At 38.7% G+C, this 118,653-nt stretch overlaps 14 protein-coding genes and 1 pseudogene across 14 annotated transcripts; 7 read left to right on the top strand and 8 right to left on the bottom strand.

Annotated features, from left to right (window-relative positions):
• Nucleotides 1-33,632: 33,632 nt before the first annotated feature.
• On the bottom strand, nt 33,633-37,302 carry LOC128728290 (LIM/homeobox protein Lhx9). Its single transcript, XM_053821910.1, has 3 exons — nt 36,869-37,302; nt 36,671-36,796; nt 33,633-34,350 (listed from the first exon to the last, which is right to left on the bottom strand). The coding sequence occupies exons 1-3, from the start codon at nt 37,300-37,302 to the stop codon at nt 33,867-33,869; spliced, it is 1,044 nt and encodes a 347-aa protein (XP_053677885.1). The 3' UTR covers nt 33,633-33,866.
• Nucleotides 37,303-51,495: 14,193 nt separating this feature from the next.
• LOC128728304 (uncharacterized) lies at nt 51,496-53,397 on the bottom strand (annotated as a pseudogene).
• A 2,206-nt stretch (nt 53,398-55,603) lies between these two features.
• LOC128728373 (UV excision repair protein RAD23 homolog B-like) lies at nt 55,604-57,998 on the top strand. Its single transcript, XM_053821995.1, has 2 exons — nt 55,604-56,163; nt 56,306-57,998. Exons 1-2 carry the CDS (start codon nt 55,629-55,631, stop codon nt 56,878-56,880), a joined length of 1,110 nt encoding a protein of 369 aa, XP_053677970.1. The 5' UTR covers nt 55,604-55,628; the 3' UTR covers nt 56,881-57,998.
• A 1,021-nt stretch (nt 57,999-59,019) lies between these two features.
• Nucleotides 59,020-60,158, top strand: LOC128728302 (uncharacterized). Its single transcript, XM_053821922.1, has 2 exons — nt 59,020-59,683; nt 59,767-60,158. Exons 1-2 carry the CDS (start codon nt 59,020-59,022, stop codon nt 60,156-60,158), a joined length of 1,056 nt encoding a protein of 351 aa, XP_053677897.1.
• Nucleotides 60,159-60,355: 197 nt separating this feature from the next.
• Nucleotides 60,356-63,169, bottom strand: LOC128728298 (histidine--tRNA ligase, cytoplasmic). The gene is made up of 4 exons (XM_053821919.1): nt 63,077-63,169; nt 62,356-62,478; nt 60,917-62,206; nt 60,356-60,841 (listed from the first exon to the last, which is right to left on the bottom strand). The coding sequence occupies exons 1-4, from the start codon at nt 63,167-63,169 to the stop codon at nt 60,629-60,631; spliced, it is 1,719 nt and encodes a 572-aa protein (XP_053677894.1). The 3' UTR covers nt 60,356-60,628.
• A 673-nt stretch (nt 63,170-63,842) lies between these two features.
• LOC128728726 (RING finger protein 141-like) lies at nt 63,843-65,293 on the top strand. Its single transcript, XM_053822367.1, has 2 exons — nt 63,843-64,000; nt 64,094-65,293. Exons 1-2 carry the CDS (start codon nt 63,843-63,845, stop codon nt 64,905-64,907), a joined length of 972 nt encoding a protein of 323 aa, XP_053678342.1. The 3' UTR covers nt 64,908-65,293.
• Nucleotides 65,294-66,864: 1,571 nt separating this feature from the next.
• Nucleotides 66,865-69,479, bottom strand: LOC128728297 (protein SPT2 homolog). The gene is made up of 2 exons (XM_053821918.1): nt 69,326-69,479; nt 66,865-68,994 (listed from the first exon to the last, which is right to left on the bottom strand). Exons 1-2 carry the CDS (start codon nt 69,389-69,391, stop codon nt 66,994-66,996), a joined length of 2,067 nt encoding a protein of 688 aa, XP_053677893.1. The 5' UTR covers nt 69,392-69,479; the 3' UTR covers nt 66,865-66,993.
• An 845-nt stretch (nt 69,480-70,324) lies between these two features.
• LOC128728295 (sin3 histone deacetylase corepressor complex component SDS3) lies at nt 70,325-71,773 on the top strand. The gene is made up of 3 exons (XM_053821916.1): nt 70,325-70,418; nt 70,533-71,302; nt 71,390-71,773. Exons 1-3 carry the CDS (start codon nt 70,325-70,327, stop codon nt 71,648-71,650), a joined length of 1,125 nt encoding a protein of 374 aa, XP_053677891.1. The 3' UTR covers nt 71,651-71,773.
• A 735-nt stretch (nt 71,774-72,508) lies between these two features.
• LOC128729263 (40S ribosomal protein S10b-like) lies at nt 72,509-73,802 on the bottom strand. The gene is made up of 3 exons (XM_053822929.1): nt 73,716-73,802; nt 72,914-73,354; nt 72,509-72,800 (listed from the first exon to the last, which is right to left on the bottom strand). Exons 2-3 carry the CDS (start codon nt 73,352-73,354, stop codon nt 72,768-72,770), a joined length of 474 nt encoding a protein of 157 aa, XP_053678904.1. The 5' UTR covers nt 73,716-73,802; the 3' UTR covers nt 72,509-72,767.
• A 1,021-nt stretch (nt 73,803-74,823) lies between these two features.
• On the top strand, nt 74,824-86,209 carry LOC128729323 (GDP-D-glucose phosphorylase 1). Its single transcript, XM_053822995.1, has 4 exons — nt 74,824-74,904; nt 84,973-85,160; nt 85,249-85,626; nt 85,700-86,209. The coding sequence occupies exons 2-4, from the start codon at nt 84,996-84,998 to the stop codon at nt 86,132-86,134; spliced, it is 978 nt and encodes a 325-aa protein (XP_053678970.1). The 5' UTR covers nt 74,824-74,904; nt 84,973-84,995; the 3' UTR covers nt 86,135-86,209.
• On the bottom strand, nt 74,983-78,096 carry LOC128728294 (uncharacterized). The gene is made up of 3 exons (XM_053821915.1): nt 78,081-78,096; nt 75,974-77,837; nt 74,983-75,943 (listed from the first exon to the last, which is right to left on the bottom strand). Exons 1-3 carry the CDS (start codon nt 78,094-78,096, stop codon nt 74,989-74,991), a joined length of 2,835 nt encoding a protein of 944 aa, XP_053677890.1. The 3' UTR covers nt 74,983-74,988.
• On the bottom strand, nt 79,585-91,333 carry LOC128728293 (uncharacterized). Its single transcript, XM_053821914.1, is given in 16 exon segments — nt 79,585-79,971; nt 80,045-80,617; nt 80,690-81,069; nt 81,214-81,615; nt 81,727-82,217; nt 82,357-82,847; nt 82,925-83,063; nt 83,157-83,272; nt 83,361-83,564; nt 83,658-83,857; nt 83,925-84,610; nt 84,732-84,913; nt 87,369-87,587; nt 87,851-88,059; nt 89,797-91,031; nt 91,278-91,333. Coding segments are annotated over 16 exon segments (5,853 nt in total). The 3' UTR covers nt 79,585-79,701.
• A 10,996-nt stretch (nt 91,334-102,329) lies between these two features.
• LOC128729312 (uncharacterized) lies at nt 102,330-103,432 on the top strand. The gene is made up of 2 exons (XM_053822983.1): nt 102,330-102,493; nt 103,158-103,432. The coding sequence occupies exons 1-2, from the start codon at nt 102,358-102,360 to the stop codon at nt 103,298-103,300; spliced, it is 279 nt and encodes a 92-aa protein (XP_053678958.1). The 5' UTR covers nt 102,330-102,357; the 3' UTR covers nt 103,301-103,432.
• On the top strand, nt 103,425-105,377 carry LOC128729311 (uncharacterized). The gene has a single exon (XM_053822982.1). The coding sequence runs from the start codon at nt 103,523-103,525 to the stop codon at nt 104,438-104,440; it is 918 nt and encodes a 305-aa protein (XP_053678957.1). The 5' UTR covers nt 103,425-103,522; the 3' UTR covers nt 104,441-105,377.
• A 4,599-nt stretch (nt 105,378-109,976) lies between these two features.
• LOC128729168 (uncharacterized) lies at nt 109,977-112,643 on the bottom strand. Its single transcript, XM_053822822.1, has one exon. It carries the CDS (start codon nt 112,641-112,643, stop codon nt 109,977-109,979), a length of 2,667 nt encoding a protein of 888 aa, XP_053678797.1.
• Between the last annotated feature and the right edge of the window lie 6,010 nt (nt 112,644-118,653).

The raw sequence follows: 118,653 nt of genomic DNA, 5'->3' as shown, positions 1-118,653 counted from the left end.
CTGGTATCTTCACTAGCAACCGTCTGACCAAAACCTGTTGGTTTGCCTATCGACCAGGATGCATGTCCCATTCAATAGCGTTCAGCTTTGCCGCGAGTCATTTCCTTTCAGTTTGTTTCAAACGATTTCCGGCTGCTTTTTCCCAGCCTACTGTGTAGTACCGGCAATGTTGAATTAGTAGTAAAAGAGAGAACGAAAGAGTGTAAGGACTACGAGAAACGATTTCTGCCGGAAATGATGGTACTCCACCGTCTTATTCTTGCTGACATTGTCGTCACCATAGTTACTCGTCATCAGGTTCGACCTATGGTGAATGGCTTGTGGAAAGTGGTATTTTTTTATTGTTTTATTTTCTGTTTGTTTTAGTCCTGGCACTAGGTTATTTGGTGGCAGCGCGCGATACATCTGAAAACTGGCGGCTTAGGGCCAAGTCGGACTTTAGGGCCAGGGCCATTTTTTTCTAAAAAGCTGGTAAACGGCAAAAACACAACAAAATAAAAAAAAATCAGAATCAACACCGGATGCTAAACGGCTCAACGATGGATCGACAAAAATGACAAGCCGAGGAGAAAATAGAGGAGGGTGAAATGGAGCAACCAAATTTCAAGTCACTTTTTCCGTGCGCTTCATCAATGCACGGAGGGAGCGACATTCAATTACGTTCTCTTATGTAATATTGATACCGCAAAATATGGCAATTGACAAAGAACGACCAACGCACCTCCTGGATGTCGTCTCGTCTGCTATAATTGTGCACTCACTGTTTCCACCGATGGTTTTTCGAGTCTAGGTGAGGACTGAGATTTTTGGCGAATGTAAAGTGACCAGGGTTTTTGTTTTGACGCAATTCGGAGGGTCAACGGAGCAAAATCGTCAGCATCCGACCCATCCTGGCTCGATGCGAAAAGTGCTGTCATTGCGTATAAATATTAAAAAAGTCTCATTTCCGGTGGGCTCGAATCGAACCGGTTCTAGCGCTAGTGGAGCAGCTGCTCGAGCGGAGATGGTTTAGATGATTCTTCTCGCTCGTTCGAACTGAAGCTCGCTAGGTGGTGCCGGATCTCACATCCGGCCATGCGATGCGACCGGAAGACACAAAATAAAAATAGCAATACATCGGCAAACGAAAACAAGTACGGAAAATCAGAACAGCATACAACTTTCCCGTTTGACTCGTTGGCTTTGAAGGGATGGTGCTTTTCCTGGCGAGTAGCTTTATCCGTCCGCGACAAGCCGACCGACCGATTTGTTTTCAAAAAAAAAACTTCAATCCATTATGCTAGCTAACCAGCGTCTGGTTTTGCGTTGGCATCAAATCCGGTTCTCTGTTTTATTTGTGATGGCGCGGTAGAAAAATGCGACTGTCGCTTTCCACGCACTCCATGCTGAATCTCTGTGGTATGGTTTAAAACATTGCCACGCACAGAATGTAAGCAATAGAACAAAAGCATAGAAAGAGTTTCCCAAAAATAGAATCCAATTTACTTAGCATTGAAGAAGTACGGTTTATGTTGGTTGCTTTTATTAGTCTGTCCATTTTAATTGGGAGGAAACCCACGTGGTCATATTTACAACATACTGCTCATTACCATTCATCAGTTCACTCAGCTAGCTAGTACCAGCTAGTACTTCTCAAATAGCGATATGTAGCGTGTGCTTAACCATGTAGAGGCAATCAATTCGAATAGGTCAATCATTCCCAAACATAAGAAGTTTGCACATTTTTCTGTTATGGTTTTTTCTACATGTTTTAGTTGTAAATTCAAATTCGCAGCTAGGCTTTGAAGCAAACGCTTTCTCGAAATTTGGCTATCCACGACCAATGGTTTATATTCCCAACACGTATACCTCCTGTCGGTGAAATTGTTGTCTATCCAGAGTGGTTGTCGGGATAGAAATGGCATAATGTATCGATCAGCACGGTAACGCTATTCCCGCGACAATCGAGTAGCGCGAGAACAAAAGATATACATTGGCCTATGCGACTTTTGTGACCATAAAACACATGAATCGCCACACCCAAAACCCAGACCCGACTCGGGAGCGAACCACCTAAGACGAGCAAAGCTATGGTTTAGAACCAAAGGCTTGTCGAAAACGGCAAGGCTCTATACATAATGGATGAAGATTTGTCCCATTCCCAGATTTCCAAAACGTAGCTCGTCCCCATGTGTGCGAAACTGCATGTGCGTGTATCGATTGACTTCACACCCCTTTGATGGGATTTTTTCCCAACGAGAACCATTGAAGTCGCAAGTAAAACGAAAACATGTTGCGCAAATTGTGCCGATTCCGGTTTCCAGCTTGAATGGACGTGCGAGCTTCCATTCCATTTTCCTTTCGTTCGCCTTGTGCGAGCAAATGCGATTTGAGATTTTCAGGGAAAACACACGAAAGAAACCGAACATATGGAGAGCAGGAGTAGCCATTGTAAATGGTTTTAAAATTTGATGATTTTTGAAGATTTGATTTTGGCCAATAATCGTAAAATTGGCGTCTTGCGAACAAGAAATGTTTTTTGCTTTCTAGGAAATGGAAAAAAGAACAAAGTCGCCTAGCGTCTGGAAGGAATCAGCACTGAACGTCACGACATGAATCAAATACGATTGTAAACATGTGTATCGTCACTTTGTTTATGTTAAAATATAGCTGTCCTCTTTCGATTCACATCGTCGTCATTCGTTTCTTTCTTTGGAAGCGGTTCTTGTCTTACAATATTCCACGTTGCATCGATTTATTAACTTTTGATTGGGAGCTAAATGATTGATTTTGAGTTCGTGAGTTTGTGCTTCAACTGTTCATGATAAATCGACCATTTGTGAACTTGTGAAAGAACAAGGGGATGGAATGGCGATTTTAACGGTCGACTTCAAACTTCAACAGAATAGAACAAACGTTTATTTTCTATCTCACTAGTTACTCTGTTCAAAATCTGAATCAAATGAAAAAAATGAAGAACAACTAAAGACAAGCTATGTGAAGATAATAACAGAGAGACTGTAACAGGGATACTAATAGCATAGATGAGTCATTAATATTCCAAACTAGCGACTGGAGAACGCCTGCCAGGTTTTTGCAACGAGCAGCGCTGGTTAATTATTTCATTTATATAAATTATATATATATATATATATATATATATATATATATATATATATATATATATATATATATATATATATATAAATGTTTATATATATATATATATATATATATATATATATTTACATATATATACATATATATATATATATATATATATATATATATATATATATATATATATATATATATATATATATATATATATATATATATATATATATATGTATATATGTATATATATATATATATATATATATATATATATATATATATATATATATATATATATATATATATATATATATATATATAACGACACAATCGTTGAGCTCAGGGTAACCAGTATATCGTTTAAAACATATTGTTTTCCAAATCGATACCATTCAAGTACATTAACATTACCTTCATTATTTTACCGCGCTTCATTCGAAATCCAGGTAGTAAGAACGTGTTTTTCATTGGCGAGGAAAATTCGTATGCGAAGCAGGAAAAGTTATAACAATATATCTCTCGATATGGTATTATAAACTACTGCCACAACTCAGTTGCCGTAAGCCTAATATCTACTGAAGGACTCAAAAATTTATAAAATCAAATGTATGTGGGCAGGGAAGGATTTGCTGAGAACGCTATTCGATTTTCTACTAAGCCTCTTTTGGTTTAAAATTTGGGTTTTGATTTTATTAATTTCTACTTCCTAGGATTTACCGGAATGTGGCATGTTCACAGAGTAGCAAGCGATACCACTTGCAACGACAAACTGCCGCAGGACCCACGTTCGCTGAGAGCTTCCTCTGTAACTGGGCTTACTTTGCGATCAGGATTTCATTGTCGTCGTTGTCATTCGATTGCTAATGGGTTTTCCGCGAATGAACCTAAATGCTAGGAAGGTAGCAAAACAGAAGTGCTGAAGGAGGGAGGCGCGAATACTTATGCGTTGGGCATATGGGAAGCCCCTGGCTAAATAACACATGACATGAAGCGCACGAATACGAAAAACACCGACACACACATTCGTACGGTCGGTAGTACACTTTCCTTATAAGGATCATAGTACTCGGGACGGAGCAGCTCCGTCGGAACGGGAAGAACTCCTCGCAAGAATAGAAACGTCTACCAAAGTGAACAAATGAATATGATATTCAAGCGCACACGGCCGTGACGTTAATAGATACGCTGGCGCCCCTCTCGCCATCCTGCCATCGTCACTACAGCCAAAGATGACATAATAACCATTCTTCGAACCAGACCACAAATATACTATTCGAGCGATAAACCCCTATCCCTCGCGGCATCTCCCGAGTTGGAAGAAACCTTAGCACACCCCGCTCACCGGACCCTCCGTATTACCCGTGCAGGAAAACTTTTTGCGCATATTAAATATCACACATCCCCAGGATCCGAGGACAAGTTTGGGCCGTGTGTCACCACCAATCCATCCCTGCTTCAACCATCTTGCTCCGGAAGCTAATGTCGACCGGGCCACGCAGCCAACCGTCAGAGGCAATGTTGGTGAAACACTTTCAATTCGATTTCACGATATGCCCCCGTGGCAAAAGTCAGTGCAAAAAAGATAACAATAAAGATGTTAATTTCAGATATAATTTCTATACAAAATTTCCACTTATGAATAGCACAACCACCGCTAGCACCACGAAGCACACCCTTTCTAGGCGGCACAAGCCGCGTTTACAACGACACCATCATCATTGCCGTCGCCTTGTACATCTTACCCAGGATGCCTGGAATACCGGGCCATCCCTACGTCGCGGCAAGCTTGCGCACCGTTTACGCTCGCTTGGCGTGTCATGTCTCATTTTATTTGGACACAAAGCCTTTAAGAAATTGAACCCGTGACAGCCTGGCAGCATTTTCCACTAAATGAACTCCGACTGAAACGAAGAAGTTTGGAAAACTTCGCCACCATCCGCGTGTATTTTACTTTGCGAATGATAAGTTCTGCTACGCTCACGATATGTGTCATTGTATGCTTGAATTGGGACGGAAAGGTAGGCGCCACCACATGCGCATCCCCTGTACCACTTCACTCCTGTCACGTTAATTGATCTGTCAGTTAGAGGAAAATTTAGCAGATACCCCGAATTTCTGGATGACAACCCCCCAAGACCCGACTTTACTGGCCTTTATTCTGGGCCTAGCCTGCTAGTATATCACTTTTTAGCCGCACTAATTCCCGCATGGCACTTCCGGGTCCTGGGAAGTCCCAGTAGTTACCCTAAAGTGACGAAAAATGTATTCGAGACATAGATGGTCGGGTTACCACCGAGGCGTTGTGGACATGATCATCATCAATCATCGGTACAATCTGGTTACGGCTGCCTGGGTGAGACCGTAGCCGGGGAGGATTCAATTGTGCGTGCATGGATATCTATGTGTCCGTCAACCCCGGAAGCTGATCCCGATTAGCAGAGAAGGGACTAACGGTTACTTTGGGCCTTTTTATCGCCCCACCAAGCAATACGTTGCACGAATTACGTGATTAATGGGAAGACCATTCTAAGCTGCAGTTGTCTAAAGGTGTTAAATGGTGACCGTAGTCTCATGATCGCTGTTCTCAGGCAGTTCCTGTAGTTTAGAATGTACCAACTATATTTGTTCCATGTATTGCAAATTGGACTAGCGCGAGCACCAAAATTAATAACAAAGTTTGCTTAAACAAATAAGAAATTCTTTCATTTTTTTCTTTCTTTCAATTCTTTCAATACGCGTATCGAGCACGATAGCGTATGATCCCATCAAACCTCATAGCTGCATCTGTTTTAATGCAATTTATGATTGTAAGAGATAACATAACTACAAGCCCGATGAACGATGGATAGAACCATCTGCTAATCATTTTTGATCATGCTGTTTTTGATTAGAACTATTCGGTGAATTCAATTAGCTATGATAGGAAAACCATTCGTCGATTCATACGTCAAAATCATCATGCAGCAAGTTAACCAGACGACAGGGATCCACCAAAGCCTCACGATTCGCTTTATCTCACGATCATCTCACCCACACTTTCAGGCCCAGCCCTTTGCGTGGTTTGGGCAAATATTTACCCACCCCATACCACAAACGGTATCCAAAAAGTCGAGTCGGGGGTAATGCAACCCATACCGTAAAAACAGCCGATAAACACCGCGACAATGACATCGACAATGATTGCCGAGGCCAGATTAAAGAACATATAATGAAGCGTCCAACAAAGACCGGTTGTCGGTCTGTTTTTCAATACCAACGGTTTGCGAGGAGAAAGGACGTAGGCAAACTGCGCGATCGCGAAAGCCTGCACCACAAGGCGGCTTAGTGGGCATCATTAAATTAATTATGGTTTTTAGCGTTTTATTTGCGAACGGACGAGCCCAATGCGGTTCGTTGTTTTATCGGTCAATCGTTTATCGCTTACTCCATGCTCGCCACACTTGACGTGATGCCGAAAAGGACGTCAACGCGGGCAACAAAAAGAGACACTAGCAACCGACACAGCCACGGACGAGAAGCTCGTTTGTTCGTTCTCTCATTCGATGCATCCACCATGTTGGTGCAGAATGGACAGCTTGCGAGTGCACCGTATCAAAGAGCTGTCAAATGGTCAGTCCTCTTTTAATAAACGCTGCCGGCATTATATGCACAAGAGTGATGAGGATTTCGTGTTAAGTTGTAAAAAGTAGCTCCCATCGACCCCACCCTTCCGAGCATATCCCTAAGCTCCCTTCAAATGTTCGAAAAAACAGTCGCAGACGTGCGTCCCTACTTGAACAACAAACTATCTGCACATCTGTTGGACGGGTAAACAAAAGTTTAATTAAGAAACAAGATCCCACCACTGCGATACGGCGTTATTGAAGCTACAACCTGGAAGGAAGCGCTGACCGCACTAGGGAAAGATCTTTGCTCGTGGCACAGACGGCCAACGTCCAGAAGTTTTTCCTTTAGCAGGCAAGATACGGGCCGAAAGCGGCTTGACCTGGAGCTAAGACGATGGTCCTAAGCAAACAGGATCTCGACACTCATGTTGTGCTCTTATCTGACTGTTCAAACTATTCTCTCTCCTATCCTATTCTCATCTTCTATCCGAGTACCATTCTGAAGTACCAATTTTTTGTCCTTGCTCGCCAAACTAACACGTCTTAAATTTAGTTCCAATTGGACCTCAGACCCTATAAAGTGCTTTTGCGTTTGCTAAGGAGACTAATTTTTTATACTGTGATCTCGTTTCAACGACCACGATTGCCTTCCGAGGGAGACTTATGGTGTGCAGATCTTCAGGCGAGAACTTAACGGCCACAGGGAGAGTTTAAGGATGATGCTTAAAGGACAATGGGACACAGGTCATTTAAAAGTTTTCTACGGGACGGTGTGATAAAGCCGTATTGTATAAAAAGCTTGCATTGTGCTGGATGTCCTTGCAGAATTCTGTTGAAGGACTCGGCTGATGCTCCGCGCTATGTATACATAAGGACGAACGCATCGAAGGACGCTTTCTGAAAGGGCGTGGTACGGTCTCGTCATTTAATATCTCTTCTGCTCTGTTTCCATTCCTTTCTAATTTGCCATCCAGTCTCGCTTTTTCATGCTGCCCAGTTGGTCTTACTGCTCTCTATTCCTTTCATTTTTCATCTCTTTCTCTTTCTTTCTCACACACTCCCACAATTTCCCTCGTTTTCGTTCAACCTCCCTCTTTTCTCGAGACCTTGCAAAAACGGCTTCTAGGCGGAGCTTTTTCTGCATTGAAAGTATTTGGCTTCCTGTGCTGCAGTTTGCATTCATTTCACTATTCAATTGTTACTCAATTTTTGTCAAGTTAACCATGTTCTGTCATATAACCTCATTACTCGATCTATGTCCAAAACTATACCGTTCTGGTTTTCGACACTCAGATCCGAGTAGATTAAGATTCTCAGGGTAACAAATCCGAACTATCGACCAAAGCTGGGAACATCATCATCATCATAGGCCTTAATGATAAAACCGATATTTCGTATTACGGAAAGCAGAAACATCATCGAAACAATGAATAATGCCACATGTATATCGTTTCGCCATACCTAACGCAATAGTCGACCATCTGGACACGTAAATCTATCATATCTATCAGTTGGCTGGATCAGGATCTCAAAATTTCATTCCTTCTGAAAATCTTGGAATACTACGCGCTTGGCATGAAAACTTGAAAATGCCATGAACGAGATACATTGATCTTGCATGCAACTTCAATCAGACTAGAAAACAAAAGAGCAAGAATATTTGAATGGGGGACATGATCATGTTCACGGTCTCGGTACGTTGTAAAGGAAAGCTGGCGAATATGGCATAAGATACCAGTAAGTCAATGGTGAGCGGTAAGCGCGTGTATGTTGAGATGCGGAGGATAAAGGATGGGGGAAGAAAAAACATCATCCAACATAATCTAACAAGCACGAGCACCATTTCCGGAGCAGTAACGACATTTATGCAAATTTTTATTGCGATTCTAATTTCCTGAATCGCTTGCTCCGTTCCCAAAACACTAAACACCGTTCCCCTCTCAACAAAAACCACATAGCAGTTGAAGTGGCTTTTCTGGGTGGTACAACTTTGTGTTGTTGCGGTACGTGATAATTTTTTAGCTCTTCTTGAGTTGAATCTTCCTTCCTGTTTATCGCTTCCTAGCGATTGATTCCGTATTCTACAGAATGTTTTCGTCCGCCTCGTTGACTTTGACAGCTACCATTTATCCCTTTTACATGACTATTTCCTTGATTTTTTAGAAATTATTTGGAATCAAATTGCTTGATAAGATATTGTTAAAATTTTATTTACAAAATAACGGCAGGATGAACCAATAAATAACAAACACTAGAGAAAAAATTATTCCTCAACGTGACGGACCCACGACAGGACTCTCGATATCTTAGTCATATGAATCATAAATCGTAAGATATTTACATGAAATAATTTTGCTGAGTGCAGAAATATTTGAGAACATAATAGCATACATAGAATATAAAAAGTTTATGTATAAAGTGTATGAATGATATTTAAGTATCATCCAATGTAAAAGAATCTAGGTCAACATCAGCTTCGACAGTCCCTCCAACAGATAAGTCAAAGCAAATACGTTTAAAGCAAAATAGATTCTGCTTCAAGCATATATCTGCTTCCACGACTGGAGAAAAACGAAGGCGATAAAAAAGTCTCCCTGCGGCGCCACCAGGTTGAGCGCTATTTCAGACCGACCATCGAGCTTCAGGAGAAAAAAAAGAAAAGAATAGACTTCCCTGTTCCAATGATCACATATTCACACGCATTACACGTATACTTTTAGTTAAGGTTGTCAGCGAAATGGACTGTAAAAATGATTGATGTACTTAGTTTCTTAGCTCGGGCGCGATTCTGGCCAAGGGGCGATCATGCATGAATACAACCGAGAGGCCCCCAGTGTGTTTCGTCGAGAAAAGTACCGACCAAAAACGACTAAGCAGTGTTACTGCTTCATGCGGATGGGAATTGCGAGCTTCTCCACGCATAATGCTGACAAAGATAAAAAAACGTACTGAACCCTCTCGCCTCAAGCGAAGAAAATCATTCCAGCAGAATACCGAAGAAAAGAGGAAAGGATGACCGGGCGTTTTGATACAGGAGCATTGTGGAGACGTGTGTGAATACAGCAGAAAATAGGAAGGGTTTTGCAATAATCGTAAAGCGTATATCTTCATTGCCACAAAACGCGAGAACAAAAGCTTTAACTCGCTCCATAAATCTTGTAATGAACTTTAACGGCTTGACGGTGCGCGATGGACGAATGCGCTCGTTTTCCTTCTGAAATTTGTCTTGTACCAGGCTTGAGGTAAGGGCTTGTTTGCGCGAGTTGAGGTGTCTTAATTAGTTCGATTACTTTATCTTTCTGGGCAAAACGACCGCTCAACGAAGTGCGTGAGATGCTTTCTTTAGAGCCTTATTACCAACACCGGGTTTTCGCCTTTTCGCCCTTCACTTAACAGTGGTGTGGAGAAATAATAATGTTTCAACATTTTTCGTGCGTTTTTCACAAGCCAGCTTTATCAACCCCACTACTGAATGCAATATGCCATTAAAGTAGAGTCAGAAAATATTTTTACGAAAGAATGCATACATTCTCGCGCAGGTGCGAAACAATAACATCAATCCATCGTTAACTTCAACCCTGGTGAAAACCGAACGGAAATGGTGGTATAAATCATCGCTTGATAAAGTTTTTATTGAATTCCTTTCTTTGGCCAGGTTGCTTTAGAGAATAAGAACAAATAGAAACGAGGTTAGAGAAAGAAAGATCAGGAACGTTCTCTTTCCTAACAACTCTTTAGAACGATTCACAGTACGAACCGAAAAGGGTCCGAATAAAGCAAACAAACATAAATCGATCATGCCACCGTGCAACACTTTACACAGTTTTTCACAACTTCCTGCCCACTTTCTACAACCCTTTCGGCCCTGCCCGGTAGTCTGTTTTTTCTTCTCTTTCCAAGTTTCTCTTCTATTGTGCATATTTTTTCTTTACGAAGCTAAACTAAGTTATCGTACGGTGGCTGCGGATGGAGTGCGTTGGAGGAAGACCTGGGAAAGGGCAAACACACTAGGGAAAGGCTCGGAGTAGAAACCAACACACACCATATGTGTCCGTTTCTGGCGTCTAATCTCTCGGTCCCCCTGCCCCATAGTTCCTCCGACCGGACAACCAGCACTCGAGGGCAGGTTCGGCAAACTTCACCCAAATCGGAACTGTTTTCTGGGTAAACAAATAAATTTAATATCGATATGATTCCATTTTCTTGCCCAACTCTGAACAATGCCCTGCCAATTTCCCCTTTGTAAAGTGATCTGCAGCACGCGGTTTGGCGAGGGTGAGTTGCCGAAACCCAAAAGACTTCTCTCTGCTGGACCCTTCGCCATCATTGCCTGCGGGAACTGGGCTATCAGAAGACGCGGCCGATCACTGCGGCGAGAGGGAAAACAAACCGGAAAAGAACAAAAAGAAGTGATGATGTTTGCCAAAGCTGGTGAAGAAAACCAGCTTACAAGCCATAAATCGAGAGATTGTATCATATCTTGATTAGGTTCGGGATTCTTTCCCTCTTCCTTCACTCCTCCTCAAGAACACATACACCTCGTCTGCTCTACAATATTCTCGCTCTCTCATTCACACATTCTCTTTTTCATAGTCTCGAATTTTCCCGTTTACCTTGTTTCTCTCTTTCTCAAGAGCGTCCCACTTCGCCCATTTCACAGGATCCTTTTCATCCCAAGATGATAGAATAAGCGGCAGTGCAAACAGAACAGGAGCACGAAGCTACGGAGGATAGCTTAGAACGTGGGGTAATGACAAGGCAATGAATAGAGTTGTGCTAAACTGTTGTAGAGAGGTATAGCAACGAGTGGGGAATAAATTGGCTCTTCAAACTGTTTGCGGAGAAATTATTTCTTTCTTTCCCCTTTTTCTTTGTGGCAGGGCTAGCGATACTTTCGCCAGGGCGGAAAGAAAGCACCGTTTTCATGATTGCGGTAATCATGACTAGCACTAAATGGCCCGTTTTCTTATGCTACGACGCCATCCTGGCTTGGAGGCCATACGGTTGAGAAATTATTGGAACGCAGACTGGATGGGTAAAATTATTTCATTTTTACATCGTGCAGGTCTTTTAGTAGAAATCAACGAGCAAAGATTACCATAAGATGGCTCTTAACGTATCTACCTTCACTTGAGAAAAAATAAAATGAATAAATCAACAGCACACCAATTAAAACCCCGACAACTATCAACGGAATCAAGCGACTAATCACTGGATCACGAAAAATTATTCGTCCCCTTGCAAACAACAAAAAGATGAGTCCAAAAGCGAAGGAAATTGTGCGGCAAATCGGTGTGGAATTCCACTTCACCCTCTCGCAGCCTCTTTTTCTTATACAGAGAAGATAAACAAACCATCGCAGGCAGCCTGCCCGATTCCATAAAAAAAAAAACCATCGTCAAAATCATTTTCATGTTTCGCTGATTACACTCAGTTCCGACTTTGTCGCGTCTTTTTAGGGTATCTACCGTTTTTTCCTTAATCTTCTTTGCTTGGTTGACTAGGGACATGGTAACATTACAATTATTTTGGCGCGTCATTTTGCAGGCAATTCTAGGTCAATGATCTTCGTGCTCTTGGGGATATTCCTGTTCCAAAGGTACTCATCATAAGGTACTTCTATCCTTCAAGTGAAAGAATACCACAATAGCAATAAAATAGGATACTGACATGATATCCGAATAATGATTCTACAAGTAATTGAAACAGGTAAATAGTAACATCGACGGTGTCATCGCCATATCTGTTAACATTTTATTCGCGACCCATTGTATTTCCCTTTTTAATGATAAAAATCCATTAAAGGGGTTAGCTATTTTTCCTCAGCTTGTATATTTTTGTAACTTCTACCTCACGAACTCTTCCCGTAAAGTGCCGGTACATTGCAGACTTATTTTCCTATTTGTGGCAATCGACCCAGTCATGGAACCATTGTAGTAAGAGAAAGCTTACCCTATTCTAACGCCCGTTATATCGACTGTTACGTTTCGCTGTCGTTCCCTTTTCTTTCGCGAGGAAAAAGTATTCGCCCTAACCTCAGCCCATACTCCCTGTGGAAAGACAAAATAGTGCGTTAACCAGGAACAAAACCAATACGCCCTAGTCGTTAGTCGGACCGTTTCGGGAAAAAATAAATGTGTCCCCAGTGAAACATCAAGTGGAATTAACATTGTTAATGCCACCTAGCAGCGTGGTATTTTTCTTACTGGTTTTATTGCTCTCTCATTGGTTACCTGACGGAGTGAACAGTCATAGCAAAAACGATATGGTGAACAGGAACCAGCGTCATAACTAGCATTTTCGTAGACCGAAAGATTAGAGTTGCATTTTTAACGATGGGTTTCCGAAAATCGTTCTTCCAACACACCATTCCAACGGCGAAAGCTAAATGCGAGATGAAAGCTAAACAAGTGATCGATACAAGTGCAAACAAGAACGGTCCAAAAGCAATACATGCCTCGTTTGAAGCTTCCTGGTTCCTGGAGTTCCTGGAGTGCGGAAGCATGTGCACACTCCGTCTCGGCACCACACTCTGGCCTACTACCACAGCATCCTTTCATCTGGGCCTTGGGGTGCAAATTTGTGTCCTGCTGGGACTACGAGCAGTGCTTGCACACCGCTTTTTCCGGTGACAGTATCCTCCGGCGGGGACTATTAATAGTCGTTCTGCTCACCTTTCACACCGGAATGGGAAAATCAGCCAAATCCCAGCGCGTGAAGGCAGCAAGCCTTCCAGCGACAGCTTAACAGTACCCTAGAGCTCCAACGAACGGCCGTTTCGACTACGCTCACGTTAGAAGATTTCCACCCGGCCCCATTAGGATACTTTTTTTTATACTTCACACCGCGTGTGTCTGCATCAACTTCAATCTTAACAACACCCTCGAGTGGGCACACGACGTCGTAGAGGCGCAAACTGCGCCAGCATCAGCATTACACCCATCGAGCCCCGGTGAAAACAAATGGAGCAAAGCACTGGAGGGCCAGCAGAATATAATACCATTACTCTTACCAGCAATGTTTGCGGACGGCGGTCGTTTGACGAAACACTTTTAGAGACGTAAAAATCGAGCTGGCATCGGAACGTCTGCAACCAGCATCCTTCCCACTCTTTTTTAACAGACTTACAATGATGCTATTTATCGATGCAGTTACGTTGCGTGTCACGACATGGCCCGTCGTGGTTTCTTTAAGCAGAAGACATCCAATTTTACGATGATGCATCCAAAATCAAATGTTGAAGCGACGTGACGACCGATTGACGATTTCCCGGTTCCTTCCCAGTTAGCTCATTTTACCGAGTAGGATCGTTCAGTCACTACTCTCTATGCCTTTCTCTCGTTCTGATGCTGGTTCTTGTACCTCGTTGGCTTTGAACGTTCTGGTACTTCTGTGACTACAGAAAAATATCCAAGAGGTCCAATCCGAGTTTCTTCTAGCAAGCAACTCATCCGAGTGAATAGAGATGAGCTCCGGAACGAAGCTAGAAAATGTTCTTTTTTTGCACATTTGCTTTGGCACTCTTTTGTTCACCCATCCAAATGAAAATCAGCACCATTTAATTCCCATGGTTTCTCAGTTCATGTTTCCTTTTCCTCATAAACCAGTATTAAGTGCCGTGGCTATGAATAGGCAAGATAGCAAAGGAGAGAAAATTTCCTTGGTTTTATTTGAAAAGCTTTAGCTCAAACGGTACAAAACCTAGAAATCAGCAAAAAGGAAAGAATTAATTTAAACAAAAAAGGTCATTCAAGCAATCGGATACCTTCGTTTATTACGACAAGAATTGCTACAGACTAGGCACGTGCCGCAGAAAATTGCAACAGTTGACCACGGACAGGAGCAGGAAACCTCGGTTTCTCGGCACTTACATCCAGACACGTGTTTCTCTGTGCTCGATGAAATTAGCCACAGTTTCTTGTCTCATCCCAATGACACATATCGTACAATACGATCGAGTGACGAAATATAGCCGTGGGCTATTCATTGGGATATTTTATTGAATTTTTTCCCAATTTTACACACTCGTGTTTTTTTTAATATTAGATGGCCTTTCAAACTTTACAACACTTTTATCGTCGTCGCTGGGCTGACAATCGATGCCAACAGAACAATTAATTTTTATGATTTTTACTGCGGAAAACTTGCAATTATAAAATTGTCCGAGTCCAATTTTGTTTTACTTAAGATTTATTTCATTACATTATAATGTAATACATTTATGTATATGTATATATATATATATATATATATATATATATATATATATATATATATATATATATATATATATATATATACGTGTGTGTGTGTGTGTGTTTAATATAACAATCAATATAAACCAGCAAAAGTCAGATTTATAACAATGCTGTGCTTTGAAGGAGAAACATAACTCGGTAACAAACATTACTAAATTACATGTTCAAGAACCTTCCAAGAGAGTTTTTTTATCGCAATGCTACTGTAATTGTAATTTAATATAAAATTGTAACCAAATAGTTGAGCACGTGTACTGCGCTCCAGAATGTTCTCCATCATAGTGTTTTTAAGAATAAAATATATTATGTGGTCAATCACGTGCAAACATATTCGACATCACGTGGACTACCTCTAGCACGTGATTAAAGCGTGCTTGATTGTGTAAAATTTGCACTTACAAACGTGAACATTCCAGTGCCTTCACCAGACCCATAGCACGATAGCACTTTGACAACCGCAAACCGTCTAAGGCAAACCATCAGGCATGGATCGCGCATTCAAGAGCACATATTCTGGGGAACAAACCCCAGTCATAAAACCCTACATTAAACCTATCCAACCAACCAGTGGCAAATCGCATGGGGTTGGAATATCGCTTACCACAATGCGGCGCTTGTGAACGGTAATCATCATAATCGCCGCATGAAAGCAGGGAAATAGCAGCGAGAACAGTGAAAGGGACGGCAATCAAATCGGGCCAATTTATATTCAAATCCCTTTCCACCATAGACGCAGGAGCAGGTTGGCAGGAGCTAGTCTTTTTACTACCGGAGATTAAAACAATTGGTAAACTTTCGTTTCGAAAACTCTCCCCTTCTCTGCATGACACGTTGGGCAGTGAAGGAAGAAATATGCGCCAAGAAAATGCCGTCGGCAGTGGAAGTGACGACAATTTTGGTGAAGAATAACTCGCCCACCGAACAACACAAATTCTGCCACGTCGTTTCCAAAGCCATCATTCTGATATGACTGAGCAGGACCTTGAATGCCACCATTGTTAAATGTTTTGCTCTGGAAAGAGAACACTGCGAATCAAGTACAGCAATCAAACGATGCAATAAAACCATTCTTGCAAAATTAGCATTTCAAGCCAGTACGAAACGAGCAAGCTGGGAGACAAAAAATCGCCACAGACTTCGAAAGCAAGGATTGCAGCTCGACGCTAGCTAGACGGAGCTGAATACGGCACATCGTGAGGCCACGACCGGTTCTCATCCTACAGTAGCAGAACTTAATCAAATATTGACTGAAAATATTAAAACGATACACCATTACCCTCCTTGCAAGTGGGAAGTGCTAGAAAAATTTCGAACGTAAATCCTTTCCGTGAAGGCAGCGAGAACTTTGGCACTTGCGAAAGGACTAGTACCGAAACGAACATTACACTACGTTTTCCTTTGAACGTCCTACACCAGAAACTAGGGGTCGACGATATCCATTTTGCTGGTCTGAGTTCTTCCAACGCAATTCGTAGCGCGAAATGGAGTATATATTCCTTGAAAATGATGCGAAGGGTCGCAAAAAACGGCTATTCTCAGAAGCAACGGCGGACATCGGTTATTTGCTTGTATACTCCACTTCACAGTTCCAGCCTCAAACTAGAGTAGATATTGTTTTCAGATCACATAATTCATAACTTTTATACTTTTATGATTTTCGTCTAGAAACTTCAATGGCGCTGACACTGAGTACGACAACAGCTACGATGCAACGTTTAGAGGGAAATATACGTGGGATGGCACCCTTCGCACTCTTCGCTACCAACCTCTCAATATCACGTACACCCGCGTTATCTGTGCAACGGATATAAGGCATTTGTTTCCATGTTTTCTCGTGTCCATTTTCCGATTGGTCGCATTTGGCGCTGAGGCAAAACTTAGCCAACATCAACTCGTCCACGTTGCCCTCGCGATCTCCACAACGCCTGACTGACGTGACAAATCGGCCACCACGGAAACTTCCGCTAAAGCGTTCACATGCATATATTTATCACCTTCTTTTGCAACGAAGATTTCCCGCTAAGTCGCTTAATCAATACGAACACCATCCGAAGGTTTTTCCTTACCAGGCGAACCATTTCTTTTCCTCAGATCATTTCGTAGGTTTCTAACTTCTAACCGATGGTACTACAATTAACCCCCTGGGAATCTCAATCAGTTCTTAAGGAAAATTAATACATCCGTTAAGTGTGAGTTGAACATCGCATAAGTAAGAAGAGAATATTTTCAATATGTGCAATTTTCATCACTTGAACATTCGAGTTTTCCTCGAAATAGCAGCAGCGCATTTTTTAAGCATGTCGGAAACATCGAAGGGTTAAAAATGCGCAAAACTGGTTATCCCGTGGGGAATTATTTTCTTCTGTCTGTCCTACGCTACGTCGATTTTCTTCAATTCTTTGTGCCCTTGCACTACTCTAACCGCCAGTATGCTGAGAGTAAAATCTTCCGCCTTGTGCGTCCGCACATGCGGCTTTTTTCTCCTGCGAACGGCGAGAAAAATGACCAAATATCAATCATTTCGAAACGGCTCTCCTTTTGTTCGGACGCGAATGGATGGAACTAACTTAATTTTGTTCTTCCTCCATCCCGCCAGTTCCGGTAACCAATGGCCCGCAGCTAACTACAATCGGCACGCATCGGCAGCACAACGTCCGTGGCAGTTCAGATTTTCCCTTTTTTTGCTTGATGGTGTTTCTTCTCACCGACGATAACAGGCGCGCGCGGTCGCGACAACGTTTCCGGTTCGTTTCACGGGCCCCTGCTAGAGAGCACCAGAAATGATTACCTACAAACCAAACGCACCACCCTGCGAGGTACCGATGGAAACAGCAACAACTACCCAACGACGTTAGCGACCCCACCCCGACTCATGCCGTGGCGGTCCTTATCTTTATCTCATTTGAAGATGATTTATGATGCGGTATTTAAAGGGCGCCGGCCCGTTATGGGCTTTGGTCTATGGCGGCGTTGGCGGTGGCAGCAGCAGTCACCCTCGTCCCGGACATCTTAGGTTTTCATTTCGCGTTCTTTTGCTGCCTCTCGCAACCATGCCACAGAGCCCTTGTGCGAGCCCTCGTGATTGAAGCTTACGACCGGGTATCGTTTTCAGTTACTGTAGTTTAGTTTTCCAGCTTTCTTTCACAGTAAGCCCTCCCCACCTTGCTACGGCTTTTTTGCTCAAGATAAACGGCAACAGATCTGACGTTCCGATGGTGGACATACGGGAACGAAATTGAATTAAATATTCTATTCTTTGCAATACGATGACCGCTGCTGTGTCCCCGAACCGAGGATCTTCTACCGAGGGAGCGACATCCATTTTTCTTCTGGCCGAGCCAACTTTGAAAGCAGATTGGGTTGAGGCCGAGAAACAAGGCTGAAGGGTCAGGAAGTCGATAGAAAAATGTCAAAAGCGTATAACAGGAACCAAATTGCCCTGAAAAACAATGCCTGGTGTACTTGCCGCTGCCAAAGGCCAGCCCCGCAAAAGGAATATGGAACAGTTTGGAGTGCCCAGAGCGCTGCACACTCAGAAACTTGCCGGCACATATTTATATATCTGATCCCGCTCAGTGTCCTGATAAAAATCGCGTCCAGCTCAAATCCTGCACAACCAGAAATGGACCACATCCCCTTCCAAAGCTTCGCGGTAAACCGCTCACTCCAAACGTGTACACAAACAGGTTGTCTCCAGTAAGGACCTGCTGCCAACCCCTATGCTTACTCCCGAGAAGGCTTCTCGATTGGCTTTGCAAGCCAAAGAGCAGAATATAGAGGAAAAAAGCAGAAATATATATATCGTCCCCGCCGCTAGCCGGATCATATACGGACGAAGTTTTCTGTTTGAGTTGTTATCAGCATGTAATTTATATTTATACATTTTTCAGGATTTCCATCCTCTTCTCTCGGACCCAACTGGGTTGTGATGAATGAAAAAAAAACATGCACACATATTCCAATCTAAGCACACCGAGAAGCACAACCGACCACGCAAAAAAGGCAAACAGTCTCTGTCCAAGGGGCCCAGTGTGAGTACAGGTTCACGGTAGCCATTTATCTTGCCAGAGTTTACACGGAACAACCAATAAAGAGTGAGGTAAGAGGGAAGAGTGGGCCTAAACGAAACGCGTGACAGCATTAGTCCTCCCGTGGGCATGCGAAGGATGCGAAATTTATTTATTTTTCATTAGCAAACTTTTGTGGCACTTAATCGGCTTTGATCAAGGATATCGTTTAAATGTCAAAACTGGTCTATCTTCTATATCTTTACTCTCCATCGAAGGGTCTCGTGAATAGTGGAGTTGGACTGGATGGGCACTACTTACCAACCATGGCGGGTATCTTTCCTGACCTGAAGTCTCGACGCATCGTGCTGGATAGCGCGAATAATTAAATTAAAACAATTCTACAAACTACTATCGACAAAAACGGCCCCAGCCGTCCCAGCACTATCCATCCAATAGATGTGTGACGAACGGGACATTAAAGGGTACCCGTCCTGCTGGAGATGAGGTTTGTCAAGAAAGTTAGCCAACAGAAGTAGGCAAAGATTAGCTTTCCACTTATCTTGCCTGAACGACTCGGCCCATCCCATCATCCCGAATGGCTAACAAGTGACAAAACTTTGACTGCTCATCGGTGCGTCCTTGTGGTATCCTTCTCCGGCATGTCCCTGCTCCACACAAATTGGTGACGGAGCAGGCAGAGCATCAGTCATCCGAGGGGGTTGACATCGCACAAGAAAGCCACAACTATCTTACACGAGACTTCACTTTGTCAAGATACTGGTATGGCGCGTCCCGGCCATACGTAGAGACCCATCAGGGATTTGACTGCCCGTAGTATAGGCGAAGAATTGACTAATGTGTGTGTTCACATCCCTTCCTAAAGGGTTAACGCTGTGTGCATGCGTAAAGGTGATTATTTTAATAATGTGAATAAGAAGCTTAAAGGCCATCGTCGAGCGACGCCTTTTGAGAAAGTAACTTCCAGGAGCATAGAACATGACTTGATAATTTCACATGTGCTGAGGTTCTTTACCCCTTTCAATTCCTCTTTCGTCGTTTTTACCACAAGCTGATTTTTCTCCCCGACTTAACTCTCTCCTAGATTCTCTTGAAGACTCTCGGGCATCTCCAGAAAACCTCAAGGCAGCAAGCAATATGGACAGGCCTGAGGGGTGGCCCAAGGACGTCAAAAAATAACCTAACTCTTTTCCACCGTCGCTTGTATAGAGGAGGCTTATGGAGAGACCCATGTCAAAGTTTTAACACACGCAGCGATATCTTGACTCACCAAAGGCCGCCGAAGAGTTATTATCTTATGAGCACCGGGTGGATAGTTTAAATGCTTTGGCTGCCTGGAATGAAGTTCCTACGTCGAAGCCTCTTAGTGTCGGATTATCGGTTGAAAAGTTTCACTCTCGGAAGATGGTAGCTGTTTTTTGGATGGGAAATATTTTTGTTTGTTACTTTAATAGTGGTAGCTGCTTGCGTTAAGCTAGTTTCAAATCGCCTCGGGACAACTGGATGCGTTAACAGAAAAGCATCACCATGGGCCCTCCGTTTATTTCCTTGAGGCTAGCGCAATGGATATGTGAGGATACATAATTGAAAATTAAGATATTCTTCTCCACTCACTGCCCACTCCTCTATAGGATTTTCATAACGACGTTTCCCTCTGGAAGGAGCTTAGCAAATTTGCATCTAGAGGTGGAGATGCTCAAAAAATGTACGACACTCTACAGATAATAATCTCGAGTCAAATCCTCAGCTCGTTCGGTCACATGTGGAGCGACCTAACGTGCAGTGGTAGTCGTCTCGTTGCCTGTCGCAAAAGGCGAAAAACGGCAGCTTGACCCCTCCCAGATGCATCACCATCGTAGCCACACCGCAGCTACGCTCGTCGAGCCAGAGCCATTTAATTTAGATATAATATCCTTCGGCTATTAAACGGTCGTTAAGTTAAATGACCAAAAAATATGCAGCGCCCCCCTGGGTTGGTGCGGTTATCCTTTTCCTTTTGCCGTAGGCAACTGTTCCCGAACGCTAGCCGATTGTGGAAAATATTCATAAATTCATTTGGATAATTTAATGCAGCACACGGGGACGAATATCGCTCGACCTTCCGACCGCTTGCCGAAGGATAAACGAATCCTGCCCAAGCTCTGGTCCTCAGCGGTCCAGCGATCAGTTTCCCCTGGTCCTTCCAAGCGAGGTGAACCAAAACCAAAACAAAACCCCCTTCTGCCAATTCAACCAAGAGTGTCCTGTCCGCCTCGTCTCGACTGTAGACCGGAATTCACAAGCACACCATCATATACACACGCACTGACCAGGGCAAACACCTAACTTATGAACAAGTATGGGGACGACTCGAGCGTAGCTTGAGGTACCGAAAGAACGTAAAAAAAGCCGGTACGAACATGAAAAGAGTGTAATTTAATATGTAACTCTTTCCTCTCACCGGTCCTTGTCCGTGTGCTGATCAGTCTCAACTGCATGGCACTGCCAGCCATGTCAGGTTAGGGAAAACATATCTCTATTTGGGAAAGCGCCTCGGCGGACGGCATGTTTTGTTGGAACAATATTCTATGATTTATTATGAGAAATCCTAATCGGACAGGCCGAAAGGATACGCTTTTTGTGGTGTAAGATTTAATTTTCCCAAAACCACGCCGATTCCTCTCAATTCCCTTCCACATGTCCTTCGCCGTCACGCTCTCTCTTACTCGCTTCCTGCGGGATGTGCGCTGGGAATCAGCAAGATGGCAATTAATCATATTTGCAACCGTTGAACGACTGTCAGAGCTAGGGTGTGCTTTTCCACTTCCTCCAAAGAGCCGCGCTTTTGGAATGTTTTTCCTTGGTTTGGTTAGGATACGATCTGCGCAAAGCCAGTGTCCTCATACCACCAGATTCCCTTTCCACTTAATTGCTAGTGAATTGTTTAATCGCCGCTCCTTGCAGGCTATTACGAGCTGCCGGTTCAAGTTCGATTTGCATATCCCAGCTGCTCTTCTTACTGTCGGTCGGTTTACTGTCGTCTTAGGAACATTTGAGTCCTTGCAAAACAAGACGTGCGACATGCCAAGGAGCCGCCCGGCTTGCGCTTCACAGCGATCGATTTTGACAGGCTGGTGAATTGACAAAAACGCCACGCACAAACAATGTTAAACTTGCTACAGCAGCACGCTTGACAAATTATTCGACATCACCCACCCCCCGAGGCAACGATTCACTCCATCTTATTATTTTTTGCCTCATACTCCGACTATCTCATAGCCGACGTGATGTAAAACTGTTTGCCGTCTGTCAGGCGCTAAAACCATGAAAAATGCTACCAAATGCTGCGGAACCGCCCCGAGGTTGGATCATGCGGAACAGAGGCGTTTGTTTTCGAGCCTTTTTGGCTCTAGCTCACTGCAAACGTGCTGTGGTCCAATTCTTTTCACATTACGCCGAAATGCCACTTTTTATTACCGTCAGGTTTCAAGCGTGCGGCACAAAGTTACACTGTCTAGCATATCGCTATGTATGTAAATGAAGACCGACCTGTTAAAACTCTTAGCCTATGGTAGAGGACCAAGAGGACAGAAAAGAGGCATACGCAAGTAGGCTTCTGACAGATCCTTTTGGTGGGGAATTGGCGATTCTGAATGGGTGGAAAGCTGGATACCGTTAAGACTCTGCAAATTGACTAATCGAGTATAGTTTTAAAAAGATAAGGATGTTCGCTTTCCTTTGAGTACATCTTTTGGTGTGTACATGGATTCTGAAAGCAACCGTAAGGAGTTCGCGATAAATACGACCCCAAAGCCAAAACCATAGAAAAAAGCAAGCAGCATTAGATAGAAGTGTTTAAAATTTGAGCAAATCTCGCCGTAATCTCTTTGAAAAATGACACTCCAACGTGTTTTCCCTGTTTTCCTTTGCTCATTTTAACCTACTACTGTTACTGATATGGAAAAACGAATCCCTGTAAAGGAGGGTTTTCACGCTCGTAAGTGGTGCCGCTTGCCGTAACGACATCAGGAGACTGGAACGTTTATCCCATAAAAAGATTATAATCAAATTTGTTTAACTTTAACGCCCCACCGTACATGAGGACACTAAGTCGCTAACTTGTCCTTTTAAATATCTCATCCCTGCGTTAAGATGAGCATGGGAAAGTGCCCCGGTGCTAATGTTTAGTCCTTGTTTATTTCCTACCTGGCGTAAAGGCGCATGAAAAATAAAAATGTATTTGTCTTATAAAAACTATTCAGTGGCGAAGTTCTACATTTATGCTCACGTTTCTATAATGTGTTCTAAGATTATCAGTCAGAGCTATGGTTTTAATGATTATTTTTCCATCAACGCGAATATCCAATCTCCAAAATACCTGGTATGGCCTGTGGCATCACCGGTCGCGTGTGAATAAATGTCAACTGTTTCGCCCTCCTGTATGTAGGACCTGAAGGCAACGGACATCGACTGAAAATGCAGTCGAGTGGAACGAATCTGTAACGAACGATAACAATAATCGTAAGCCACATCATTACACGACGGACGGTGATTTCTTTTTACGAACTGATTACATACCCAACACAACACCTCGCTGCATGCATGGTCCGTTGCTCGCAAGCGGCTTCATGCGGATAACAAATGATTATTGTGCTATCAATGCTCATCTCGCGTCCTAGTCTCCTCGCATCTGTACAAGCAGTACACTTCAGAGCTGTAAAAAGAATCGACAACGAAAACAAACTAGCCCTTCACGTCCCAGATGAATCCGATAGCAATTAGCTCCTACACTTATGTCCCTTGAAATTACATTCATTAAACACACCCGGCCTCCCGACGGTGGTCAAGCGAGCGTGTTCTTTTGGTTATAGGTACTCAATAGTCACACATTCAGCAAAACTCATTAGCCCATATCTATGCGAATGCGTGTGTTCAGATTTGGGTATATGGATCAGATTAACCACAAGACGTGATACGGATGCAATTGTTAGAACCCCCCGTTTGTATCCGTGCAACCGTCGGCGTACTCAATTGAATTAATGAATTTTAGAAGAACATTTTCACGCCCAGCTCATCCGTGACTGACAGCGAATATGTACCCAGTATAAGAAACGCGGAGTTATCATCGTACACTATAGGGCTACGGAGGGGTGCAGCAACGCATATTTCACCCCTGCGGTACTATGGTGACAACGGTTTGTTGAAACGTTAATTGCATAATTTTAGCCTCTATATTGGCAACATCGTTCAATAACGGAACCATGAAACTGACCAGCACAAATTTGCGGTTATGCAGCGAATTCTCATGGGTATCCGCAGGGAGACGAGACAGCAGGAGGAATCTTTGGCATAGTCCTTCATCACGTTACCCATCTTTTAGCAGCAAACATTTGCCACAAAACGTTGGGTTTCTGCTGCAAGCATAGCACCATGCACAGGGATATATCATTCAGGACGAGCTAACGAATAATGCCAATATCCAATTTTCTCATCATTTTGTTATGGACGGAACGAGCTCAGAGTGATACGCCTATCATACCGATTCTCATGCATAATCCAAGGGTCTCAGCTGAACTTGCTTGCGTAGATGACGATTCACGACATCTATGACGATAAAAATGCTTATGAAACACGATGCTGCTCTACATTGAAAAAGTTTTCAATACAGAGCAAACCGCCTTTAGTTAGGTCTATTGAATGAACCAGTTCAACAAGGATACAAAATATAATTTTCACACGATCGGTACGAGATCAATATTGCCTACTGACTGTCGTTAAACAATCATTTTGGTTGACATACTCAAAGGAGTGTATTGAGTTCGAATATGCATTGAACCCCACTACATAAGCAAATTATTAGTAATATTGTATTTTTACAGCTTGTCTGCTAAAGGCAATGACGTATATGGATCAAACAAGTATAACCCACGGCTAGATTGTGGCGACACGACGCAAGGATTACCATAACAAAGTAGAAAGGCCTAAAGGTGCATGGGCAGACTAATTATGCTTTAGGGTGCACCAGATGGTCAAACGCTCTTTGGAAATCCTTTGTTGCTCTGAGTAGTTTTCCATACGAGCCATTTCTATCAATTCTGTATCTATTGTCACTGCAGCAGCGGTATGAGAGACACCCGTTTGCTCTGTTAGTGCCTCATATCCTATCGCGATATATAAACATAAAATCTAGATTCATCAACATCTCAACACCCACCGTCATCTACAGCCATGTGCCCTTTGGCCTATCAAAAAATGCCCATCATACAACAAGCATTTTATGCAATAATACATGCAACAATTCTGAAGGTGAAATAGCGTGCTCTGTAAAGCGAGACCAAGAGAATCAGCTTTTGAAATATTATTCGGTGCCAGCTCAAGGTAAGGGAGGTGAAACAATGTATGGAGTTCACATCTCGTTTATTTATGAACATGTTTATGACTTTGGTTATGCGTGCGGTGGATGGTGAAAATTCGTTCACACTTCATCTATCCATCAGCAAAGGGTGGAAATAAACGGCGAAACAAAAGAAAACAGGAGCAGGGGCAAATGGTATGGAACGGTGCGTTTGCAATATTGCAATGATGTGAAAAAAGCGTATATAAAAAACCCCCTAATATCCCTTTGGTTATCCTTAACATATAGCTCAGGGCAAAACGAATGATATCCTCCTAAAATTCATCTCAGCAAACTAAAATTGGGCGTTGCTTCCAGGTAATACTGATGTTCTTTTCTTTAAGTACAAAAAACATTCACTCAGGAAGGAGAACATTTTCTTTGTAAAGCGACGTTTCAAGTAGAAGCAATTTAGAAGATCACAAGCACGATAACCATAGAGCACATAATCTTACCTACACCTATACTCAATCGCGTCAATTTCTCCAACACATCTTTTAAACCGATGTTTTCGCGTAGTGATAGCTGGTCATTGTTACCCTCTACCGATTTTGCGGGAACGGTTCGTTACCGGTATATTTTAACACTTATGATCCCTTCTCAATTTAAACAGCATGTGGTACTGAGGTAAACAGTAGTAAAAATGTGGTATTCAGGTAAACAGTAGTAAAAAATGACGTGCAACATCGCTCCGAATGAAAAGTTTTTTATTCATTTTCAAAATATGTAAAGATTTTCGTCAAATTTTTTATACGTCAGATTTCTCGGTATATAACGTCTATTATACGATAACCATGTCGTGGTCACTGGTAATTAAACTATTTTGTCCTTGTAAACGAAAGTAGAAAATAATACTCACATAACTGCTATTTTCAGGATTCAAACTTTAGCTAGGGTAATATTTGATCCCACTGATTGTGAAACTGCGAGGAAAAACAGGGGATTTCAACATCTCTCTATACTATTTGAAGTTAAGCGATTGTAAAGTCTCACGGATTTAGTTCAAATGGAGGGTTTGGCTCTCTAGCGACCTCGTTCGGAAACTCGTTTAATAGTGTCGTTGAGTCATTTATGTTGGTGGTCGAGCTGATGTGACGTGGAAACTCATCGTTAATTGTATACATTTACATACTATCAAAAGAAATTCATTTTTCGCTACGTAAGAATATCATTTTGAAGTAATATACACAGGCATAAATAAATCATTCGATACGCTTTAGATAACTTTTTTTAAAAAAGCTATTAAAATAATATCTGATAAATATCATGTTTTAAGCTTCCAGAAGATAGATATACATTTTAAAAGTGAAAATCCCTCGGAATAGCGAGCCATTGCTCAGTTATAAACAAAGAGGGTTGAGGATGAGAAGTGTTGCAACTCTCCATTGAAGTTTCCTAATAAGAGGCAAATGTTTGTCAGAATTCACCGATGCTTCCTCTGCAATCGTCACACACGGCTTATCTGTTTTCCACCTCGCTAGAAGCACCGCATAATGATGCGCGATAAATTGCACCCTTGCTCATCCTTGACAAAACGTTATTCGAAAATGTAGGAGCCGATGAGAAAAGATAAAAGGGGAATAGGCCCCTGTAGCATGTTTCACGTATACAAATATCTACGAACGGCACAGATTCGTTTATCCTAATGATCCCAACTGAACGTATTGTGCAATACCGCAAAGGATGCAGACAACATAAACGAAATACAAATACTTCACGCCTCGAAGCCATTTAAAACAACTATCATTGTTACTTTAAAATACAAGTATTACACTTATTAAAATATAATTATATTCCAATATTATCAACTTTAAACTACAACACCGACATGATTTTAACTTTGTGCAATACATTTCAGCTTGCCTGCTCTAGTGGTTATGGTATCTTATAAATAAAAATGAAATTTATTTATTTAAATTTTGCTCTCACTTTTGAACTAAACTGTGTTTTACAATCGGCTAAGATATTCTATTTATAAATGAATTTCATTACTACAAAAATCATAAACAGTAAAGTATTTCTGTCGTAGATTTAATCGATGCCGTCATTTTAATGTCTCTTTTCAAATCACTAATATTTTCACCACAAAGGAGCGCTCCTGTTAACAATTGCACAAATCATCAATGTCACCTGCAGAGCAGAAACCTCTCACAATTCACAGTAACCTCAGCTCATCGTGTTGGGTGTCGAGAGTTTGATGATAGTGATTATTTTTACTAAACATGTACACCTCTTAATCGTGAAATTCAATATTTTCTGTCACAACAACAAGAAATGGTGGACCATCAAGCAAACAGCAGGGCGAATTGGATAATGGGAATTGCGATAGGAAGCGGGGATGTGCTTTGACAAGGGTGCATGAAGTGGTACTCACAGCCTCTGGGGTTGTTTTTCACCTGTTCAGCAAGCTGGGTGGCGGGCAAACAGAAGGCAAAAGAGAGTCCCATGCTACGAGTTACATGGGGTAGCATTTGGTTAGCGCTTGATGCTTCTCCACGCTGATTCTGGTGGTGGTAGCATAATTTTCTGCGCTCAGCAAACAACAACACCCCTTTTACAATGGCGAATTTTCCTCCGCCCTATGCGTATATGAGGAAATGGATATACACACACAGCTCAAGGGCTGAAAGTAATGCAACCTACGCGACCATGTGCACCATGAGTATCATTTACATACGAAATTATTATTACGGCATAAGCCATACGCTATGCAAAAATGCCGAAGATGTATTAAATCGTTCGATAGACGTATACTGTTATAACGTGTATAAGTTTAAGATAAAATGATTGTGTTTTTTTTTTGCGTTATTAAAAAAAGCAACAAGAGATAAAATCGAAGCCTTTTTAAATGTTGATGGTTGATCGTTGATCATAGCTTCCACCTAACTCTTTTACTCAAAATCAAATACTCTAGTAAACGTGTGAGGAAAGAAAAAGTATTAATTGCTTAAGCACGTCTCTGTGTCCTGCTTTGAAACCGCGTCTCGGGAACGCGACAGAGATCGCGAGATAGTGAATGCTGCGTGGTTTTATAGCAGAGGCCTACTCGCGTTCGAAAGGCTTCCGCAAAACCCTCCCTTATGATGACGATCGGAGACCAATGGAAGCCAAAGAACATCATAACGATGACAATAATAATAATAATACGCGCACTTCCGACAAAACCGTGGGATGGAATGATTCCATCAGCACACGAACGTTGCGCCAACGTTACCACACGGGAAAAGCCCGCGGAAAATGACAGCACTGCCCGATAACGCTCGCCTCCAAACACGACCATTGAATCACCTCTGGATGGTGGTAACGAATTCCAGTGGGAGGTTTATAAATTTTCAATTTTATAATTAAAACCAGATTATACGCAACAGATAAAATGATAATGTTCGAACCAAAAAATTAATTACACATTAATTACCTCCAGCCGGCTCTGGAGACAGGTTTTCCGATCGGTACCGTTTTGGCCTCCACCATAATGAATTTCTGTTTACTGTGAGAGTTCGATAATGCCTGACACTACCATCCTGGCTACTGTGCTACGTTGCCATGCACAAAATGTAGGACTCTATAATATACTATTCATGGCCAACTTTAGCATAAAAAAGCAATCAACCACTACCGTCAATTGTAAAGAATGTAGCTCATGTAGCTACTTTACAACAGAGTGGAAATAATTCTTGCATTATCATTCACACTACCATGCTTTATTCCCCTATGGAAGCCAATTTTTATGCATTCAAATAAATGGAACGAAGTGCAACCTTGAAAACATCGCAGCACCTGAAATTATCTTTTCTATATGCACTTTTTTTCAACATGCAGCTATGGGCAGTCTCATGTGATCGTGAGCTCTTGCGCCATAAATTGTTGGCATGTTGGGAACGTATATATATATATATATATATATATATATATATATATATATATATATATATATATATATATATATATATATATATATATATATATATATATATATATATATATATATATCACCATATTTCCCTACATCTCATTTCACCTATCTTCAACACATCAATATCATCATCATTAGTGCGTTGTGCTAATTTAGTGTCGATAATGAATTCTACCACATTTTACGATTTTTTATCTCAATTATATTCTTCGCAGAATAGTTACAACAAATTGAATGTAAAATGCGTGCAAATCGAATGGCAAACAAACCTTTTTTTACTATTTCGATGAAAGGGTTTCAATTTTTTAAGAAATCTTATCTAAGTTACTTTATCAACAATTGGATAAGCATATTGCCCTCGAATTCGGTAAGTCCAATCGAAAGGGGAAGAAAACTTTTATTAACAGAGAATTAAAAACACATTTTCGTTCGTCCTTGTCTCGTTGAGAATCCATGCACTGGTACCGGATTAAATAAACTCAAAACATTGTTTAGGTGTCATAAAAAAGTTTGAAAGTATTTTTTTTCCAATATTTTTTAAAGCAAAATAGAATCGCCGGATACCCATGTACAGCTCTACTATCCCAATCACGCTGGATGGCAAAAGAGCTATGCACAACTGTTCCGCTTCCCAACTGCTGAACGGTAATGATTAAGTCAATTTCCTGTCACAAAATCCCGAGTCGGTGTTAGCATTCCACTCTGACATTGTCTCTCAAACTCCCACCAATTTTTCTTCGTCCTAAAGGTGGCAAGATTCACGTCGTGTCGAAACTTTTCCTATAACTTTTTATTGCCAGCTGCCTCCATCCATCCACTGAAAATACCAAGAAGAGAGCTTCTTGATTATATATTTAAATGTTTCAATTAACCCGCTCAATCTCAGCCCCGTCAGTGAATGTATCCCTTGCACGCCGAGCCCTTGCAGCTAATCTCACGCTCCATACTTTCATTTTCGCACCCCTTACCAGTAGAATGAAGAAAGCCGCATCTATACGAACCCGCGAGGGTACCACCAATGCCGATGGAAATCGGAATTTTATCGGTGGCGTGTAAATCCGCACTCAATGCTGCCCGCTTCTCATCGCACCAAGGAGAATAAATCCGATTAGTAATTAGTAATTCGAAAAGCAAGCGAGCAGGAAAACTTCGATGGCGAAGGAGCAATGCTTACCTTTCTCGCCCTGCGCCTGAGGAATTCGGACGAGAGCAAGCAAGCAGAACCCCTTGGAAATCAGAGAAGAAAGGCCAAAGAGGGGCTGGTAGAAACGACCGGGCTAATGCGTCAAGCGGCAAGCGAAAAGACGTGGAGTCATTTACTACCCACGGAATACGACCCGAGTCTCTGATGAGGTCGTGGAATATTTCACTTCGTTTTTAGTGACAAGTTTTATTAAAAATACTTAAAGGATTATGCGCTGAAATAGCGTTTGCTCTTTCAATTCACCCCTTTTTATTCCATCTCTACCTGATTAGTGGTGTGAAACACGATCAACTCGGCTTGTCAACTGAAGGTTCGTCTTTCAAGCACTTCATTTTTAGAGTTCTCTTCCACCATCCTTTACTGGAGCTCAAATGAGTATGTTTGGATTTTACTTGTCTTATTGCCTTATAATACTTGCCTACACTCCTTACAACCTCGCCATAGCTCAGAAACTGACTAGAACCATCTCTGTGAATTCGCATAAAACTCGCTAATCAAGAACTTTCTCCACTCCTGTAGCATTTATCCTTCAGCTTCACGGAAACATGTTTCCCATTCAATAATTTGCTTTATACAATGCCAGCATACTTCAAATACCATGAGTCACGGGTAAAATCTACGAAAATTGTTAAAAGCACATCTATCAGCTACTAAAAAAATTGATTCTAAAATTTGTAAAGTACCGATAAATGCATGCGAATGAAATTTTTTTATTCACTGTGTAATCCAGTTAATGATCCCGTCAGCTGCAGCAACACATTCAGATCGATAAAAGTTCAGAAGAGGAGGACAAAACAAGCAACTTTATCATTCAACTTGGCTGACCATCAAATATAGTTTCGAACGATCCTAATTTACGTGGCAGATTAAAATAATCGAGTCAATTTTTGGTTTGAAATTTATTGGGCTCTTATTCTATACAACACAGACACACATGTAGACTCAAACACGTATGACATGACTATGAAAGACATACGGTAACCATGGCAAATCCCATGATCACTTTATTGAATCCAATTAATATTGCAATAAACTTCAATTAAATTGGATTTTGCTATAGTTCCCTAACATACGTCGTCATCCCTTTTCCGCGCTATGGGGTACAATTATACACTCCCACCCTGCTCATTTAACACCCATTTTCCTACTTCTGCGCTATCAAGAATGTAGTTTTAATCCTCTCGTACACAACCGAGGTAGCATACACGAGCCGAATTTAGCTCCCACACTGAGGCAATGAATAGTAGTAATGGCTGGTAGTAATTTGTTTGTCTTTATCCTGAATTCTCTCCCAACTTCACAAGCAAAAACTTACTATTATGAAAAACTCAGAAGCAGAGCGCAAAGATTTTTGGTAGCCATAACGAAATTAATCGATGTATAACGTCCATTGGCTGTAGACATAGGCCTTTTGATTGTCATCAATGTAAAAACAAACAGTTCGAAATCTTTCGACAAAAAATAAAAGAATATGGCTAAAAGCCAAGCAACAAGCCAGGTATACACGGCATTCGTTCATTTCATGGACTTTATAGTATCACGATTTTATAGTATATAATTTGGTTTTGTTAAATATACATAGTTCTATAATTAATTGCCTACTATAACTTCATTTCATCCCACACTCTTCCTTTCGCTCAATTTATTTTATTTCGTACATACGTTTAAAAAAATCGTTCGCTTTTCAATTAGTTATTCTGTTTTCTTTACCAACACATTTATTCTTTTTTTGTGTAGCTTCCCTCTAAACCAGTTCTGCTATTATCTCGAATTAATTTTGCCCCAATTGGCTAGAGTGTTATGCTTGTTTTTTCTCTGCTATTATTTTAACCTTTTTGCGAGTGTTTTGTTCGGACTTTTTAGTCGACTATTTGATTATACATAGGCCATTAAAATTATTTTTTTATCAATTTGTCTTACAGATATTTTTATTTACTTGATGATTTTTGCTTATTTCCTCTAATACAACAGTTTATTAGTTAGTATCAAAATGTACGTTATTCTTTCCTTTTTGGATTCTGGTACTCAGTACTGTACATTTTATAGAATACATTAATACGGGTGTGCATTTAAGAGGTTTTTAAGAAAGTGTAGAAATAGATCTCATTGCAGAAAATAAAATATCAATTTGAGATCAAACCTTTTAACCAAGTAGTTATTTCACGGTAACGATTAACTAGCTGCGGTAATGTTAAGAAAAACCCATTAAACTAAGCCATAGTTTCAGCTGCAAAACCAAAGAGAATGATGGAAAAATTGCATGCTAAATAAGAAAATTTTAGTTGAATTATTTTTGAAGAATATAATTTCTTTTGCAGATTAGTTATGGATCAGCACAAAAATGTTAAAGGGCGTCAGTATTCGTTCTGTTCAAATGTTACGAAAGACTGTTTAATTTTGCAGCCGATCTTCATCTGGCTGATTCGTTGCAAATCAATTTCATAACAAACAATTTGTTTTATTATAACACATTCTAATATATACAATGCTGGGTAAAGGGTAGCTCACGGGTCGTTTATTCAAACTAAAGTAAGATCATATTTATTAGGCAACAAACAAAATAAAAAACGAGAATAAACTACGAATGGCACAAGATGCAAAAAGCAGCGACATGTTAAAGTCTCGCTGATAAACTGAATCGCCGATACATCGTCTTCTAGTCTGTATATCAAAAGAGAAATGCATTTTTATTTTTTTTAACGCAGAAAGCGTCAAAAGTTCTGGTACTGCTGCAAACCACAATGCCTTGTAGTCGTTATTTCAAAAATTTTGTAAACGTAAAAATCAAAAAAATCTTTAAATAATAAAAAATGAAAAGAAAAATATGTATAGGAATCTAAGAATCAATATTAATAAACACTTCTAATAGAGAGCGCCCGTTCGTAAAAACTACAAATACCCTAACGCGAACACGCTTTATAACAATTATCAAACACTTCATCTCATTGTAGTCACGATTATGTTATCGTTTTGAACATAATTGGATCTGGGAGGTGCTAATGAATGGAACTGAGATTTGGCACATTGCACTACTATCTCTCGATGGCTGATATTAAACGAAGAGTATCAAAGAAAATGAGAGGCAAAGAGAGAGAAAGAAAGAAGAACAAACGATAAAAAAACTGTAAAGTATTTGTGTAATACGTTAACTGGATGACAAGGTTCCATATATTTATAATTATTATCTCTGGAAAATAAATTTGAATCAAGTTTAACAATGTAATTATGCAAACAAATATTCTTTCACTGCATAGTATAGCTCTCTCTTTCTCTTTATTTTTCTCTCTTTTTCTCTCTTTCTTTTTTATTCTCAATCTTCCTTTTCCTCATTTTTTTGCTTTGTTTTTCCATTTGTTTAATCTTTTATACTTTTTTCCTTGACGATGGATTTAGCTAGCCGTGCTAAGTGCTGCTTTTATGTGTGCAGGCGTACCGAAAGGCGACGGTCCACCGGTCAGAGACAGATTGTTGCTGTTATTGTTGTGATCACCACCGACATTTGCACCAACATTAGTACTTCCGCTGGAATTCCGTTGGCCAACGAGCCCAATCAACCCTCCTGAGTTTCCGTTTGCAGAGTTCTGTTGAGGTGAGGAAATGCCCATACCTTGACCTTGACCTGGTTGCGGCATCTGCGAGCCACCCGCACCATTCCCTGGGCCACCCATTCCTCCGCCATGACCGTTCTGCAGCACTGGTACGTTCCCAGTGACTGCACTCCCACCTCCACCACTACCTGACCCACTACTATGCGAGATCTGCCGCTTCAACATCGGATGGTTGGCCATGGACGCGAAAACCAGCCGCTCCTCATAGTCGTACTCGCACAGAATTTTGTTCTCGCACAGATAGAATTTATCGCCTACGCAGAACCTGCGGATAGAGGAAGAATGCACCATTCACATACATATATATCAGCACTAACGCCAAATAGTCACAGAATAGTAAAAGATATAATGAAGGAAATAAAAATTAAAATTTAAAGATAATCCTAACAAGACGCACAATACAGGCGGATGATCGAAAAGGTATACAATGTTAACATTTTTCGTAGGTCGGCTCCATGCTTTTTCACAACGAGATAAAGGGAACGGATGTAATTAATTCAATCACAGTGACTGAACGGTAATGCCAATGTATACTGGGCCCTGTCAAAACAACGCTTGTAGCTAATTTACGCAGAAGCAACCAACCAATGCAAACATAATATCTCACCCGCCACGTCCAAAAACGTGGCTTCGTTGCAGCTCATCATGATGAAGGCCGAATTGGTCGGCAAACGCCTGTAAATAGATAACATTAAATATGCCAGGCCAATGTCACCAAAATTTGTACAAAATCGAGGGTATGTTTTGCAACTCCGATGCTCAAGCGAGTGGGTGTACTACATACAATCGGGCATACAGCACAGCCGTGCCCGATAGTCCGTTCAGCCGTGCCAGATCACCATTTTACGGCTCGTAACCTCCAAAACCGCACAATCCATAAATATGAGAGGAAAGACGACTGAGCCTCCTCCACCTCCTATGCATCGACCTGCTAGCAAATAGCTAACTATCAGCAGCAGAACAATTTGCTACTCCGTGCAACCTTTTCTCTCCTCATTTACATGTAACGACTGATCCTAGCTTCTGTGTGTGGGTGTGAAAATTTATTTGTAGGGGATTATAAATCAAATTAAAATAATATTATATGGTAGCATAATTTTCAACGTTGTGTCTCTTCATTGGAGCACCTGGGCACATATGGATTGACAGACGCGCCGACATCCGACAAAAGAGGAAGAGAGAAAAGGATAATGAAAAGGATGGGACGCATATCACATTGAAAGGCAACTAAATACCGCCAGCCACATAGCGGTTGAAAAAGGACGGTTGAAGTTTCTAGCTGCATTGATTTTCTAACGTTAGCCCCTGTTCTCATCAAATTAGGCACCGACTCACTTTTCCTCAACGGCAGAAAACACATTTAGGCAAGCTGTGTTTGACATCGAGGACGACAATGAACCGGCGAGCCTCAACTAAGGGAATGAAATGTGGCGTTACAAACACACTCGCACACGAATCAGTTTCCACTCGCCCTTCAAGAGCGCAGGAAAATTTTGTAAAATAAATGCTCAAGTGTAATTATGAAGACAATCGTAATAATTTCAAAAACACCACCAACGAGAGCACTACCCTCCTCTCAACCATGTTCCCTCGATCAAACCCTATCCTGTGCTAATCTGCTGGTGACAGGCTTCTGCCAGTAGCGAATAGTCGATTTAAACAGGTCGTGCATTTTGGCAGCAAAAATGCTTCATGTTGTTTTCTCTCGCTTATGATAATGATTAATTTGATGCCGAATAGGGCGCAGGATGGGTGAAATACAGGCCGTGAGGGGTTGACGAGCTACAAGGGTGGTTCCAAGAGTTGAGATTTATTTAAATTGCAATACGTTAGGCACATTCACGGAAGAGAGCTATGCGAACCCATCACTTCTAAGCGGATGGTTGAGTTCAGTGAAACAAAAGAGGCATCATAAATCAATCGTTGTTTAATAAATAGTTTTTCACAATTTCACAAAACACTAAATCCTCCCTGGTGCACCCTTTTCGGTGCTATATCATTTTCTTCTGCGTTTTCCGCAACAAACAGTTATTTCATTCTGAAAATTAACTATTGGTTTTCTCGAATGGTTTTTATTGGTATGCACTCTAATACTCTCCGCCGCAAATCACATACACGGTTCAATGGTGGGAGCTAAAGAGACGGGACATGATTTCATTTCCCGCCATTTTAAATCCACTATTACTGTCGAGCTTCAACAACTCTATGCGTAGTCCATTTGGGAATTTCTGACTGATCTGACAGATTGTTAATCAAGATGATTAATCAAGTATTTGGAAGCTATACAGAAGTAATCTAACAGTAGTTCGACTCATACCAGTTTGATGTGGTGATACTTTCAAAACATATGTGAGTTGTCGATCAATGGGCATCAGATAATGTTCTGTTTCTGTTCATTTCCCTGGCAGCGCATTTTTGAATTGGAACGATTTCTAAAACGGTCCACACGAGAATACGCATACTGAGAATATTGCAAGTCTTGGGATAGCAAAAGGTTCTTCTTTAAGCAACCAATGAGTAAATGCTACGGAAATTTATAGTATGCGCAATCCGTAATAGCCGGGGATGGCAGGAAATGTACGTACCGATGGTTGCACTGCTGACATGCAAAACACTCCAGGTGGTACACGTTGTTGCGAGCCCTCATCACCATCTCGAAGGCTGGAATGACCTTGTTGCACGCGGCACAGAACCCAGTGTTGCCAAATAATCTGAATAAGTTTATGTACAGTTGCAATCGATCATGATCAATCAATGCTTGTTAGGTTATGGTGGCTTTTTACCTTAGATAGTCGCGCTTACACAGCATTAGGTTGCCCTTGGTGTAGAGCGTGGAACCAACCTCACCGAGCCGACAGTCGCAACAGCCGCACTTGAGGCAGTCTTCGTGCCAGAGCAAATCAAGCGCCCGCAGGAGAAAACGGTCCTGAATGTGCTTACCACAGCCGGCGCAGAGTTGTTGTTGAGGATGCGAAGGTCCACCTCCACCGTTGCCACCACCTGCTGGTCCACCACCCGCTACCGATTGATTTCCCAGCGCCGTAGATTGCTGTTGCTGGACTTGTTGCTGGGACTGCTGCGTTTGCTGTTGCTGCTGAGATTGAGGGCCGGCTGGTATGAGTCCACCAATGGACATGGAGGCTGTGTTGCCGACACCACCACCCATACCTGCCGTCGCCGAAGGTGGCTCGGGCTTCGTGACGTCCATCGTCATCATCTGAAATACCAAACCGTATAAGTATAAGTGTATGAATTTACGCACATCGAAGAATTGAGTCAGAAGACGAAAAAATCTAACTAAAATAATAGCAAAGAATGGCGTAATCACACAAATTTCCCGTGTATTGATTTAACACGTTCACTACAGACTTTTCATACTCAATTCTGATTATTACATTCATATCCTTTCTACTAGAATATTGTATCAGCATCCCTATATCGAACGATTGATAAAAGAACCGGTTTGAGTTCAACTACTGACCGAAAAGTTGTACTAGTGAGAGGTAACAAATTTAATTTGAATGTCTGCACTACACGCGAAAAGTACTCATTCATGAAATAATGGAATTATTCTATTTGCCCATCTGTGAAACGTAGGAAACGATTTGACGCGAAAAAGAATCATTATACTTGCGGATAGTAAAGAATGGAAAACAATTGTTTAGACGAGACCAAGACACCACAATTTTTCATTGTTGCAACGTAAAGTAAAGCAAAAAACACATGGGCAAGTAAATTCCTTCGGTCCGTTAACGAGCTGAAAACTTTTTCCAATTTCACTAATGGAGCGACCAAAAAGAATCCAGTATCTTTCCGATGCTAGTCTTCGCTGATATTCGAGTTTTTTTACGCAGAGGGAGACTTATATTAACGTGTCAACAAGCTTGCCAAGACGATGCAATTGTCGATAGTTAGTGAAGTTTAAAAGAGCGTTATTTATGTGGTATTCACTTGAACTTATCACAAATATCATTCAAAAAATGGGTATTCTACATTCTCATTCTAATTTCATCTCATTTTTCTTCCTCTTATTTTTACTATCTGTAACCGTATTTTTTCCATTATCCTATTTACGCACATTTACAAATTTTAATTAACTTCAAAAATGCATACAACTAGTTTACTGAGGTTTCTAAAAAAGCCAAATGATATTTACGTATAAATAACTCGGCCGGCTATTCGAAACTATATGTGAAAATATCGTAAAACACATCTTTGCCCATATCCTTTCCAGTTATAGTTTACATTACTAGCTACTTGTATCTCTTCTGTAATGACACTTATTAAAATAAAATCAACCCTCAACTTGACAATATTGGATCAAAACCCAAGAAATAAAGTTGGAACAGAATATGGCCTAAATATGGAATAAGAGATGGCATTCTGTCGTTGCAGCAGAATGTTTGGATTTTAAAAAATACGGCTAACAAACTTGGACGGCTGCGTTCTATCTTTCGTTAGGACCCAATGATATAACAATGCAGATTAATCACTCACCACATGTCGTTAATTATTTTCCAGCAGTAACTTTGAAACCATATGCTCCTGCAGATAAAGGACACATCTTCTCAATTTTCATGAACATTTCTTCTTTCGTTGTCTTCATATCAATATCAACTCGCCCCGATGATAATTTCATTCGTTTCAAACACAAATTACACTCTTTTCTGTATATGGCTCTTTCTACTTACATTTTATACTGTACTTCACGTAGACGTAGGTTATAATGTAACTGCCTGACAAATTAAGGCATATGCTAAACGATCCTGCTCGGAAATATCATTCATCATATTTTTTTAATTCGCTAGCAATGGATGAATCATTTTGCTAATGGAGCGCAAAATAAAGGCATCAGCTACACAAGTCTTGGGATAATTTCCCGTCCTCATTTCTTCTTGTTATAAATAAATAAAGGGAATGGAGGATGTAATGCTAAAATAGTATCAAATATCCGATAATTTTGTACCCTCGCATTTATTAATTATTTGAATTGCAGCTATCGTAAGTCATCGAACGGAATTTCATCACATCTGTTGCATGGCCAACTCACCCTTATTTGGACAAGTATTGCAGTATTGTTCACAAGCAACAAGCAAAAGAATTTGATTCAACGATGCTGGGTCAGCATGGATCAAAAAGAAAAGCTAAATAAATCACAATCCCTCACGCGATGGTTTCACATTTCACATACGAACAACAAATATTAAAACATCACCAGCAAACTTTGCCAGGATTGGAAGGGACGAAACGTGGAATATGGATAGATTGCGCAATGTGCGGTAGAAGGGTCTGCAGATATGTTGTTATTCGAGAATTTCCAACAATCCCCTAGGTCCTAGTAGTCATCTGATCATTTTTTTTCCTTCACTTGCTCGTACATCTCATGCTCCTGCTTCAACCCTTCTCTTGCTAAACATCAACTTCTGCTCCATGTAGCAATGTCTGGCAAACGGGGTGGTTTGCAATTGAACCAGGATGATCATCCGCCTGAATGGTTTGGCATACAAGAGTAAAGAAACAACGAACCGGAAACCAAAATTTGACTGGTGCTCGAGGTGTTTGATTCAATTATCTACGGTCGTACCGAAGGCGAATCGTGCTAACTACCGCAACCAGCAAACGCTAGCATCCTCATCAGCTACCTATCAACACTAGTGTTGCAAACACCATTTTTATCCATAATATATCTTGCCTTATTGCAGAAAAAATCTAAATCACACGAACATGAAAGATGATCAAATGGCTACAAATCCCTGCAGTCCATGAAATGAACCAAAACTAGCTGTTTGGTACCCTTTTTGGCTACCTGATTTTTAATTCTTTTTCGACTACACAGAATTAAGGAATGGAGAAATTGTGTTCCACATACCAACGACTCTCTCACGATTCAGGTAGCAGAAGCTAGTTGACACGTCGAATTCACTCTGTATTTGAAGCGTTTATTCCCTCACCCTTCTTTTTCTAATCAAACTATTTTTACCTCGCACTATGCGAAACAGACATAATAAACAAAGCTTGAGAATTTCGTTACTATTATTTTCGTTACTCTTATTTCATTAATAATAGAGCTTCGACCATGGCATTTTTTCATCAACAATATACCGATATAAAAATCGGAGAATAAGTAAGACGCGTGAATTAAGAATGCAATTACAAATCTCGGATGAAGTCTGCTATTAGTTATTTGTTTTTCGGAATGCAAACCTTTTTATCTTCGGTTGTGTTCGTAAGTCAAAACTATAAAGCATAGACCAACTAATCAACCCCCGACACGTAAAAACATTCAAAGCCCTTATTGAAGCACGAATATATTTGCAATAGTTCATACTGATGTATTAAAGATTTCAACCCATTATTTAACGAAACATGTCGAATCGATAAACCGATTTTGAGTTGTGCAGATTGATCCCTCTTAATGGATTTGTGCGCTAATGGAATTAGGTCTTCTTTTAACACTGTTGATATACATGTCCAATCATCTCCACTGTTCAATATATTCATGAGAGCACGAATGATGCCTAAATTTGAAGACCAGGATGTAAATGTTTATCGCTAGAACGAGTTAATACCAAGTAATAGTAATAGCTAAAACACTCGCTTTTCCACATGGGAATGCATTCCTCAGATGTCTCCTTCTTAACTATCGAGCCGAGACAAATTCTACCAGGAAAGCCAGCCACTGCGAGAATAAACCACTTAATATAAAGACAAATATAGACAGTTTGGAGCAATGTATTTGCATGCAAAAAGTTTGCGCGGAAAATTCATTATTAAACTGTTCTCAACCGTAATCTGAATTCCTTCGCATGTTTCGCACTTAAGCTAACTTTGTCGAAGGTTCAATCTATTCACTGTTAGATAGGAAATACGGTAGAAAGTACAAAATTATTCATCCACTTTAAGAGGTGGTTAATTTATTTTGATCCACCCCGGTTCAAGTTGTTGAAAATCTCAGTCATCATCTTCCTTGCAGCGTAATTATTTCTCCTGGCACATGCCCTGATAAAAGCTCAAATTTCAATCAAACATTTATTCCGAATGGTTGAAAATTGATCATTGATGTCATCGAAATAAGTTCTACTAAAATAAATGCAACAACTCAATGCAGCATGGAAGCATTAAAATAAATGGTGTCACTGCATTTAAAACGTTGGATGGCAACTTCTACAAATGCTACAATGCTTCCAATTTTCTGCGCATATAATTTTCCTTGAGAGCAGCGGAAAAAATCCCTACCATCGCGATATATATCCACGCTTGCAGCAACTCAGAGGGCTTCGTTATGTCGTCTCGAGCCGCCTCACTTGAATTTACCCACATCACACCCTGCAACCGGATAAGCAACAGCCTTCCTTAAACGGAAACGAAGTATGAGACCACTAGCCAACCAATTTGCTTGTTCATAATTTTCCCATTTCCTTCTCCCTCCATGCAATCAGAAACGACGCAAGCTTTGATTATTGCGTAAAAAAATCTATTCAATTGAATTGATGTTTAACGTAACAAAATTGACGACAAACTAGAAAAAAAAACTTTTAGTAAGTATGGTCATGAGTGGGAATAATTTATAAATAGATTATGATAATTTTCTACCCTGACCTTCGTCTTACAGACGTACTTCTCCATAAAGCAAAAAATAATCCAAGATGATATCACTCCAAATAACAGAAGATGGATTGCTGTCAATGTAACTCTTTAAGTAAATCGTAACTAACTATGGATGGAACTAACCAAAATATGGAGACTGTTATGGAGCATGTTAGCATATACAAGATGAGATAAAATTAGTTAACCAAACTAAACCTCGGATTTTTGGGTTAAATGCATTAGTTGTCTAGAACGACTAACGCAATAACCAAACATATAAAAAATCATTATGCAAAAAGATCCGACTTTTGCACTCGCGGGGAAAAAACAAATCTTTCTTTACTTCATCCCAACATCAAGTAACTCAGAACAGTTTAAGGTCTGAAAACAGTTTAAGCAATAAATATGGTTACAGTGCATAAATATACCGCCTAAACTCTGCCTGTGTTCTCAATTTCCTTCGTCATTCGCAGCTTAACAAAGTCGTTTCTGTTTGTTTATCAACCGTACAGTAAGATTTTAGCCATACAGGACCATTGTTTGTTCTTAAAATAAATTTCAGTGACTCAAAGAGGATCCGTTTCTTTTAAAATATATTTGTTTATGATGTAACCACAACGCCCTTGTTATTTCTGCTCTTTTTATTCGTGTTTATTGCCTTTGGCTTTTCTACAGAATCAACGATCCTTCGTCAAATCGTGCTTTTACAAGGGCCACCTACCTACCCATGCCTACCACCGCCATGCTCATGCCGTCGTCATTGACAGCTTTTTCTTCTTTTTCTTTTTAAATGGCTTAATAACCGTTTTACGAGCGAGGCCTTCGTACGAGACAGCGGATGGCGTTAATATTGACTGCATCCTAACAACGGGTAAAAGCAATCGCCCAACTATTGAATCAGGCATATAAGAAAAATAATGCAATGTCCTTAGATCAACCTAGCCGGCAACCAGATAAAATAAAAAGTCACTTGATATAACACCCGATGCCACGGGACATGCCATTAGGACGGCACGGCTTTAACAAACCCTTGCTTAACAAGCAACTTCATTTGACTCGGCGCTCATATTTGGTTTCTAATTTTGACCCGCCATGTCAACAAACTTTTCCGATTTATTTCTGGTTTATTATATTCTTACTTATTTCGCTGATTATATTTAAACGATGCTACTTTTGCTACATTATGTTTCGTTTTGATCATTTAATATTCTGCCATTAACTATTCCTTAGTTATATAAATAATTTTTTTACAACATTATTGTGAATGTCACGGCATTAACAAATCTTTAGGAAAAGCGCTCTCATAAATAGGAAAATTAAAAAATTGCTAATGCACTGCTAGTCAACTTAAATCACTTGGTACATTATAATTCGAAACACATAGCTGATCGAAACAATCATGCACTTTAACACACCTTTATCCTCCCATAAAAGTAAACACGTTCCCTTGTACCGTTTTCTGATTGATCCTTTCAGTGACACGAACGGAGAAGACTGGCACAAACATAGAAAAATAAATGTCTTGAGGAGGTCCGGAAAAGGTTACACAGTTACCCTTATTTAATTAGACCACCACACTATGCCCACCCAACCTAACACTCCACCTCACGAGCAACGACCGAAACGCATAAATTTGTCAACCATCAGACCCGACGGTTACAAACAGCAGCGAATGACGACAACGACGGCGACGACGATTGTTTTATGACTCTTATTTACGTGTACTCGTGTACCCACGAAGTATTTGTTCGCATATTATGCCTGTTACTTATATTACCAGCTTTGAAATAGAAGGCCCTCATGCTCATGGTCGTTAAAATGACGCGTTTCTCGCAAACTGTCGCTTGTTAGTAGGATCGTGACACGCAACTAACTGAACTATAGATAAGAGAACAGAAGTAGGGTCCATGAAGAAAAGGTAAATTAGAAATTGAAAGCACCTACTTCATGGATTCACGTGGAAGCACGTTCGTTGTGGAGCTTCATGCCTCCTGATGAGAAAAGCTCACGAAAAACCAAGTGATAGGGCCAAACTGTGGAGGAACTAAGAAAGCAATAGAAGGAACTGTGCGATGTTATCACCCCTATCCTATACCTCGGATAAATATTTGCGATGTTTTGAATCAGCAAGAGTCCTCTTTCCACACGCCTACACCAACCTTTACAACTTCTTGAGAGATTCCGTTTCGGATCGATTTTTTCTAGCTAACATAATTGCCTCGAAACACGCGAATAGCCGGCTCTAGAATTCTGTGGTCAGGAATGAGCTTTAAGAAAATACGAAGGGGCTGTAACTAGCATTCTTTCGTACACACTTGGAAGGGCTGGTAGAAGGTGCACCTTCTCCAATAGTTCAGAACTATAGTTAGCAGCAGCATTTCAGTGCTGCTCTCAGTTTTGCTGACTCTTGAAAATCACCTCTAAAAAATAAATTAAACAACAAAACCTTCCCCTCTAATACATGCTCGTGGTAATTGCGTAGCGAATACCGAAGCGTAACATTTGTTCGGTTACCTGATGAATTCTGATTGCGCTTTTATTTGTGCTCACGTTGGGCAGCCACGCAACCCCCATAGCCATTGTCCCCGATGATGGTGCTGATCCTACCCGTTCTACAAATTAAGGATACCCCTCTGCAGCAAGTCGGAGAGGTTTTCGCGTGCTTCATGGTCGAGGCACATTCGAGCCTTGCGCCATCTCTCGATACAAAAACCCTCATGTTTAGGGACGACGTCGAGGTTACATCCTTGAACATTAATTACTACAGGCTGAAACCGCTACATAGATATCCAGAAACGCCTCTGCTCAGCGTAACAAGGTTAATAGCCGGCATCCGTTTCGCCCATTTATTGTGTGAGAAACAGCTCGGTCTAATACCGAATGTGGTACGAAAGGAGTCATAGGACATAATTATCCACTGCTTCTTCCTGCGGTCAACACACATGCCATCCACACTAATTGTTTATACATTATCTTCATTAGCTGAAAATGCGGAGAAGGTAGATGAGAAAATATTAGTGCTGTTAAGCGCAGAAATAAACTTATGCTTCCACAGGTATCGATTAAATGCACATTATAGCTCAATTGGTCAATCAATATTATTCAATTTATTAGATAAAAAATCAAAAATAATTTAAAACAGATTGATAGCATTTTAATACAGAGGCAAGCAGTTTACATTTGCGGTAATGGAATTTGGTGGTCCATGAAGCATTGTAAACTTTAAAGCACAACCTCCCAGGAAAAGTCTAAGATATAAACTGCAGAATAGAATGTTATGCAGCTCAGAGCAATACTTCCTCATTCTCATCAATACAAACGTAAGTTGTGAATAACCAGCCTAGTGGAGAAAAAATTCTGCGTACATCAAACAATAACTAGTGCGACATCAAACATAATAGAGAAATTAGAAAACAATCCTTCACATTTTTCTTTTTTCAAGGTCATTTTATTCTACTAGATTTGAAAAACTCACAACAAATATACGACAAAAATAACGTTTTACGTTGAGGGTATTTGTAAAGAAATCATACTTTTTTCAAGGCTTCGGAGGTATGAATAATATGAAACTCTAATAACAAAATTTTCCCCCTAGCGCCAAATTTCATTACCTCCATTTATATTAAACTACATTACTCCGTTGATTTATGTTTCACTGTTTCAAGGAATGGCCCTGCCAACAAATATAATTTCAAATCTACACAGGGTACAGATAGGTGAGGACACTTTCGAAGTCGCCCAACACTTCACCTATCTTGAGTAAAAGTCAACAATAGTATTGGAGTCGAATTACGCACTAGGAGGCTAGCAGCAAACCGATCACACTACAGCTTGAGAAGAAATCTTCACTCAAAAAATCTGTCGTGACGGCTGAAGCTGAAGCTATATAACACATATATATTATATATAAAACAAATACATTATAAATGCTCACTTATGCCTCTGTGACATGAACTTAGTTCAAAACTTATCGTGGAGTAGGTCAAGGCCGCTAAACGGCTGTAATGCCTAATAAGTTAGTGAAATAATTTAAGGACTGATAAAAACACATACTAAGCTCAAGTGTACACACAAAATACAAAAGTAATAAAAACTTATTACATTTATCGTTGAACGTTTAAACGTCGTTATAACATATATCTGATACTATAAAAAGCATAAATAATACAATACTCTTCCCATTTCGATGAGGACACGATACATCAATAACGATTGCTTATCAAAAGCAAGAATCACCATGAAGTAAGATGTGTGTGTTTTTAAATTGCATTATAAATCTTAGTAACACAATTAAATACCTTTACACTAAAGCCATTTTTTTGCTCTTGTTAATATGTGTGATTGAAATTCTCATTTGTTAAAAAAATCTGTTCAGTAGCTATGGCATATGGATTTATTTACAATCCACTTGTGGCTCCTACAGAATAAGATCATCTGTTACCACCATCTTCTCTACCCTTTGTTCCACTCACTATAAAGAAAGATTTACAAGCTGGTACAGGAAAGGAACGGATTATTATAAGCGGATATCAACCGAATATTATAACTCCTATTATTTGGCTCATTTTTTCTTACTGTAAAAATGAGAAGCTTATTAGACGTTAGACGACTCGTTAAACGTTCCAGCTTAACATACGATCTCAATTGCTTACGAAATAATAACAAATTGATACATTTCTGCTAAATTGTTTCTAACGATTTTGAACTGATCTGATGCTAATTAAATCGCTCTTAATACAAAAACCCTTCTAGTACCATCAAAGGGTGACGAAAGTATAGATAGAACGAAAAGTGAATAGACAGTTACACAGGCCAGGAGTACTTACGTATAACAGTTGGCTGTTGGCAACTATCTTGTGGCTGCTGGTTGGAATAGTGCGATTGAATTGATTTGAAGCGTTGCTTTGCAAATCCTTTTCTGTTTTCGACAGTAGTATCTTCCTTACTAAACAAACATACGTAACACTTAACTAGTTGTGCCTTAGATTTTAGACTAAAGCATTCACTTTTCACTAAACATGGATTGATTTTTATATTATATAATGCTATCGAATCAGTGAGAAAAGATCAATGTTATTTTATTCCTAAAATAAACATACAAACCATGGACAATTTGAATCGAACAAGCTTTACGCAGTATTTGACAAAAAGTTATAATTGATGTAAATAAGCTGACGAACAAATACGAGTATTGCTAATACGATTTTTGGTAAAATAATAGTTCACAAGCGCATTAAAGGCACCTCACCTATGAAAACGATTAAAGGCATCATCGAAAATGTTACGACCAGCCATTGATATTTTCCCTCATGAAACGCTTCACAGTTTAAAACCCCAGGCGAAATAAATCACCACCTCCAAGTATGACGCGCTTTAGGGTTTAAAAAGGGATTAGAGCCCTCAATCTTTCTCGTATGCCGACGTATGACCATGTCCAATATATCCGTGGAATCCGTTCCTTTTTATGATATTATCTCACTCATGCATAACCTGGCTGATGTTGGATCTTTTGACGTTTTCGTCCTTTTCATACACATCAACACACTCTTGAACGATATTTGTTAAATAAGGCCGCACAAATCTCGTTCACTACCTCTTCACAACACTCTATCTCACAGATAGACGAATACATGAATCTGGAAGAAACACAGAATTGTTACCTAGCGATTGTTGAACGCGAACCTTGTTGTGTGATAGAGACAGCTTTTACCATAGTTGATTGATGAAAAATTGATGTACGGATAACTTCACTTCATTATTTTTCATCGTATCAAAACCGTATTGGGATTCAACTGCTTCTTGAGCACCTAGTTCAACTTCTATCGGTCTAAGGTCTATATCTAAGATCTAAAAAATACGTTCTTCGACGAGAACAACAACAGAATCCGCGATCAGAAGAACATGCTTGGTGAATTCGTTTGAACATTTTCGTCACTATTTGGGCGAACCTGCTTGATGTTCACGGACGACCACGTTCGAAGTCGCGAGCGATTCTATCATGTAATACGTGCGTAATATACCTGCAACCGCAAAGTTTACAGACCAACGTCTAAGCTTCACCAACTGTTCACTACCCAGAACGGCAGAACCGGCACGTCTAATTCGTGAGACGATCGAAAACCAACTTTTCGCGCCAACGACTGACGCGTTTTGGGCACAACGCGGTGGCCGTGACGACTGACACTTTCCGCAGGATCTGACTCACTTTCATTGACTGCGAATATTGCTATGCTTGTCGCTCTAAATTTTGTTCGTTATCTACGACGAACGCATTACTTCCCCTCCATTGCGACGCGTGTCACACTGCGCAGATAAGAGCTATCCCGAACGTGTGGCCTCGCTCACGCTTACCCTCACTGATCTAGCTACACGTGCTCAGTTCTGCAGGCTCGCTCTCGCTCGCACTTTTCCGCGCACGCTCGACCGCCCGCAAACTGCAGTGTACAAACCAACGGTGGCACGCGCCGTTCGTGATGTCCCTTTCTCTTACGCTTATGAAATCTTTTCGCTGGCGTATTGTAAAACATTTATTACAGTGATTCCATGATTTTCCGTGATACACTCTCGCTTATGCACGGAACACTCCACTTGGTAGCAGATGCTACTAGACCACTAAAGTTAGTCGGTGGACTTGATCAATTAACAGAATCGATCAACATCGAATTATAAAGTTTTAAAACATTTTTGAAAGAGCAGATGAACATAAAGATATCCTAAACAATGTCCTTTGATAGAATCGTTGTCCGACAGTAATAATATATTAGTTTATGGCCTACAGAGAGGATCTAATTTATATAAACTAAAGTCTTACATATACTTAAGTTACAAACCAAGTTTGCTCCGATGCTCTGACTGTAGATCAACTGCAGAGTGTGATATAGTCTTTTCAAACAATTGGAAATATCCCCCCGCCGTTTTCCCTGTTGCAATACCACGCTGTACGTTCTATCTACATCAAATTTAATTTTGAGGATAATCTCCTGCCGCTAGATCCTTTGCACAATGCCAGCGATGCTAATCGCACACGCAACCTTCCATCCGGCAGGAACACCTCACTAGATGACTTCGGTACCCTCCTCCGTGCGATTTTTCACACGACCCTACGCGGCCGCTCTCATTCATCAGCATTTACGTCCGGGGCCTACGTTACAGGAAGTATCTGTTTGAGAGTTGCAGCTAAATTGTATTTGAAACCTGCACTATTGCGTACCACAATTGGCGTAGGGCGAAATCTATTCACAAGCTCCTCTCTATGCCTCTTAAACCGTGCTTCCGGAGAATATCAAGATCCATGGCACGTGTCAAATCATTTTAATCCAACCAGTGATGAGCACGCACAGCCACAGCATAGTCCAGGATCTATGCAAGATCTTGCACAAGACATGAATATGAGCGAAATAATTACATTACTTTAGTTGCTACTCTTTTCCCTCTATGTCACTTCGTTGACATAGAGGGAAAAAAGTGCCGCCGATCGCCCCTTTGCGGTCTGGGACCAAATTTGCACGCCGTTAGCTTAAAGTCAATGTGTGGCCACGTGACCCTTCGCGTGTATCCTTTCCAAGCCTGATCGATATCTTAGACAGAGACGGAAATAAAAACCTCATAAAAAGCGTACAATCCACCATCTAGGGAATGATGCAACTGAAAATAAGAATGGCAGAGCATGAGCGAGCAGTTCACCAATTTCTGATTTTCAACAATTTATTCAGATTCGATCGTATTTTTGATTTACGCTGTGGTGAATAGTGTTGATAGAACCTAGGCAACGCAAGGCATCATACCAGATGTTGCTTTCACTGCCATGGCGTCAAGTAAGCTATGGCAGATTAAAAGACATCACAACGTGTCCGTAGTCGGATTTTTTCTACAAACGGATTTTGCATTAAATAGAGCTCGATGCTAAATAACTGTACGATGGAGAAGGATGGGATGACGAAGAGAGGGTGTTAGGGTTGTGCAAGGGGGCTTGTGTAGCATGCGGGTGCGTAGGTGTCCTTTTCTTGAGTTTATAAGGCTCTGTGCATCCATGACGCATATGGCTTATATAGGACCTAGTCCTTGCATATAGCGGCGGGTGTATGCATGAGGCTCTGCCAATGATTATGTTCTCTTTAAAAACAATATCTCAGTTGACGTGGACGATCTCGAAGTAATTGAGAAGTTCGACTACATTAGTACGATCGTTACATAGGACAATAATCTAAGCAGCGAAATGCGAAGGCGCATTTTAAAGGAATATTGTGCCTACTATGATCTTCACAAGCTCCTTCGATTCAGAAGACTACGTCAAGACACGAAATGCAGCATATATCGCATCCTGATACGTTCAGTAGTCCTCTATGACTATAAGTCTTGCACATTAAGGGCAGGGAACTCCAACGTCCTCGCCATCTTTAACACCTTGGGTGCCAATCGTTTTTTTTTAGGAAATTGCACAGAATGCCTCGATTCAAACGTTTCTTGCTTATACGTCATAGCCTCGGTTGCACCGGTTTTAATTCTTCACGTTCTACGTTTGTGATGAATTTTTGGCTTTCTTCACGTTTATTCGTATTTCTGGTTGGTTATAAATTTGATATTTAAGAATAATAGCTGTTCTAAATATTCAAAAATTGCATTTTAACGCATGCTCTGCCAAGAAGTTGCTCGTCAGCGACCCGTTCGGCACGAGGCGTAGAGGAGCACAGTGAGATCGGTAGTTGAATCAGGTGAAGCTGAATTCATCTGGGATGGAGGAGAGCAGCTCTCGACCGAGTTGCCCAGAAACATATTGGTAATCTGGCCATTTCAGCACAACGTGTATAACGTGCGCAAAAAGTAGAAGTATATTGTTCCTGGGTATTTGTGGTCCTCCTGGGTATTTGTGGAACCTCGAATGACTAAGAGGAAAAGAAAAGGAAAACAAGCTTCATTAAATGAAGGGCATTTTTCTTCGAGATTATACTAGAAAAAACAGGGTAAGTTTCACAATTTTATCTAGTATGTTCTCCTATTACTTTATTGGAAAATTTACCCGATTCTCTTAACGCCTTTTATCGCCGTAGCCAGGAAAGTTTTCCGATGAAGCTTTTCTCGTTTCAATACGTATTACGTTCAACGCTGTTCCTCGGAAATGAATGCGTCCTCGTGAGAAATGCGTTCTCGAGAAATGCACCCTTGTATGTCAAGCTTTCGCTCGAAGCTTGCCTCATTTTCCTTTCTAACCTTTATCTTTCCCATTGGTATATTTCTTGCGTTTATGAGACACAAAAGCATGCCTCCCTCTACTCACTCAGCCAATTTCTCATTGAGTAGGCGTTCTTTTGCTCAGGAGCTTGCTATGCTCCTATTCCTCGTATTTTTCAAATTCCTCCCGTCCTCGTTTCCTTCGCCTAACTGCGAGAAAAGCTTTCAAATGAAGCGTACCTCGAAGTGGAAATCCTCATCTAGAAGATTTTTGGCGGCAGTGAAAAAAAATCGAATCAGCAAGGTTTTGAAGAGGAGAACGCCTCATTGAAAAACTTACAATCGCAAAAAAAATATGACACCCACGTTTATGTAGCGAAGCATGATTCACGACGGGAAACACTCGTAAGGCAGCTTTTCTCTAGCTTTTATCTAGCTAGAAATTGGATTGAAAGAAAAAATCAGAAACAAACTATACATTATGAAGAACCATAATTTTGGCAACTTCCATTTGAAAAATAAACTCATTTATTTTAGATTTGAATATATTTCTTTAGAAAATTGAAGTACTGGAAGTGATTTTCACTTACGTTCTAACAAATATTTGTCCGCGTAGGTATTTTTTATCATGTCAAAAGCGATAGATCGTCTTAGTTCAGCGCAATGAAACACTGATTCTTCCTTCTGAATCGTTTTGTTTGTAAATTTTTTAAAGGAAAAATGATAGTAGTGCACAAATTTTCAACAACAGGCCAGCGAAACAAAACGTTAGCTCACAGTTCGTATCTAGTATGAGCCCCACAATATTAGCGCCTAAAACGCCACCCAATCTACCACACATAAGCGATAGACAAATAGCCATGGCTCTGCGAAAGGCACATAAAATGTATATCATTTAACTAGGTACCTAGCAATCTAGGCATCAATTACCACTCTTACTTACCGCAGATTTGTTGTAAATAAGTCAATCACACATGCATGGACAATACTTATGCAAAACCCGCTGGATATTAATATCAAATATAACTAGATGCGCAGCAACGGTAGATCGATAAACACAATCAACATGCCACTAGTTCCACAAACTAAGAAAAACGAACACCAAAATAGAAAGCCTACCTACAACATTTATAATGAGTCCTATAATTGCGTACCCCAAAGCGTAAATCGCTTCGAGTATGAAAGATTTGAGTATGCATGTAAGCGAAAATGTCCAAGTTTTAATGACATGTTTCAGTTAAGATCGTAGAGTTACCCAAACACACCAGCTGTTCAAGATCTATTTGAATTTTGTAGACCGCGTTGCAAACCGTTGTACGCTGAAATCCACTAGACTCTTGATAGGTAATTCTGTTTAGTATATTAGAAAAGAATATATACATTCCACTGGAAGTTAAATAAATACCAAACTGTAACACGCAAACGATCGTCGTACGCTGCAAATATGATCCCATGATCAAAAGTACCGTCTGGTGCCACATTTTTGTCAGCAATGCCAGTAAATTGCCCTTATTCTTGGCTGCTTCTTCTCGTTGCATTTTAATCTGTTTTGGCTCCGTTTCGTGTAAGATAGCCATTAGGCTAAGTGGAGGATTTTTGCCACTCTTGTTCCAACGATACATATTATGCACCAATTCTAAATACGGCTAGGGCGTTCTTAAAAAAATAACAATAACATATTATGCACTATGTTAATCCTGCTTACGCCCGCAATACTAGGGGCTCTCTGGAAACTGAAGTATTACTAGAGCACAGAGAAAGCTGGGCAAACATCAAAACAATAGAAATAATTGCCAAGGTCTATATACTAAGCTAAACAGAGGAATCGTAAATTCCCATTTATGGTTTACGATGCTCCAAGCTAAAAGGGGAAGCAAAAGGCAATCCACACCGAACACGAATGACGGTATACGGTGGCAGATGCTCCTGAAATGCTAAATAGCAAAGTTTTAAAGACTTCAGAATGGTAACAAAATTTGAATTTAACATTTGATTTTTACAAAAAGCCTGTCAAAAATCGCATAAACGAGATGAGCAAAAAACTGGTGGCAAGTCTTGAAAGCGCTGATGACAAAATTGATAAGAACAACGTTGGAAGGATGATAGCTCGCCTTCCGCGAGTATCTGCTAGAAACCCCCACATGTGCGAGCTGCAAATAATTCCGGCAAACGAAATTGCACTTAGCACTCCTTCTTGTTTAGCAGTCAAAAATAAATCACACTCAGCTACTGGTAGCATAAAGCTAGTTCCCAATGTTGGAAACTGCAACTAGAATAGTTCCCGAAATTATAATCATGCTCAGATTGTAGATTCCAAATTCTGTGAAAAATGTAAGTACGGAAACAACTAGCTTTGTTTTATTGATCAAAATTGAATATAATTTCTAAATCTTACTAATCATTCGAAAAGCTTCATCTAGCTTCACAGGTCGCTCACATACGGAGTCTTAAAATACATATATAAAGATAAAGTTTTCTGTCATCTTTTTTATATATTGTATATTTTGTAATAAGGGGGAGCTCGTAGCCAAAGCGTTTGCGTGCGGCACAAACACATGATAGTATCGATATCGAATCTCGTCTGAGCCTACCCCCTTCCGCAGGACTAACTATCCAGCTACGAGGAATTAAAAGTCATGAAAACCTTGGCTAAGCATAGCAAGGTAGGCCATGTCATTACGACGTGCTCAATTTAGAGCGGGCCAGTAAAGCAGCATTTTGTAATAAACACTAACCAGGGCCTTTTCCAACAGAATCCCTCCATCTTGTAGAATATATGTCGATCAATAAATAAGAGCTAACGTTAGTTGAAAATAAAATCAATGGTCAGAAGCGAATAAGTGCAAACTTTTTTATGAACTTAACGACACTAACAAGCTAATCTTCTTTCGACACTAATAAGCTAGTTCTCTGCCTTATATGCACCATTCTTGAAACAACTTGAACAAATCTTAGTGCCATCTGGAAAGCTATAAATCTTCTTATTAACTAATACTATGTGTGGTAGTACCTCCTATAAGCGATTAGCTTCTGCGCAGGTCACAACAATTTGGCTTTGCAACAGGCATTAGACAACAGACAATTATTTTTTATTTGATCTGGAAGGTTTCTAATTACACAACAAGCTCTTATCTATCAGTCTACAGGTAAGCTATCAGCTACCATCGAATGATAGTCATGTGTAACACAAGGTGGCTGGATAGCTGAACAATAATGTGGATAATACAACAACGAATGAAATAATGTTATCTTTTGAAGAAAATGTGTTCGCGAGAATGTGCGGGTGTCCAAAGTAGTAAAATATTGCATAAAACACCAATACATGTTTACGAAACACATAATTCGTCTTCTTTTTCTATTTTTGACACTATATATTTATTGCCATCCATATGTATGACTCCTTTACTCACGTTAGCGAGTCACGCTCCTATACATCCTTTCTACTTAATCCTCCCCCCCCCCTCGCTCTAGAATTTAGTAATTCGTAACCAATTACGCGGGGTGGCTCCATAGCAGAGGCGTTAGCGTGTGGCACAAACACACGATAGTATCTGCATCTAATCTCGACTGAACCTCCCTCGCGGGGGGTTTTGTACGCAGGACTGGCTGTTCAGCTACGTTGTTAAAATTCCAAGTCATAAAAAGCCATTGCTTAGCTTAGCAAGACAGGCCTCGACCATACACAAGTTGTTGTTCCATTTAAGAAGAATAAGAAGAATCAATTTCGCGCGAACGAAATATTGCTGAGGCGAGATCGAACTTCCGCTCGGGGAACACTTGCTTCATGCTCTCTTTGCTTGACTTATGACTTAATAATCTTATGCGTATGTACATAACACTTGGCAGACTTATACGAATATGCTTGTCTTCTTCTTCTTTGCGAAATGGGTTGTAGCCTTCTATATTTGAATACTTCAAAGAGTTACTTCTAAAATATTCAAAGATTCACCACTTCTTTATAGGCTCGACTATCTGGAGTCTTATACCTTTCATTGAAATACATCAGAGTGCCGCGTCACCCAAAAAGTGGATGACGACAAATTATCCATAACGCTATGTCACCCATTTTTGTATGACGGCAAAAACGCTTGATTTTAAAATGCAATTTTTGAATATTTAGAACAGCTATTATTCTTAAATATCAAATTTATAACCAAACAAAAATACGAATAAACGTGAAGAAAGCCAAAATTCATCACAAACGTAGAACATGAAGAATTAGAGCCGATGCAACCGAGGCTATGACGTATAAGCAAGAAACGCTTGAATCGTGGCATTCTGTGAAATTTCCTGAAAAATGCTTGGCACACAAGGTGCTAATCAGAACTCCTGACGTGACATGCCCAATTGTCAAAAGATTTTGTATTTAACCCTCTTTTCTTGCAATATTCTTTGCAGGGCTGCTGCTAAGTCTATGAAATAGTTGTCATCGTAGATAACGTCAAACGAAATTTCTGAAAATCATTCACACACACACACACATCACGTTGCTAATACATGAGGTAAACGAAAATAGGACTGATTTCTAAGAAAAACAGCAATTACTTTTAACAAATTGCTTCTTTTTACATCAGGCACTTCAGCTTTGTAACTGCACATGAGCAAATTGAATTCTAGTGCTGTATAGTGAACATCAATCAAAGAATCTCTAAAATAATAGCGCACTTGTTATTCAGAAATAATTTCGTCATCGCTCATAAAGACAATTTTCCGAAACTTGTACGTGAGGTTTTTATTGTGATCAATTTGGTTTTTGGCAAGGACTTGCGCAAAACTAAGGTCGCCAGAATGAAGATAACACTTAAAACCCTTAAACAGCAAACGTTTTTTGTTGAAGTGGACGTCGAAAAAGATACAGTTCTTAAACTGAAGGAAAAGCTGTACAGTGAGAGCGGCCAAGCCTACAGTGTGGATAGACAGCGGCTGATCTACCTTGGCAAAATTATGGAAGACGACCATCCGCTTAGTCGGTATAATCTCGATGACAAGAAATTCATCGTCGTGATGAATAAAAAACTCGCTCAAGAAGTTAGCGATGTCATCGAAGGAGGTGGTACTGACGCTACCACAGAATCGAAAACTGTTGCACCAACACCGGCTCAAGCGAAGGACACAAAACCGGAAGGTGGAAGTTCAAGCACCAGAAACGAAACTACCAGCGTTGGTGCTGGTCAAAACAATCCGTCCACCTCCACACCACCATCAGCAAGCACCGATCAATCTAAAACAAAAGCCAATCCAATGAACACGGAGGAGAATAAATCAGCCCCATCAACCGAAGCCATGTCACCAGAGATGCTTGTTAATATTCAAAGGCTTAAAGGTCGGTATTGTCTGGTCGTTTGATTATTTATTTGGATGAACATATCTAAAAATAACGTGGTGACCTCTTCGGAGACATCGTTGTTTGAGGTAGAATACCTAGTATTTGTATTTGATTTCGTTTTTGAATGCTATTCTTACAGAAATGGGTTACTCAGAGCAAAGCGCAAGAATAGCCCTGGAAATCTGCGCCAACATTCCGGACCGAGCAGTTGAGTACCTGCTATCGGAAGTAGGTAGTGTGGAGACTTCTCTCGCGATGGATACCGCTCCGCTACAGGCTCCTGTTGCTACAGGTGCACAACACTCCAGTGGCTCACCAGACAGTAACCCATTAGCGTTCATGCGCAATAATCCAGTCTTTCAGGATATGAAGCGTATTGTACGCGACGATCCGACGTTGCTGCCATACCTACTACGACGAATTCAGACTAGCAATCCGGATCTACTTGAAATCATCCGCGATAATCAAGAAGAATTCTTGGCTCTTCTCAACGAAGGCCCGCCTTCAGCAGGCCATCCTATGTCCCAGGAGCTCGAAGACATTGCTGCTGCTATGGTTAATAGTCTAACACCCTCTGATATGGACGCGATCGAAAGGCTTAAGGCGCTCGGTTATCCAGAACATTTGGTTATTCAGGCTTACATAGCCTGCGAGCGTGACGAGTACAATGCTGCTGAGTTTCTCGTATCACAAATGCTAGACGAAGAAGAGTAATTGACATTTCTCCCTATCTTTATCAACATGTTCGCGCACACACATACATCTCATTGATAAAAGCTTGCAAACATTAATGTTCCGCGGGAGCAATAATCATAAGGGATTTACGAGTGGCAGTTTAGCAATATAGGGACTATTAACTCCTTCACACAGCATACAATGAATGTGAAAAGAATTGGCAAACGTTAAGATAGGAATACTTTCTATAGCTTTCTCCTTTTTTCGTGTTAAAAAGTCTATTTAAACAGCAGCTCTCCGCAAAACTCAATTACTGCTCCTAATGCGCCACAATGAACGTTTTATGCCTTCCATTAACATTTTCAGCATAGCAAGGTACTCCATATCATTACAACGTGCTCAATTGTGAGCGGGCCAGTAAAGAAGAAGACTAGTACTGCTAAAAATGTACAGGTTCCGGAATTCCTCAAACTCTTAAAATTGCTGCGGACAGAATTCTTATTATGCATTCGTCTGAAACACAAATGTAGGGTGTGTGCGAATGTGTTAATTGTTTATGCATACTTTTTCTATTACCATTCATTTAATTTTTATTGATCATACTTAGTGGCATACTTATGTTTTATAAATGAAAAATAAAAACACTTGGCCTGCAATTTTCAAAATTAGCCATTGTAGCGAAAAAGGACATTGATTTACAGTTTAAAACTTACAGCAAAATTCGCGCCATTGCACAGAAATTTTTACCATAACAAAAAACTTACAAGAAGCAGAAACATTATGAATAAAGCTGGATCCTGGGAGGAAAAATTACAATAATACTTCCAAGGTTTGCAACATGCCGAAAACTTTTGCATATAACAAAACAGATATGAACTCGGGAACTAACAAATGCCTAAATAACTAGAAGTACATACGTTCGACAATGAAGAAAAATATAGCTGCACCGGTTATATAGACACTCGACCGAGGCTGAACGATCTGTTGATACTTATTAGTGTCAATAATTTGAACATGAAACCAAAACTCTTGTAATAAAAAACATCGTGAATTAAGTAAATAAAAACGATTAAATTCGCGCGCGCAACGAGTGCATTTCATTTACACGACAACCTTCCAATTATGTATGAATTAATCAATCAAAGCTGACTATAGAAATGATGATAAATTTATTTTTTATCTTCATTTACGTTCAAATATAAGCTTCTATTCTTACTTATCGAGTGTCACTAAATTCACGTCACGAAAGGCTTAGCAGACAGCATGCTCTACAGTTGCTTAATAGGAGAAACATACGCATTACGAGGTCTATACACCAAGAGGAAACACGTCTACATTACAAGTCAAGCTACTGGTGATCTAGTGAAGGCAATATGTTAAAACTTGCTAACCGTGATGGAACGTCTAAGACAATGACCAATTGATAATTCGAAACGGTTTTTGCAGCTTGAGTTGTATAGTACCCCATAGACGTAAATGTGCAGATCATTTGATCATAGTTTTTTTTTTTGTAATATCAATAACAAAACCTTTTTTCCATTGCTAACGGCAAGACACACAGCAGAGTGATCAGCCAGGAAACACGAGATAAATAGAGGAATGAGGAAGAAAATAAATGCTTGATCATGATCTTCCGGCTGGTAGATGGTTTCGTTCATGCGTATCGATCTTGAATTACGCTATTTGTATATGCTATCATGACGAAATTACAAAAACTTAGCTTGGCTGAATACCTTCTTCACCGTTTGTTAGCGCTTTTCGTAAGGGTAAAATTTAACTTTTATAGGATCTAAGATTTCGGACGTTTAAGGCTTTTGCTTTGATATTTCTTCCATCGAGAAGAACTATTTCGTGGTGGAACGAACCATCAATGAATGGCAAGGTAACACACAAAACGTCCTATCGGAACGAAAAATGTGCACCTACTCGTGCACAGGAAAGACCGCGGAAATTTCAACTTGTTCAAACCAAGTTCATGGCTGCTAGCTTTGTTGTGATCTTATTTGCTGGCACATATTTAAGGCCTGCACTTAGCGAAACTTACGGCCAGTGCTTGATTTTCCGCCGACTGTGAACCTTCCTTCTCAATTCTGCAATCAACATCGTTTTGTGTATCTGCGTTGATATCATTTGTTTTGTCTTTAAAACGATAGCGAATTAAAAACGAAGGTACCAAAAATGAGTGCCCTTCTTTTTTCGTTGATGCTATTAGTGGCTCTTAGCAATAATCTGTACATAGGTGCACATCCTTATGCAGATGACTTTCCCTATACCGGGCTCCGTCCAACGTCGATATCGGTTGCTTCGCCATCTAATATAGGTGAAACAAAAATATTACTCAGTGGTGGCGCATCTAAAGGCGCAGCAAGTGGTGATAGTAGTAACGATGCACGCAATCATCGCAAGGAATATGCGTTCAACGAGGCCGGTAGCATCGGTTCAGCATCAGATGCCGTGCGTTTCCATAAACTCGACAATCAACTGAATGGCCACAGAGTGCTAGATGCCAGTAAGGGAAGCACTGTGGACAAGCTAAATCACCTAGCGGGTGAGAATTTCGAGGCGGACAAGTCGCACAACCGCAAACACATCAAGTCGGGTTTCTCTAACTCGTATCACAAAGATGAAAGTGGTAGCAAGAGTTCATTCTACGAGGATTCCGATGATCATGGTGGGAAACAAGTGTATGATAACCGGCACAATCTACATAATGGCTACGGTGACAAGCTGTATACCCAGGACCGTCGTAATGAATATCTACGTGACCATTATAACGACCGAGCATCCGGTAGTGACCTGCACGATGGACACAATCACCTTCGGGCCGGAGCATTGGATCGAGGTACCTATGCGTTGTTAGAGAAGGCTGTTCGTTCTTAGAAGTGCAATTAACTTTCCATTTACGGTCATATATACATCTCTTAGGTAATACGTATGGTCATCGTGATAACTATGCGCACAACGGCCACAATCTGCGCCACTACGACCTGATGGCATACGGAGGTTTCGATTATTATCAACCAACAAGAAACTACCATCACTACGATGACTTATATCGACGGCGGTCATACTACAGTCCGCGACCTACCTTCGCGACGGGTTCGATGCAACCGGCACCTATCATGATCTACGAGGATCCTCGTGATTATGCACCCCATCCGCGGGATCCCTATCCAATACGCGAGGTACGTGACGGTTCTTCCGTTCTTAGCAGAGACGCTGAATACTACCATGACACTCCGTCTATTGGTCAGCAAAGACGACTAATTTATCGCAGCACCCCAACCCCTCTACCGCAAATCTATGACCATTATTGAAGTATGTATTGAACGATAAAAACTATTTCTCTTAACGACTACGAGTAAACTTGGATTGCTCTTGACGTGACTTACTAATCCATTAATCGATATTACATCGTTGTGTGTGCAGTACATACTCGAGATAATTTATTTTGTATTTTCTTTGTGTACGAGTTGTTCAACAACTTTTCAAGAAAAAAAAACAACGAAGAGAAAGTTACAAACAGCGAATTGTGTACGAAGCTTTAGCTGATTTAATAAAGAATATTCTGTGCAAAAGCAGGATCTGACAGGGCTAGTTGTTTCAATGCAAAATATTGGCAGTTTGTAGCAAAAACTTAAGATTATAGGTCAAAGTTTTCTGATATGTGCAAATATATTAAATCAAGCAAGTATTTGCGTTCATGGTCTAACAAAATGCAAGCTATCACGGAAAATTAATCGATCAACGATGAGCATAACTCATTGGCTGAACTTATCCTGATGATTTAAGAATTGTCTGCAAGCAACCGACTGCGAATCTCGTCGATGAATGAATCGAGGGTAACCTCCTCTTCCTTCCGAGAGGCAATTTCCCGCAACTTGATAACACCACGGGACAATTCGGCATCGCCGAGTATGATTGCATATGGTATTTGATATTCCTCACAATGCTGCAACTGGGCAAGCAGCTTTGGGTTAAGCTTGTACGAATGTTCGGCCTGAATTAAACAAACAAAAAATGCAGATTTTATTCATTAGGGATTGTTATCTACGTAAAGAATGAATGTACTCACCTTGATTCCAGCTGCCCACAACTTGTTCAGCACATCAAGCCTTTTAAGATGCAAACCCTTATGGGCCGAAGCAACAAACACTTCTGTTTCGTTTGTACGCGTTTTCTTGGCTGCTTGCGCTTCGAGGACAGAGAAAATCCGTTCAACACCGATAGAAACACCCACGCAAGGAACCTGCTTACGTTTCGGGTTGAACATGCCAACCAGGTTATCATATCGACCGCCGCCCGCCACTGAACCTACGGTCACTTCGTCATTTGGATCAGAGCAGCTTCCTTGCAAGACTGCTTCATAAATAACGCCAGTGTAATAATCGAGACCACGAGCGAGACTGAGATCAAATGACACGCAGTCAACTACCTTCAAGATTTCGCAATATTTTAACAACAATCTCATATCCTGAAGACCATCCATTGCGCTAGGGATGCACTGGAGCTGCGCGTCTTGCATAAGCTGATCTACTAGTTCCGGACCACCATGCAACGTGACGTACTTGCCGATTCGGTCAACTGTCTCTTCCGACAGACCCTTCTCTTCGATCATCTCGCGTCGCACTTCTTCCCATGGTGTCTTGTCTAGTTTATCGACAGATGAGCACGCCGTACGGAACATAGCCGACGGAACACCGCACGCTTCGAACATTCCGTCGAGAATTTTTCGATGATTCAGCTTTACCACATATTCGCCCACAGCTAATTCGGTGAGAATTTCGCACACCACTTTCACGCACTCAGCGTCGGGTAGCATGGGATCGTATGTACCAGCGATGTCAAAATCACACTGGTAAAACTCGCGGTACCGGCCACGAGTGATTTGCGGATTATCTCGCCGATAAACCTTTGCAATATGGTATCGTTTGATGTTGAAAACATTTCCCATGCCAACGTAACGAGCGAATGGTACGGTAAGATCATATCGCAAAGCTAATATTTCACCGCCTTGATCCTTAAGATCATAAATCAATTTCGAGTCTTCTCCATACTTTCCAGTAAGCACCTCCTTCAACTCGAATACAGGTGTGTCAATAGTTTCAGCCCCATGCTTACGGAATACGCGAATCACTTGATCAAGCACACGTTGCCGGAGTGCCATCGCTTCTGGCCCGTAGTCGCGTGTCCCTTTGGGTGTTTTTAGCGACAGATTTCGATTGCCAGAAGACTCACTTCCTGTGGCAACTTCTGGTACTTTTTTTCCTGTCTTAACCGCAGTTTGCTCTTCATCACAGTCCGCTAAGTTTAGCTGCGTAAGTTTTTCTTTTAGCGATAGTAGCTTTTGTACTTCCTCGTTGATCTGCAACATACAAAATAAGTAGGATACATCAAATCAATATCAGTAGGATACATAATCTACCAATTGAATTGACTGCAATTTTCTTGAAAATGCTTCCGTTACTTTTTGCCTTTCTTCTTTTCCCCTTCTCCTTCCACACCAACACAGACCTGTGCGAGCCGCTGGTGAGCCCGCATTTGTTCATCTCTACGTTCAAACGCTTGGGCACTTGTCAAGATATTTCGAATACCTCTAGACAAGGAAACTAATCTCAGATTATCAGGCCATGTTTGCTGCCGAAGTGAGGAAGAAACTGATGAAACAAGAAGCAGTGGACATCGTCGGAATAGCATTGTGCAACACGGGTTTGTAGTCAGGTAAGTGCCAAGCATTTTTGTTTAGTTTTGAGAATTTTGTTCAAGTTTTCTCACTCAATACGATTTACCACCTATTGTTTTTCATTCACACACTTTTCTCACTGTTACTGTTTACTACAAAACTGCCGAGCAAAGAATAAACGGTATTTGAAAAAAAAAAAGGTAAAATAATATTTAAATTATATGCATTCGATGTACCACAACTTATAAACGATCGAAATGGGCAAACTAGTTTTCCTAATTCTTTTCTAAAAGCGGTACGCCTTAGTGGTCCATTGAATATGGAGCGTAAACACACGTGAAAAACGCGTTTCATATGCTAGTAATGCCAAATAAGTTGACATTGCGAAAACGAAAAATTGCCATTTATAGAAATGGCCTCTGGAAAAGTGAATGTTAAAATTATTTATTGAAAAGAGTATAACCATTATGTTTTCTCTTCATACCACGATAATAAAAAACCAACGGAAACTGCATTAACCAGTGCATCACGAGCTTATCATGCCTGCAATACCTTTTGCTTATCCTTAATCGCAGACGATTTGAGTTTACGAACAACATCCCCTTGAGCGGTGATAGCAGCTGAGAGCGAATCTTTGTCCGTCATTTCTAAAGAAATCCTGACGAGAACCTCGTGGCGTGAACAGAATTGAAACAATGATGGCAAAAACCTCAAATCTGACTACGACGCGTACCGCACAACGTTCGCAAATGCTGGCTACAGACTGCATATGCATAAACTTTATGAACGCAAGGCATACACGTTGCAGCCCCCACAGAGTTTGCGAGCGTGTGGTTTGACAGAAGCCATTTGACGTTTGTTGGCAACTCGAGTGCCGGTCAGCTGTTATAGCTGTTATAAAACATCAAAAAGTCATAAACATCCAAAAGTCCAATAAAAGAACAACAGTGCAAGGATACCATAATAAACTTGGTATCGGAAATAATAAACGGTATAGGAAAGTTATTTTTATATCTTCAATCACAGCAGCCATTATGTTCCCTATACATCGAACATGAACAAGTGAATAAGTGACGCTTGCTATGTGACGTTTCTGATTTCTTTTTTCTCCATGTTTAGATGAAAAAAATATAAGGTAAGTCTAAAACTTGTTAAACGCCATTTCACAGCGGCAATCGTGGTTGTAATTTGCTTTCAGTTATAATCATAAATTAACATAACATTCATTATCATGTGTGAACAATGTGCGTTGTGTTACGTACAGTAGTGCTTAGTGCCTCGATGATTCAGCCCCATCGAGGAAAACGACAAGACAAGCATGGGTAGTCAAGCATCGAGTTTTTCACAGAAAATTTTGCCAGCCGATACCGTTGATTCACTGCAGTTTGAGATAAAAAAACAAATGCATATTTTGTCAGAGATCAATAGCCTCGCATATGACGACTTCCAGAAATGTCTTGCTGATCTAAATAAACTGTAAGCTCTACTGTCTGTGTAATGATTTCTCTTCTGGGCATTGATTTTCATGATTGGGATTGAAAATTACTTTTCCCCCTTTTTTTACTGCAGCTCACGAAAGTGTCTCGATCCAAATGGAAAGCAACTGGTATTCGCTGTCAAAAAAGGCACGGATAATTCTATCCTTTGGAAGCATACCGTCCGAATTGCTTGCATGAAAGTCGCTCCTGATACGAGGAAGATCGATTGCTTCAAGCTACTGACTTTGCAACAGTTTTTGCAAGTATTTCGAACATTTCAGACAAACCTGCACGCTATGGTCACGGTAGAAAGTCATCGAATCAACAGTCCAGCAGCTGGTAGCCCGTTAAGATCATGTGTTACCGGTTCTGGTAAAGGCACGCCATCAAATAGTAGCAGTCTAGAGGACAGTAACGAGCCGTTACCGCAATCAGTGGCTGCACTCGATCCTAGTCGCAATGGAAATCAAAATCCTGCACCAACAATGGCACCTTTAACGTTCGTATTACCTGAATGCACAACGGCGTCCATGCTAATGGCTCAAGTGGATGCAATAACGGCAGCGCACAGTCGTTACGGTTCGACCAATGAACTCCTACAACAAGTTGAAATAAATGATCATAATGAATGCTGCATTTGCCTCGAACGCAAACCAGAGGTATCGCTACCATGTGCTCATAGCTATTGCATGCCGTGTATCGAGCAATGGAACATCCACCAGAAGACATGTCCGATCTGCGACGAAGCACTCAGCAGCACTAACGACACGTGGATACTTTCTGAAATGCCCGAGGCAACCGAAGTCAGCGAAGAAATTTGTGCCACTCTCTTGAAGCTTTCCACTGAAACAGCGGGAGACGATGAAAGCGACAAAAATTGGTTACGTAGAATGTTGGATTTGTGATTCGATAAATTTTTTGAGCCTCCTCGTGCGAATCAATTATATCATTTTTTGATAACTAGTTTTGCTATATATGACTACTTTTTAAAAATCAGACACTTAAAGAAGAAAAAATCAATCATTACACAATTGACAACAACTTCACCCAGTTCGGCTAGGCAGCACGAACAGAATGATGTTTTGAATTCTAGTAATATTTGTTTAAAAATTATTCACTTATTTATACTATACACCAATATATTGCTCTTATTTGAATTCCGAATTGATGATGGTTTAAGTTGTTTCATTTATTTCTTAGAAGTATGAATTAAAACTATCACTATCGTAAAATAATAAATATAAATGTTATAAAATTATTGGGTAAGATTGGAATAATATAAATACCTAAATAAAAATTTAATGATTACCAAGCTTTTTTCATTCTAACACGGAGTAATTTTCTATTCCATTGCAATAGCTTTTATTACGAACAATTGTTTGCGTGATTGGCGAAGTACAGCCTCGTACAAAACAATCGCATTTTTGTATGTATAACTACGTGAATATTGTTTTCCAAAACTCGCCAGAGACGCATATTACTTGGCACAGTACAGCTGCCTTTTAGTCGAAGGCATATGCTGGTGAATATTTTTTTAGACACATCAGAGGTGCGAATGCAATCTTGTGCATGTTGCGTTGTGCATCAATTGTGCATATACTTAGCACAGAAGTGGAAACTGAAAGAAACGTGTCTCGAAGCGGAAACTCGCCATCGAGTAGCATTTCTTTACCTCCACGGCATCATTTTGCGAGAAAAAGAGAAAGTGTTGAGGACGAGTTAAGACCTCCTCCGGAAACTTTTCTCGCGACAACGGATGAGGCTAGGTACGAGGAATGGAAAAGCGAATGCCAGCGGGAAATTCAACGAAAATATTGAATAGAAGGTTCTAAGGCTTGCATTTCTTACGGTACTCCGAATGAACGAAGCTAGTTACGAGAAAAGGAAATCTTCATCCGTTCGTTTGCTCGCGAATGGGAATGAGACAAGCTTCAAAATAGAAACATCAAACCGAAAAACTCTTGATGAATGAAAGTTTTGAGGATTAAGACTTCGAGACGGGGAAAATATTATTCATTAGTACGCGTAAAAGCGTACATCGATGTGGGAAAACCTTTGTGGAAAATCTTTTTTTCAAGGTAGCGGGAAAAGATTTCGAGTCAAATAGTCTTCACGGCGGGAAAAACCTGGCTTAAATTGTTTTTCTTACGACAATAAGAAAAACAATGATAGAAGAGTGTAAAACCTTTTTTCATTGCTGCGAGAAGCTTTTCTCATGTTAGTGAGAAAAGGCATTGCATATAGAGCGAATCGAAACGAGTAAACTTATATGTAAAGCTTTTCTTGCAACTGCGATAAGGTGGCAATCACGACGGAAAACACCTTGTGCAAAATCATCGACAATGAGAAAAACGATTGAAAGTAGTTTGCATCGATGTGGTCAAAAACCTGCAAGTTCCAGCGCATACTGGAGAAAGTGCAGCGGACAATAGTCCGGAAAATGGCGAGAGCTCCCTGTTGTACTCTTCGTCCTTGGAACGGATTATGTCTCATTCCTGAGATATATTATCGCATGAACTTTCAGCATCGTGCAGCTCACTCCTATTTTCTCCTTTCCTCTATTTAGCAGATTTTCCCGCACCCGTGAGCATTGCTTGTGCTTTCTGTCTATCTAAAGATCGCGTTTTCTTGCACGCCGCCATTTTCTGCATGGGAATTGTATTCACTTCATCCTTCTTGCGAAATAGTCAGCTTCTCGTGTCCGCAAAAAATGCTGCCGAGTGAAAGTTCATCCGTCCGAGACCTTTGGCCGATCAGAGCAATGTTTAATTTGCAAATTTTACCTTCATTAGCATTCAAAAATGTATTTCTTTGAGGTATTCAAATGTGATGAGGCATTAAAAGACAAAATACGTTCGTGTCATATCGTGTAATAAGAATTATTCCGAAACAGGTATTCCTCTTTATCTCACTTCGAACAAGCACTATAAAACTTTTTGGTCAGCAAATCGATACATATTGCTTACGCATACCCTTTCACAACTAGGATCCTTATTTCTTTTTAACCAATGCTTTCTTATTTACTAATTTTCGACGCTTTTCTTCTTCTTCCATGCGCATATCTTCCAAATCTTCCATAATACCGATTTTTTTGCTTATATATTCCTCATGCATTTGCTGTGCATATGATGACTCCATGTTGTAGTCCTCATCATCAAAACGTTCATCTCTGAAACGCGATTTATCATAACCAAAGATCTCTTTGATTGCTGATGAGTAGTCTTCGTCGCAATCGCCGTCGTCGATAAAATCATCCATTTCGCTATCGTACTCACTGTCGCTGTCAATGACGCGACGTTTTTTGGAGCTGATGGTATTACTGGTATTTAAAAGCCGTTGAGCACTGCTCGCACGTGCCGTTTGCGCTGGCCGTTTCAACGGGCGTTGTACATCAGATGGTGAAAAGTGACGGGTTTGCACCACCGCTAGCGGCCGTTGCTTTGCAGCTACTGTTGACGGTCGAATTTCATTTTTAAGAACAACAGTTTCAGTTGTTCCTTTCATTCTTCCTCCTACAGTAGACGATCGCGATGGCAACATATTGACGGCATTTAATTTTCCGTTTCCTAATGATGAAGAGGATAATGAATTGGATGATGGCTTTAACGCTGAGCTAACTAAGCCGTTGATAGAGGCTGATGTTTTGCTACGCTGGGATTGCGAAACTGACGAAAGTTGGGCAGATGAGGCTGGCTTTATACTCGGCGAAGAGGATTTGTTGTCGATTGATGTAACGTTAGATGTTTTAGATATACTGGATACCGTTTTTGCTTTCGATCCTTGAACCGATAATGATGACTGATTTGCTGCTGCCAGAGAATCGATACCGATAGAATTCCTCTTAGCACTGTCAGAACTGCTCGGATCGGACCGTTTGGAAATTTTGTTAGGAGTTTCAACTGATTTTGACGCGACTGAAGAAGAAGACGTTGTACGACCACAGATATTCGCGGATAGCACTGGTTTTGCACTTGTAACATCATTTGTAGAAGTTGATTTACCAGGCAGCGAATTACCGCCTATTGAATTAGCGAGTGGGGTAGACATTCGCTTGTAGTTAGACGCATTAGATGCCCGTAACGTCTCTAGACGCAATAATTTATTTTGTTTTTCTTTTTCCGACAGTTTTGGATCCTGTTTGATACGATCACGAAGCCGTTTCATCTCAAGGAAAGCCATTCGCTCATCGTGCTCCTTCTTTTCACGTTTTGTCATCAGTCGTTCTGGTTCCCGCCGTTTCTCAATAGGTATTTCAATTTTGATGGGTTCAAATTGTTTTTGCTCGGCTAGCTTTAGTAGCGTTGCAAAATCAGGCGGCGGTGGAGGCCCACATGCCTTGCGGCCTTGTGCTTTTTTTTTTTCATCTTTCAATACCTTGGCACCTACCTCATTTGCGCGACGTCGCTGCTCTTCGACTGGATCATACGGATCTGGACCGGGTCGGATTGTGCCCGCATGTCCGTCGCGATCATCAATACCACCACTTCCCGCCAACAACCGAGATTTCCTGGAACGCGGCGTACTCTCTTCTTCCACCTGCTTCATAATGGCATCCTTTACACGTGCTTTCGTCAGCGCCAGGTCCTCTTTTGACATGGTACGCTTCTTGGCTTCCTTAAATTTCTGTTCCTCGGGGTTGCTTTTGTATTTGTTCATCAGCTGCTGGTAGAACTCTGATGCCACGTTGGACGTGTAACCATAGTCATCCGCATCGGGCTGTTCAGCCGACAGGATCGTGTTGTCCTGTGTATTGATAGCATCGTCCAGTACTGATTTGTTGGCCGACTTTATGACCTTCAACATTTTTTCGATCTTTTTTTTCGCCTTGACGTCTCGTTTTGCCATAAGCTCCTCCGCCTTGCGTCTCGTCTCTAATTTCTTCAATCTATCCTCTTCTTCTTTTTTGGCCAAAAATTTCTTAATGTTTTCCGATAACTTTTTCTCTTTATTTTCCTTTTTCGGTGGGGCAAATTTGGTGGAATAATATCGGCCCTGCGAATCGTGCATAAGAGAACAAAATTTAAATATCAAACATTATTTCTTCATAGCTGTTGAATGATAATAACGGCTACACAATATCGTAGTTACCGCTGAGCTCCCAGCGTCTAATATTTTAGCAAACAATTGAGCAATCGAAACAGCAAAGTGCATTGTTCAGCAATATCCGCAATAAAGATTATCCGCAAGTTTATCCGCAATAAAGATTATAAATTGAGTGACCTATCCCTATATCCTAATCTTACAACGAAAGGCATTCTAATTGTTTCTGATTTACAACAACTTATTTTTGTATGGAAAAACTCATGTTTTTTCTCAAACTCACCTCGCCATTCAGACCCACTGTGGATGTATTTCGTTTGGCGACATTCAACAGCTTTCCGAAATCCATCTCGTTTGTTTCCGATAATGTGTGACTGGGCAAAATTGATCACAAGGGTAGAAACTCGTCAATAACAGTAAAACACATAAAATTTTCAAAGTACTATATAAACAAAACCGCAAGCGCACTACGGCAAATCCATGCTGGCAATTTGGACACTCGCAAGCGAAAAATAGATGCGAATTTCAATAACTACTGACATCTGGTTAAAAGTATTCCCAAAAATGACAGCTGAAAGCTGTATGAAAAGTGAAACCGTTGTCGTATATTTATTATGTACAACTTATTTATTTTTATAAAACTGTATATATAAAAATATATTTTATTTTTTTCTTATACATAATCTCAAAAATAACTATTATCAATAAAATAAATTTACAAATTGAAAAATGTTTGTGTAAAAGTATCATAAATTTTAAATTAATTTTGAACCCAATGTTTCCCATTTATTTTAAAAGCGTTGGAGTTCCACAATCGCTATGCTATCTGAACACACGCGTTGCTTTGATCGTATTTCATGTTACTCGCTACCCGATATCTGGGTATCTTAAATTATTATCGTGTAGGCATGCAGCGTATATCCTTTGTTAGTAAACACGTTATTTCTACTTTGTACTATTCAGCCAAAAGTCACCAAGAAAGTTATGAATGTGTCAAATGAAAACTGACAACTAAAAAAATGCTCACCCAATTCCTAGTTATTCGGCTTGTTTTTCTTGTTGGTAACCATTTTTCTCGTAAAAACATTTGCATTGATTCCTACAGTAAACGTTTAGCTTGAAATATCTCATGCGAAATGCATAAATTATAAGACTTAAACTGTAAGCGCACACTTGATTGTACCTAAATATTACCCTGATTTCTTAATTTCATCTACGCTTTGTGACCAATCAAGTGGCGAAAAAGTATTTAAATCAATACTTCTAGTTTATTTCTGCTAAAATGTCGAACCGTGTGCAGCATATGATGGAAAGTGATCACCATAGAAATGCATTGCCGGACAATGATCAAGAGAACGATGGCGAAAGCGCGGAAGGTATTTTTGATAAAAAGTAGCAATGATACATTTTGTTTGAAAAGCTTGTGTGTGCTGCTATTGGGTCCCTAGCAACTTTTATCTTTCTAATAGATCGGCTATTCATCATTGCAGATACAGAAGAAGCAAGCGAAAGTGAACTTGGGTGCTCGAGTAACCAACACACAGTTGACGAGAGAATGGAAATTAAGGAACAGATGTATCAGGATAAGCTAGCTAATTTAATGGGACAATTGGAATTGCTTAAGCAACGGAAACATCCCGAATATTTGCGCATTGTAGAACGCCTGAAAGCAGAGCTAGAGGATCGTTTGTTGCTAAACGAACTTCATCGTGATTATATGCTTGAATGTGCCGAACGCGATTGCGAACTAGAAATGGCCGCGGCAGAAAAGGAATATGAAGAGAAGAAAGCAGAATTAAAAGAAAATCTTGTATCGGATTTAGAGGACCGCAAAAAGATGATCGAGCACGAATTTGCCACAATGGAGCTAAGCGGAGACTACATCGATGTAAAGCCCACAGTCACGCGCAAATTGCGCCGCCGTCCCAATGAGCCGTTACCGGTACCAGAGAAGCGCCGTAAACCAACCACAGGGCAATTGGTATTTTTACTAGATGACAAGGAGATTGAGCATGATTTAAAATTATTCTCTCGCAGTAAACCAATTACCGTCAGTCGCTCACACCAACAGTCCTTGAACGGTGGGGGAATCAACAGTAGCAGTCCAAGTGGAAATAACACGTCTCATAGTGCCACCGGAATATCGTCACATATCGGGACTGTCACCGGCAGCTCAGGCGCGAGTGCTTCTAGTTCAAATGACGCCCAAAATGGGCCTTCAACGGATGGGACTTATGGAAGGGACTCTTCAAGTGTAAGTGTAGTTTTCGCTACTTATGATTTCCAATAAAGTCTGCAGGTGAGATGCATGGTGTTACATGATCCTCCTACTTTTCTTTCTACACAGGCACAGGGGTCCAACTCTAATCAGCAACCACCAGCAGAGACGCGCATTGAGGATGGCAAACTTTGGTATGAGCGGCGTTGGTTTCACCGTGGCCAACCGGTTCACGTCGAGGGCCGGGACATTCCTCGTTTTTCCGCTAACATATCCGCCATTGGAATTGAGGCAATATGCGTTAAGAAAACGTCCGATGGTCAAAAAGTGCGCATATTCCTTTCCCAATTACGCCGAGGCAAAGTAGCCATTAAACGACGAGCAAATTAGCGACATATTCGCCTTGCGTGCATTTGTTCTTTTGAATAATATTTATATATATATATATATATAATTTTTTTTATATATTTTTATATATATATATAATTTTTTTTAAATAAATTTTGTTGCGACAGTTCCACCCCAAACTTTAATTTGATAGACACACTCAGTGCCACAATTCCATCCTGTCTCGTAATTTTAAATGCAATGATACATCAAGAGAGGATGAAAATTACGAATATTAGAAAGGGGAAAGTTTGTGCCTCTGACAAGAAAAAATGCAATAGAGCATTGCAGTTTTGCCTACCATACTTTTACCTTCAACAAACTACGATTACATGATTCTGTTATTTAATAGAATTTAGTATGAATTTTTGACATGCGTTTTTTCGAAAATGAAATATGATCAAAGTACACACCTAATCGGATGACCTTTAAATGAAACCTGCATAAAATAAAGATATCTTTACTTACTTATTGAGCCTGTTCAAAGGAGTATTGATTTGCCGCTTAGTTGCTTGTGTAGTATTGGTCTAATGCTTCACAACGAACTGCTACTGAGGTACCGTCCAAATAAAAAGGAATTTCATCGAAAATTTCCAAGCATTCTATATCACATCAATATATGTTAAGTGATACTTATTAAATTTGTTGACTCCATAAGGATTATTTTTTACAGTAACAATGAATAATTTGAATGTGCTATTTGAAAAAAGATGATTGTTCATTTGATTGTAGAAAGATAGTTCATCGTTCGTTTGAATGCAGCGAGTTGATGGAAGAATTTAAGAGCTTCTAATGAACTGAAACATTCGATGATCCAAATCAGTATTGTATTATTATTGAATGAAACAGCAAATACGCTAGTTACTTTTAAGTTCGTCCTGTTTTATTTATCGAAGAACATTACGGCCCACATCCTCTTAAACTGTACTGCGAACTATTGAGGATTCAAGGAAAAACAAAAATTTAAATCCCACCAAACAATATCAGCTTGATGCAATTTTTCTTCATTTTACAAGCAAATCGATAGATTAGGGCACCGTTTTCTCTGTAACTGCAGAGTACTGTCTCCGATAGCAAAGGACTGATCTTTGACAATGTGAATGCTGGTTTTTCGCATGCTTTACATACGATTGCCACGACCAAAACCGCCACGCTAGATATAGAAGAAAGATTGTAAAAATTAATGAATGAGATTTAAGTTTCTCTCACGACTATGGAATAATAATGCTTGGAGCAATTAACGCTCATGTCGGTGCTATAACTTACATATTCCATTTCACCAGTTCCTACTCCGACATCACCCTTCTTGTCCGCAGGGGTAGCCTGTTGCGTTCGGCGATATGCCTGGCGGTCTTCGCCAGCCTTGGGTCCGTCCGGACGGGGACCAGCCTGGGTACGAGCGCGCTGCGGCTCTGAACGGGCAGCACGTTTCAGCGTCGAAGGAACAATCTCAGAAGGTAGATGGAGATAAGCACGTAGATACTCGATGCCTTCATTAGTCAAGTACCAGTAGTAGTGGCGCCAGGCAAACTGCTCTTTTACGAAATTCTTCGATTTCAGTGACTGCATAGTTTTAATGACATGCAGATTCGGGATGTTCTCCAGCTCTGGATGCTTGGGAGCATAAAAATCCTTTTGAGCAACAAGAACTCCTTCTTTGAAAAGATACTCGTAGATGGCGACACGGTGAGCTTTTGGCATAAACATCTGCGTGCACAGTGGAAAAAAAGACAAAAAACATTAACTTTGATCGAAGAATTGAAAAGTTGATAGAGGCCCAGTCAGTCTACACATGATAAACTAGCCCACTTGCAAAACCATTCAGCATAATCGCAAAATCGAGCTTGTCACATTGGTGCACTCTATAGTTGTTGGCTAGTAGTCAAAATATACGGAAAGACATGACGCGATCGCTGTACACTACATGTATCAAATTTCGAAACAAAACTTCCCCAAAAACATATCTTTCGATCAGCGACTAAGACATAATTTAAGCAGGAACATTTTCCGAGACGCGATTCCAATTTTGAAAAAGATTAACAATGCTATTCACAAAAATTCTCTTTACCTTTGCGAAATGTGTCACAACAGTTCGGTACACTGTCCGGAAGAGAAAGAACGGTAGAACGACGAGTCGCTATATTTGACAGGCTTCTACGAATGCGAGACAAGCCCTTATAAAACGCACTCAAAACTTCCGGTTAGTTTGACAGTTACGTTTTATTATTTGACAGTTCTGCGTAAAACGTTTTTTACATTGAATATCGCTAACAATTTGATCAATATCAAACATTATAAAAAAAGATTGCTCAAAATTGTGGATATTGCTGTACATCTTTCAATATTTATTTTTTATGCTTTTTCATTTTTTTATCCTATTATTCCCATCCTTGGCTATGTCTTCCCCCGAGCTGTTTAAACGATATAGAATATATCAAAAACGATTGTAAAGTTTATACATTATTCTATACAAAGAAGCTATTAAATTTTGTATTGCTTGAAAGATTTGATAAAAACCAGGAGTGTTGAATGTTTCCAATCAAAATGACACTTTTTCATTGGAAAAGTTTATTATTCTTAATACATAATCAACAAATGGAGACTGTGAAAAATTGCAAAATTCCAGACACGGTGATTCATAAAAAAATTTTTGCAGAAAATATAAAAAAAGCAAAAGAAAATCTACCCAACAAACGTTTTCAAAAACAACAAATGGGCAGACAAAATGGTAACGCAAAACTGTTAAAAATATTATAAATTTCCCAAAAATCTACAAATATCAATATGAAAAAAATCTGCAGCAATCAAGAAGCAAGTATAGACTCAGCCCAACTAACAAAGAAACTTCAAGTCATAATAACAAAACACAAAATATATGAAATCTAACGAAATTCAATTTACTCATGGGATTGTGACTCCAAATAGTGGAGCCTACAAAGAAGTGGTTAACCATTGATTATATTAGAATTGGCACCAAGGGATATACAAATATTGAAGGCTACATCCTGCTTCGCAGAAAGAAAAAGAAGTATAATAATACATAGTTTAAATTGTTAGCTTTGTAGAATAGTTCACTTCTACATCAATCACAAGCCCAGCGATATGTGCTGTTCATCGTACATCAAAACACAGATCATCGTACATCGTACATCAAAAACACACGTAATCAAAATGCATTTGAAATGTAACATAAGCTTGTCTCGTGAACTCAGTGTTACCTAAAGGAAACTCTTTTCTTCCGTGACAATAACGACAAGGTAAAATGCTAAAATGAAAGACTCTACACATGTTACATGTCTTACATACATGTTTGTTGAATCTGTTATGTTTATATTTCGAGATCATATTATAATAGCTCCTTCTTCGTCATAGTATTCATTGTAATTTGGTACGATGCTGTGACAAATTGGTGGCGTCCTAGCTTCAATCAGTTTGGAACATTTTGGCGACTCACGACTGTGGTACTGTGCCTTTGAATCACTGCCACTGCTGTCGGGCATTGGATGATGGGGGTACCGGACAGAAGCGGATTGTAATTGAAGAACCAAACGGGATGATGCCTGCGCGCCGTTTTTAGACAGGGGCATACGATTTTGCTTAAATTCATGCTCAATCATGGTAACTTCATTGGAAGTAGTTGCAGAGTTAGGACAAATATCATCAAACACTGATATAGCAACATTAGGATTAATCGTATTAACAGCTCTCGTATTAGTATTTGTAGTCATTCTGAATGTATTATTACTGGAAGAATTATGAAGATTATATGAAATTGTTGCAAACATTGGTTGGTCGTCAGGCGACACGGCCTCGGCCGGTGCTCGATCAATAGAGCAAACAGGTTCCACTGATGATGTCAATATTGGTTTGTGGCACAATGAATCGGTCGTATTTGATTTGGTATAGATAACAATATTTTGACTCTGCTGCTGATGTTCTTTCTGCATTTTTACGACTCTATCGTAATTCGTAGCAATCTTATTCATTTTTATAGGAAGCACTATATCATTGTTTACTGCAGCTTCGTCGCAATCGTGGTCATTTTCGCTACTAGAATCAGTTGATCGATAATTGTCTGTTTGGTCACAACGAGTTGCATACATCTGCTCTACACGTGAGCTTCGGGATGGGGACGGCGAAGAAACGTATCGTACTCGTTGCAGGTGCTTGCTACTGTAATCTTGAACTTTAACGGTGTTCTTGCAACCTGCATCTGTGATAGTTCCATAGATTTTCCCATCGACAATCAGTGGATTGCACTGCTGCAGTGTTTTTGCTTCTCTAATGGCACTACAGCTATCGTTTTTACCACGAGCCAATATTGACGGTGATTGTGAAATAAGAGGAGAAACTGAAATTGATGCTTCACGTTCGTTTTCTTCGATACTAGCACATGCAAAAGAGGAAGTAGAGAAAAAGCAAAAATTATCGGTAATGTTGGCGCAGTCTTTGTGAACGACCTCTTCGCTCATTTTTACTGCTTTTTTAAAATCAGGTTCTCTCAACTTTTCTGCCGGTGCAAACAGTTTATCAAAATCCTCAAAATCATCAATTGTTTGCTGAAAGATATTCACACTATCGTTGGAATTGCGTTTATGTGTGGAGTTGGAGATTGACCCTTCTGCTACCTTTTTTTCGGTCAATCCTGTGACTTCCAATTCTTCTAACTGCCGATCCATCCGTTGTATCATGTTTATCTGCGGAACGTAACTCACGCTGTCTTCTGATAGGTTTTCCTTTATGACGTAACTGAGATCATCATTGCTAATGTTTTCGTCAGACTGTGTGAAAGAACCGTTGTTCCATTTGTGTTTCAACTTTGTTCGATCTACTGACTTCCGCAATACCTCCGCTAAAGGTACATTCTGATTGGATTCCCTTGATTCGCCGATTTTTTCGAGCGAATCATTTAAAGTTATATGGCCAGAGGAATCATTTGCTTCAAGGCGACTTTGACGACCAGGTTCACCATATTTTAGTTGCATTAATCGTACAGGTAATGGGTGTTCTTCAGGAAATCGTCGTTCCTTTAAAATTCTGCTGGTGGTGATTACAACAGGTTCTACTGGTTCGTTGACATCAACTGTTATGGGATCCTTACAAATTCTTACATTGAACTGATCTGGTGGATTAGATTCTATAATGAAATCACATGGTCGATCTAGAGGCAAAGTAGCCCCGGAGGGTGGGGCATTTGACTTTCGATTTGTATTATTGGCAAGTTCTGTACTATGAGCTTTTGTATCACTAGGTTTATCGTTTTGTTCAACGGGGGTTGTTATGGTAAAACTAGACAATGGTTTGTGTTCCGATACACTATGATTCTCATCTCGTCGCACTTCCGGCTCGATAAAGGCTCCTCGTCTACGACGGTGATAACGTATCGGTTTAAAATTATTCGAGTGAAGCGTTCTGATCAAACTATCTCCTCTGTGGTGTGATTGCGCCTCCAAGGCACCGAAGACTTCTTCCTTTGCTATTGCGGCACTGTGATGTGGATTTTTTGTAGATAGTAGCATTCCAACTCCACCTGACGAATAAACACGAGCAGTGTGTGTAGACTCCCTTTCAACGATACGAAACAGTTCGCTATTATTTTTTTTCCATCGACTCATATCTTTTATCGATAGTACGTGTTGATCCTGTATATTTGGCACAGGCTGCTGAAAACGTTTTCTCCGTCGCGGTGGTGGTTTAATAATCAAAGGTTCATTTACACCCAGCTGGTGCTTGCATGGTGAAAATTTTTCATGCACCATTTCAGGGCCCACAAAACCACGACCGCTGCTCTCGGAACCCGCCGCCACAGCTTGCGTAATTTTGCGTGGGAGGTTAAGAAGGATGCCATGCTTGGCTGCACTACGATCGCATTTTAAAGCATACAAACCTAGATTGTCCCGATGGCAAAAGTCACCCGGTGCTTGGCTGCTAACTGTTGCTGAGATAATGGAAATATCTGACGAATGACGAATGTGGTGTTGGTGAGAGTGCAGTGAACTATTTGGTTTGTCCTGATGAATCGATTGAGTCCGGATGGAATGCATTCCCGTTGAATAACTTGCGCCCGAATTACCAATGTTGTTGAATGGTGCCGTCAAATTTGGGAATTGGTTGAGACTAAGCAATGAGCCACCATTCCATAGACGGATTTTTTTCAACTTTGGTAACTGTGGCAGTGGAGGCAAAACACCTAAAACCATCGATACAATATCCAGCATATCATTATTTTCATCGTTAACAATTCATACTATGGGTATCTAAAATACATAATCCACAATACACATCCACACAATCGATATAACGAAACAAAACAAACAATTATGTGTGACCCAATTTTACGAAGATGGAACGAAAAGTGGAAATGGGATTTAATAATGAATATTAGACTGAATTTAGAAATCAAACATGACCATAACTATGTAAATTGCTTTACTTTTAAAAAAATCCATGTCTATGAATACTGCCGTGCGGGATCGGATTTGAAAAATTTAAAACACTACAACATGGCTAAAAATTTGACGAGTTATAAGCGCGGATTAGAATGCGAAAGCAGCGATATCGACACCGCAGTAAATCGATTATTCAAGGCGCTTCCGAGGCTATTGCAAACACACTTTCCGAGCAAAGGAGCTTCAGATAACTTGAAACAACCAAGTCAACGAAGCCAAACCCTCTGGTCTTCTTGCACTATGAGTTGTGGCACCAACGGAGATTTAGTCACACGAATACATACACAATAATTAAATTAACGCTTGCACAACAATAACCTTCTAGAAAAGCGCATGCGCCCGTTAGAGAACTAAGTCGATTTAGCATTGGATGTGACTGGTTGGTGAAACGAACTAGCTTAATTATGTAATATTAACTACGGGATCTAGTTACCATCCGCAGGATTACCACACATTGCAGTACAAATAAATTAATAACATGACACATAAAATTTCATAGATATATGTAACATAGATAATTCATGTTAATATTATTTCTGATTCTATCTAAATCGTTTCATTTCTTATGAACGATCCATAGATATAACTTAATTGGTTGATTCTTTATTAAACCATCATGGCGCAACTTGTCTCGAATACCTATAATACGAACAAATAGTCAAGAAATTCACAACATGTCGAATCACTAACAGAAATTACAAACCATTTCAAAAGGGAAATCACACAAGCCATTATGGACTCTTAGACAACGCAATAGCACAAATTGAAAACTTGCAAGCCTGATTGAATATTATAACGCCTCTTGCAGGTATTACATTTCCTTAGACTGTTTTATCTTTTTCTAACAAGCATACAAAAGGAACATTGCACATCATTTTTGGCAAACAAATTCCGGTGCTGAGAGCGAAGTATGATTTTTGTAATATATGATTAGTTCCGTTGTATATATATATATATATATATATATATATATATATATATATATATATATATATATATATATATATATATATATGTATGTATATATATATATATATGTATATATAGATTGATGGCAGCGTCAGTCAGCGTTACACCAAAAATGTGGCGGATATCCTGCGAACACGCATATATATATATATATATATATATATATATATATATATATATATATATATATGTATATATATATATATATATATATATATATATATATATATATATATATATATATATATATATTTACATATATATATATATATATATATATATATATATATATATATATATATATATATATATATATATATATATACATATATATATATATATATATATATATATATATATATATATATATATATATATATACATATATATATATATATAATTATATATATATATATATATATATATATATATATATATATATATATATATATATATATATATATATATATATATATACATATACTTATACATACGATTTTATAGACATAATGGACAGAAAACAAAAACAAACATTCTGTTGTTGGCTACATATGTTGCGGATTGTGGTTTGTTTTTATCTCTTTCTCTCCAGCTACCTTCCTTAGGGAGTTTCGTTCGGAATGTTTTTTTCTTGCCCTAGATGAAAACCTGTTCCTCTTCAGAAGCGTTCGAAAGGGATAGTTGTACCCGAATTGGACAGACTGTTGTTTTAAAAGTATCCTTGGCCGGAGTAACAGGATAACGCGTTGGACCAGTGTACTTGCGGCACATGCCACTATAATCTCCTTGTCTCGTCATTTTTTCGCCTTGAGTCTTCAATGTGCTATGATCTACTGCTTCCTGAAAATCTGCACGGATTGGTGATGCATCTTGTTGGAGATGCTGCTTGTTGTACCCTTGCAAAACCTGCAATGACGAATCGTTTACAACGAAAATATGTAAACATTTTATCCATATCTAGCCATATGATTTCAAATACCTTTGGTAGATCGGACAAACTTTTTGAAGGATTAAGTCTACAAGTGTACGGTAATGACGTTTGATGCTTTTGTTGGGTTGTTTGCTGGCATTGATCGACGATGATGATTCGGTTACGTGTTCGCAGGATATCCGCCACATTTTTGGTGTAACGCTGACTGACGCTGCCATCAATCTTTTCGTTGAACCGACTTTTCTCTATCTTTTCCCCCATGCAATTCTCCCCTTCATGTTGCAGTTGATTGCAACATTCCTTTACAAATCTGTCTTTCAGTCCGTTGTGTTTAACGTATGCACATGACATCTGGTGATTTTGATGTTGTTCGTACTGTGTGCCCAGCAACGGTGTAGTCGTCGCCGAACGGTTACTATGTTTGATGTATAGGCTATTCGTTTTGGTCACGGGTAATGGATGAATCGACGAGTGATGCTTCTCTTCTTGCGGTAGCTGATGTATAGTGCGTTGGTATATTTGAGACAGAACGAGTTCTATGGTCCTGTCAGTTTGCTGTAGAATCCTCAAGGATTCCGTATAAGGTATATTGAGCAGTGATTTGCCGTTTACTGCGACGATCTATGAATAAAAGTGAAAATTTTACAACATTCTGGTTACTGTGCTGATTATGTAAACTTTAATTCATCGTACCTGATCACCTATGCGTACACCATTGCGAGCACCAGGCCCGTTTATAGCCATATCTTTTACATATACATTATTATCGTTACCCTGCACTATGCTAATTCCAAGCGTATACTTTACACCGCCCCGAGTACCCGTGTTTCCAGATAAAATGATCGATTCATGATTACCAGCGTGACAAGCCTGGTCTTGGTTACGAGGGATTAACTCCTCTTGGGAGGAAGCTAAAACTGGGTCTTTTACAATGAGCACTGTTGTCAATATGCGATCGTTAGTTGTCTCTATACATTGACTTATATTATTAAACTTTTCCAACAATGTATCAGAAATAGTTTCATCCGCAGGTGGCAGCTCAAATGGGCAACTATCACTGTGTATGCTCGATTCTGAAATTACAAAATGCAACATATGATAAACCAGGAATATTATACATTATTGTGTTCATGATATGTTTTAAGTCATAACCGAATAGCAATTTAATATGAATTGTGGACAGCAATGGAAGAAATTTGTGCCGTAGGGATACTCACGAATTACACAAGCTTTTGGTGAAAGAAGTGTCTCGCCGTTAGCAGCAACCGATTGCTCGTCTATTTTTTCCATGAAATAAATTGACCCTAGACTGCTCTTCACCGATAGGACTTCGTCTACACAACTTTCGATTAATGGATGTGATTTTGAGGGATGAATGATCATTTCACGTGGGTCGCTATCTTCTTCATGGAAGAAACATCCACTATTGCTTCGACTGTTATTATTTGCTAGATTTTGGAAAGATGCCGCTCCAGTCAATGGTTCTGGAATTATTGTACCAAGTGAGACAGCGGCGGTAGTAAGGTTATCGTAAGATTTGTTGAGGAACTGTGCTGAAAAAACTTTAGTTCCCATTTTCACTTTGTTGCGGTTCATGCTGTGGGTCGTAATGGGTGAGTCTTCAGATGCAAACATTTGTTGATCATAACCATACAACGAGCTTCTATGAGGTTCGTGCGATCGAAATGTCGACGATTGTTGTAAGCATTTTATAGAAGTTGAAAATGGACTTCGTTGCTCTTGCTCTTCCTTTAGTGTACTTGATATAAAAGGATTTTCATTTTCTTTGTTCTGATTTTGCTGGTTGGTTATTTCGACCGTTAGGTTCAATGCCGATGAACTGCTGCTTCCGGACTCCACAGTAGATTTTGATCGTTTGAGTAGAAAGCGTTGGCGCAGTCGTGCCAGTCTGTTATCGTTTAGCATTGATTTCTTGAGATTACGCACGCGCAACCCTGTTTTAAATGGTTTGTCGATCTTTTCTATATTCTTCGCATCAAAACAATTCTCATTCCATGAAGTGTGCCGGTTCCTATCAACAAGATCATTTACATTTCGCTTCCTTCGCTCGGTTGCTTTCGTCACTACTGTACCGCTATTGGTCGACAGTTCGATTGGAATATTTAGTTCACTTGCGAGGGTCTTCATTGAAATAAACGAATTTCTGAGTTTCATGTAAAATTTGTGATGTTCTGATGCAAGGTTGAACGCAAAGTAGCTTCTGAAACAAAGCATAAGATACATATCGTTATTAAAAAGCGCCTATTTGCTTTGATGTTTCGAGGATGATAAAAGTATTCTTTTATTAGTCCAAGGCTAAACTGGTAAAGATTTAGATTGTGTTTGTCAGTAATACTTACTTGCGACCATCCATACGTAATTTGTATTTAACTAAATTTTTGTCGTTTTTAGAGCCTAGGCTTTCATTGCGACGTACCACAACACAAAATGCGTGTTTCGAGAAACATATGTTTTCAATTTCCATCCAATCAAAAAAAGCATATAGATGGCGCATAAAGCTATTTTTGCCATTGCGGTACTCCTGCTGTGCATGGTAGGTGCGCGGCTGGTAGCGCACATTTCGTTCAAAAATGGCTACACCAGCGAGTGAGATTGCAACATACACCTCCAGTAACATACCATCATCAGTAGCCCAGGACGCGCTATACAGATGCAAACCGTATTCCTTCAGTTCTTGAACATAACGGATAAAACTGTGCTCCGCTTCGACTTCTTGCAATCCACGTTTGTGAAAGTGAGCGTTGCGCAAATAGCGTGCCAATTCACGCTTTTTGCGGTACACTTCTTCTGGCAAGTAATGCGATATAGTAAAATATTCCGAATACTTCATCTGTGTATAGGGAGAAACGGAATAAAATGAGGCAAAACGAAAAAAAGGTCTGTATATGACATGCATGAAAAACCTACATGCTCCTTAAAGCTGCCAATCTCTGATTGTAGAGCAAGGCCACCTAGCGCGATTAAATCATCTTCGGCACACAAGATTTGACGCTCAAGAATGCTTTTTCGTAACTGTAAATATAAAAGGTGTCGTGACTCGACACAGCTACTGGTGAACAATGGAATCGATGAGAAAACATGAATAAATCTTTCCAATGAGCTCTATATGCAGACTTCTCGTCTTCTTGAAAACTCTTACCTAACGCCACGCAGTGTAGGCAGAAAAAACTTAATTCGCACGTAAAGCATAAACACAATGTTTTTTATAATTGTGGTCGTTTTTTTAGGTGTATTGATCCAAATCTGCGGTGCAACCTGTAATGTGAGAAGGAAAATAAATGGTACAAAGCATACTAAAATAAAGCTACTAAACAATTTCATTGTCTTAGATACATCACCATACCTTATAAACTTTTAAATCAAGCGGCAAAAATACAAAATCGCCTCCAATAAGAGCACATAGACCTAGAAAAAAATTTTCGACCAGTCCCTCTAACCGTAAAATAGCCTCGAAGATTTGACGAGCAATGGTTGTAGTGGGGTTGCAGGTAACATTTACTTTGGTACCATTTAACAAGAGAACTGTAACAATTCTACGATGCTGAGTCTACGATACCAGAAATTGATTGGGGAAAGGGAAAGGTAAGCAATTTTGGTTAAATTTACTTAGCTTCAAATATGCCCAGGTTGCGATGGTTACCTTCGCATCGGTGAGATCAATTAACTTTGGAGTTATGTGGGAATTACGAATGAACTCAGGTCCTTTTAGCGACATATCTTTTGCATTAGCATGGTTTTCGACGTGGATTGGCTGACTTTTGTGACGTTGTTCAATCTCGTGATGTGGTTTGTTATTTTTTTGGGTTACGGTCAATACAGTAGCCAGTTGGGTGTCAAGATCTTAAAATAGAATGACGGGAATGGATAGAGTACCCTGCCTTAATTACGAAAATCATAGGGTACATACTGGGCAAGGACGTGGCATTGTAACTGATTTGATCCAATGGAACGGCGCTCTCAAAATCAGAATCTGCAATGGTCGTAAGGTGATTGGTGGATCTTGAAGGTATTAGTCGCGTGGCACTCGAAACGAATACACTTGGTTTAAGCTTGGGATACTGTAGCATGGATAATGCTGCATGATGTTGAACGTTTTGTTGCTGCTTGGATGCCGCCTCTGCCATTTTTACTTCCACCATCGTTACATCAATCGTGTTTCGTCGACAATCGGCTCTCCTTCGTGCCGCCAACAGCTCCGCATTATGTCGTCGTCTTACCACAATTCCTTGATTGCTGGTGTGCTGCTGTGATTGTAGAACCGTAATATCTCCACTTTCTTGTGCTGCCTTAGAATATGAGATCGTATGATAATTGTGATACGGTTTAAAATCTAGCAACCCACACTGTTGTTTCTTGCTGTCGAGAACTCTTGGTAGTGAACAGAACTTCTGCTCAGGAGACTGAGAAATCTTAGACTGTGGCCCTACTTTTAGTGTTGCTAAAGTAGCGTCCATGTCACCCAGCTCTTTATAGTTTTCACCTTGCTCGATTGCAGAACAATGTACGTGCATTCGTCCGACCAGCGCTTCTTTTCTTCGTTGCACGTCTAACAACTCTCCGTGATCGGACGATCGACCTGAATCCGTATCGCTTCTAAAAATCAAATATTCGAAATCAAAATACGATTTTTGAACATGTAAAAGTTTGCATGAGAAAGATATATCAATCAATAGAAAGAGGAAGAGAGAATTTTATTTGAAAATAAATTACGTACTTCGGTTCTTCGCATGATGCGATCGGACGATTGATTTTTAGATCTTCTGTTGTTGGGTGTCCAATCGGAAAATTTTGACACTGTTGAGACTCAGTGGAAGACGCCACTTCCCGAAACAAATCGATCAGCATGTGAGAGAAAGGCTTGTAAAGATGGTGATTTTTACAATAATCTGAAATAACCTGTAAGGACAAAAATATGAAAATTAAAGCGCTATTTCTCTTATCACTATTATTTTCAGGAAATATTCGCCCAAGGAAAATAATGGCATGTCAAAGTTCATCAAGAGCTGCTCAGTCCAACATAAAATTGCAAAGCCAGCTTGAAAAAACATGGAAGAAATTACACGACGCTGGGACAGGGTTTCGCTACAGTTTGCATATCGAACGAGAACGTTTGATCAAAGGCCAGTTCGATTTTTTGTTGCAGGTTTGCCCTCTAAAATACTTAATGCCTGCAATCTTCATTTTATTGGTATGAAATATTTTTTTCAAACACACTCTTATGTATTGGTCAGCTTAACCGACAACGATTGACCAAACGTCGACAGCCACAAAACTTCCAGCTAGAGGCCCAGTTCGATTCAACCAAGTTCAACTTTAATCAGGTTGATTCGAGCGAAATTTTGTTCGAATTGGCCTTTCCAACATCAACATCAATTCTAATCAACAACAGTCCTGTGACTCTCTACCATTCCCTCGTGGTACCAGAACGAGAAGATCAGCGACCACAGCTGCTAACCCCATCGGGAATACGCGTGGCATTCGAGTTGTTACTGCGTATACCGGATCGTCGCTATCGGGTCGGTTACAATAGTCCCGGAGCACTAGCCTCTGTGAACCACCTTCATCTACATTTATTGCCAATTCATAGAGATCTTTATGTACAACATACGGTAATGCTAAATCATAAAGTCTCATTTTTACATACAAATTTCATGAACATAATTTGATTGATTTCATAACAAGGAATTACTCCCAGTAGCTGGTGTACCGCTTCTTTATCGGCTCCCTGATGAAGTGCCTGCCCAAGGATATTGTTTGACTATGCATGATCCCACCCGCGACCTGGAGCCAGTTTGTGATGGCTTATATACATTACTCAAGACGCTGCTTAAATACCGAATGGCACACAATATATTTTTCACCTGGACACACATCGATAAAAGCGTTAACAGAGGTGCAATACGCGTAATCGTTTATCCACGAGTGAGTCAGTGCACCAACAAAACTGCCTGCTCATTCAACGTAGCTTTTCTTGAACTAAGTGGTTTTATTTCAGTAGGAACAACATACGACTTCGACTACCTTACGCAAGACACAATTATACAAGCGCTACGAGAGGCACAAGGAGATGTATACAGCGCACTCCAAAATGATTTTCCAAACAACAGTCATTCATAGTACATATAAAAATTCTTGTTATTAATTGGCTCGACAACCGGTGTACGGTGGTCAAGGCCTATCTTATACTATGCTTACCCAAGGCTTTCTATGACTTGGAATTTGTTGTAGCTAGATAGTCAGGCCTGCGTACGGGGGAATCTCAGACGAGATTCGAACCCGACACTATCGTGTGTTTGTGCCACACGCTAACGCTTCGGCTATAGAGAACCCCTCTCCCCTCTAATAATAAACATGTAAAAATTTGCCAAACAATAAACGAACATTGCATTTAGAAATACGATAACATTGCGCCAAATTTTAAAATCAGTGTTTGAAAATTGAATTGTTTTAAATAATTGAAGATACAGAAAAAAATTGATCATATAGTAGAACTAAAATAGAAATTAGAAATTCAACTAGCATGTTTTGTAAATACATAATGTATTCCAATGGTTATAACCATGTTAGTTGATAAACATGTAGCAACTAGACGCACACTGTACTTTATTTAGCTAGTCTTTTAACTTCGAAGAATTTTACGCGACTATTTGTCGTTGTCTGATCAAGCTTTGTTGAATGTTATTGAAACACAAAAAACTTAAATAAAGATTAGATTAAATAAGAACCTTAGATTACGTCACCAAAAGATATGTACAATGTTGTTAAATTAAAAATAATTTTTGTCTTACATTTTAAGCGACATGAATTGGTCAGTCAGTAATTACTATTCTTTATTTATGTTTTTTTCTACTTTCTATGCACTCCCTATCCCATAAACCATTTGCAACCGTAAGGGACAGCCTAAATATTGGTCTTTCAGCGAATAGTGACCTACGGGAAATGGTGTACTGCAATGAAATAATTTGCCTTTAAGACATAGCATGCGGAATGTTATTTGCATTTTTCGATCATCAATCAAGAAGATAACGCTTGCGGGCCTTAGCTAATAACTGTCAAATTTACTTTGCAAATGTGCCCAGTAACAGCCCGAAGAAAAGTAATTAGATGTCTGAACAATATATATATATATATATATATATATATATATATATATATATATATATATATATATATATATATATATATATATATATATATATATATATATATATATATATATATATATATATATATATATATATATATATATATATATATATATATATATATATAAATATATAAGATAAATTGTACCCTTCTTTGTCAATGCCGATAGATGTAGCAACACACACTATCATATTATTTTACTCACATCTAGCAGAAACATCAGGCTAGCGCGTTGGTGGAGCGTTGTCTCACACATAGCTAGTATAACGTGATCAAGTGAGGTGAGAGCAACTCTGGGGAGCAAGTGCAGCTCATTTAAGGAGGATATGGACTGTTTTCGATGCTGACGATGACGAAAATGATGATGAATGGCGAAAGATGAAATGGTAATTTGCAGTGTAACGCCAAGAGAGTAAATCCACATCTGAAACGAGGAAAAATCGAGTAGATTGCATGAGGTTACATGAATTTAATTTGACGAATAATCGACGATGGAAAAACAATATAAATTAACAAAACAGGACATATAAATCAAGCCTTTACTGGTCAATGATCAAAGTCGTTGCAATTAACATTAGGTGGTAGTCTATACAAGTGTTTCCAAATAGCAAACTATATTCAAAACGCAATTACCCGTTGTAGTATTAACTATACAAAACGCCTGTTGTTTATCACTTCTTTGCTTACCTTTTCAATGTCGGACGCGCTGAATTGAATGCTCTTTCCAAGCGAGGTAGTGTACTCCGGTGATAGGTAGAGAACTCGTTCCTTGCAGATATTCATCACATGCGTATCCTGGCCACTAGGTAAGATGTTGAAAACAACACGTCCCCTTGCGCTGATATTCAGATTTTCTGGAGTAATTAATGGCCGAACTTTGCTGATTGATGGCGTTTCTGAAAAAAGGAAATTTATTGACAAGAAAAAAGGAATAGAGTATATTTTGAGCAATCAGAGGTTTAACGAAGCGAATTATAATATCCATTTTGATAGTGATATACTTAGATGCAATTTTTAAGACGTTTGTGTTTTGTTAACATGCTTTTCCCTGTATTGCATTGCAATTACAATATAAATTCGTATACTAAAACTTATTTTTATACTAGTTTTTTCAGTGTTCAATAGTAATCATAAAAAATAAAATGACCTTTTCCGACAGCTTGAAATTTACGTAGTTAGATTCTCGGTTTGATTCAATTTTTAGCTATTATATTCGTTGCTCCCGAATCAGATGCACCTGGCAACATTTGCTGCGTCGTATTTTCCGGTCTTGCGTTTGATACTCATTAGTTTAATTAATTAGCGTGCACATCGGCACACTTCAATTACTCTGTACAGGAGAAAGTAAGCAACAGACTATCTTAACAAGTTTATAAGGTGGCCAAATCTTTGTTAGACACGTCTTAAGAGTACTATACAAGGGCAATAATAATTTTATGATAATTTTTATATTTTAGAATCGTTTGTTATCTGTTTTTGGGAAACAATTCATAGTAGGAATTTTATACTGGGTAAATCATTTGATCTAGAACACGTTTGCTTCTAATTGGTTGGTTTGCTGCTAATAATATATCTAGCTAACTTGCTGGCTTTGCTGTTAATTCTCAGTGATAAAAAAAATCAGAAAAATAATTTAAAGTTTTGCGTGCATAATAAAAGCTGGAATTCGGTCGAGTTTAGCATGGTTGCTGAATGACTTCCTTTTGCTTTTCCTAACAGTTTCAGATTCCACTCTCACCTCTCTACTTGCATCTTTTGGTGTTAGGAGTCCAATACTGCGTATATATACCGTATAATAAGGTCAAATTACTTATTTGCCTAGCAAAGTATGCCGATTTCATTAATAACTATTTATAAATGAAAAAACTCCGATTTACTTTAGGACAAATAACAAAAAAGAATCGATTAGTGCAATTTTTCGTTTTTTGTGATATGCAGGTTAATATTACGTAAGCAATTACATAAAAAATTACCGTGTCTATTTGTTTTTAGATGAAAGCTAACGGTTTTAAATTGAGATTATTTACCGACCTAAAATATATGTTCAATGGAGGCACCCAGTTGTTCGCTGAATTTTCAGAAATTTATGTCTGCTTGAATCTACGCTGGAGAGAATTCAACCACAACAGGATTTTATTAGATAAACAAAAGAATAAAAACAAAACGAAGTTTGCTACTACTGTTGGGATGCCAAGATCAAACAGTACTCTGAAACATCTCATCTTTAAGCCATAACATGAAGCAGAAGCTTTGTTTTTTATTGCAATAGATGACGACGGTACCTAAATAGCAAGGTAGGATTAGCTAGGTAATATAATGATTCTAACATGAAAAATAAGATCTTGTAGTAGCTGTTTGGCCCAACGGTTTTACCCAAAACCTAATCAGCAAATCCAATCCACAGATTGGTGATATGGTTAAAAGCGCTCAGGTTTTTTTGGTGTTATGATTTAGTAAATAGCGGCGAAGACGCCAACTAGTATTGAACAGCTAGCAACTTCATGCAAGACTTGTATCAACTTATTTATATTATACATGACAAAGATATCGTATCTATACCGATACTTTAATACATAATACATTTATTATCTAAATACAGTATTAATCCTTCCAAAATAAAAATAGATAATTACCTGTGAGGAAAAGATCCTGCAAAGCTTGTACCGATTGGCAGAGTAAAGCCCATCCTTCTGCCTGACTGGGTTGCTTTATGGTGATTATGTTTGTAAGCGAAACAGTGCCAACAGCGGTTGCCGGTAAATGCGATCGAACACACTCCGCTTGCGCTTGATGATTGTAGTCTACTGATGAATTTTGATAGATATTCTGTTGATTGAGTTGTTGATGTCGATTTAAAATTATATTAGACGAAATCTTATCGGCAATAAGATCACCATTCCCATTGCGCATGGGAAATATTAATTCTGGCCGCTTAATGGCTGCATGATTGACGGAAATACACTGCTGTTGGTTCTGCGGTGTTATATACATTTTGCCATTTTGGACATTAATTGTTTGGTTGATTGGTGTTTGGTGATTTTTATATCTTTTTTCATCAACAACACTCGATAAATGCTGACAATTCAGACGGTCGTATTGCATCTGTTGTGGCTTGTCCCATTGATGTTTCGGCAGCAGCTCAATATAATCGTCAAGGTTAGCGTCCTCATAACGCTCGTCCGTCAACAGATTGTCTTCTTTAGAAGAAGACAAGTTTCTCATCCGTCCATGTTCGTTATTCTTTTTAATCATCACGGCATCAATGTGATGACGATCATGCGGCGACAGGCAGCAATTGTTTTCCAAACCGTTTTTTCCTTCTTCCTTTCGTACATTTTTTTCTTCGAACCGTGTATTGCTGCGATTAGTACGTTTGATTCGTGCAATAATATCAAGCATATCGCTGGAGTGCAACAACTCGCGTTGATGTTGTCGATAAGATTGATGTAGTTGTGCGTGTTTATTTTGTCCATAGCACAGCTGTAGTTGCTGTTTTTTTGATGCATTATGATGAGGGTGTTGAATCGACGACTGTTGATGTCGATGGTCGATGGTAAGCGGTTGTTGAAGCATTAATTGTTGATGTTCTTTATTGTCCTGGTTACTCGGAACACTACAAATGTTGTTATATTTATACTGAAGATAAGGCCCCCGTGGTAAAGTATTGTTAGTGTAGACACCGTATGTTGATGATGATGATGATGCTGATACTGACTGAGCATTGTTGAAGCCCTTTCCACTTTCAGTCTCTGCAACCGATGCTGGTATTGTCGTAGCCATGGCGCTTTTCTGTACTGTTGTAGATTCTTGATCTACGGAATTCGTCGTAATCGATGACTCGTTATTTCTACTGTTGTAGTTGTCGTTGCTATCTTTGATCAATATCGAAAAGATGTTGTCACCCGCAACCGTTGTTGCCATCTTGCATAATGCTGACGAATCAATGTTCAATTGACGTTGAATTTAACGTGTAACAATGTTTTCAAAAGATGAAGACAGAGATGTCGCAATTGGAATCGTTGGTAATATGACAAATAAGGATGCTTCCGTGAGGAATGCTTTAGATTACGAGGGCTGATATTTTTTGAATTGGCGTAAATGCTGCCGCATTTACTCCGACGTTGACACTAACGACAACCGCACCAACAGAGAAGATGGTTACGTGTACATTCTGAAACAAGTTGAAAGTAATACAATATCTAAAAATTAAATAATATAATACCATTCCTAGCTTCACTAAGCTACTTCGCATACAATAGTGCATCTGTATTACTAGTTATTATGATGTGTTACTGTGATAATATCGTTGTAATATACAAATAAAAATTGGTTGAAATCTCCCGGTAAAATATTTCAAACGGTGAAAAGAAAGTGTAATCTTAGTGTTGATTCTCAAGCTCTTGCACATCCGGCGGCCACTGTCAGCTCATATTTATATTCTAAACATTTCTCTTTCTTTCTTTCTTTCTTTCTCTCTCTCTCTCTCTCTCTCTCTTTCTCTCAAATAATAAAATCTTTTCTGACACAGATCGTCTTCTCGTAGACTACTTTCTTCCAGACCATACTTCACTTCACATTTTCAAAGTTTAATAAATGAAGATTGAAACAATCACAATTAGTTTGACATTTATCCGCTTCAATTGATGTTTGTTTCATGATGTCACATGGTCGTTAGTATACAAATTTATTTGCCGGTAGACAAATGTGTTATTTATAGGGATTTTTACATTTCTTGATTTTTTATCATTAATACTACGACATCCGCACAATGCACATTGGCTTCTTGGGGCACCAACAATTTTTTGGGACAAATTTGGCAACAACAAATTTGGGATAAATCAACCGCGAGTCGACATTTATCCAACACACCACAATAGTGTCATTGGACATAATAAAATTAATGATGTTTAAGATGCATTTAAGAGCTAGATGCACATAACTAGACAACAGTAGATCTGTGACAAAAAACATATACAAATGAAGTCATACAGTCCATAGTAATATCCACATAGTAATCCATAATAATAAAAAATTTAATAAATACTATTGGATAATTATGAACGATATATTAGTTACATATAAGGGGAGGTTCCTTTAACGTAGTCAAAAAATATTTATTATTCGTATTCTTCTTGTAAGATTCATTGAATAATGGTTCAGAATAATACGATCAATGATGATCATACTAAGAGTTCCTGTAATTGTTTATGCCAATTAGGTAAATGTTTGTTGGAAGGACATAGCAAACCATACTATTGCTAGTTTCATGTTGACGATCTTCTGGGAAATCAGGTGGTAATAATAGGAATTTTTTAGAGTATTTGTATCGTATGCATTGTTATTTTGTGTTTCAGAAAATACATAATTTATGACACAAACATTGCAATAATTTTGATACACTGAGGGATTTGCATTGTAGCGTGATAAAACCTTGGCATTGAAGAAGAAGAAGAAGAAGAACACAGAAGACACCTAATCTGGAAATAAGCTTGACCGTATGGATATAAAAGAGCGGTAGGTTCAGATTGACTTAGGGTTTGATAGTCGTAAGCGAGCAAAACAGATATATGAATGATTTAAGGTTCAAATCTCGACTAATTTTCTCTAGTACGCAGGACTGATTATCAGGCTACGTATAAATTCTAAGTCATAGAAATAATTTACAATACAACGGTTGTTGAGCCATATAAGAAAAGGTTAATACTAAGCTGATATTATTGTGGATAAGAATAATGAAATTGGCTTCCGAGGATGTTGGTCAACAGTTTAAGAGTATTCCACAGTAGGTGAATATCACCGATCACTATACAGATGTACAACCCAAACGGTACTAACACATACGATTATATTATGGAGCATATGAGTGCAAAATGGTGTTATGAAATTAAGTAATAAATTAAAATACATTCATCACATGTGTGTAAAATTTTAATGTTAGGAACCTTTAATCGGCGCACAGTAAAACATATATTTCTGATATGACGAGCTACGGGAGATAACCATGTTCAGGAATTATATGAGACCATGTGCACCTACCTCTACACATCATAAATTGGTCCACTGCACGCGTTGCTATCGATATCTTTTGCTCGTACGTAGCAACAGGCTGGTAACGATGGTTCTCTGCCAGTGACAGCATGTTTTCTGCTGCTACTGAAGCTATTGTTGTGTTCGATATCAATACGAACGAATTCAGAACGTGATTTTTTATCATCTTCGCTTTGAAAATGTTGTGGATGTTGTACGCTATTGTCGATCGATTGGTAGACAATACTTTGTTCACTAGATGGCGGATCTAATAGCGGCCATCGATTAGCTCTCGATTGGTATTGGCAATAGCAGCTGTGACATGCCCTGCGTGCAGTCATGTAATGCCGATCGGCTAGGGGAATCGTCGCTATAGTGGATGATCGTGGAGTTTTGAGGATAAAAGGTGTTCTTATTTCACTTTCCGCCATTTGCCTTAGAACTAGAATGTCGTCCAGGCCGTAATCCAGTAGTAGAACGTCATGATCATCTTCGTGCTCATGTTTAAACAATCCCTCTATTGTCCTAGCCCCATCGCTTACCATTCTTACCGGATAGAGTTTACGAGAGTCTCGTAGGTTCTCGAGCGAAGCAGAAGAAGGGTCTCGGGTGTCTGTTGTAAACAGCACTGGAGACTCCTGTCTTTCACCAGTTGGAAAGCTCTCCTGTACCGGTGGTGCTTGCTGTTGTTGCTTGTCTTCTCCTCCAACACCAATCAGAATGATGGGAGTCGGACAATCTTCGTCGGAAATTTGTCGAGTGACGGAAGCACACTCTCGTGTCAAAAGACCTTCTGAGGCCGATGAAGAAAACGAGGAGGAAGCAGTACTGAGTAGCTGCGCTGTGGCGTCGTGTTGAGAGATTTCTCGGGGTGGCAAATAGTACACGAGGCAGGTTATACCGACCAGGAACAAGAAGAAGATAAACACGATGTCGAACATAAGCAGCGAGTTAAATGTCATTAGCTGCATACTCGGGCGACCCTCGGACGACCGTAGGTTTTTCGTCGTGTATTTTGAGGTGATTGCACTCCTTTATTTCCAGCAGCGTATCTGTTAGGCTGTAGAAAACGTGTGGCGGAAGTATCCGACGTAGAAAAACGTGAATACCAGCTATTTTCTCACACGTGTACGGGCTGTTTTCACTCGTTGCACCAGATTCACTTACACAGAGGGTCTAACGTAGCCCAAAATCACACCTATTTATTGTTTATTACTTCTTGAGAACTGCTTTAAAACCGAAATCTTATATCGACTTGCTTCGGTAGTATAAAACAAATGTTTCCATAATCTTTGGTCACATCATTGTATGAAGAATATATAATCTTTTAAACGAATGAAGCATGTCGATAGTTTATATGTTTCTCAAGCTTGATGCTTCTGATACACGTTTCTGATTAGAACGAAAAATAAACGTACGCAGAGTTAGCGATAGCTAGATAATGTTTACATTATAATTGTTCATTAAGGAAGTCATTATTGCAGAAATTACTTTACGTATGATTTTTGCTATTGCTTTTTATAGTTGAAATAATCGCGTATCATGCTCCTTCGTACATTCGTCAAAATCTATGCCACTATACACAGATACTTTGTATAAACTTATTTGATGTTACATAAACAGATATTACACTTAGTTAATAAAGGATGTAGCATCCGGAAAAGGGGTTCAATTCCCCTGCTGAATAAGAATCAAAGTGTCACAGTGAACGACAATAGGTAATTTTGCCGCGTGTGCAGGAAATGTTTGGTAAAACGCGAACATTAACTGTGCGGTAAGAAAAGAGCTATGAAAAGTAAGCACACAATGAATCAAGCAAACTATTCATAGCAGATGGTGCGAAGTACCATTATGGATTTAGAAATGGGTTTGAGCACTAGTTAATGTAAGTGCATACATGTATGCTTTCAGTACACACACACACACACACAAATATATATATATAAACAAATCTATGTTTATTAGCATCATCCATCTGAATGGATGAGGTAGGTTCGTATTTATTTCAATTCTGTCAAAATTTAAGCTTAATTTAATTTAGCTCTATCATTGATAGTGCAAGATAGTTTCCAAATAAATGAACGTTTATAATCCAATCCTCCCTTATCAATGTCATCTTGTGGAATCTGGCATCGCACGCTTGCGTTAAAGCCGAAGTAGATTGAAATTATTTGAAGCAACATCCCTTCCTTCAAAACAAAATTTATCCTTATATCGCTTTATAAAACGCCAATTTGATTACCATAATCGAAGAACTTGTTATTAGATGTTCGTTTTGGTGGATCAAATAGATAAAGGATATACATTGGCAAGCTATATAATTCCTTGACAAGAAATAAATTTATTTGTGTGGAAAATGGCTATGTGACCTATATTGCCCTAAAGAGCAATAGATCTGAAGCATGCTGCACTTCAAAATTCTAGAAATGTTTTGTAGACTTATCACAAGATAAACCTAACAGAAAAGCACAACATTTTTAAAGCAATTCTAAATTAAAATATGGTGACTTCATATAATTGAAGATACGTTATATTTTAAATGAATCGTGTTATTCTTTTCGTTGTTACATTAAATTTAACATTTTTTTACCAATAAAAGTGCTAATAACACATAAAAACTTGATAGAAGATTCAAAATATTGTTTCCAAATTCAGAAAAGAGTTAGAAGAAATTAATAAACTATAGCTTTTGATTATAGTGTTTAACCGTTTTCATATTCATACCCTTAATCGGAATCATTTATTCTCATGATTTATCTAATTTGATAAATATGTATATGTATATATATATATATATATATATATATATATATATATATATATATATATATATATATATATATATATATATATATATATATATATACATCAAGGCAAAAACTTTATCTAACTTTGCTCATATTACACGGTGAACAACTAAAAGCTGCATAAAATGATTTGGCGTTAATTTACGGTACTATGATATACCGAAGCTGGATTTATCATGAAACTCCTCTTTTAAAAATCTGCCTTAAACCCTATCGATCATTTTAACGTAAACAATGAGGAAACTTTCCTGTTAATGCTCCTCCATTTTGTCTAATCCTTTTTTTATTTTTTAATATTTACTATATGAATAACACACTTGTTCAATGTATTTCAAGTAAATTCACACATTCTTTTCGTATTACTAGCAAAACTCGTTCTTAATGTAATGTACATAATTACCCATACTTAAAATATTAAACCCGCTCTTTTAATAATTCAATATTATCGTTACCTTTACAAAATACATGTTTACGATTCGTATGATTTGTTATTTTTTGGAAAATATGGTTTCCGACTTTGCGCAATGTTTGCCCCTTCATTTCAACTATCGACTTATCATATTATATGTTCGTGTTATTGGCGTGCTTTTGTGTTTCCATCAATAATGTTGAATGCAGAATTACGAACAATCGGTGTGTTTTGTCTGTGTGTCCAATCTGTCAAACTCTGTCTGACCATTTAATACAGTGGGGCGTCGACTGATGAAAATTGGTCTCCATATCCTATGAGTGTGCTATTATCGGTTGATTGTAGTTGGGAACTCACGATGCACATTAATGCAGTTAAAGGTTTAAAAACTGCACGCACTTTGTGATGATGCTCTGAGAGAAGCTGCAAATGCATTTTCTCATTATTTCTCTCTCTCTCTCTGTTTCGCTCGCTTTCTATCTCTCTCTCTCTCTCTGTCTCTCTCTCATACTTTCGAACAGACAAATAAACACATTAATCGACAATACAAAAAGCACTGGAAATTGGAAATGGCTAATTTAATTCGCTAGTTTTTTCGCTTATTTCCTTCTTGCGGAAGCGTATCATAATTTTTGTTTGCTGTAAAACTGATGTACAACCACCACACACTAGATATTGTTTCGAAAACATACACCGGTTGAATGGCGATCGTTTTGTAATTGCATTAATTTTATAGTACACTGCATCCGTATGGAGCCATTACGTTAAACTCTATGAACAATTTATTAGATACACATTGAAGTTACTAAATATTTCATGAACATCTAGGAAAACGATATGATTCTATAACCATTATAAAAGCGTATCATAGCACTTGTTAAGATACATGGTAAACTTTCGCTGAACACAAAAGCACAGCCGGTCAGTTTTTAAAGGCACCTGCGGCAGTACTACCACCAAACTTTATTGAACATCTGAATCTGATATGAAATGTTGATTGAAAACGCTTATTATTGGCTTTTTCCAATGAAGACCCACGGTGTTCAACTTGCAAAAACGCTCTGACGCGCTCCAAAGATAAGCGGAACGGATTAACAAGTACCCAATGGGAAGAAAAAGCTGTTGCTTGCTTTCATAGATGGCCAGCAAGGATTCGTCTCATTCTCTTTTATTCTATAACCTCTCTCTGTTTCGCCTCTCTTTCTCTTATCCAGTATCGCAACATATATATATATATACATCTATATATTTATATATATAGATATACATATACATTCATTCTTTCTCTCATATCGCATCTCATTTCTCTCTCTCTCTCACACACACACGCAGAAACACACACATTGTTTCCATCATCTATTTCTCATTCTGTCCTCAATTTGAAAAAATTTCAACAAGTGATAGCTCGCTCTTTTAATCCAGCATCAACCAGAGGACGCCCGCTCACATAGGAAATGTTATCAAATAACGATTCGTTAATTCGATTTTCTCACGTTCTCTTAGTAAATTCTTCCGAACCCAACTGCCGATAAACGTTCGAGCGACGTGAACGCAAGGCTCTCCTCGCAGCGACATTTGAGTTCATGAACTCATTTGTTCTACAGTTGGGAACCTGAGTCATAAATTTATTGAGCAAACGGTAGATGTGAAAACAAGTCAATTAAAGAATTATCGACAGGTTTACTAGAACCAGAATTAGGAAATTCTAACGTTTGATACACCCCAAACAGAAATTTCTTTTTTACATTTTGAATCATCGATTTTTTTCGGGAACCTCTTATGTTAGCTGCTTGTTCTGAATTAACCTTTAAAGAGTCATGATTTCAAATGATTTGCTTAGGATCGGTTTTGATTTACCGCATTTCACCGTGTTTAAGATGCATATTTCTCTTACTAAAATTTTGCCTTCAAAATTGGAGGTGCAACGAATACACGTGTATCATTTTCTTCAGCGCACAACCACGCATATTGGAGTGATAACATCAACAAATATCAGACTGAAGTAAAGAAATCTACATAAAGGTGAAGGGGAATTTGATTGCAACATTGTATTTTTTTTGCTTTTACTTTAAAACTGCTTAAAATACATACAATACATTTATTAGATTTATAATTTAGCACTTTTGCTTTGTTTAACGAAGGAACTTCTGTTCCTTCCTTGAATAAAAAAGTTTTAAATTATAAATCTAATAAAAATTCTAAACAAGCAAGAAGATAAAATAATCTTAATAAAAAAGATCTTATGTATTGGAGTATTTTAAACAAGGGTAAACACGGCAAACACGCAAACTTGCATGGAAATAAAATGGATAAAAACCCATTGTAGTTATTAAACTTAATGTATGTAGACTAATATTGGAATCCAATATTTCAATACGGAGTAAAATTATAGAATAAAAATAATCATATATTTATTTTTTTGTTTTTCGTTCAACGACAATAAAAACTACATGTTTAGTCATTTCAAATGAAATATAGGGTTTGCATTTATTGTTTCATTGAAGGGTAAAATAGGTCATCTTCCAGAGCAGAGAGAAATTGTAAAACTGAGCTATAAGCTTTTCGTCTCGCAAATGTTTGCTCTTCTTTTGTTTGAAGTCTGTCGTCTCTTTTTACAGCAACATAGAAATTGGAGTTTTGATAAGCTCATATATCTTGAAGTTTCGAATATGAAAAATATAATACGATACAATCATTGTTTACAAAAAGCAAACTAATTGTAGCCATTTCGCCAACTTTGATTTTCGCACTTCTTATTATATTCTCTACTATGTACAAGGACCTTCCAATAGTCATGTAAAGCAAAAATGAAAATGATAAATAATTCTACGTACGTAATCCATTTGTCGGATGTTCATCAAAACGAAAGTGATGTAAAAGGATGTTCATCCGGTTGGAAGCTGTCTGTTATCCACCGATTTCAATAATCCTGTTGATGGATTCATAATTTCATTACAGTTAATTTCCCTCAGTTTCGATCAATATTTGTAAACACAATCAAAGAGCAAATGGTCAATTCATCCTAAAATAAATCATCCGTACTTTTCCAATCGTTTCCGTTCCTCCATATAAAATGCTACTAAACCGCGAAACCTTTTACACTAACCATAGCACTTCTAACATCTAACAATAGCTCTTTTTAAGTATATGCAAGCAAATAAAAATAAGGCACTGGCACAAACACACGATAGTGTAGGGTTCGAATTTTGTCTAAATTGAGCCTTCTCCGGATGTAGGACTCGAGTCGAGTCGAGACTGATCCTTCTCCGTATGCAGGACTGACTATCCAACTTCGTGAAAATTCTAAGTCATAGGAAAACTATAGCTTAGCAAGGCAAGCTTTGACCGTACACCGGTTGCCATTTATGAAGAAGAGGAAATGTAATGCTTATTGTGTTAAAAATATGGAGTGATAAAGAAAGTAAAGAGACGGAAACAAATATCGAAATACCTACTTCAAAAATTAAACCATCAAGAATGTTTTAAATACAAGCAATATAAATAACATATAAATTTTTCAGCTTATATTTTTATTTATTTGATCAATTTCATCCTTTTAAAGTGAATACTGAAAATATATATGTGAATATTCTTACTAGCAAAACAAATAGATGTTTTCCTATTTTCACATTAATTTCACAATTTACAAATCAAATCTTAGCAATAATCAAATAGTAAAGTAACTGATAAAACGTTTAACCAGTTCACGACATGTACCAAAACGTGATATATCTAAAGCATTTATTATATGAGCAAGATAGAACATTCCAATCATATTGAGTAAATACGTACTCAAACATTTTCAGTTCATTTTGAATAGTCATATTATTTTGAAATTGCTGTTATACAGAACGAAATAAAAATATGTAACCCTTGCCGCCAATAAATAATAGTAAACTGCGACCTGTAGCTGTCATAATTCCAACAAAATAATGCTACAAAGTTAGTACAATTTGAAAAGTAATAATACTAATAGGAGATTTCAAGGTGAACTATATATCTTTAGTAGAACACAAAAGTACAAACTGAATTGTTTTTGTTTTTACAAAACCGAAAATTGCTCTATTTTTTAGGAACTTTTTTCCACAACCGCAAAAAAATGTACTTTACATCGTCTTTTGGAAATTGAATTATTCTTTCTTTTTATATATTTTACGACGGTAAGCAAAGTATTGTATACCTCCCACGTTCCTTAATGTAACATATTTATTACTTTTTTGTTCTCTGCTTAAAGACATTACCCATTCCAGATTCCATTGAAATAATTTTGATTATTTGTTTCACTATCGTCCACAAACATTAAATTTGCTTTTGAAGTAAGTAAATTAAAAGAAATAACAAAAATAATTATACCAGATATTCGAGATTCATTTTTGATATGCCACAAATCAAAGTGACGTTTGGTTCAGAATTGCTATTTTGGTGAATATCCAATAAGTCATAAAATTTGAATTACAGAGTTTTTGACTCTTGCCTCAACTAAATCAGATATTACTAGCTTCCCATTAACTTGCAAATTGATTGAAGTTAACGAAAATAAATACGTTACAATACGTTTTAAAAACACAAGAGGGCATATCTTCCGCTACATGCATATAAAAATAAGTATAAATGGTGACATGCGTAAGTATAAAATAAGAAACACGTAAACATTCCCTAAAATGATAAATGAAACGTCTGTTTCCAGACGGCACCTATCTGTACGTGACACATGCAATCCTATTAAGAGGATTAAAGCGAAATAAAGTTAAAGGACACCGTCCAGCCTAAAAACATCAATTAAACATCTTCAACAATCTTTATATACTCTCTTCTTCGATGCATTTCGAAAGCCAATAAAAATAATTATTTATTGAGGATCGTAAGAGTATTGTAAGAGTTATATCAAATGAAAATTAAAAAAAGTAATTGATTCTTATTCTGGTTAGCTTTTGAATTCCAGACTTTACAGACATACCAAATGCAACGCAATTACTCGAAAAGGTTTCCTCTTTATTTTGTTTATTTACCCCTCATTTGTAAGGCCTCTAACAATGATCCTGTTAAGTACAAACTCTGACTTGGGTTTTAGTAAAAGGTTTGGAAAAAACTAAAGCATAACGTGTTAAACATTTGAAGCGAGTTGTTCTTGATCTCACTGGAGCAGTTGCTAGCCGTTTAGGAACTTGAGTGAATGTTTGATCACTAGCAACTTACCTGTTGATCAATATAAACACGCAGAATTTTAAGCAAACATTCTTGGATTGAATTCATTAAGAGCATAGGTAAAAAAAATCAATTACAAGTGTGCGCATAGAAGCGGTTTTTTCCGAAGACAGTGTTTGAATTTGGGCAAACTACGAAACAATCTCTTCAATCAATGGCTCTATGTAGTTTCCACTGTGAATAATTATATAACACCAATGTAGCGCATACTCGACGACGTATTTTAAAAATTATCAATCTGTTGGTCTTAGCCACTTACACCAAGAGATGCAATGTAAAAAAATAACTAGTTGCATTAGTTTATTATTCACTATTTAATTGGATAAGCGGTTCTATGTAAAACCTTTTTCAATTATTACCTCGCACAGTTCATTGATGATTAATTATGATGGATTTTTTTTGGCAATTACAAATAATTTGGTTTTAGATCAACAAAATTAACTGCACAGTAAAAGATGTACAACATATTTTAAAACATAAGCACAGCATCAGATAATGCAATGTGAACAAATTGCTTTTGAATAGAGAAAATTTTGTGAAACTTGCACATGTCCCAATGATCCTGCTCACTCTCGACCTTATTTCGATAAGTTTTAAGTGTATCTCTTAAACCCCCCAGCTGCTTAAATAATTCTCAGGTACCCAAACATCGATGCTTCAGGCATTAGAAAGCCGAAACCCCATAAAATAAAACGTAACCCCAAGTGCCAAAAATGTCATCAAAAATAGCGAGTGGACGAAAGGACATGTCTGCCTCGGTGATCAGCCAGCGCAAAGAAGCCAGAAAAGCAGGTGCGAACGTGAATGTGATTACACCTGCATCGCATCAACCAGTTGATGACGCGAACGCAGGATTTGGGAAATATTTAAGGTCACAGGAAGGTATGTGTTGTAATCATCGGTTTCTTTATTTTCCTAGCATTATTTTTAGTTTAATCTTTTTAGACACAATAATTAGCAAAGACCACAAGTACATGATAACTGTTCATGTACTTGTGGTCTTTGCTAATTATTAATTATTCACTTGCTGCAAAAGCTCAAATCAGTTTTAACGCCTTCGGCACGTGTAACCCAAATATGTACTTCCCTGAAGTACCGCGTCACCCTTATATGGGTAACGCTATTTGTTATGTTTAATTTTCATCCGCAGTTTTGTTCAACGTTTTTTTTCAGCTATTTTACAAATAACATTAATACGAATTACCTTTTCAAAAATCATTTTTAATATTACTTTAAAACTACGTGATAATGATTAAAATAATCACTAAAATGTCTATAATTTTTGGGCAGGTAGGGAACTTTATTGAAATTCAGTGGCGCTGAACGTGTTAAGACTAATAGGACAAATTGTACAAATATGCTCAATGTTGCAAATAAATAAGTTATATCAACAATCATGCAAACCCATAGTTCTCTACCAGGTTATGGAAAAATTGTTGATTGTAATAACAAAATGTGATAATAAAAACATTTTAACCGTGCCTTCTTTAGCAGCGTGTTGCAATTTGAATAAAATTAAACATTTATCTCACTTCTCTGTCCGCAGGAATTGAAATGATGAAATTGTTCGTGATCGCCAATACAATTGTCGTCTTCATGACAATGGCCTGGCCACAAATGCAGCAATCTTACCAAATTCTGCGTTCACTCGTGTTTAACGATGCCGAAACCAATGGAGATAATCTTTGAATGTGAACACAGGAGTGTTTGACTGTGATCGTGTAGTGTTAATATATTTGAACGGACCACTTGAGCCAGAACATCATTGGACATTAGACAATGTTATGTGAAATCTAAACCAGACAGGAGATAAAGTGAAAGAAGGTGTTTTAAAACACGAATCCCAATTTTGCAGCCACAAGGGAAATAAATGATAGTCACGAAAATCTGTACGAGAAACAAGGAATAACGATGTTGTTACTAGCGTTCCGTAGCTTTTTCTTTATCGCTGTCATTCTAGGTTACAGTACTGGGCTTTGGCGCTTGATCAACGACTATTTCCGACGCGAATTTCAATCGTACTTGGAAGAGCAGGCTCAAACAAACAAATACCTGTTGGAAGACCCGACATATCGAAAATCGAACGAGCCGCAAGGAACAATCCCGACAAATTTCGCCACTTTAAAAAAAGTAATACTATTTGGTGATAGCGGTGAAGTGGATACAATTAAAAGCAATGATAAGGGACATTTTCGCAATGGAAGATCACTGGTGACAAGCAGTTTGTCAGTGCCCATCAACAACGTAGAAATGTTAATGCACTCCAAAGATATTACGAATGAAAAAATAAACAGTGAAAGCAGTGAGACGAAATTTGTATCAGAAGAAATTTTGATGCACTCCAAAGATATTACGAATGAAAAAATAAATAGTGCAAGCATTGTGATGAAAATTGTATCAGAAGAAATCGAAAATCACCTGCAAGGTATGGCGGCAATAGTCACTGTCGTTGCACCAGAAAATGTTATAGATATTAAGTCACTCATGGACGAAACGATGAACGAGTATAACAGAAAAATGATAAAGGAGACGATGGAAAAGAAAACACAAGAACATAATATGCAAAAAAATGAAAAAAAAGAACAGAAAGATGAATCACGGGAGCAGATCGAGGATACATGGATTTCGTACTGGAGTAATCGCGATCGGCCCCACGGCAACGGTAAATCATATAGTGAGTCTAATGATTTTAGCTGTGTAAGTCTTGATTTGCAAAATAATGATCAAAAGAGCTCTCCAGTGGATTTAGTCATTGAGGATGAAGAGGGACCCATGCAGGGAGATAGAGCGGAAATGTTGTTGAGATGCGGTTCCGAAAATCATCTTTGAATAAACCATTAAATGATCGAAAGCGGTCTTCGAATATAGAAGTGTATATAGCATTAAGGCAAACATTAACAGAAAGAGTTTGAAGACGCGAGTGAACGAATATGTTGTTAGCCATGTGTGTATATCGACCCACTCATCTATGTGACTAACCCCTAATTAAAATTTCTTAACTTTCAACACAACTAACATAAACCTATAAGTAGCATTCAGCGATCATATAAAATCAGAAGAAATAAAAAAAAAGAAAATAGGTTCTGAACAAATCATGTTTGCTACTGAATGAAAGGCATTCATGTATCAGCTCAGTTTTTTAACATTCAGTGCAGTTTTACAATCCTGAAAATCTTTCCAGCATACAATGCGTTGGGAACAGTTTAAAATTATTACAATAGCATACAGCTTGATAGGAGTAAGCAAAGAGAAAAAAGGAAATGAAGAGTAATGATAAAATGCAGCTTCTTTTTCTTCTTCCATACACTTTGAACATCTGGAACAATGCTGTTCAATAGCGCTAATTAAATAAAATCTCGCTATGATTAATCTTATAGGCCATGAGTAAATAGAAGCAAGACTGCGAGAAGAGTAAAGTGAATATCGCACATAGCAAATGTGGCCCGCTAACATCACTACAACCTGGAAAACTCCACAAAAAAAAAAGAAAATAAACCGTTGGATTTAATTTCACGCCGTGATTGCCTGCGAGCGATTTGATGCCACTCTTCCTTTTGGCTATAAAGAACGGAGAATACAACTATGAACGAACCAACTAAAAAGTACTCCTAAGCAATTGATACAATATATAACTGTTAGCTGATTGTTGGAAAATTAGTCGCATGACGTTGATCAATTGATTTCATGAAACCAAATTAACACGAAGAACTAAATGATGAGAGAAATATTTTTTTCTTTATAATTAATATGAAAAAAAAACAAACAATGAAATATGCAATACATAAATACAATAACAATAAAAGGAAATATTACAAACCCAAAAAAATATGCAAGTCAAAGAATGGTAGCAAATGTTCATGAAATGTAAATGTTGTATTTCGTTTAGCTGATGTTATGGCTGCTTAAATTTAAAATAAAAATCAATAGGTATGCAAATAAAATGCTTTGATTCATACGTTTGGACGTGCTATTTTAATAGGTAATTTAGAATTCTACTACAAATAACTCATGATGTTATTTAATAACAATAACATAAATTCATAACAATAGAAGGCATAAAACTTTTTTCTATACCATAATTACTTATTCACTAATAAACTTTGAACGAATGCAGATGTAGGAAGCTAACGACGAATATGAGAAAAATCAAACGAAATGGTTGGTCTATAATTAAGCATTTCGAAATAAACATTTAACAGTCTACGAACTTTGTAAAGAAATACGAATAATTCCATCCATACTGTAAGTTATTTCAGTGCGTAGAATCATTGTTTGCCAAGTTTAGTCTATTTGAGCTTGGTCAACAATGCATTTTCTCAACAACAAAAAATATTTCAAAAGCCTATTAAGTACGGGTACGCAGTAGATTTAGGAAATATGGAATGTTTTTTATATTCCTGAGTTTTTCCGGGTGTATTTGGCAAAATCTTTGCAAATGTATCACTTCCAAGCGCTGAACAACCTTTTCTTGCAACCCCATCTTGAAGACGACAATAAAAGACAGCTCAAAACAGGTTTTAAGAAGCCGAAAACGTAGCAGCAAATCCATCTCCTCGGTAACTTCATTTATACCGACAGTTTCAAATACGGTACGGACCTGATATTTATACATTGTTCCAGAAAAGAAAGAGAGAAGAAAAGAGCTCGACGCATTTGATGTGGCGCGTCATGGTAAACAACGTATGGCTAATGTTAACCAACTTCAGCTAAATGTTTACACTTTGCAATCTCTATATATATATATATATATATATATATATATATATATATATATATATATATATATATATATATATATATATATATATATATATATATATATATATATATATATATATATATATATATATATATATATATATATATATATATATATATATATATATATATATATATATATATATATATATATATATATATATATATATATATATATATATATATATATATATATATATATATATATATATATATATATATATATATATATATATACATATGGAATATATATATATACATATGGAATATATATATATACATATGGAAATTTATATGTACATTTATCCATTTATTGCACGCATGAGCATGACTAAAGTGAATGGCATCCATTCCACACTACTGCTCGACGCATTGTGGCAGCAGTTGGGAAATAAGTTCATGTTTATACAAGCTCGCAAATTTTTTTCTAAGATTTCAAAGAAACATTGATATAATATAGATTACTTACGCTTACCTGAGCATTTATAACTAATATAGCGTTTCAGCGATCAAGGTTGAAGGTTGTAAAAACGAAGAATTGATCGATGAATGTTTATCCTTTTGACTCTATACAGACCCACCGTAATAGTTAACACCTATTCACAACGCTGATTAAATGACAATTATAAAATATAAACACCGATCATTGGCCTAACTCGTATTAAGGTCATCTTGAAGAGATAGCACTTGCTTTAAGCGAGCATATGCGCGCATGCACAAACCATGTCAGGAACCACCTTCACTTTTGTACACACTCGACAGAAACGGAAAAAGGATGTTGTTTGAATTTACGATTATTGATAGATTTGTCGTCAAGAATGGATAAAAACTCTTCAAGATAGATTGATTTTTTTATCAATTATCACATTAAAAACTATAAAACAAGGTATTGATTAGTTACTTGAAACGCTTTTTTTACCCGATGCTCGATACAAAGCCTATTAACGATCTGCTTGTAAATGAAAGTATTTGTATAAACTATTCACCTCACGTACCACAAAAATCTAAAATTTATACACGCTTTTAGAAACAAATACTTCAGTTTTATATACAAAATAAAGTCCATAATATGTAGCACACATTACGAATGCAGTGCACAACTTTATTTTATGAAACAGTGAAACAAGGCACCTGAAAGACGTACGTGTACACGACGCTAACATTCAGACGCGAGTAAGTGAAAATGGAAGATTTACAATAAGACTCGCTTAAGATTGGTACGCTTGCGCGTCAGCGGCTTCATTTCTTTGAACTTGACAGACGACCATTTTGCTCTTTCGTTGCTTTCAATACGAAGGAATTTCGAACATTGATTGGTACTCCAGGCAGCTGTCATTAGGTGTTATCAGTCAGTTTGAATGTCAACCGATTTGAGAGAAATATTAATACCTTGAGTGTCGCGTCACCCAAAAAGAGACGACAAATTTTCCATAACGCCATGTCACTCATTTTTGGCTGACGGCAAAAAGGCTAGATTTACAAATGCAATATTTGAATATTAAGAACAGCTATTATTCACAAATTTCAAATTAATGGCGAAACGGAAATATGAATGAACGTATAGAAAGCGAAAAATTCATCACAAACGTAAAACTTGAAAATTAGAGCCGGTGCAACCGTTGTTCTGACATATGAGAAAGAAACGCTTGAATCGTGGCATTTTGTACACATTCCTAAAAAAACGCTTGGCACGCAAGGTGTTAAGGATATCAATTATTTCATTGTCAATAAAATTATTATATGTTCCTTTGTAACTAGCAAATTTTAATTTGGATTTCGAGTCGTGACGCTTAAGATTCTGAGTAATTTTACAATAGTTAAGAGTTTAAATAGTACTTTACTTTCAAGAATCATGCAAATTCTTTTGACTTTTTGTTCAAATCTGTCAAATACTTGAAAAAATAACAATATCATTGTATTAGTGCCTACTTATTATCAAAAATTTAGACTCATTTGTTTCCTTTGAATATTGATTTGAGTAATCCTAGCTTGAAAAAGGACATCTATCCATGATTGCACTGCTGTCAGCTGGTATATGGCAATATAATTGTTTTGTTTAGACTCAAATGTTAAATTCTTTGATTTACTCTTTGCATACAAATTCCCTCTATGTTTAAAAAAGCGTGTCAGGTTGAATAGCAAAATGTAATATCTCCATTGAGCTAGATGTAGGGCTGCACAAATTAAAAAAGTGATGCAGATTTGAGCAGTTCCGGCTGTAAATTTTAATAAAAGATCATTTTAGGTTTGATTGTTTATTATAAATTATTTCATTGTTTGATTTATTTAAAAAAAAAAAAAAAAAAAAATATATATATATATATATATATATATATATATATATATATATATATATATATATATATATATATATATATATATATATATATACATATATATATATATATATATATATATATATATATATATATATATATATATATATATATATATATATATATATATATATATATATATATATATATATATATATATATATATATATATATATATATATATATATATATATATATATATATATTACATCCTTAAATGATGAAAAAATATATCCCTATATGAAAAACTACAGCTGTTTGGGGTCTACGAAAATAACTGTCATAGCGATGCGAGGGACAATAAGGTCGATAGAAGACCTATATTCCAGAGTGAAAGATTTGGAGTGAAACTTGGGTCAGACCCGTCTTATTAATCCTGCGATCTATCGATCTACAATTTAAACCTGCGATCTAGCTAATACAACATGATACAATTTGATTCGAAGAGAACAATTATTGTTTAAATTGTTGAAGCACAACCTATATTTATTGTCAATATAAATGGGATATTTAGTGATTAATACTATACTACAACTATTTTGCTGCGGAACATGTAAAGATCTGTAAACGGTCTGTTCAAATGTTAGCTCCTCTCTATTGAATGTTAAATCAAATCAATTATACCTTATAATAACAAATCTGTTGTAAGCATTGTCTCCTAGGACAATGATCGGCATCCTTTAACTACCACGAAAAAAACATTTTTTAGATATGTAGAAATTTTCAAAATGTCAATATAGATAATTTGATAGTAAAACGAACTAAAATCCAAAGAAGTTGTACAATTCATTAGTAGTATGAATGTGGGATTGATAGAATGGAAAGAAAAACTTGAAACTTGTTTTGGGATTCACCATCCAATATGCTTGGAAATCTATCGCTGATCAAACATTACATTTTAGGGTCAAAATTCATGTATAGAAAATGGAAGTATATTTGTTTGTGTTTACTAGATTGGAATAATGAAAACCGAACATTGACGTCGCACTTCGGCGAGAGCACTGCCCTAGGAGAACGACCAGATACAACAGTTCTTGCATACGTATTCGTTTTGCGACTTGAAAATAACTTTGGTATAACTTATTCTTATGGTTTGCCACCTAATTGTCGACAAACATAACTAAATGCTAGTCCGAAGGTTTGAAAGGGTTAATAACTCTTTACATTTGGTGCATATTACTCATTTGTCCGGCTAATAGCTAGGTTTTATTTCGTAATCAACCGTTCACAAAATCGGGTGATATGGCTGTTAAGCACCACCATTATTATTCTCACTCTTCGCCTAGGATTTGTACGCTGCGTACGGGTTTCTTACTGTATATTGGCAGAATAGTAGCGGCTGCGGAGGCTGGGGCCATGGATTGTTCGTTTGGACGGTTTTGAACTAAGTTTTGATTTTGGTGGCTTGGCTGTGTTTGGTGTTGTTGTATAGAGGATGCTGTTTGCAGATGATGAAGAGGAAGTTGTTGATTGGAAGATCCATTTGGAGTTGTTAATGGAAATGCATCACCGGAACCTGGTGCTTGGATTGCAAGCATCAACATGCGGTAAAGAAGTCTTTCACGTACTTCTGGTGGCAAATAATCGGCGGAACGATGCGGTTCTGTTGTTGCTGATGGCGCAGTTACATCCAAAGGAGACTGGTAGATTTGGCCATTACGCCGAGCAACCGAGGGTAAAACGTTTCCATAACGAACATCAGTTACGGACTGACTACCATGACCTCCACTGCGAACGCTGGAACTTGGAACTGACTGACTATAAAGGGGATTTTGATAACCTTGACCGTCGAATGTGTCACCAGGATAAGGATATGGAAGTGGTGGTCGAGGAATTTGTTGTTGAGGATAGCCACCGCCGATGTAAGGTTCTCCAAAATTGAAGGGTGATGGTGACACAGAGAGGTATGGATTGTACATGAAGGCTCTGTTATAGCTGCCGGTATAGTCACCTCCAAGACGATAACGGGATATCTGCTGAGAAACTTGTTGCTGCTGATGTCGGAATATTAGAAGCTGAAGAATACGCTCAAAGTCACGTGCTGTTAATGGTCTTTCTGCTGGAATGTCATAGTAATATGGGTTGGAATAATGTCGACCGTTAGTAACTAAATGGGGTGCGTTTTGCCCTACATTATAGGGTATTGAATTTGGAAATAAATGCTGTTGTTGTTGCTGTTGTATTTGGGATGCGGTTGATGGTTGCTGTTGTTGGTACAATGACTCAGGAGCTGGTAAATGTAAGGCACCTGATAGACGGCGTTGCTGTCTGTAAGGAGATACACTGTTATGCTGATGATTGTGAGGCTCATATGTGTCATTGGCATCAATATCATGAGTGGGTGTAATCCGACCGCTGTATGTCGTCTCAGGCGAGGGAGGCAGTGACGTGAACGGACGTGCATATGGTGGTGAAATTCCGTATGGAGTTCGGAAACGTGCAGGTGTAGGAGATGAAGAGTCATCACGTGCCCGAAATTCTACCGGTCGTGGATGGAAGACAGGGCGACGTTCCTCTACAGGAGGCTCGGCCTCGTTCACAGCCAGTACATGGTTAGCTGCCGGAATCTGAACAACTGCAGTCGACGTTGGCCCATCCGTAACGTAGTTATGTTCCGAACTCGGCTCAGTTGACGTTTCATAAACTATTGGTGTTTTCTCTTGCCGATTTCCAGTAGGAGCTTGGGGGCGCGCAGGTTGTTTCACATATATTCGTTCTGTTGTAAGTCGCTCTGGAGGCCCAGATTGAGTGGCTTGCGACTGCGATTGCAGCACATTTTGGATGTGAGCTGCCCGCTGTCGCGCTGCCAGAACAGCAGCAGGAATGCGCGGTGTAGGATGCGTAGTGTATAGTGGCTTGGGGCTACCTGTAAAAATTCCGCCTAGATCCCCGTCGGTTACTGAGTGCCCATATATAATTTGCTGCGGTTGGGCTTCATATTGTTCGCCGGATTCGCTGGTGGTCGGGCCCAATTGTCGGCGCAGAAAATTACCACGTATGGATTTTTTCGTAGCATGTGCATACTTAGCTACTTCAAGACGTTCCGGCCGAACAAGCTGTTCAGCTGTCTTGGCCGCCAGATAGGGTAAAGGAGTCGGACGGATGATGAGCAATGTACCAGGCTTAGTGTGCATCGATGAGGTATGCGTGGAAGCTGCCGTCGGTTCACCATAGGATGCTGCTAGATTTCCAGAACTAGTTTCCGTAGACGTTGCAGTAACGGTACTCTCCGTTGTTGTCGTCGACGTCATCATTGCAGACATCGAAATCCCTCCACTCACAACTGTCGTCGTCCCGTTGATTACGATCCTAGTAGCCGGAGTTGTACTGCTAGATGAGTAGCCATGGCGTTTTCGTGGTATAGTCTGGATTACACTTGGGCGAAGTGTGCTAGAATGATGCTGTGGGTTGAGATGGTTCAAATGCAGCTGTTGTGAAGGATGGTAATTTGGAGGTCTTCTGGTTGTTGGAGCAAGTATTTGAGACCGGTTTAAACGCGGTGGAATATGTACAATTTCTTCTTCAGGTGTTGATTGTGTAGCTGCCATCGGAATGGTTCGAGAGGGCTGCCCACCATATGACACTCGTTTAATGTCACCATTCAAATCAATGTATCCGTATGTACCTTTAATATTACCGAGTACATCTCGACTCTCGATCTTGAACGTGCCATCTTCTGCCTCGTATCCCACTGTGTATGAGCCATCCTGATTCACCTTGCGGATATGTTTGATAATCTCCAGCCGCTGCGTCGATTCTTTCGTCGCGGCTTCTCTTAGATCACCCGTACGATCAGATATAGATTCCTGGTCTGATTCGCCGATGGTCCCTGGTAGAGTTGTGTGCGTTGCCTCAACTAAAGCATCGGAAGTAGTAATAGCAGCCACGACATAACCCGACATGCTAGGAACAATAAATATTGCCAGTAAGGCCAACATAAGGCATGATCTCTTGCGATTGATTGTTCCGTGACGGTTTTTGGCAGAATAACAGTCCTGTAAAAATGAAAAAAAGATAATAGTCAAAGAACACTTTTGAACGTTAAATGTTTAAAACTATCGACCATAAAATCATACGCAATATTTGCTATAATCGATGTAATTTTTGTTAAATTTCTTAGAAATCCAATAATATGTTGACACTGACATATTACATTTAAAAATTGTTCAACAATTGTTTTATGTTTATTTTCTTTTTTTTGTCAATCGTAAATCGCCAGCTATGGCCTTTAGTCGAATTACATCAAAGATTATGCGTTTGTATGATAACGCACCGATTGCGACATAACTCAGATACATCTCTTGAGACACCGAAGCACACCAAAACTTGCATATTTCCTGCACTAACCAGTAAGGGGAACGCATAAGAAGTATGCGGGTTTCTTCATCATTACTCTTACGTTTCTTACCTCTCATACATAACAAACTTCTCCCACGTGCACAAAAGCTAGTGCGAGACGAACCCAATTTCTTCCTTTGTCTCTTGACTTTTTACGATGCGAGTTTTTTTTTCATCAGTTTGAGCACCTCCTCGTCTGCTCACCCGTTTAACATATTTCTTGCACATCAGTTGTGCGGTTGCTTTGGCATGGGAAAACGTACATTAGACTAGGTCACGGAGTGTCGTCGGAGAGCACTCATCACACATTTCGAATGGATGCTAAGGTTGGAAAATTTCACGGCTTGTGGTGAGTAATAGCGCATGGGACGGCTGGTAATCTTTTTCTTTTCGCACCATCGCTTTTCCAGTCGTTTTTTACGTCTTGGCGCGGTTTTAATTGATGAACGGTCAGTGTTTCTCTCACTATTCCTCTTTCTCTCTTTTAGACCCAATTTTGAGAATGGATTCAGGTAAATTGTCTCCCTGTAATCTTTATTATTTCAACCTTGTTTAGGATTCGCAATCCAAAAAAAATGTGTTGAAGGCACTACCATAGCGAATCGCTAATTAATTAATGTATAATTTAGTATCAACTCATTCCACATAACACGATGTCTTGAATCATACTATCGCATTCAGTTGTAAAGACGTGCTTTAGAGTATTGTTAGTTATTAGTTATTATTAGTATATTAGTTCCTCTTTCGTACCATGAATCGTATTTCTAACTGTAATCGTTGTTATTTCTCACCTTGAGATGAGATAGGGATCCCATCATTATTTTCGATTTGATCCACAGATCTACTCGTTTATGGGCAGTTTGTTTACACTTGTTGATAGTTTCGAATTTTTGATCTCACTTTCACTTTCACATTAAGTTCATACTGCTTTTATCAACTTATATCAATATAACTAATAGTTCACTTATTTTTTATTAAATTGATATTTGAAATGTTTATACTAGATTAAAAGTTACTAGCTTAAAAGTTGTTCAATTTTTATCACTTTCAAGAACACTATGGTTGATTGAATATTTCAACTGATTGATTGCTTCATTGTCGTCTTTAGAGTTTATTCGAAGAAATTTCCTTTTGTATGGCTCACAGCTTTTTGAACATGCTTAGGAAATACTTCAGTGTTGTAGGAATTATTCCTCTGAAATATCACTTCGATTCAATTTGCCTTCAGATCCCAATTAAATCACATTTGGAAAATTTGAGATTTAGCTTCCTCTTGAGTTTAAAATCTGGCTCTTTGGATAAAAATGAAAAGATTCTATAGAATTCACTCAAACTTTAAATACTAAAGAAAACTATGAGCACCTCTACCTTGGAAAAAGTAATTCAAACTTTGTTATATTGTATACTAAAATAATTTTTGCTTTCGTTTGTGACCCACCTCACGTAAACTATTCAATGGTTCAAATGAGACTAGCAGCGTAGGTGGCGGACTACTATATAGCATCAGCGTGGAAAATCCCCTCCTTAATGTTAAAACTCATGGGCTGGCAACATTCCATACTCTGTCTTAGTCGCTTCGTCGGACGCAAACGACACCCATATCCAACAGCACTACTACCTTGGATATCCGTAACTTCTTTACCCCACCATTTTTCGCTCATTGGCGTTCTGCACTACATCACTATTTCGTCAAAAAAAAAAAACGCTACAAAAGCAATCGAAACAAAAAACATCGTACGAATGAGTGGGTTGGAAAAACTGCCAAAAGCGTTATAATTGCTAGCTCGCGGCTGCCAAAGAGACACAATCAAAAACAACCCATGTGAATTGTTTTGCATTTTCTTGGTAGTTTGTTCTCAACAACCACTAATCTCAAACATTGCAAACAATATGGTCGAAGAGCATGGGAGATTTTTACAAATGTGGCACATGCTGATCAGAGGACGAGATTGAAAAAATAAAAGAGAAACAAAGAACTAGAGAAAGAAAACAATACATATAGTATTATGCTGTTACCACCCTGGCTCATGAAATGTGTCCGCTCTTGGAATTGGTACGAGGGATCCACTATTTCCACCCACTAGTCATATCATAAGCATCTCGAGAGTGTTCTAGGCATTCTCGAGAGAGACAAATAAGGGTTAAAAATATGGTAACAATACAATAAATAATTGATAAGATTTCATCGAAGTTGATTTATCTAAGCTGAACAGCTAAGGTAAAAAAAGTATGAAAACAAAGATAAGTGTACTCTTTGCTGAAGTAATCAAAATACCCCACCAAATCCATTTATTGCACTCTTTGGTCCACGGCAAATTGGGTAACGCGCAGCAGCCAAAGTGAGTTGCTATAACTGTTATTCAGGTCGACAACCTAGCAGTTTCTTCATCCTGGAAAATCGTTGATAGCAGGACGTAAGCTTCAAAACAACTAGAGCAAACATGATTCATCTGCTGTGAAAAGAAAATTGTAAATGATTCCCTCACCGGTAAAATCTGGTTTGAAAATGAATGAAATATCTTTCGCTTCGCTTCGATTCGTCCGTTTGCGTAAAGTCCTTTCTTTCGTTTGTACCCTTCACGATTCGCGTCACCAACATGACCTTGGCCAGAATATGCAGAGATATGTCATTGGCTCAGTGATTGACAAATTTAATAGTCTCTAGAGCATAACCATTTTAATTAAATGTTCTCATAGTGTATAACAAAACTCAAGATATTTAGGTAATCAACTGTGTTTGTATGTGATCCAAAATTATGTTCAAAAATCGCCAAGGTGCATATAGTGATATATGTTTAGATTTAATCTAATGTATCTCAAAGTAGAGATATGAGTTTTGGTCACCATGGGATGCATCTAGCTTCTCTGCTTATATTATTTCAATTAATTCTGTTTGTCTTCTACGACTTCCGCAGTTATTTAACAATGATCCCGGAAATAAAGGTGTATTCTGTTCATCATTGATACATGACCTTACAGGTTTTTTATGATCAGTAAAGCAATGGTAAGTTATTCTAAAGCTGAAAACAAAAGTTCAACGAGCGACCAACTGTTCTCATTATGGATGTCTTGTTATTGTTAACGTGCATTGACACAATAAGTTGAGGTTTCATTGCGTTTAAAATTTAGAAAATGTGCTTATCCTCTCGAATCTCTTTGCATACAATGTTTAATTTGGGCCTTTTAGACAGTAGGGATCCTTGGTGATAACCTCCGTCTGTTCGAATTTGGAAGTGAATTTTTAAATTTAGAAATCACATTTAAAAGCCATCCTTTGTCTATAAATCATGATAACTAACCTAAATGCTTTTTAATAAGGTGTATCACGTAAGGTTATTCAAGAGAGTATGTTTGAAAACTGAATTCAACATGTATTCATTTATGGGTAACACTGTATTTACCGTATACATATTTTTTGTATTTACTTTCTGATACATCATTACATCATTCAAATAAAATGTTGTTGGATTTATTTGAACTACATTGCATCTAAAAACTTGAACAACAAAAATCTTGAATAGCAGTTTTGTTTGTAAGCTTTTTATTCTCTAAATATTGGTGGTTGCACTGGGATTTACATTTCTAGATGTCGTAGCGGTTGTGAAACAAACATTTTTGTGATGTGATATGCATCTTTACAAACAGTCTCTACAATAGCGTGAAAATTATGTCACAAAGTATATTAAAGAAAAGCTGTTTGTCTTAAAAAGTACTTATTTCTGAAGCTGTAGCTGGGCAGACAAATATATAGTCAAATGTAGACAAATTTATAAAGAGCAAAAGTCTAAGATCATCTATTAAAACAAAATCCGATCAGTGATTTCTCAAGAATGGTATTTGTATAAGTTACAAACACTACTCAATGTATGCTTTTTTGAGTAACTCGCCCTTTGCTTAATATCTGAAGCACTCTGACATTTTTTTTTATTTGTAACAGCTTTTCTCACAATCTGTTCTTTCAAATCGATTCATTTGAACCTGTTAGCTTTCCTCGCATGTTGCTAAGCACCGTGAACAACCTTCATATCAAAGAGGCGGGTGTTTAAATAGAGTGTTTCAAGGCGTTTCACATTAAAATATCGACCGCCTAACAGACTTGGTGAACTCATGGTTCGCACCGTAAACATGCAGCTTCAGACAAGAATCATTGTTAGCACTATAGTTTGGGCTTCTTATGCGTAGAATGTTACGTCTACTAAAAGGTCGCTACAGGAGAATTGTGAGGAAATTGTATTGTACGTACACATGCCTCACATAGACACCACCATTGTCACCGCAAAATCAGAGAAGGAACACCTCTTGTTTTTCGCCAAAGACCCAACAGACCCGATGTGAACAAAATAGACAAAAAGCGCGGTAATGAAAAATAGGTACAATGACAAATGCGCCATCATCAGGTGGGAGTATACGTTTTTCAAGGAGACTCCTTGGGAAAATGGCACCAACGCCCATCCTCGTTGAAGTGTACAGTCATTAGTGCTTTCATGATTTCTTTTGGTTGCGATTGATGCTACCAAGATGAGGGAATTGTTATTCATCCCATATATCAAAGAGTACCTCTTACACCCGTAGCTAACAATAAGAATTTACGGAATAGAAAAGCAAGCATTGAAGTTTTAAAAACAATCAATTAAGTAACCCTATATATAAAAAACGAAACGCCGTTGTTGGACCAAAGCTTAAAGCTGATGAAAATATAAATGTTTTCCTGCGTTATTAGGTTGCACTACGTAGGTGGTTTTGCTGGTTGCAGTCCTACTCACGTGTGTAACGTTAGGACCAAAATATATAAACCTCTATATCTAAAATATAAAATTCATTTTCTTTTGACATGAATCATGTTTAATTCAATCTCAATGATAAAAAGCGCGAGAATTATTATTAATTAGTTTTATCGTATTGCATATCGATTGATTTACCAATATATATATATATATATATATATATATATATATATATATATATATATATATATATATATATATATATATATATATATATTTATATATATATATATATATATATATATATATATATATATATATATATTACCAATATTAAATTGAAAAATTCTGAGTGCATATGTAACGTGTTTCTGCACTTAAACATTTTTATTTTTAGTCACTTGAAGGTTTCAACACATGTATAAATTAAAAAGATAAAACATATTAGAAGATTTTGTATTTTTCATTGCACTATGACTTTACTTCAGTCACACACAACTACTTTATTTTGGTTTAAGATATTGTGTAAGGAACGGTGTAACAAGTAACAACTGGGAGAGTGATTCAGGTAACTAAAGATTAGCTTGGAAAAGAACGACATTTCCACATGTACCACCAGGCCAATATTTCGCAAATATACGCACGTACATACTTTACACGTGTCGAAAGAAACGCAACGACCTCAGTCAGTTGGAAAAACTGAACACACAAGAATGCAATGGCACGTTCGTTTAACGACTATACCGCAACATTCTCACCATAACCGAGAGCTAAGAAGGTTCAATCGCTAGGGTAATGCCTAGTCGCTTATCCGAGGTGGGAATCCGCGCGACAATAAAATAAGCTCATATGATCTCAAAACAGATGGCTCACATAGGCGTTTGAG

Source organism: Anopheles nili, chromosome X, assembly GCF_943737925.1.
Source record: "Anopheles nili chromosome X, idAnoNiliSN_F5_01, whole genome shotgun sequence".
NCBI lineage: Eukaryota > Metazoa > Arthropoda > Insecta > Diptera > Culicidae > Anopheles > Anopheles nili.
This window is presented reverse-complemented; position numbering and strand designations above follow the sequence as displayed.

Coding starts and splice junctions, on each gene's coding strand:
- LOC128728290 (XM_053821910.1), bottom strand. CDS start 37,302: ATGATGACGATGGACGTCACGAAGCCCGAGCCACCTTCGGCGACGGCA. Junction 36,797..36,868: donor TGTAAGCGCGACTATCTAAG/GTAAAAAGCCAC, acceptor AAACTTATTCAG/ATTATTTGGCAACACTGGGT. Junction 34,351..36,670: donor TGTCAGCAGTGCAACCATCG/GTACGTACATTT, acceptor CTCTATCCGCAG/GTTCTGCGTAGGCGATAAAT.
- LOC128728373 (XM_053821995.1), top strand. CDS start 55,629: ATGAAGATAACACTTAAAACCCTTAAACAGCAAACGTTTTTTGTTGAA. Junction 56,164..56,305: donor TAATATTCAAAGGCTTAAAG/GTCGGTATTGTC, acceptor CTATTCTTACAG/AAATGGGTTACTCAGAGCAA.
- LOC128728302 (XM_053821922.1), top strand. CDS start 59,020: ATGAGTGCCCTTCTTTTTTCGTTGATGCTATTAGTGGCTCTTAGCAAT. Junction 59,684..59,766: donor GGCCGGAGCATTGGATCGAG/GTACCTATGCGT, acceptor TACATCTCTTAG/GTAATACGTATGGTCATCGT.
- LOC128728298 (XM_053821919.1), bottom strand. CDS start 63,169: ATGACGGACAAAGATTCGCTCTCAGCTGCTATCACCGCTCAAGGGGAT. Junction 62,479..63,076: donor CGATTAAGGATAAGCAAAAG/GTATTGCAGGCA, acceptor TCACTTCGGCAG/CAAACATGGCCTGATAATCT. Junction 62,207..62,355: donor CTCACCAGCGGCTCGCACAG/GTCTGTGTTGGT, acceptor TGTATGTTGCAG/ATCAACGAGGAAGTACAAAA.
- LOC128728726 (XM_053822367.1), top strand. CDS start 63,843: ATGGGTAGTCAAGCATCGAGTTTTTCACAGAAAATTTTGCCAGCCGAT. Junction 64,001..64,093: donor CTTGCTGATCTAAATAAACT/GTAAGCTCTACT, acceptor TTTTTACTGCAG/CTCACGAAAGTGTCTCGATC.
- LOC128728297 (XM_053821918.1), bottom strand. CDS start 69,391: ATGGATTTCGGAAAGCTGTTGAATGTCGCCAAACGAAATACATCCACA. Junction 68,995..69,325: donor CAGTGGGTCTGAATGGCGAG/GTGAGTTTGAGA, acceptor CACGATTCGCAG/GGCCGATATTATTCCACCAA.
- LOC128728295 (XM_053821916.1), top strand. CDS start 70,325: ATGTCGAACCGTGTGCAGCATATGATGGAAAGTGATCACCATAGAAAT. Junction 70,419..70,532: donor CGATGGCGAAAGCGCGGAAG/GTATTTTTGATA, acceptor TCATCATTGCAG/ATACAGAAGAAGCAAGCGAA. Junction 71,303..71,389: donor GGGACTCTTCAAGTGTAAGT/GTAGTTTTCGCT, acceptor CTTTCTACACAG/GCACAGGGGTCCAACTCTAA.
- LOC128729263 (XM_053822929.1), bottom strand. CDS start 73,354: ATGTTTATGCCAAAAGCTCACCGTGTCGCCATCTACGAGTATCTTTTC. Junction 72,801..72,913: donor GAACTGGTGAAATGGAATAT/GTAAGTTATAGC, acceptor TTCTATATCTAG/CGTGGCGGTTTTGGTCGTGG.
- LOC128728294 (XM_053821915.1), bottom strand. Junction 75,944..75,973: donor CCTCTTATTTCACAATCACC/GTCAATATTGGC, acceptor TAAAAACGATAG/CTGTAGTGCCATTAGAGAAG.
- LOC128729323 (XM_053822995.1), top strand. CDS start 84,996: ATGGCATGTCAAAGTTCATCAAGAGCTGCTCAGTCCAACATAAAATTG. Junction 85,161..85,248: donor AGTTCGATTTTTTGTTGCAG/GTTTGCCCTCTA, acceptor TGTATTGGTCAG/CTTAACCGACAACGATTGAC. Junction 85,627..85,699: donor ATCTTTATGTACAACATACG/GTAATGCTAAAT, acceptor TTTCATAACAAG/GAATTACTCCCAGTAGCTGG.
- LOC128729312 (XM_053822983.1), top strand. CDS start 102,358: ATGTCTGCCTCGGTGATCAGCCAGCGCAAAGAAGCCAGAAAAGCAGGT. Junction 102,494..103,157: donor ATATTTAAGGTCACAGGAAG/GTATGTGTTGTA, acceptor CTCTGTCCGCAG/GAATTGAAATGATGAAATTG.
- LOC128729311 (XM_053822982.1), top strand. CDS start 103,523: ATGTTGTTACTAGCGTTCCGTAGCTTTTTCTTTATCGCTGTCATTCTA.
- LOC128729168 (XM_053822822.1), bottom strand. CDS start 112,643: ATGTTGGCCTTACTGGCAATATTTATTGTTCCTAGCATGTCGGGTTAT.